The 144,179-nt window shown below is 46.0% G+C and overlaps 5 protein-coding genes and 2 long non-coding RNA genes across 12 annotated transcripts in view; 6 read left to right on the top strand and 1 right to left on the bottom strand.

Annotated features, from left to right (window-relative positions):
* The first annotated feature begins 10,142 nt into the window (after positions 1–10,142).
* Positions 10,143–33,957, top strand: fyb1b (FYN binding protein 1 b). 2 transcript variants are annotated; one of them, XM_061262697.1, is made up of 19 exons: positions 10,143–10,248; positions 12,644–13,709; positions 16,973–17,087; positions 18,167–18,240; positions 18,358–18,380; positions 19,398–19,444; positions 23,576–23,702; positions 25,389–25,548; positions 26,303–26,435; positions 27,258–27,274; positions 27,649–27,721; positions 27,872–27,973; positions 28,640–28,680; positions 29,845–29,920; positions 30,022–30,121; positions 31,131–31,293; positions 32,349–32,382; positions 32,616–32,647; positions 32,900–33,957. In XM_061262697.1, the coding sequence occupies exons 1-19, from the start codon at positions 10,246–10,248 to the stop codon at positions 32,920–32,922; spliced, it is 2,409 nt and encodes an 802-aa protein (XP_061118681.1). In that variant the 5' UTR covers positions 10,143–10,245; the 3' UTR covers positions 32,923–33,957. The 2 variants fall into 2 exon arrangements, with proteins under 2 accessions (XP_061118681.1, XP_061118682.1); XM_061262698.1 differs by lacking the exon at positions 27,872–27,973.
* A 2,165-nt stretch (positions 33,958–36,122) lies between these two features.
* Positions 36,123–49,438, top strand: LOC133141641 (leukemia inhibitory factor receptor-like). Its single transcript, XM_061262206.1, has 7 exons — positions 36,123–36,186; positions 41,323–41,438; positions 42,367–42,518; positions 45,960–46,107; positions 46,389–46,667; positions 47,748–47,871; positions 49,219–49,438. The coding sequence occupies exons 2-7, from the start codon at positions 41,324–41,326 to the stop codon at positions 49,436–49,438; spliced, it is 1,038 nt and encodes a 345-aa protein (XP_061118190.1). The 5' UTR covers positions 36,123–36,186; position 41,323.
* Positions 49,439–50,963: 1,525 nt separating this feature from the next.
* LOC133141720 (oncostatin-M-specific receptor subunit beta-like) lies at positions 50,964–68,869 on the top strand. 2 transcript variants are annotated; one of them, XM_061262379.1, is made up of 11 exons: positions 50,964–51,105; positions 54,661–54,805; positions 57,719–57,783; positions 58,893–59,085; positions 59,687–59,842; positions 61,590–61,691; positions 62,443–62,592; positions 62,972–63,115; positions 66,768–66,849; positions 66,971–67,037; positions 67,178–68,869. In XM_061262379.1, the coding sequence occupies exons 1-11, from the start codon at positions 50,965–50,967 to the stop codon at positions 67,997–67,999; spliced, it is 2,067 nt and encodes a 688-aa protein (XP_061118363.1). In that variant the 5' UTR covers position 50,964; the 3' UTR covers positions 68,000–68,869. The 2 variants fall into 2 exon arrangements, with proteins under 2 accessions (XP_061118363.1, XP_061118364.1); XM_061262380.1 differs by lacking the exon at positions 50,964–51,105 and having other exon boundaries at positions 54,701–54,805; positions 57,661–57,783.
* A 10,274-nt stretch (positions 68,870–79,143) lies between these two features.
* LOC133105582 (uncharacterized) lies at positions 79,144–82,524 on the bottom strand. Of its 2 annotated transcripts, none has more exons than XR_009703872.1 (5): positions 82,383–82,522; positions 81,412–81,544; positions 80,569–80,585; positions 80,101–80,173; positions 79,144–79,185 (listed from the first exon to the last, which is right to left on the bottom strand). It is a non-coding gene; the product is annotated as an uncharacterized LOC133105582 (long non-coding RNA). The 2 variants fall into 2 exon arrangements; XR_009703871.1 differs by lacking the exon at positions 79,144–79,185 and adding an exon at positions 79,867–79,950 and having other exon boundaries at positions 82,383–82,524.
* Positions 82,525–82,918: 394 nt separating this feature from the next.
* LOC133105490 (uncharacterized) lies at positions 82,919–84,607 on the top strand. The gene is made up of 3 exons (XR_009703859.1): positions 82,919–83,039; positions 83,264–83,295; positions 83,548–84,607. It is a non-coding gene; the product is annotated as an uncharacterized LOC133105490 (long non-coding RNA).
* Positions 84,608–90,828: 6,221 nt separating this feature from the next.
* On the top strand, positions 90,829–132,748 carry LOC133141718 (leukemia inhibitory factor receptor-like). Of its 3 annotated transcripts, none has more exons than XM_061262376.1 (19): positions 90,829–91,049; positions 92,014–92,132; positions 93,193–93,308; positions 94,243–94,394; positions 98,276–98,423; positions 98,745–99,023; positions 100,465–100,588; positions 101,821–101,957; positions 104,082–104,227; positions 112,613–112,757; positions 118,605–118,669; positions 119,768–119,960; positions 120,457–120,612; positions 122,775–122,876; positions 124,007–124,156; positions 124,538–124,684; positions 128,230–128,311; positions 128,433–128,499; positions 128,638–132,748. In XM_061262376.1, the coding sequence occupies exons 3-19, from the start codon at positions 93,194–93,196 to the stop codon at positions 129,274–129,276; spliced, it is 2,847 nt and encodes a 948-aa protein (XP_061118360.1). In that variant the 5' UTR covers positions 90,829–91,049; positions 92,014–92,132; position 93,193; the 3' UTR covers positions 129,277–132,748. The 3 variants fall into 3 exon arrangements, with proteins under 3 accessions (XP_061118360.1, XP_061118361.1, XP_061118362.1); XM_061262377.1 differs by having other exon boundaries at positions 92,017–92,132; XM_061262378.1 differs by lacking the exon at positions 92,014–92,132.
* Positions 132,749–141,970: 9,222 nt separating this feature from the next.
* myo5b (myosin VB) overlaps positions 141,971–144,179 on the top strand; it is a gene marked incomplete at its 3' end in the record, with an annotated part of 68,721 nt that continues 66,512 nt past the window's right edge. The window contains 1 exon segment of the mRNA XM_061262207.1: positions 141,971–142,562. Coding sequence (XP_061118191.1) covers positions 142,536–142,562 — 27 coding nt within the window.

Raw genomic sequence — 144,179 nt, forward strand, 5'->3', positions numbered from 1 at the left:
TAAGGTGGAGAGGGAGAGAACGCTCACCACACACCAGCTGAGGTGGAGAGGGAGAGAACGCTCACCACACACCAGCTGAGGTGGAGAGGGAGAGAACGCTCACCACACACCATTTAAGGTGGAGAGGGAGAGAACGCTCACCACACACCAGCTGAGGTGGAGAGGGAGAGAACGCTCACCACACACCAGCTGAGGTGGAGAGGGAGAGAACGCTCACCACACACCAGCTGAGGGGGAGAGGGAGAGAACGCTCACCACACACCAGCTGAGGGGGAGAGGGAGAGAACGCTCACCACACACCAGCTGAGGTGGAGAGGGAGAGAACGCTCACCACACACCAGCTGAGGTGGAGAGAGAGAGACACACCTCACCACACACCATTTAAGGTGGAGAGGGAGAGAACGCTCACCACACACCAGCTGAGGTGGAGAGGGAGAGAACGCTCACCACACACCAGCTGAGGTGGAGAGGGAGAGAACAGTGAATCAGGGGTGATGAAGAGCCAGGTATGGAATTTAGCCAGGACACCATGGAACTCCTTACTTTCTGTGAAGAGTGAGATGGGATCTTTAATGGCCGCCGTGAGTCACGACCTCGGTTCAGTGTTTCATCTCAAAGCCATGTCAGCGGGGTTTGCAGTGATTGGACCATACTGTTGGGCGGGGCCTGCCTCCCAGCCAATGCTGAGGGCCCAAATAACCAACCAGCCCTTTAATCACCAACCAGAAAAACTTCAACATTTCCCCTAAGAAGGTTCATCTGAGTCTTATGAATGCGACCGTGTGCACTGCAGCACTGATGAGGACCAGGGAGCTCACCCCGGAGTCCTGTCCCTGCCCTCCGTGTGTATATCCCTGTGTTTGCATGGACAGAGTCCCGCTGGAACAGGGAAGATGCCACCAACTCCTTTATTTTATATGAAGAGGTAAATATTTTTTAATGTGCTGCTGCAATTCTAACTGTCTGTGCTGAGGCTTGTAAATTATAGACTGTAAGCAGATTTCATATACACTATTGATGTACTATTTTACATTAAATATGAGGATGGTCCTGGAAATTAAGTTCTATTGATTCTATTGATAATGACGTTCTATGGAAATAACTGAACTTCATTCAGTCATCATTTGCAAGAGTTACACTTTTTCACGAACTCACTGTTGTGGAATTCTAGTTTTTAATTTAGTGAAAGTTGAAGGTGCAGCGTGCACATTTTAAGCATATTCACTGATTGTTAAATGACCACGAATCTGTTCGTAGAAATCCAGCACGTCAGATCATGTTTATATCCTATACATTCACATTTTTAATTGCCCAGTTCAGGCCAAATCATTGTTTGTAAACAAAATGGTGTCACAGCGATTGTTGAATTTAATGTGTATTTTGTTCTTGCAAAAGAGTTTCCGTATCAGCTTTTAGAGATGTTTTTCATCAGTAACCAATGGCAGAGGTATGCTTTTAGAGATGTTTATCATCAGTAACCAATGGCACAGGTATGCTTTTAGAGATGTTTATCATCAGTAACCAATGGCAGAGGTATGCTTTTAGAGATGTTTATCATCAGTAACCAATGGTAGAGGTTGCTTTTAGAGATGTTTATCATCAGTAACCAATGGCAGAGGTATGCTTTTAGAGATGTTTATCATCAGTAACCAATGGCAGAGGTATGCTTTTAGAGATGTTTATCATCAGTAACCAATGGTAGAGGTTGCTTTTAGAGATGTTTATCATCAGTAACCAATGGCAGAGGTATGCTTTTTTTGAGATGTTTATCATTAGGATGAGGATCACCTCAGGAGAGGGACAGGATTAGAGACACGCTGCGCAGATCTACGCATCTTTGCACAAATCTGATGAAATAGGCCTGCAGGTTTCATAACAGAATTTCTAAACACCCATATTGCCAATGCTCTCTGAAGAGGGAACTGAACTTATGAAATGTATAAACATCTAATACATTCAGCTTCATGGTCAATGGTTCAGTTTTAACCTTTGAAGACAGATCAGAGAGTGCACACAAGAGAAAGTGTAGAGTAACTGCGTCCTTCTTTTCTGATTACCCCTCAGCAAACATGCAGTATATACAGTACTGTGCAGAAGTCTTAGGCACCCTAGAATTTATTATATATATGTTTATTTTTTTGTGCGTGTTATTATAAAAGAACATATTTGAGATTTCCAAATATTCATTTTCCAAAAGATTAAATTTTACAGAGACATTTATGTATTTAATTAAAAAAGTAATTATATTACTAGTCTAGTAATATTAGTAGTATATTACTTTAAGCAATTTACTACTTTTTACATAAAAACTTGATCAAGGCTGTCTGAGATCAGAAGCAAGGAGCCAACCAAAGTCTGCAGAAGAACTGTGGCAACATGCTTGGAACAACCTCCCTGCTGATTGTCTTAGCCACCGCTGTCCTGCAGGTCTATATCTCAGAGAACTGATGCAGTTTTAACGCCGAAGAGTGGTCACAAAAAATATTGATTTGATTCAGTTTTTAACTATTCTGCCAAGTGACTAAAATGTATAGTATGTTTATTTGGCACCTTTCTTTGTATTATTTTTGAAAGAATCTTATCTGTGCAGAATGTCAATGGTCAATGGTTGGACTTTTCTATTGCACCTTTTATCCAAAGCGCTGTACAATTGATGCTTCTCATTCATCCATTCATACACATACTCACACACCAACGGCGATTGGCTGCCATGCAAGGTACCGACCAGCTCGTCAGGAGCATTTTAGGGGTTAGGTGTCTTGCTCAGAGACACTTACGACACAGCCTGGGCGGGGGATCGAACCGGCAACCCTCTGACTGCCAGACGACTGCTCTTACTGCCTGAGCCATGTCACCCCCTCATGTTATACAGGTGCCTAAGACTTCTGCAGTGCTGTATATAAACTGTGGTTCTGAGGAGGTGTGGTATTGTGGCTGTGGCTGTGGCTCTGAGGAGGTGTGGTATTGTGACTGTGACTGTGGCTCTGAGGAGGTGTGGTATTGTGGCTGTGGCTCTGAGGAGGTGTGGCTCTGTGGCTCTGAGGAGGTGTGGCTCTGTGGCTCTGAGGAGGTGTGGTATTGTGACTGTGACTCTGAGGAGGTGTGGTATTGTGTCTGTGGCTCTGAGGAGGTGTGGTATTGTGGCTGTGGCTCTGAGGAGGTGTGGTATTGTGGCTGTGACTCTGATGAGGTGTGGTATTGTGGCTCTGAGGAGGTGTGGTATTGTGGCTGTGGCTGTGGCTCTGAGGAGGTGTGGTATTGTGGCTGTGGCTCTGAGGAGGTGTGGTATTGTGACTGTGACTGTGGCTCTGAGGAGGTGTGGTATTGTGGCTGTGGCTCTGAGGAGGTGTGGCTCTGTGGCTCTGAGGAGGTGTGGCTCTGGCTCTGAGGAGGTGTGGTATTGTGACTGTGACTCTGAGGAGGTGTGGTATTGTGTCTGTGGCTCTGAGGAGGTGTGGTATTGTGGCTGTGGCTCTGAGGAGGTGTGGTATTGTGGCTGTGACTCTGAGGAGGTGTGGTATTGTGGCTCTGAGGAGGTGTGGTATTGTGCCTGTGCCTGTGACTCTGAGGAGGTGTGGTATTGTGGCTGTGGCTCTGAGGAGGTGTGGTATTGTGACTGTGACTGTGGCTCTGAGGAGGTGTGGTATTGTGGCTGTGGCTCTGAGGAGGTGTGGTATTGTGGCTCTGAGGAGGTGTGGTATTGTGACTGTGACTCTGAGGAGGTGTGGTATTGTGGCTGTGACTCTGAGGAGGTGTGGTATTCTGGCTGTGGCTCTGAGGAGGTGTGGTATTGTGGTTGTGGCTCTGAGGAGGTGTGGCATTGTGGCTGTGGCTCTGTGGCTCTGAGGAGGTGTGGTATTGTGACTGTGGCTGTGGCTCTGAGGAGGTGTGGTATTGTGACTGTGGCTGTGGCTCTGAGGAGGTGTGGTATTGTGGCTGTGGCTCTGAGGAGGTGTGGTATTGTGACTGTGGCTCTGAAGAGGTGTGGTATTGTGGCTGTGGCTCTGAGGAGGTGTGGCATTGTGGTTGTGGCTCTGAGGAGGTGTGGTATTGTGGCTGTGGCTCTGTGGCTCTGAGGAGGTGTGGTATTGTGGCTCTGAGGAGGTGTGGTATTGTGGCTCTGAGGAGGTGTGGTATTGTGACTGTGGCTGTGGCTCTGAGGAGGTGTGGTATTGTGGCTGTGACTCTGAGGAGGTGTGGTATTGTGGCTGTGGTTCTGAGGAGGTGTGGTATTGTGGCTGTGGCTCTGAGGAGGTGTGGTATTGTGGCTGTGGCTCTGAAGAGGTGTGGTATTGTGGCTGTGGCTCTGAGGAGGTGTGGTATTGTGCCTGTGCCTGTGACTCTGAGGAGGTGTGGTATTGTGGCTGTGGCTCTGAGGAGGTGTGGTATTGTGACTGTGACTGTGGCTCTGAGGAGGTGTGGTATTGTGGCTGTGGCTCTGAGGAGGTGTGGTATTGTGGCTCTGAGGAGGTGTGGCATTGTGGCTGTGACTCTGAGGAGGTGTGGTATTGTGGCTGTGGCTCTGATGAGGTGTGGTATTGTCCCTGTGGCTCTGAGGAGGTGTGGTATTGTGCCTGTGAGCACAGCCCAGGCTCCTGTAGACTCTGGGATCTCAGATGGTTTGTCACGGAGGTCAGGAGCTTCACTGCAAACAGCCTGAAGCTGAAACACTAAAATCTGTAGAACTGTAAGGTCAGAAACCCAACAGAGAAAATGTTAGGTTTGACCCATATTTTCATAAAAATTTTGCATTAAGCACTATATTTCAACAACATTGTGATTCTCATTGTTGTTACTGCTATTCTCCCAGGATTGTGAAGTAAAATCGAAAAAGCAAATACAATGTGTCCATACAAGCAGACAATATAAATTATTTGTACTGTCCTGAATAGTAACCCATATTTTTATCTGACATTCTCACACTAAAATGCAGTACATAAGCACATGTCTTCTCATTTCTATTATTCTACTGATTGTCTAGATAGTGGCCCCAGTAACACATGCTAAAGAAGGTAAATAAACCTGCTAGAGTAGAATGTGGTCCTTTAATCTGTTCCTTCAGCACTGAACTGCAGTTCATGTGCAGATTTGTATGCACTTGCCTGTGGCAGTTTGACCTGTGGTTCAGATGAGAACAGAAGATCAGAGGAATTCAGCCATCTGTGCTCTGGATCCATCCGTTTCATCCACGCCGGTCCTGAACACAGCTGTACATAGTTACAATCCACTTCAGAGAAAACATGTGGAGCAAAAGCACATGTTGAAAGGCTCTGCTGGTGCTCCTTACTCACAGAGAGCTCCTTACTCACAGAGAGAGCTCCTTACTCACAGAGAAACGTCCTTACTCACAGAGAGAGCTCCTTACTCACAGAGAAACGTCCTTACTCACAGAGAGAGCTCCTTACTCACAGAGAAACGTCCTTACTCACAGAGAGAGCTCCTTACTCACAGAGAGAGCATCAGATGAGTATTGGGTGATGTTGGGAATAGTTTCCCTCTGTGGAGTTGGAACTGGTGAAGCAACACACTGACAACCACTTTTCAAGTGTTTGTGTGTGCCTGCATGTGTGTGTGTCTGTGGCTGAATGTGTGTGTGGGTGTGTGTGTGTGCATGTGTGTGTGTGCCTGCATGTGTGTGTGTGTGTATATGTGTGTGTGTGGATGTGTGTACTCAGCAACCTCCACAGGCTGCCTGTTATGGCTCGCATCAAATTTAAAACTTTGGTGCTCGCGTACCAGGCAGTTAAGGGCTCAGCCCCTGTATATATTCAATCCCTTATCAAGACCTATACACCAGCAAGACCCCTCCGTTCTGCCACTTCGTGTCGTCTGGCATCTCCCCTTCTCGCTCACGACTGCTGTCTGTCCTGGTCCCATGGTGGTGGAATTACCTCCCGGTGGATGTCAGAACACTGAAGACTCATCTCTTCAGGCTACACCTTTCCCTCCCTAACTCACTACCATGATTTGCCTTATATATGCCATAGACTGTAATGGCACTTACATAGTTGTATGTATATTGTTGTTTTTTGTATTAGTTATTGTATTGTTGTACTCTGGGTATTCTAGCTGCCAACTGTGGTATGCTAGTTTGGAAGTTGATATATTCTTCAAGGGTTCCGATTATATCTGTATGGTTACACTAGGACTCGGAACTGTACTGTCCTCTCAGGTCCTCTTCGCACTTGTACTTGTGTTTGATCTGCACTTCGTTGTACGTCGCTCTGGATAAGAGCGTCTGCTAAATGCCATGTAATGTAATGTGTGTGTGTGTGTATGTGTGTGTGTGTGTATATGTGTGTTTGTCTGGATGTGTGTGTGTGTATGTATGTCTGTGTGGATGTGTATTCAAAATTCAAAAAGGGGCGGCCTGTAGTGTAGTGGTTAAGGTAAATGACTAGGACACGTAAGGTCGGCGGTTCTAATCCCGATAAGAGCATCTGCCAAATGCCAATAATGTAATGTAATGTAAAAAATGAAGGTAAGCCAAAAACAACTGAATCAGAGTAATACAGTCAGTGTGATAAATTTAAACATAAAAGCTCAAACCTTTCAGTAAGAATGTTTTTTAAACATAGTTTGAATTGGTTGTATTATACATGAGTGATTAGATGAGCATTAGCTTCTATGGTTTTGATTAAGCTAATGAAGCCACCTGTTCCGTTGGTTTATCTGTAATAAATGATTGCTGAAGGTTTTCTCAGGAAAAACCAGTTTAGGTGTCCATATCATCAGCCAGAGGTCTCTGCACAAGACACAAAGCATTTCTGTTTCGTTCATGATATATTTATATTGTTCCCACTTCTCACTGTAGTACAGGTCATGTCCTTGCAGGTGCACAAATGTGTGGCCTAACCTATGTGCTCCCACCTGCTGGCCAAAGGAGGGTAGGGCTGTATGGAAGTTCTCACCCTGATTTCCACTTCCTGTGTCTAGGTTCCCACCAGCTGCACATGTTATCGGTTCAGTGTGAGAAATCAGACAGGAGCTGGATCTTTTAGATAAACGAGTACATGGTACCTAAACTAGTACCTTAACTGGTACATAAACTATCATATAAACTAACGCATAAACTAGTCTCCAAACCTCTCCACAATTCACCTCTTAGTTTCTCAAATACTTCAGAACTCGCACAGGAGAACCAGATGCCCCAAAGTAACATCTAAAATGGCTGCCATGGTGTTTCTCTGAATACAGAATATTAGTGACTTTGGCTCTCTTTGGTTTCCGTTAGGGTTAGGGTTAGTGCTTTTCCCTGAAGTGTTCACTGTCGTGCCACTGATGTTTTAGCTTCTGTCACAAACTGTTGGATTAGCCTTCACTCTTTGATAGAAAGAAACGGCAGAGGAGAAGGGCCAGACTGGTCAAAGCTGGCAGGAAGGTGACAGTAACGCAAATAACCACACATTACAACAGTGATATGCAGAAGAGCATCTCTGAATACACAATACATCATAACTCTAAGTGGATAGGCTACAGCAATAGAAGTAAAAAAACTTCGTACAAAGTAACGTACAATAAAGTATGAATCAGCACCAGGGACATATAGATGTGCTAGAGTGATCACATAGATAAAACTTATAAAACAGCTAGAATACCCTGAATTCTGAAATAACTATACACAAGTGCAATTATAACCTATGGCTTAGACATAGCTCACAAGGCTAATTATAGCAGTGTCTCTGAGAATGCGTGGTGTGGTGGTGTTCTGTGTGACTGACTTTACCCATGGCCGCTGCTCCAGAACATGAGGTTTTCCCTTAGATGGGTCTTTAGATGTGTCTGTGTGTGTGTGTGTCTGTGTGTGTGTGTCTGTGTTGCTGTGTGTGATCAGCGTGACAGACCTGGGGGAATCAGCTGCACTGTATGAGGGGGTGGGGGTTAAGGTACATGACTGTAGTGTAGGGGTTAAGGTACATGACCCTGTAGTGTAGGGGTTAAGGTACATGACTGTAGTGTAGTGGTTAAGGTACATGACCCTGTAGTGTAGGGGTTAAGGTACATGACTGTAGTGTAGTGGTTAAGGTACATGACTGTAGTGTAGTGGTTAAGGTACATGACCCTGTAGTGTAGTGGTTAAGGTACATGACCCTGTAGTGTAGGGGTTAAGGTACATGACTGTAGTGTAGTGGTTAAGGTACATGACTGTAGTGTAGTGGTTAAGGTACATGACCCTGTAGTGTAGGGGTTAAGGTACATGACTGTAGTGTAGTGGTTAAGGTACATGACTGTAGTGTAGTGGTTAAGGTACATGACTGTAGTGTAGTGGTTAAGGTACATGACTGTAGTGTAGTAGTTAAGGTACATGACTGTAGTGTAGTGGTTAAGGTACATGACCCTGTAGCGTAGTGGTTAAGGTACATGACCCTGTAGCGTAGGGGTTAAGGTACATGACTGTAGTGTAGTGGTTAAGGTACATGACTGTAGTGTGGGGGTTAAGGTACATGACTGTAGTGTAGTGGTTAAGGTACATGGCTATAGTGTAGGGGTTAAGGTAAATTACTGTAGTGTAGAGGTTAAGGTACATGACTGTAGTGTAGGGGTTAAGGTACATGACTGGGACCCACAAAGTCAGTGGTTCGATCCCCGGTGTAGCCACAATAAGATCTGCACAGCTGTTGGGCCCTTGAGCAAGGCCCTTAACCCTGCATTGCTCCAGGGGAGGACTGTCTCCTGCTTAGTCTAATCAACTGTACGTCGCTCTGGATAAGAGCGTCTGCCAAATGCCAATAATGTAATGTAATGTAAGGTAAAGATAGATCCTGTGATCAGGGTGATGACAGAGCAGAAGAATCAGCTGGACTGTGTGAGAGCTGTTCCATTCAGTCTGGGAGGAAGTGGATCTCCTTTTGATTTCTAATCCTGAGACGTAAATAAAAACAGAAATGATAATGAGGGGAACTGCTCTGGGCTGATTAACTCGGTAGCGGTAACTGACTCTAGTTCCTACAGAAGCTATGCCTGTCTTGCACGGTAATTCTCGCATGCACGCGCACACACACACACACACACACACACACTGACCTCTCTTTCTCCCCCCCGCTACACTTTCCCATAAACACAGACTTCTGCCCAGTGGTTACCGATGGAGGTTAAGCTCCTTGGCTAACTTTGGCACAGTCACAGTAATGTGCATTGACCCTGTTAAACAAACAAATATATTACTACCTCATACCAGTGAGCATTAAACCAATATTGTGTGTCTGTGCACATTGTATGTGCGCTGGCCTTGGGCAGAGCTGCCTTTCTCACGTCATTTCAGCTGTGAGTGTGGGACGCTCGGGGGCCAGAAGGTGTATTTCTGCTTGTGGTCTGTGGGCTCATCTCCCAGCAGTCTGTGGGGTAGTGCCCCCCCCCCCCCCCCAGGCGCCTGCAGAGATTTGAAAAGCGCACGGCAGCGCAGCCTTGGCAGATCCTGCTGCACCTTTCTTATCTTTACAGCCGTTTAATTATTTCCCAGCCCGTTGTCTACTGATTGTCTGCTGACTGTTAGCCTTTGCATATCTGGGCTAATCAGAGTTGGTTTTATTGCTGTTCTACACAAGGTTTGACTTGACAGTGTGCGTTAGTGCAGTATGTGTACAGGGGTACAGAGTGCTGGGTGTTGTGAGTGGAGTTTGTGTACAGGGGTGCAGGAGGCTCTAGTGGTATTAGAGCTGTTAGCGGTGATAGCGGGAGACACAGAGGTCTGGCATTGGTAGTGTACAGGGATATAGGGAGGTTTAGCAGTGTTAGCAGCAGAGTTTGTGTACAGGGATATAGGGAGGTTTAGCAGTGTTAGCAGCAGAGGTTGTGTACAGGGATATAGGGAGGTTTAGCAGTGTTAGCAGCAGAGTTTGTGTACAGGGATATAGGGAGGTTTAGCAGTGTTAGCAGAGTTTGTGTACAGGGGTATAGGAGCTTTACTGGTGTTAGTGGAGTTTATAAATGCAGTTAGAAAGACGTGCCACACTGGTTGGACAGAGTAAGCAAATGCAGTCGATGGAGGGAGCGATAGCACTTCCTGTGACGACTGCACTGCAGCCTGGCCACAGAGAGGGGAAGTAGCACTAAGCAGACTGGGCATCAAGGCTAAAACACACACACGCAGTCAGCCTGCGAGGCACCCACACTCTCTCCTCCCTCAGACACGCACACACACACACTCTCTCCTCCCTCAGACACGCACACACACACACTCAGATATACTCTCTCCACAGCTCGCCCTGCATCCACAACCTGAGGGTTATCGGCACTTCCAACACCATGGTGAGTCTCAACGCTTCACATAACTTTACCTGCGGCTCAGGTATGTGTATTTTTAACTTTACCTGTGGCTCAGGTATGTGTGTGCTCTGAGCTCAACAGAGCGATCGACTGAAATCATGAATGTTTCCATTGTCCTCTGCACCTGCTGTCATATTCAAATCATCCGGTCTAGTTTACGCACGTAGGTTATACTGCATGCTCCTTCTCTGGAAGGACATAACGGACAATGACAGAACTGTGAGGCAGGGGCTGACGGCCACGGCCACGGCCAGGGGACAGGATGTAAAACCCAATCACGGTTTAACTTGGTGCCTCCGTGTAATTGACCTTCGCGTTTCCTTGGACTATGACAGTTGGCCAGTTTAAGTGTTTATTTTGTTGATGAATGTGACATGAGAGAGATAGCTTCCTTTTCATCGTTAATGCTTAACAGTGGCAGCATTGAGTGCTTTTGGGTTTTCCAGCTGAAGCTTGCTAAACTGGGCTAAGCTGAAATGCAGCAAGTCTGATTGTGTAAGACAGCATGTGTCAGAACGTTTTTCCCCTGACGAAAACACACAGTTCCTCTTTTTATTGTCCTGTTACAAGTGCTGTTCTTTTTTCTTCAAGTTCTCTTCGTGTGTTTATATGTCCGTGATGTGTTTGATAGTAAGAGAAAAGGTGTGAACACACCTGCCCCTTCTCTTCTGAGCTGATGAACCCGCATTACCTTGCTGACCGCCACACTAGCTTTCCTGAGACACAACTGCTCCGGTTCTGTGTGTCCGCATTACAGTTTGGAAAGTCTTTTATGCCTTTCATGGGTGTCAGTTCAGCGCTTATTGTTCCGCTGTTTTACAGATACTCATAATCAGCAGCACTCACAAACGTGTTATTCAGTCTTGCTATGTGATGGTAAATAAATGATATGGAAATGTGAGCATAGTAGATGCGGCATGCGGTAAAGCTGGCGGACATATTTACTGTCAGTCCGGATGCAGTCACATGTAGCCATAGCCAGCGCGAGAGGCAGTGTGTTTCTGCTTTGCATAATACTGTACAGAGGGTACTGAGACACTCTCATGGACAACAGAGTTTCCCTTTGTAGGGAGCTCAATCCTGTTGCTCTCCTGTTTGCTCAGGAGGCATGACAGTAAATAACTGTCACATGAAACAGGCTGTTTCCATCCTGGATGCTGATTGGCTGAGACCACGTTGTACAGTGATTGTAAGTCCGATACAGTCGCAGTTAATCAAACAGCCTATGTACACTCAGTGAGCACTTTATTAGGTACACTCAGTGAGCACACGCGTTGTGTTCTTCTGCATACCACTTTTGTAATGTATGACTACTGTCGGCTGTGATGAACAAGCCGTGCACTCCCCCGACGGAGACGTGCGCTCCCCTGACTGAGACGTGCGCTCCCCTGACTGAGACGTGCGCTCCCCTGACTGAGACGTGCGCTCCCCTGACCGAGCCGTGCGCTCCCCTGACTGAGACATGCGCTCCCCTGACGGAGCCCTGCGCTCCCCCGACTGAGACGTGCGCTCCCCCGACTGAGACGTGCGCTCCCCCGACTGAGACGTGCGCTCCCCCGACGGAGCCGTGCGCTCCCCCGACGGAGCCGTGCGCTTCCCTGACTGAGACGTGCACTCCCCTGACTGAGACGTGCATTTGCCTGCTGTCTTTGGTTACACACTGGTATCTCATATTATAATGTCATTCTTTTGTGGTCAGATGTGTGGATACTAGCTCCTCTGTTGAGCTCTTTTCTGCTGAATGTTATATTTGAGCAATTTTGCAATTTTGAAATTCCTGTAGAACTCCTTTTACTTTCAAGCGCAAATGGCCAGTGAGAAACAGCCACCTCTCCCGGGTTGCAGATTATTATAACTTTGCAATGTCTCCTTGCTGTTCAGCTTAGCTGATCAGAAACATGGATTTAATGCGGGATTTCAGTGTCATAAAATAATCTGTTTGTAATTTGTTTCGGGGATGTGATTTCATGTCAATGATGTTTTATCAACTCACCAGGGTTTATTATTGTCAGAAAACAGATGCATCTGTAATCAAGCAGTGTGTGGGACCTAGTTTCCATGTACGTGCACAAACACACACACACACAAACACACACACACACACACACACACACACACACACTGTGTACCTTACAATTCTTCTGCTTGTGTCTCTTTCATTCTCTTTCCTTTCCCAAAAACTGAAAGCCAGAATCTGGACATCTGGAGGTGTTGAAATTTAGATTCAGAAACTTTATGACATAAACAGACTCGGTCAACCACAGTATAGTTTACCTGGATGTAGCTTGGCTACAGTATTTCCTATTTACTATAAATTATTTTTATTTTTTTTCAACCAAATGTGGGCAGCATTTCACCAGGTGTTCCTCTTCTCCAGGGGAGTCCTGCCAATGTGAAGGCCATCATGGCCCGCTTCAACACGGGGCCCGACCCTGCAGAGGGGGTCCCAGCCGGGGCCTCGAGGGCAGGGTCCGTGGAGGAGGTCCCGGGGGGGCGCCCCAGAACGCCCCTGCACCCCACCTTCTCCTCAGGGGCCCCCGCACTGGGAAAGAAGCCGGGTCTGGAGGGCCGCCTCTCTGGGAGCTCCATCACGGGGGCCCCAAAACCCAGCTTCCTGAAGAGCACCGCACCGGAGGTCTGTGAGTTCCCCCGGCCCCTGGCCCCTGCTGTCGCTAAGCAACCGGCTTTCAAACCCAAACCGCCAGAGGTCCCCAGGGAATCAGAGCCCAAACCACTGTACCCCAAAGTGGCTGTACAGAGGCCTTCTCTCAGTGGCACTGCTGAGGGCAAGACCTGTCCTACACCACCCCCCGCCCTGACCAAGCCACCCCTCACCCAGGCTAAACCACCCCCCGCCCTGACCAAGCCACCCCTCACCCAGGCTAAACCACCCCCCGCCCTAACCAAGCCACCTCTCGGCCTAGCCAATCCCCCCACCTCCCCGTCCAAACCGTCCCCCTCCTTGTCAAAACCATCCTGGATCAAAGACGATCCCAAAGGTGAGGATGCAGGTGGTGGTGGTGGTGGTGGCCCTCTCAACACACCCAAAGCACCGCTGGGTCCCAAACCCAAGAGCGCGGTCAGTGCCCTGCGGAATCGGGTGCAGGAGGGGGGCAGCACGCCCCCCTTTCCCCAAAAGCCCTCCAGTTTCCGGGCAGCACAGAGTCGCTTCAACAAGGAGAGCAGTGACTCCCAGGGACCGGAGAAGAACAACCTCACGCCCCTGAACTCCCACGATCCTCCAGTGCCCAAACCGTCCGTGACCCAGAGAGGCAGCTTTGTCAGGATGCATCTGGAACAGAAGGAGAACAGCGACCCCTCTGCTCCTAAGAGGAAGCAGCTTCTGAATAAGCTGGCCCTGGGAAGCCCCCCAGCCAAGCCCAACAGACCCCCCAACGTCAACCTGGACAAGTTCAGGAAGCAAGCTGAGCCCCTGGCCAACGGTGAGTCTCCACTCCCCATTCATTTTTTATGGCTCTTTTTGCAATGCAGGACTGTCACAAAGCAGCTTTACAAATAACCCAGGCCTGAGACCCGCCCAGAACAAGCCTCGGGCAACTTTGATCTGGACTCTGTAGTCTGTAGGTAGTGATCTGGACTCTGTAGTCTGTAAGTAGTGATCTGGACTCTGTAGTCTGTAGGTAGTGATCTGGACTCTGTAGTCTGTAGGTAAATAGTGATCTGGACTCTGTAGTCTGTAGGTAGTGATCTGGACTCTGTAGTCTGTAGGTAAATAGTGATCTGGACTCTGTAGTCTGTAAGTAGTGATCTGGACTCTGTAGTCTGTAGGTAGTGATCTGGACTCTGTAGTCTGTAGGTAAATAGTGATCTGGACTCTGTAGTCTGTAAGTAGTGATCTGGACTCTGTAGTCTGTAGGTAGTGATCTGGACTCTGTAGTCTGTAGGTAGTGATCTGGACTCTGTAGTCTGTAGGTAAATAGTGATCTGGACTCTGTAGTCTGTAGGTAGTGATCTGGACTCTGTAGTCTGTAGGTAGTGATCTGGACTCTGTAGTCTGTAGGTAAATAGTGATCTGGACTCTGTAGTCTGTAGGTAGTGATCTGGACTCTGTAGTCTGTAAGTAGTGATCTGGACTCTGTAGTCTGTAGGTAGTGATCTGGACTCTGTAGTCTGTAGGTAAATAGTGATCTGGACTCTGTAGTCTGTAAGTAGTGATCTGGACTCTGTAGTCTGTAGGTAGTGATCTGGACTCTGTAGTCTGTAGGTAGTGATCTGGACTCTGTAGTCTGTAGGTAAATAGTGATCTGGACTCTGTAGTCTGTAGGTAGTGATCTGGACTCTGTAGTCTGTAGGTAGTGATCTGGACTCTGTAGTCTGTAGGTAAATAGTGATCTGGACTCTGTAGTCTGTAGGTAAATAGTGATCTGGACTCTGTAGTCTGTAGGTAAATAGTGATCTGGACTGCATAATGTAGGCATGAGCTTTCGGTGGGAGGCTTTGAACACTTGAAAGGCAGTGTTTTAAAATAATAATGATAAGCCTTATTTATATAAAGCACCTTTATGTGGCACATTTCACACATAAAATATAGCTCAATGTTCTTGCACTAAGATCACAGCTTTCTGATTTCTGCACCCATAATGACCTATCACAAAGATTCTGAAATCGTATGCTCCATTCTCATTTCTAAAGTATTGCATTTTTAAGGCTAGATTAATTAAGGGACATGAGCAGGTTATTTGTATAAGCATAACATAAACTCACCGTGTTCCAAACAACATTGGGAAGCAGCTGCTTACAAAATAGGCTGTTGAGCAGAGGGATCATTTAGGCCTGCTTAGAGAGAGCTAAAATATCATGGAGTTGAGTCTAGGCTCTACTGGTGTTGAGTCCACGTGTTGAGTCCACGCTCTACTGGTGTTGAGTCCAGTAGAGTTGAGTCCACTCTCTACTGGTGTTGAGTCCACACGTTGAGTCCACGCTCTACTGGTGTTGAGTACAGTAGAGTTGAGTCCACGCTCTACTGGTGTTGAGTCCAGTAGAGTTGAGTCCACGCTCTACTGGTGTTGAGTCCACACTCTACTGGTGTTGAGTCCAGTAGAGTTGAGTCCACGCTCTACTGGTGTTGAGTCCACGCTCTACTAGTGTTGAGTCCACGCTCTACTGGTGTTGAGTCCAGTAGAGTTGAGTCCACGCTCTACTGGTGTTGAGTCCAGTAGAGTTGAGTCCACGCTCTACTGGTGTTGAGTCCACGCTCTACTAGTGTTGAGTCCACGCTCTACTGGTGTTGAGTCCAGTAGAGTTGAGTCCACGCTCTACTGGTGCTGAGTCCACGCTCTACTGGTGTTGAGTCCACGCTCTACTGGTGTTGAGTCCACGCTCTACTGGTGTTGAGTCCACGCTCTACTGGTGTTGAGTCCACGCTCTACTGGTGTTGAGTCCAGTAGTGTTGAGTCCACGCTCTACTGGTGTTGAGTCCAGTAGTGTTGAGTCCACGCTCTACTGGTGGTCAATACACATCCCCTGTGCTGGCGCGAGCAGGGTGACTTCCATTAATTAATTAAACTAATAAACTCCAGAGGGTGACAAGGGCATTTTCTTCTACATAACTAGGTACAAAGTTGATTTTTTTTTTTTATTCAAGATTTTCTTATTGTGACGCGTAATGGATTTATAGCTATTGATAGACGAATATTTGAAGATTCCAAATCTATGCTTATCTCATTTTTGACCAAAATGGAATCTGATGAAGTTTTTTTAAGTATTCTGTAAGAACTGAGAACTGCGCAATGTAGCCCCATTGGTCACACAGATAATAACTGCGGGACCAAACTACAGCCACATTTATGGAGAAGTGGAACACTATTTTTATTAAATTTTATTAATGTGATTGCATTGAGAATGAGTATTTCTTTGAGTTATTGCATCTTTCTGAGTTATTGTATTGAGAATGTGTATCTGTAGCACACATACCCCCCCACCCTCCCCCGAGACAAGAGTGGTTTGTGTGGTTTACACTCGACTGAGCTCTGCCATTTCATCTACACTCTCCTTGTCTATGTGTCTGCCAGTCTGTCTTATCTCTTACAATCTCAACTGTTTTACCAGCATACAGACACATACACAGACATACACAGACACATACACAGATGAGCGCCAGCATACAGACACATTCACTGACGAGCGCCAGCATACAGACACATTCACTGACGAGCGCCAGCATACAGACACATTCACTGACGAGCACCAGCATACAGACACATTCACTGACACGTACACAGATGAGCGCCAGCATACAGACACATACACAGATGAGCGCCAGCATACAGACACATTCACTGACGAGCTCGGGTGTGGGTATAGAGTGCGGCCCCAGGGTTGGTCCTCAGGTTCCTCTTCTGCTTTCTCCTTTCTGCTGAGACCTTCACTGGAGAGAGAAGTTCCTCTTAAAGAGAGAAGACAATTCAACTGTAGTTTCACTCTTTAGTGAAAACTACTTACTGCTTACAAACTATTCTTAACTTGATCATCAATTCATTAAAAAATCACACACATAAACACACACATTCATGCGTATACACACTCACACACATGTGCACTCACACACATACACTCACTCACTCACTCACTCACACAGAAACTCACACACACACGCACGCACACTCCAGGCATATGTTAGCACAGGTGTGAGGGCCGAGTTCATGTGATATGAACACGCTTTGTTGTGCATTTTGTGAATGAAAAGGTCCTGGGATGAAGAAGGGGACTCCTCTTCCTCCTCACCATGGCAACCATGTGGACCCCCCCCTGCTGCCCCCCCCTGTGGCTCCCAGCCTGCCCCCCCGACCACTGACTGCTATGTGAGCCATATTAATAACTCATATTAATAATTTCTTGTTACTAATTCCATATTAATAACTCATATCAATAATGTCATGTTAATAATCTCATATTAATAATTTTATATTAATAACCCATATTAATGACTCATATTAATAACTCTTAATATTTCTATTCTAGTATTTTTATATTCTTTGTTACTTTTGTCTTTTTGTTACTTAGATTTTTCATTAGAATGTGTTGTGAGTATAGTGTAGGAGACTTTATAACTAAAGCCTGTGGCATAAATGATATAAAATTATTGGGGTTTAATTTTATTTGACAGATTTTATTTCTTCTTATGCATCTACATACAATTATAGTTATTATTGAATTTTAGTATAATTACAATTATATTTTTAATGTTGCTCATTTGTTTGATTATATCTGAATCAATGTAAATGATCTACTCCTTTGGAAATGCATTTTATTTGGTAACATTAGGCACTGTTTGTTGTGGAGGATATATGGATCATGAAAGAATCTATCTCATTTGTCAGCAGCCCTGTGTGTTCTGTCTTCTGTAACTCTGTCTGTAAGTCTGCCTGTCACTCTGTCCGTAACTGTCTGTAACTCTGTCTGTCACTCTATCTGTAACTCTGTCTGTAACTCTGTCTGTCACTCTATCTGTAACTCTGTCTGTCACTCTGTCTGTAACTCTGTCTGATGTTCTGTCTCTCGCTCTGTCTGTAACTATGTCTGTCACTCTGTCTGTAACTCTGTCTGTCCCTCTATCTGTAACTCTGTCTGTCACTCTGTCTGTAACTCTGTCTGATATTCTGTCTGTCGCTCTGTCTGTAACTCTGTCTGTCACTCTGTCTGTAACTCTGACTCTGTCTGTCGCTCTGTCTGTAACTCTGTCTGATGCTCTGTATGTCACTCTGTCTGTAACTCTGTATGTCACTCTGTCTGTAACTTGTCTGATGCTCTGTCTGTAACTCTGTCTGTAACTCTGTCTGTCGCTCTGTCTGTCGCTCTGTCTGCCACTCTGTCTGTAACTCTGTCTGTCACTCTGTCTGTTGCCCTGTCTGTAACTCTGTCTGTCACTCTGTAACTCCAGGAACCTTCCGGAACCAGATGAAAACTACGATGATGTTGGCAGGATTATGGACGCCCCACCGCCTCCCCCAGGAGGTGAGTATCTGCGGGTCTGTACTGCCCGCCACTTTCCCCCTCAGGGAGCTGAAATGCACACGTTTCCCAGAGCCCAGCTCTGTACACAGTGACTCATTACAGCTTTCTCCTTTACAGGTCATCCCAGCCAGACAGTGGAGGTGAGAATGAGAGGACTTTAACACACTCTCCCAGGAGGCCAGAGAGCAGACCCTTCTGATGAATGGGTTGTGCATCGTGTGGTGCAGTCATACAAAAGCTCATTCAAACGAGCAGATTCAATGTGAATTCAATCCTTCAAAGGTGGAGCTGATAGCTGATCATGCATAGAAGAGCAAATCACGGCCTCATGTTTTATGGTTTTAGATTTCAGACCGCAATGCACCTGACGCATGGAGTGTGGAATATGAGCCTCAGAAGTAATTGCGCTGGGGTTGCATAAAGTGAGCTTAAATATACGTAGAAAGCGGAAGAGTTCCCTTTATGTGCAGAATTAGCAATTTCCTCATGCCGTCTAGTTTCTGTTACACAAAAAAACTGTGAAAAAAACTGTGGTTTACTTCACTGTCTTTGTAGCTCATACACACTCAGTGAGCACTTTATTAGGTATTTATTTTTAGACTTCTACTGCTGTAGCCTATCCACTTAGAGTTATGATGCATTGTGTGTTCAGAGATGCTCTTCTGCATTTCACTGTTGCATACTTCTGTCTGCAAAACTGCTGCTCACTAGATTTTTGGGGGTTTCTCCAGCATTCTTTGCAAACTCTAGAGACTAGTCTGCATGAAAATCCCAGGAGATCAGCAGTTTCTGAGATACTCAACCCACACTGTCTGCCACTAACAATCATTCCACGGTCAAAGTCAATTAGATCACATTTTTTCCCATTACACATTAATTGAAGCTCCTGACCCGTACCTACATGATTGTATGCATTGTACTGCTGCCACACTTATTGGCTGATTAGATAATTGCATGAATAAGTAGGTGCAATAAAGTAAAAATATTCCTAATAAAGTGTATTAGTATAAGATTATAAGTCCTTTATAGTATTTGTCAGATTTAGGAAGTTTACTGTATTGAGTTTCAGATCAGTGCAGCTGTTACTGCTGTTTTTCTCAGTAGCAGGAATATCCCAGGGTTTCATTAAAATTAGATTTTGTCTTTTGCTGTTCCAGGACAGCGGGAGTGATGAGGAGATGTACGAGGATCTCGACGAGAGATGGTGAGAGACTTCTGTTTATTGCTTCAGTCTGGAAACCGGAAGCAAAGCAAACATCAATCATGGCTCAGGTTTTTAGCTCAGTGCTGCCATCTAGTGGTAGTTTGCTGTACCACAAATCACAAAAAAGATAAAATGTGCATCAGTCTTGAGTATTAGTGTTTCTTGAAAATTGACCCTGCTGAAAAAAACAGCGGTATCTAGGTTTTGACATTTACAGTTTAGCTGGTTGACCAGTTCAGACCAGCTCCCAGCTCAACATGGTTTGATCAGTTAAAGTTACGTTTTGAAACAGCTGGTAGCCGCCTAGACCAGCCTGATAACCAGCTTGTCCAGCTGAATTTTGAAGATGGTCATGCTGGCATAGCAGGGGATATGCATGTTAAAATAGTTATTTTGTTTTACATTTTAATCACAACATCCCCCCACCCCTTTCTTTCAAACCACTTCCACAAACCTCCTTCTGGGAATTTGCCCCGTGTCTTAGCTGCCAGTCCACTGCTGCAGTGTTAGCTCTTCCCAGATAGGTACACCTGTAATCTGACCCCTGGGTTCTTTTCTGAACACTGAGTCATTGTGGCCTGCAGCAGAGGGATGCTTTCATTGATGCTTAGCTTCCTCTGCAGTTTGTATGAAAGGATTGTATACACTTTTATACACATGTTATACTCTCTGACTCTTTTACTCTCTGACTCTTTTACTCTCTGACTCTTTTACTCTCTGACTCTTTTACTCTCTGACTCTTTTACTCTCTGATTCTGAGTGTCATGGTTCTGGTAGGGATTCGGCTAGGTTTTCCAGACATTACCTTTTTGCGCAGCTAGATCGCGCCATTGTCGCATTCTGGACTATCTTGGTAATTAATTCCACTTTGGCAATGAATGGCGATTAGATAATCTATGCCCTCTTGCTGATGAATGATAATTGCCTGCCGCGTGGGATCGGATTTCTGATCAAGGCTAGCTACGTGCCTGTCTATTTAAGCCCTGTTTCTCTTTGACTCGGGGCTTGTTTGTTGCATTCACCATAGGGCGTTATTTTATGTTCGTTTGCGCATTATGTGAGGTGTGAATGACTATTCTTTATTACCTATTATGACTGAGTCTATGGGAGCTAAACACGTAGCAATTCTCCGTCAGTTTAGGGTAACGATGATGGTTTCATATCGTCACGCTCACGTTTTATTTTGGTGCACAAATGTTAGACACAGGGCCGGTGGAAGACTGTATTCCTCAGGGAGTTTGATACCCCGTTCGCAGATTCCTACGGTCTACACCAAGGGTTAGATTGTTGAGGTTATTGCGCCCTTGTTCAACATGCTTTCTCATTGGCTATTTGTCCACATGGATTACTTCCGCTTTGTTCAAAAGCTACCTTTGGGAAGTAAGGCGCTTTAGGCTAAGTTAATAAGGGGTGGTTAATATTTCCTCTATCCGTTGGTGGATATTGGTCTTGGTGCCATTATGTGTCTTTCCAGTAGATTGCGGTCTCCCAGTTTGGCAGCCGTCTAACTTTTGCTTTGGTATAGCGAGGCATTTCGTTTTGTCACTTTTGAAATGCATTATTTTCGTGGTTGTATCGTCTTTGTTCGGTCATTGGATATACAGCACTAAGTCGCTATTCGCAGCTGGAGGCGGATGGTGTAGGTAGGTCACGTTCGCATGAACGTCATACCCGGGGGGCTTATGCTTTTTGTTTCCTTAGTGCTGATCTGTTGTGTTACTCTCAGGTTAATGACACGGGTTTTGGAGTGTTCGCCCCTCTCGGCTGAGAGCTTTGCGAGCCTCCGTTAGCCCAGGGCTCTACGCGGGAGACCCTTGGTGCTGCTCATGGTTTTCGCTCATTTTCTCGTAAGTCTCCTGCACGGTCTGTTGAGCCTAGTCGAGTTCACCGTCTGGTGAATCTCTGTGGTTGCTGACTTTCCTAAAGTGAAGTGGTGTACATGGTCATTGGAGTATCGCCTCTCTGAGGAGAGCTTTGCGAACTCGACGATAAGCTTGGGGTTCCGTGACAGATCCCCATCACTGTTTTGTGTACACTTCCTACGTCTGTGTCCGTATTTCTGCATCGTCAGTTGAATTAGAGGGTTGGTGTGTCATGTATTCACGTCTGCTTTTTAAAAGTAACCATGCGTTGTCAGGAGAATTAAATTGTAAATTGTCGTTTATTATAATGCATGTTGGTAGACTGAAGCATATACATTTTAATTTGACTGAGGAAGCAGTTTATTCGGGTATTAAATGGTAATACCAACGGCGATTGGCTGCCATGCAACGTGCCGACCAGCTCGTCAGGAGCATTTGGGGGTTAGGTGTCTTAGGTGCTCTTACTGCCTGAGCCATGTCGCCCCACATATTAGGGATTGTGCTCCCGCTTTGTCAGTGGAATGGGAGATGAGATGCCTTGTTTGTCTCTTGTTCTCTTTGCCGTTCCTGGTTTTAGTTAGCCTATGCTATATCGCAGTTGGGAGCCTGCATAGTTTTCCTCCCTGGCGCAGTTTGCGTAGGCTACCTAGGTCATAGTTTTTCCTCGCAATTCTCAGATTAGAATTGTCAACCGGTTATTATGGTCGTTTTCTTCAGTGGCTAATTGCCAGGGAGGTAAGTCCCTTTATTGTTTTTCCCTTCCTCCTCTGGGGTCTGGTCCCTGGGGGCCTCATTTATAAACGTTGCGTATGCGCAAAAGAATGCGTACGCCACTTTCTAAGCAAACTTTGGCATTTAAAAAACGAACTTGACCGGAAAATGTGCGGTCCTCCACGGAAACTCTGACCCATGCGTACGCACATTAACTGGAGAAATGAGAAACTGCGACTCTGATGGAAATGGGATGAAACACCAGAAATGGTGTGAAATTGATACCACTGTGTAAAATAAATCGAAATCTTACCTCTCACGTATCATATATGAAGAGTTAATTTGCAAAAACGGATAAAAGCCTCTCTTACAACGAATAAACAAACAGCTGTTTGATGGATGCTCCCTGGAGTGCCCAAAAAATATGATTTAGGATGATAAATATAAACGGAGATGTTGTAAAATAATCCCTCAAATATGTAGGCAAATTGTTAAACAATACTTCATTGTATTAAATGTATTCTCATAAATAATATGGTGAACAGTCGGACAAATTACGCTGCACTGATGCCGTTTACAATGCGTCAGTCGGGCAGATACGAGTGCATAGTTTCATATTGTTTTCATATTCATGTATTGTTTTATAATGTGTTTATTTTTATGGATTTTTGTTCGTTTTATCTCTTAATGTTGTAACTGTTTTCAATGGTGCTAGACAAATAACGTGTATTATCATTCTTATTATTATTATTATTATTATTATCATCGTCATCGCATTCGTTGTGCAGAACTTCATAATTTACAATCAATCAGGATAATTCCCACACCTGTAGCTTTTCAGAGGCAATCAAATGGCTGAAATCCCTTTTCTTGGCCTTCTTTTCAGCGTTTGCCATTGTAGTCTTCATGAAATGTATATTCATTAGGGGTGTTTCACTGCCTATTTATAGGCAACTGTGGGCGGGACATGAAGCTGGCAAAGGTGCGCCACATTTAGACTTGATTGTGATTTATAAAGGAAAACTGGCATGGGACGTGTGTGTGCACTGTTTTATAAATCAGAATATTTTTGTGCGTATGCACGTCCTGGGTTTCATGCGTACACTACCTTTTGACGTGAATCCTACGCACAGTTTTATAAATGTGGCCCCTGGTCTCTAGTGATGCCCCCAGAAAAAAGTACATCTTGTGAGTAACTTGTAGAACCCAACTCGGTTGCGTTTGGACCTCCGATCACGCTCCCTTACACTAAGTCTTACACTCTGAGCCTTTTACACACTCTGAGCCTTTTACACACTCTGACCCTTTTACACACCGAGTCTTTTACACACTCTGAGTCTTTTACACACTCTGAGCCTTTTACACACTCTGAGCCTTTTACACACTCTGAGCCTTTTACACACTCTGAGCCTTTTACACACTCTGAGCCTTTTACACACTCTGAGCCTTTTACACACTCTGAGCCTTTTACACACTCTGAGCCTTTTACACACTCTGAGCCTTTTACACACTCTGAGCCTTTTACACACTGAGCCTTTTACACACTGAGTCTTTTCAGGCCAACACAAGAGTCAAAAGAGCAGGAAAAAAAGCGGGAAAAAGAGGAGAAGAAACGGATTGAACAGGAGAAAAAAGAACAAAGAGAGAGAGAGAAGAAAGAACAGGATGCCAGGAAGAAATTTAAGGTGAGCTGAACAAGGCTGTTGCACGCACACACACACACACACGCACACACACACACACACATATGTGTACATACACACATGCACACACACAGACGTGTACACACATGCACACACACACAAATGCACACGTATGCAAACATACACATGTACGCACACACATTACACACACATACCCTTACACACACAAACACGCGCACATAGACACACACATGCATGCACACACACACACACACACACCAACACACTGCAGTTGTTTTTCTTAATAGGTTTTCCACAATTACAACGTCTGCTTCATCAAGGCCATACAAGAAGGGCTTTTTGTGCTGACTGTGTGTTTTTCTGTGTGTTGACCGTCTGGAATGGGCTGTTACACTTTATAAACTGACAGGTAGTTTCCTGCGATCTGCGGGAAACTATACCGAGCATTAGCCAGCACTGTGCTGCAGCTCACTGGCTGAGTGGGCTAGGATCACCACCATCTATTGGAGCCCATCCTACACAACACCTCATGTGTGAGCAGTGACTGGGAGTTTTATTATATAGTACTGTAAGGATAACCTGGTCAGGCTTATAGTTCTGTACGATTAACCTGGTCAGGCTCATAGTGCTGTAAGGTTAACCAGGTCAGGCTCATAGTACTGTAAGGTTAACCTGGTCAGGCTCATAGTGCTGTAAGGTTATGAGCAGCCTGGTCAGGCTCATAGTGCTGTAAGGTTATGAGCAGCCTGGTCAGGCTTATAGTGCTGTAAGGTTATGAGCAGCCTGGTCAGGCTCATAGCGCTGTAAGGTTATGAGCAGCCTGGTCAGGCTCATAGCGCTGTAAGGTTATGAGCAGCCTGGTCAGGCTCATAGCGCTGTAAGGTTATGAGCAGCCTGGTCAGGCTCATAGCGCTGTAAGGTTATGAGCAGCCTGGTCAGGCTCATAGCGCTGTAAGGTTATGAGCAGCCTGGTCACGCTCATAGTGCTGTAAGGTTATGAGCAGCCTGGTCAGGCTCATAGTGCTGTAAGGTTATGAGCAGCTTGGTCAGGCTCATAGTGCTGTAAGGTTATGAGCAGCTTGGTCAGGCTCATAGTGCTGTAAGGTTATGAGCAGCCTGGTCAGGCTTATAGTGCTGTAAGGTTATGAGCAGCCTGGTCAGGCTCATAGTGCTGTAAGGTTATCAGCAGCCTGGTCAGGCTCATAGTGCTGTAAGGTTATGAGCAGCCTGGTCACGCTCATAGTGCTGTAAGGTTATGAGCAGCCTGGTCAGGCTCATAGTGCTGTAAGGTTATGAGCAGCTTGGTCAGGCTCATAGTGCTGTAAGGTTATGAGCAGCTTGGTCAGGCTCATAGTGCTGTAAGGTTATGAGCAGCCTGGTCAGGCTTATAGTGCTGTAAGGTTATGAGCAGCCTGGTCAGGCTCATAGAGCTGTAAGGTTATGAGCAGCCTGGTCAGGCTCATAGAGCTGTAAGGTTAACCTGGTCAGGCTCATAGTACTGTAAGGTTATGAGCAGCCTGGTCAGGCTCATAGTGCTGTAAGGTTAACCTGGTAAGGCTCATAATACCATAATGTTGCAGGTAGCCCAGAGCCAGTTGCAGGTAGCCCAAAGCCAGTTCTGCCTCTCATAGTACATATAATAATAATAATTTGATAACAATATTAAATGACATTTGCATTAAAGATATTCCTGTTTCTGCTGTGCAGCTCTCTGGGCCTATCCAGGTCATCCACAAACTCAAGGCCAAGGTGGACTGCAAGGGGAACAAGACGGACCTCTCTCTGAAACAGGGGGACTTCATCGAGATCGTCCGCATTTCTGACAACCCTGAAGGCCGCTGGCTCGGCAGGTCGAGGGAAGGCTCCTGTGAGTATCACCTGTCAGTCAAACTCTCCCCAATGCTCATCAGACCTTACACTGTGCCCTTCTGGGCCCCAGACCAAAAGGACCAGGTGGAGAGTCCAGGGGTCAGAAAGTCTACATGTTTCTTCCACCCACAAACATAGCCAGATTCACGCAGCCTGATCTCCTCATTATGTATTTTAATGTTCTTCTGTTCTATATGAGCGAAATGAAGCTCATTATGTATTCAGTTGTTCTCATTGGGCTGAATGTTCAATTCAATTTCATTTGTATAGCGCCAAGGGCAACAGTGGCAAGGAAAATCTCCCTGGCTAACAGGAAGAAACCTTGAGCAGAACTTGACTCAGTAGGGGAACCCATCTGTCACTGGTTGACACCGGTTTGTAGAAAGAATGGTTTTAAACAAAAAACCAGATTAATAAAAGTACATAAATGTCCAATTATAAAGTTGAAGCAAAGATGAGGTAGAAGGATGGCAGGAACACCAATGGGTGGCACTGTCAGCAAGGGCACAGGCTTGGTGCTCCAAGAGGGACATGCACAGCTGGTCTTGGGCTGGAGCTCCAGGCCAGGAGGGGGTGCACAGGAACCTTGGGCTGGAGCTCCAGGCAGGTGCCCAGAGCAGAGGAAAGTAACATTGTTAGGGGGTTGAGAGGGTAATTGGTCAATCGTGTTCCACATCATGTATTCTTTTGTTCATATGCGCTATATATGTACTGAACGGCCTGTCATTTTCCTGTGTGTGGTATGCTTGCAGTTGGCTATGTAAAGACCGAGTCAGTGGAGATAGACTTTGATGCTCTGAAGCGTCAGGGCGAGATCCTTCCTGCTTCAGTGCAGGGGGATCCAGAGGTGTATGACGACATAGGTGTCCAAGATGATGTCATCAGGTAAGTAGGGGTACCAGATGATATTGAATATAGTGGCATAGTCCCTCTAGATCATATAGCATCATAACACCCAGTTAGCACAGAGTGGATCATGATTCAACATTCTCTGAAATTGCAAGGGGAATAGAGTAAAACTGTGCTATCATGCAATAAGAATGAAAATTAAATCCCATGAAATGTGGGGTGGCTTTATTGTTAGGTTAATGAAAAATATTATTTTTCAGTCGGTCTTCCAGTTACTGTGTGAAAAACAGAGTAAAATATTTTCACTCATCAGTCAACTTTATAAGGCCTATAAGATGCATTTTCTTCTTTCCATTTGGGAAAAGAAAAACATGATTCATGTGTACCTTTTCCACATGGATGAACATGTTTAAATACCCATTATTAACAAAACATGTGCTTGACAAATTCCATGACATTGAAATTACATTGCTTTGGTTTACTGATACAGCATCTAAATTGTAGCACCAATTACCATTCTAAAGGAGTGATGCTGGGTGCATTATAGAAGCTTTTACTCAGATAATAAACATCCTGTCATAACAGTTGACTCCAGAACACACACAAGATGCTCCTTCCTGGGCCACTTCATGGGGGCTAGCCCGAGATAAGGAACACTGGAGCAAACGCATTATGGCAGGGTTTTACTGTAAAAAATATCTATTTTAAACAACTTTGTGTTCCGTTTCATATAACCGTGGACACTTAAGCTAGGAATTCAGATATGCACTTGCACAGGGTGTATTAATATGTGCATTATGAGGTATTTAAGTGACACTGATATCAATATTAAACAATATTTTCTCCTTTTTATTTTAGGGTTACAGGTCCAGGAGGTAAGCTTGCAAGCTTCATTTTTTTTAATTTAATTTAATTTTTTTTGGCATGCTCAAGCTCTTCTATTATGTGTTGCAAGGTTTAAGTATAAAGGTTATATTTAGTGTTATATTTTACCTCCCTTCACATCTCAGGGCCTCAAGGTTAAATAAAAAGATCTCCCTCAGTGTGCCGCAGCACTTCCTGTATCTAATAGCTGCACTTCCAGTGTGTAACAGCAGCGCTTCCTGTGTGTAACAGCAGCGCTTCCTGTGTGTAACAGCAGCGCTTCCTGTGTGTAACAGCAGCGCTTCCTGTGTGTATCAGCAGCGCTTCCTGTGTGTAACAGCAGTGCTTCCTGTGTGTAACAGCAGCGCTTCCTGTCTGTTTTCAGTGATCCTCCCGCCCCCTCCAGATGAGGATGGAGAAATCTATGACGAGCTGGACGACTTAGACCTGAGTGTGCGGTGAGAAATGACCGTCCGTGCAGGTCGTACACATAACACATATCTCAGCCTGCTGATGTGTGTGCCCTACAGGCCTGCGGGCTCACCCTCCCAAGGCCTTGCTCTGTCTGGGTCTTAACCCCTAATCCCCAATCCTGTACCTCTCTCAAGCCCCGCCACAACGGAACAGTGGTCGCCCCCCAAACCACGTGGCCTTCTTAAGATGTTAAAGACCTGGGACGACCGGAGAAAAAACTCAACCAGCAGCAATGAGTAATCCATACAGATCCTCCAGGATAATACTCACTAATTCATAACCTCCTATCCCTGTGCTGATTTGTCCTAATTTAACCTCCTTCTAAAGGACTTCCATTTTATCCACTTAAACTCACTAATCCTGTCCACAATGGAGACCACAGCATGGATTCAGCATTACAGACAATAGTCATTATCTTTTAATGGTAGTGCTGGGTTTGTTTTAATGCATTTTGAGTGTTGGCTGAATCCAGACCTGTGGTTTAAAATGTCAAAGTGAAAATATTAATCACCTTTCATCTTTCTTACTTAAATTTTCAATTCAACATTCATTTAATGCAACACTTATTTCACTTGTTCCTGCATTTTTCCTGGCGTTATTATGTAATCAGAAGTGAGTAGTACTGGCATTATTCAAATAAATGCATGATATTAACTCATTAACAACATTGTACTGAATCTATGCCATAATCATTGTATAGTGGGGAAACTGAAGAGTAAGGATTTTGTGGAGAAATTATTTTATTTGCACATTCCATGGAATCAGACACATCAACCTTGGCTGCATGCGTCCATTCCCACTAACCCAATATGATACGAGGAAATTAAAATCGCCACCTGACTACTGAAATTACGTTAAACACGAAGCTGTGCAGGTCTTTTATACATTTCTGCATTTTTCAGAGTCCCGCCCCCTCCTCAGTTCACCCCTGAGGGACACACAGGTAAGGCCCCAAACCTGTTACTGCTCTCCATTTCAGCCTTGTGCATCTCCCATCTGTTACTGCTCTCCATTTCAGCCTGTGTGCATCTCCCATCTGTTACTGCTCTCCATTTCAGCCTGTGTGCATCTCCCATCTGTTACTGCTCTCCATTTCAGCCTGTGTGCATCTCCCATCTGTTACTGCTCTCCATTTCAGCCTGTGTGCATCTCCCATCTGTTACTGCTCTCCATTTCAGCCTGTGTGCATCTCCCATCTGTTACTGCTCTCCATTTCAGCCTGTGTGCATCTCCCATCTGTTACTGCTCTCCATTTCAGCCTGTGTGCATCTCCCATCTGTTACTGCTCTCCATTTCAGCCTTGTGCATCTCCCATCTGTTACTGCTCTCCATTTCAGCCTGTGTGCATCTCCCATCTGTTACTGCTCTCCATTTCAGCCTGTGTGCATCCCCCATCTGTTACTGCTCTCCATTTCAGCCTGTGTGCATCTCCCATCTGTTACTGCTCTCCATTTCAGCCTGTGTGCATCTCCCATCTGTTACTGCTCTCCATTTCAGCCTTGTGCATCTCCCATCTGTTACTGCTCTCCATTTCAGCCTGTGTGCATCTCCCATCTGTTACTGCTCTCCATTTCAGCCTGTGTGCATCTCCCATCTGTTACTGCTCTCCATTTCAGCCTTGTGCATCTCCCATCTGTTACTGCTCTCCATTTCAGCCTGTGTGCATCTCCCATCTGTTACTGCTCTCCATTTCAGCCTGTGTGCATCTCCCATCTGTTACTGCTCTCCATTTCAGCCTGTGTGCATCTCCCATCTGTTACTGCTCTCCATTTCAGCCTGTGTGCATCTCCCATCTGTTACTGCTCTCCATTTCAGCCTTGTGCATCTCCCATCTGTTACTGCTCTCCATTTCAGCCTTGTGCATCTCCCATCTGTTACTGATCTCCATTTCAGCCTTGTGCATCTTCCATCTGTTACTGCGGTATATGAAACACAGTTTTTTGATGGTTTATAGTTCATACCCCCACACTCTATGTGTTTGCATACTGTAGTTTAAAGATACCTTCCTCATGATTTAGTGCACTTTCATAAATTAACATTAGCCAAGTAGCCAGGTACAGACATGCTGGGCACATGATATTTTTAATGGGAATCTAAATGCAAACAGAGGAAGAACTGATCGATGAGGAGATATACGATGATGTGGATGCCCAGCCTGGCCCACCCACTTCCTCACTCAGCAGGTCAGTGTGAATGACGTGAACGACACATTCGTTTTTATAAATCGCTATTTTTATTTACTCTCTTTGACATGTCTCTGCTGTATCTGTCATCTTCTCTCCAGTCTTCTGCAGATGCAGTCCAAGGCTAAACCTGAGGAGAAGGATCCAAAGAAGCAGAAGAAGTTTGAGAAGGAGGAGAAAGACTTCAGGAAGAAGTTTAAAGTGAGCTCCGCCAACCTCACTAGCCCTTCAGCGCTTCATGATCCAGTCACACACGTAACATCCAGTCACACACGTAACATCCAGTCACACACGTAACATCCAGTCACACACGTAACAATAGCTCATCCAGTCACACGTAACATCCAGTCACACACGTAACATCCAGTCACACACGTAACATCCAGTCACACACGTAACATCCAGTCACACACGTAACATCCAGTCACACATGTAACAATAGCTCATCCAGTCACACACATAACATCCAGTCACACGTAACATCCAGTCACACATGTAACATCCAGTCACACACGTAACATCCAGTCACACACGTAACATCCAGTCACACACGTAACATCCAGTCACACACGTAACAACAGCTCATCCAGTCACACATGTAACTACAGCTCATCCAGTCACAGACGTAACATCCAGTCACACACGTAACATTCAGTCACACACGTAACTACAGCTCATTCAGTCACACACGTAACTACAGCTCATTCAGTCACACACGTAACGACAGCTCATTCAGTCACACACGTAACGACAGCTCATTCAGTCACACACGTAACATTCAGTCACACACGTAACTACAGCATATTCAGTCACACACGTAACATTCAGTCACACACGTAACGACAGCTCATTCAGTCACATGCGTAACGACAGCTCATTCAGTCACATGCGTAACTACAGCTCATTCAGTCACACACGTAACATTCAGTCACACACGTAACGACAGCTCATTCAGTCACATGCGTAACTACAGCTCATTCAGTCACAGATGTAACATTTAGTCACACACGTAACATTCAGTCACACACATAACGACAGGTAATTCAGTCACATGCGTAACGACAGCTCATTCAGTCACAGATGTAACATTTAGTCACACACGTAACATTCAGTCACACACGTAACGACAGCTCATTCAGTCACATGCGTAACGACAGCTCATTCAGACCTCCTCAGCAGTGATTGGCTAACAAGGATTTTCTGTTCCCAGTTTGAAGGTGAGATCCAGGTGCTCTATCAGGTGACCATCATTTCCACGCTTGCCAGTAAGAAGTGGGGAAATAAAGACCTGGCCCTCAGGCCAGGAGAGACTGTCGATGTCATCGTGAAGCCCAAAGATAACAAGCTGATTGGCCGAAACGAGGAGGGGAAATGTGAGTCTATGACGTGACAAATAAGGGAACACATGTCGGGAACTTGTTCACATCACTGCAGGATGTGGATGTTACACTGTAGAACATTCTATGGAGCCAGAGCAGGTTAATCTTACAGCACTATGAGCCTGACCAGGTTAACCTTACAGCACTATGAGCCTGACCAGGTTAACCTTACAGCCCTATGAGCCTGACCAGGTTAACCTTACAGCCCTATGAGCCTGACCAGGTTAACCTTACTGTATTATGAGCCTGACCAGGTTAACCTTACTGTAGTATGAGCCTGACCAGGTTAACCTTACAGCACTATGAGCCTGACCAGGTTAACCTTACTGTAGTATGAGCCTGACCAGGTTAACCTTACAGCACTATGAGCCTGACCAGGTTAACCTTACAGTACTATGAGCCTGACCAGGCTGCTCATAACCTTACAGCACTATGAGCCTGACCAGGCTGCTCATAACCTTACAGCACTATGAGCCTGACCAGGCTGCTCATAACCTTACTGTACTAAGAGCCTGACCAGGCTGCTCATAACCTTACAGCACTATGAGCCTGACCAGGCTGCTCATAACCTTACAGCACTATGAGCCTGACCAGGCTGCTCATAACCTTACTGTACTAAGAGCCTGACCAGGCTGCTCATAACCTTACAGCACTATGAGCCTGACCAGGCTGCTCATAACCTTACAGCACTATGAGCCTGACCAGGCTGCTCATAACCTTACAGCACTATGAGCCTGACCAGGCTGCTCATAACCTTACAGCACTATGAGCCTGACCAGGCTGCCCATAACCTTACTGTACTAAGAGCCTGACCAGGCTGCTCATAACCTTACAGCACTATGAGCCTGACCAGGTTAACCTTACAGCTCTATGAGCCTGACCAGGTTAACCTTACAGTTAAGATATAAGCCCTATGAATGTGTATTAGAATATGTACATGTGCTGATTTTACAGGATGCAGTATTTCACATTTTTATTTTTCAAATGTTCATAACTGAACTGGGTTCTGTTACAAATATTCTGTAATATTGCCTGTGTTTTTGTTGCAGTTGGCTACGTTTCAACGAGCCACATTGTAGCAGAGTAAGTACAGATGTTAAAATGTTTTCCATGGATGTCTGCTTGCATGTGTACATTCTCTTGCACATACATGCACACACGCTTATGGGTAAGAATGTAACATTATGCAGAATGTTCCTACCATTCTATTTTTTTAATTGTCAGGATATTTTAAAAGTTGGTTAAAAGTAGCTTTTTTTAAGATAATGAAAAAATAACCAAAAGAACATTCAAATTGTATGCTTTTCTTCACTTAGGGATCCTGATATTTATGATGACATTGGTGAAGGTATGTTACAGAAACAAATATTTGTATTACTTGGAAATTATTTAATACTAAATGTCAAGTGAAATGTTTAATGTCACAATATTGGTATTGTAAAACTAAGTCCTCTGCAACAGAATAAAAGACTATGGATACGAATATTGCCTTTGAGCCACAATTTTATTATATACTATTCTGAAAGGATAAAACTGGAAAAACTTAAATCAATAAAAATGATTCAATGAAATCAAGCTTGCTTGTTCTTTTGTTTTGCAGATTGCATCTATGACAACGACTAAAACACCAGCCCAATACCATTCTCCCCCCCACCACCCTCGGACATACCCTGCTGTGGATGTCATGTGCCCTGCTGTGGATGTGGATGTGGATAGGGTTAGGGTTAGGGCTGTGATGTAAAATGTATTTATTGCTTATAAATGATTCAGGGAGGATGACTAAGGCATTGTATTCCAGAGATTCAGAGATTGATATGGCAATGCTGTATCCCATAGAGATCAGGCTAATCCAGCATGCCCTGTAGGCCATTAGTGTGGAGGTATTGCACTGTCGATAATACAAGTCTGAAAGCATTGCTGCAGACTAAGACTAGAACGATTACATTTGCAATGAATACTTGTTTTTTTATATGATATATATATTTTTGTAAAAAATAAACCAAACACATAATTCTTGGTTTTTAAAAAAACGTAATTGTTGTATTTGGACAGACAGGGTGCAGCATCTAGTATCTGAAACTCCTTGTGCTCTGTTCCAAGGGTCAACACCCACAGCTCTTAAATCTACCATAGGCCTGCGTGTGTGTTGGAACGAAAGGCTGTACAGAATAAAACCTCTACTTTATTTGCTCTATTCACTGTAATACTACTGCAGGACTATATGGTGTCAGGTGTTACAATTCTTAAATGTGTGTTACTATCACTGTTTTTCAACAATAGTCAAAGCTGGTTTTTGAATTAGTCTTATTTTTTGATTTTCTGCCAGTATCATCAAACCTCTTTGGCTAGCCTCTAAGCAAACCTCTCCATATTGTTTAAAATCTGTGCCGGGAAACTCACAACATGTGAGTGAAAATGATACCACATCGCATCAGCAGTGAACCAGTCTTCGTCTGAGTGGCGTATGCAGGCAGAGGGAGGGCGAGATGGCCGTGCAGATGTGGCCCATTTACGGTTTTAAATGAACGCCTTTTTAATACAAATGGATACGACTTACATCTGACAATGCCAGCTAGCTGATTTGTTGCTTTCCTGTGATTTTATATTTAAAGGTAAGGACAGATATTACATTGATTAAAGTGTATTATAACAGTCAAATGATTGTCCACTTTTGCTTTCTGTGTGTTCCCCGGCGACCTTTTCACACTGCTTGCCTGACGTGTGTCGTCCATTTTGTTAAACCCGGTACCCCAGTGTTGCATATATGGCACAGAATGGCAGCTGTCAGGGCCTTTAACATGTAGTGGCATTTAACACAGCAGTCCAACTTTTTATTTATTTATTATTTTCTTTCTTTTTTTATAGCGCTTTTTACAAAGGGCCTTTGTCGTAAAGCAGCTTCACAGAATTAGAAACCGGGACCCAAGAGTACGCCTCGGGCAACAGTGGCAAGGAAAAACTCCCTGGAAACAGGAAGAAACCTTGAGCAGAACCTGACTCAGTAGGGGAACCCATCTGTCGCTGGTTGACACCGGTTTGTAGAAACAATGGTTTGAAACAGAAAACCGGATTAAATAAAAGTACAAAAACACCAATGGGTGGCACTGTCAGGCAATGGGACAGGCTTGGTGCTCCAGCTGAATCAGCAGTGGCAGGAGGGAGTTGTGCGGCTGGTCTTGGGCTGGAGCTCCAGGACAGGAGGGGGTGCACAGTAAAGTTGGGCTAGCGCTCCGTGCAGGTGCCCAGAGGGGGGAGAACTTTGCCCTGTCATGTATATATTGGGTGAAACATTGTATTTTAACCTTGCTTCTAATTCATGGATTGGTTTCTAAATGGATTTGTAGTCTATTGTCTTTTCAAAATAAAAAATTAAAGGTATGTATTGAGAAAAAAAAAAAGTAAATGACATTATTTATCACAGATGCGGGTACATCAGCTATGAGACCATGGTAACATGTTTTTGGATAGAACAAGCAGAAGCACCTTACATACCCTGCTCTACACTATTCTATACTTTACTACTATCGGGTCCTCAGAACAAGCGACCCAGATGCGAGACCAAGGTGTAGGATTTATTATAAAAGTCTTTATTATAAAAGTTGCAGGTCAGGCAGGCGAGGGTCAATAGCCAGCGAACAGATTCAGCAGGGATAAAGCAGTTGGTAGTCCAGAGGTCACCAACCCTGGCCCTGGAGAGCTACTGGGTCAGCTGGTTTTCTCTGTTACTCTGCACTTAATTAATCAATTAGAGCAGATGATTACACAGCTAACTCACCTCACCTGGTTACCTGGGTCTCAACAGGGCGCTGATTTTAAGTTGAAAACAAAAACCAGCAGACCCTCTGTAGTGTACAGTCGAGGCAATGGGTAAAAACTCCAGCAAACCGATATATCAGGGATAATCGTCACAGGCGAAGGGTCGACAACGAGCGAGCTAAACAGACAAAAACAGAATCCAGAAACAAAACACGATATACAAAAACGGGTTGAAACACTGCGGGTCAAAATCAAACCGACGGGAGATTCTACATGCGGAAGTCGGGGACGAAATGGGTAGAAACAGAAATCAATCAGGTAACGCTGGAAAGAATGGAGTTGACATAACAATCTGGCGGGGATCTGAACAAACAAAAGGGTTTAATTAACACGGGTAACAAGATGGAATGGCAATCGGGTGTGGGAAACAATCAGGAAGTGATACAAACATAAAACGATTTTTTTTTTTTTTTTACAACGATGAAACGAATGAATTGAGTGAACGAATTGATAGCGTGGCTATGGTGTGCACAGAGGTAACAAACACACGGAAACGCTAACGACAGAGAATACAATAAATAGAAAAACATGAAACCTAAGAACTATACTGTTAAAATCACACTGTTATACTACAAATCCATACTATACTGTTATGCTAGTGTTGTACTACACTGCAGTACTAAACTGGTATACTGTCATACTGCAATAAAAATGTACTACAGTAACACACTGCACAGTTATACTACACTAATGCACACAGATGAGCCAATACATTATGACCACCTGCCTAATATGCTGTTGGTTCTCTGCATGCTCTGACCTGCTGAGGCATGGACCTCTGGAGCTGCCCTGTGGTGTCAGGCACCAGACTTTAGCAGCAGATCCTTTAAGTCTTGTAAGATGCGAGGTGGAGCTACCATGGATCAGACTTGTTGTTCCAGCACATCCCACAGATGCTCGATCGGATTGAGATCTGGGGAATTTGGAGGCCAGAGCATGAATTGTTCAATAAAAACAACAAAAAGGTTGTGAAAACATTTTCATTTTCTGAAGTCAAGCGGGGAGCAGCGAAGTTGTTCCGTGGTGCGTGGGCAGGTGGACAATGGGCTGATCAAGCTCATTATATTAGCGGTAAGTGTGGCACACCCTGACTCTTTAATATCATTGGTGCAGTCCATGAACTCAGCGATTATCTTTTGAGTGGAAAACGGTTAAAGGTTTGACACGTGTGTGTTCAGAGATGCTCTTCTGCATACCACTGTTGTAATGTGTGGTTATTTGCGTTACTGTCACCTTCCTGTCAGCTTTGGCCAGTCTGGCCATTCTCCTCTGACCTCTCTCATTAACAATGTGTTTCTGCTCACTGGATTTTTTGGGGATTTTTTTGCACTATTCTCTGCAAACTCTAGAGACTGTTGTGTGTGAAAATCCCAGGAGATCAGCAGTTGCTGAGATACTCAAACCGTACTCAAAGCTCCTGACCTGTATTTACATGATTGTATTCATTGCACTGCTGCCACACAATTGGCTGATTAGATAATCGCATGAATAAGTAGGTGTTAAGTAAAGTAAAAATGTTCCTAATAAAGACTGTAAAATTATATTATTTTTGTGTTTGTATGTGTTTACTTATGTGGAACCATTTACATAATATGCTGTTTCCCCAGCCCCCACCCAGCCACAAATGATCCTGTCGCTGCTGTTCAGTGGCTTGTGGTTATTGTTGGAGATTAGCTCCATATTAATGTTTGCGGGGTGGTCTGTAGTGGTTAAGGTACATGACCACGCAAGGTCGGTGGTTCAATCCCCGGTATAGCCACAATAACATCCGCACAGCCGTTGGGCCCTTGAGAAAGGCCCTTAACCCTGCATTGCTCCAGGAGAGGATTGTCTCCTGCTTAGTCTAATCAACTGTATGTCGCTCTGGATAAGAGCGTCTGCCAAATGCCATTAATGTAATGTAATGTAATGTAATGTTTGAGTCCTGAGAAGATGATGTTTGAGTCCTGAGAAGATTTACATTACATTAATGGCATTTGGCAGATGCTCTTATCCAGAGCGACGTACAACAAAGTGCATACCCATAACCAGGGATAAGTGCGCTGAAAGACCCTAAAGGGAAGTACAATTTCAACTGCTACCTGCACAACAAAGATAATGACCAGGGCCTATTTGATCATCTGATTGTTTTTTTAATGTTTTTTAAACCGCAACACGCAAATGTATGAACAAACCCCTTAACCAGCCAAACACTGCTTACCTAGCCAAACTAAAACATCCTGATACACAGAAAGTAAATCACAGAAAGACAACAATTAAGGTTCACAGGGAGGTGGTGAGGGACAGGGAGAGGTGCTGCTTGAAGATGGGAAGAGATTCTACAGTTCTGACCTCAACAGGGAGTTCGTTCCACCACCGTGGAGCCAGAACAGACAGTAGTCGTCTGGCAGGGGTGTAGGGTCTGATGATTTTCTGGAGGTAAGCTGGGGAAGACCCCTTAACTGCTTGGAAGGCTAGCACCAATGTCTTGAATTTGATGCGAGCCATGACAGGCAGCCAGTGGAGGGAAGTAAGCAGGGGGGTGACGTGAGTATTTGAGAAGGTTGAAGACCAGACGAGCTGCTGCTCTGGATGGCTGATCTGGCAGGCACTACCCTGCAGGTCTGTTTCTGGGAAGTAGAGTAACAGCCCAAAGGAAATGATTGAGCAGTCTGCACTACAACATGAATGTGCTAAAAACAAGCACACCAGAGACGAGCACATCAGTGATTCCTGTAGCACTGCTGCTGCAACGGCCTGTCACCAGCCTCACACAGCTTCTTTTACTTTTCTTTTTTTATTCTCTTTTAGTTGGCAGATGATCAGTTACATTCTGTTTCTGTTTGAGCGGGTCATTTAGGTCAGAGTCGGAAAGTTTATTTGCGGAAAACACACTCCTTACATTAAAGGCATTTGGCAGAAGCTCTCATCCAGAGCGACGTACAACAAAGTGTAAAGTGCATAGCCATAGCACACACACATACATATATAAATATAAATATATATATAAAGCTATGTTGTAAAATAAATGGTTTGATTTATTTGAACTACTACCTGGTACACCTAATATCATAGCCTACGCTTAAGTGTTTTGTTATTTGTAATATACAAATTAAACATAACGCCATCCATTAGTAACTTCCGTGACCCAAATCACAGTTGGTTCAGATGTAACTGTGGTGTGTGCTCCAAGTTTATTTAACCGCAGCATCTAATAGCATACTCCGTAAGTGCCATCACATAGGCACGACTTTGTGACAAAAAATGCATTTTTTTTCTACACACAAACATGTGTGCGTTCTCAGTCAGTGCATTGATGGGAATTTGTAAACTACCAATTACACAAAGGTCTTTTGTGAGATCAAGTAGTGCGGGATTTCACTGGACTACTTGGGCTCGGATAACTGAAGCAAGTTTTTGCACGTTGGCGATTTACGGGCGCATGTGAATGGAATGTGCTTACTCCATTGCTCGAAAACTGTAAGAAAACGTTTGTCAACCCTTACAAAAAATATATATGCCAAAAGTACAAAAGTTTTCTGAACGAAGTCCCAGAGAGTAGAGGCTATTTAAAATACACTTACTTTGTACTTTCCAGTAGTAAATGGTTTAAAATGTAGCCTACCACTTTAGGATGCAGATCTTAGAATTAATTGTATTCTTTCTGGAGCTTGTCTATACAGCCCATCTGCCTTATAAGAGGAAATCGCATACTTGAATGGGAGAAATTGGTTTTGCGAGAGGTATATGCTGTCGTCGCGTGCTTATTTGCCTAGCAAATCGCTTTCCTGAAACAAGCCCCTGATCTCTGTTTTTTCCCTTGTTCCAGTATGTGTCTCTGTCCTTCCGCATATTTTAATCCCTTGTTGCTTTCCGTAGTCCTGCCATTCTTCATTCGTTTCAGCTGTTTGTCATTTTCGTTAATTCACCTGAGTGTTTATACCCCTATATTTCCTTTGTCTTGTTAGATTGTTTTGTGTTTACCTCTGACTCGCCAGTGTTTATTGATTGCTTTACCTGTGCTTTCACCATTTTTGTGTACCCCGACATTTGTTTTCTGATTGATGATTTTGCCCTGTTTGGATTTACTGTTTTTGACTTTAAACTGTATTTTTTGATTACGATTTCTGGATTCCCTTTTGTACCATAGCCTGGTCGGGCTGCCTGCTAGTAAACAAACCTTTGCTTGTGACATCGACACTGTCTTGGATTACCCCTACTATATCTGTCTGATGGCTAGGGGCCTGTTTATTTTTTAAAACCCTCCGACTGCTCTGACCCCCAGAGCTGGCCTGTAACTACCATTAAGATCACTGAGGTCATGACCTCAATATTTTAATAATATATTTTTAATCTAAGCAACCATTTTCACTTCACAGTATGCCAGATTGATTAATTGTTAGAATTGACTACATTTTCTTGCGGGGAGCATGGCCCTGACCCCCCCCCCTACTGGTCTCACCGCTGACCTCAGTGTGTATGGCCCTGCTCCTGAGCCAATGACCACCAACGCGCGCAGAGAGGCTGTGGATATTCTTCAGAAGAACTGACTGTAAAGACCCCCCACTTCAAATGTGCTTTTTCTTAGGAACTATTTTACTAATTTAACCTCTTCATTTTTACTTTTCTTGTAATGATTCACTGTAATGTTATTTTACATATTTTCTCGTCATTCTTTTTCTCCATTTCATTTATTATTATTATTATTATTATTATTATTATTATTATTATTATTATTATTATTGGTATTAGTATTAGTATTAGTATTGTTATTATTATTATTTGGACGGGGCATGTAGCAGCATGTGGAAGAATATGGCACATTCAGAATTGAAGAAATCACAAGTTTTTTTTTAAGTTTTTTTTTTTATGCCGGCACAAGAGTCTGTAGGTCTGTGTGCATGCGTGTTCAGAAAAATAGACGATTTGGCAAAACCGCGGTATAAACAACGAGGCGTACGATTCGCGTAAAGACTGAATTTCACAACGTTTAACGTCCGTTCCACTGAATCAGACGGTAATGGGCGCCTTAGTTTCTGGGAAATGATTTTTTATGGAGCTGTGCGGAAACTTCCTGTGAATACATTCGCTGACGTTTTCCCCTAGAAAGCTGGATTGTTCTTTCACATTTACTTTTACCCCTCGTATGGGCTATCACGCTCATAGTTTTTCCTCGCCGAGGACGGAGTATATAGCGCTTTTTTATTTAGTCCTCGTGAAATACTCCTGGGAATCTGCTGGGCTACAGCATCGAATGATTCAACCTGGCATCGTGCACGTGAACTACTGCCGTCCTACCTGTAAGTAGCGACAGTTGTTGTTTATTTTTATTTTTATAAAGTCTGACATTATTATTATTATTATTATTATTATTATTATTATTATTATTATTATTTATCATTTCCTTTAGAATGAAATCTCAAGGGCCTTTATGACAAAAAGACGTCATTTTGTAGGATTGTGTAATAGGAAGATAACTTTTCGAAGTTGTTCTTCCAGAAAATGTTGGGTTTGTGGCAGAAACACGAGCATCCCCAAGACCCAGGCAATATGTGCAATATTGAGTGATAATAAGTTTAATAATAATAATAATAATAATAGTAATAATATTCTAGTGCTGCTCTTAAATGTATCGTCTGTTAAGTTCTGTTAAGTTCCGTTAAGTGGCTAAAAACATCTGCTAAAGGCTTAAACTGTACATTGGGAGGTTGTGGAGGAGGTTTTTTATCTGAGTACACAGTTTCAGATTTTTCGTAACACTTCTAATGTGAACAGTCTATTACAACCACACTCCCGTCCTTTTGTGTGAATGTTTAGTTTATGTCTTTCCTTGCTTTGTTGTGCCAGTAGGGATCTTACAGAGATAACACAGGGGTTTGTGGAAACATAATACAGGGGCTTGTCTTGGAGAGACAACACATGAGGATTATGTTGGAGAGATAACAGATCTCAGAGTGTAGGGGCCTGGTGCTGCCTGTGTGAGATGGCAGGGGAATGAAACTCATAGCTACAAACATGCTTACATATACTGTCCATACATACATTATGTACAGTATATAGTGCTTATTAACACCAGTATTAGAGGGCTATCTATATTCACTCAAAAAGTGGTCAGCCATGCTATTATGTGATGATACTATATGATATACGCTATTCCATTGCCATTTTTCTCTAGAAGTTTCTAAATAACTTGTGGCGTGATATCGATGTCCTGTTTCTGAATTTCAGCATGAAGTGTTTCTGTGGCCCCCCTCCACGTGCCCGTGGGATCATGGGAAGCCGGGCGCTCTGGGCTCTGCTCTTTGTCCTCAAGCTCCAGGAGAACCACGGCAACGAGGTGCATGGTGCGTGTGCCAATCCGGCGAAATCACACGCCAGTGCCCTGAGCTGCAGGCTAACCTGTCTCCAAACACAGCATGCCCTGGTCCTATTTTATACTGCAAAACTCACTCGCTGAGCACTTTATTAGGAGCACCAGTACGTCTACTTATTCATGCCAATCAAGTGTAGCAGTGCAATGCGTAAAATCATGCAGATACGGGTCAGGAGCTTTAGGTAATGTTCACATCAACCATCGGAATGGGGAAAAAATTTGATCTCACTGATTTTGAGTATTATCTGTAGCTGCTGATCTCCTGGGATTTTCACATCCAACAGTCTCTAGAGCTTGCTCAGAATGGTGCAAAAAACCTCCAGTGAGCTGCAGTTCTGCTGGGAGAAACTTGCTGAGAGACGTCAGAGGAGGAGGGCCAGACAGATCAGCTCTGACAGGAAGGTGACAGTAACGCAAATAACCACACATTACAACAGTGGTATGCAGAAGTTCTATGAACATATAACACGTCAAACCTGTAATTGGATAGGCTACAGCAGCAGAAGACTAAATAAGTCAAATAAATACTGAATAAAGTGCTCTCTGGGTGTATATTGCAATATCTCAAAACAGCCATCATTTTGATTTAGCCAATATTTAGTTTTTTTGCCTATATATCTTTTCTCATCTTGATATTCTATTTAAATTTATTATAGAATGTTCTGTTTCTGTAGGTTTAAATTTGGTGTTTGAAGTACATTATTAATGCATGTACAGTCTCAAAATATTTCTGCTGATCAAGGAAACATGTCACGAACCAGAGTATCGAAACAGCATCAAGATACCAAAATGCAAAAGCGCACGGCGTTTAAATAGTGCGGGCTGTGACCCGGGACGGCCCTCACAGGGAGGGGGCGCAGAGCATTCTGGGATGGGTAGCTTTTGCATTTGGTCTTCAGAGCTCCCCGGGCCACAGGCAGTGAAGCTGGAGACAGACTGGGAACTACAACGCATATCTGTCAGCTGGGAGCAGAGGCCCTTGACCCACAACCTTACAGACCAACTGCTCTTCGACATCGAGGTTCTCCGAAACAAAAAGACTGTGCACAGCGTAAGCACCTGTTTATTCAACTTACTGTTTATTTAATGGCAAATATTCATAAAATAGACAGTTCAATTCGATTTATTTTTATAGCGCTTTTCACTGGAGACTGTCACAAAGATGCTTTACAGAGTAACACAGAAGATAATTAAACATATCAGCTTTGTCCCTTTCAGAGGAGGAAAGTCCAGGGGTCAGACAGCAAAATGTGTTTCTTCTGGCAGTGAACTCCAGCCAGTTGATTTACTGATTAGTTTGACAGTGGCTCTGGGCTGCAGGATTGTGATGTGCAGGTCTGGGTGACAGTGGCTCTGGGCTGCAGGATTGTGATGTGCAGGTCTGGGTGACAGTGGCTCTGGGCTGCAGGATTGTGATGTGCAGGTCTGGGTGACAGTGGCTCTTGGCTGCAGGATTGTGATGTGCAGGTCTGGGTGACAGTGGCTCTTGGCTGCAGGATTGTGATGTGCAGGTCTGGGTGACAGTGGCTCTGGGCTGCAGGATTGTGATGTGCAGGTCTGGGTGACAGTGGCTCTTGGCTGCAGGATTGTGATGTGCAGGTCTGGGTGACAGTGGCTCTGGGCTGCAGGATTGTGATGTGCAGGTCTGGGTGACAGTGGCTCTTGGCTGCAGGATTGTGATGTGCAGGTCTGGGTGACAGTGGCTCTTGGCTGCAGGATTGTGATGTGCAGGTCTGGGTGACAGTGGCTCCTGGCTGCAGGATTGTGATGTGCAGGTCTGGGTGACAGTGGCTCTTGGCTGCAGGATTGTGATGTGCAGGTCTGGGTGACAGTGGCTCCTGGCTGCAGGATTGTGATGTGCAGGTCTGGGTGACAGTGGCTCTTGGCTGCAGGATTGTGATGTGCAGGTCTGGGTGACAGTGGCTCCTGGCTGCAGGATTGTGATGTGCAGGTCTGGGTGACAGTGGCTCCTGGCTGCAGGATTGTGATGTGCAGGTCTGGGTGACAGTGGCTCTTGGCTGCAGGATTGTGATGTGCAGGTCTGGGTGACAGTGGCTCCTGGCTGCAGGATTGTGATGTGCAGGTCTGGGTGACAGTGGCTCTTGGCTGCAGGATTGTGATGTGCAGGTCTGGGTGACAGTGGCTCCTGGCTGCAGGATTGTGATGTGCAGGTCTGGGTGACAGTGGCTCTTGGCTGCAGGATTGTGATGTGCAGGTCTGGGTGACAGTGGCTCTGGGCTGCAGGATTGTGATGTGCAGGTCTGGGTGACAGTGGCTCTTGGCTGCAGGATTGTGATGTGCAGGTCTGGGTGACAGTGGCTCTTGGCTGCAGGATTGTGATGTGCAGGTCTGGGTGACAGTGGCTCTGGGCTGCAGGATTGTGATGTGCAGGTCTGGGTGACAGTGGCTCTGGGCTGCAGGATTGTGATGTGCAGGTCTGGGTGACAGTGGCTCTGGGCTGCAGGATTGTGATGTGCAGGTCTGGGTGACAGTGGCTCCTGGCTGCAGGATTGTGATGTGCAGGTCTGGGTGACAGTGGCTCTTGGATGCAGGATTGTGATGTGCAGGTCTGGGTGACAGTGGCTCTGGGCTGCAGGATTGTGATGTGCAGGTCTGGGTCACAGTGGCTCTGGGCTGCAGGATTGTGATGTGCAGGTCTGGGTGACAGTGGCTCTTGGCTGCAGGATTGTGATGTGCAGGTCTGGGTGACAGTGGCTCTTGGCTGCAGGATTGTGATGTGCAGGTCTGGGTGACAGTGGCTCTTGGCTGCAGGATTGTGATGTGCAGGTCTGGGTGACAGTGGCTCTGGGCTGCAGGATTGTGATGTGCAGGTCTGGGTGACAGTGGCTCTTGGCTGCAGGATTGTGATGTGCAGGTCTGGGTGACAGTGGCTCTTGGATGCAGGATTGTGATGTGCAGGTCTGGGTCACAGTGGCTCTTGGCTGCAGGATTGTGATGTGCAGGTCTGGGTGACAGTGGCTCTTGGATGCAGGATTGTGATGTGCAGGTCTGGGTGACAGTGGCTCTGGGCTGCAGGATTGTGATGTGCAGGTCTGGGTCACAGTGGCTCTTGGCTGCAGGATTGTGATGTGCAGGTCTGGGTGACAGTGGCTCCTGGCTGCAGGATTGTGATGTGCAGGTCTGGGTGACAGTGGCTCTTGGCTGCAGGATTGTGATGTGCAGGTCTGGGTGTCAGTGGCTCCTGGCTGCAGGATTGTGATGTGCAGGTCTGGGTCACAGTGGCTCTGGGCTGCAGGATTGTGATGTGCAGGTCTGGGTGACAGTGGCTCTTGGCTGCAGGATTGTGATGTGCAGGTCTGGGTGACAGTGGCTCTTGGCTGCAGGATTGTGATGTGCAGGTCTGGGTGACAGTGGCTCTTGGCTGCAGGATTGTGATGTGCAGGTCTGGGTGACAGTGGCTCTGGGCTGCAGGATTGTGATGTGCAGGTCTGGGTGACAGTGGCTCTTGGCTGCAGGATTGTGATGTGCAGGTCTGGGTGACAGTGGCTCTTGGATGCAGGATTGTGATGTGCAGGTCTGGGTCACAGTGGCTCTTGGCTGCAGGATTGTGATGTGCAGGTCTGGGTGACAGTGGCTCTTGGATGCAGGATTGTGATGTGCAGGTCTGGGTGACAGTGGCTCTGGGCTGCAGGATTGTGATGTGCAGGTCTGGGTCACAGTGGCTCTTGGCTGCAGGATTGTGATGTGCAGGTCTGGGTGACAGTGGCTCCTGGCTGCAGGATTGTGATGTGCAGGTCTGGGTGACAGTGGCTCTTGGCTGCAGGATTGTGATGTGCAGGTCTGGGTCACAGTGGCTCTTGGCTGCAGGATTGTGATGTGCAGGTCTGGGTGACAGTGGCTCCTGGCTGCAGGATTGTGATGTGCAGGTCTGGGTGTCAGTGGCTCTGGGCTGCAGGATTGTGATGTGCAGGTCTGGGTGACAGTGGCTCTTGGCTGCAGGATTGTGATGTGCAGGTCTGGGTGACAGTGGCTCTTGGCTGCAGGATTGTGATGTGCAGGTCTGGGTGACAGTGGCTCCTGGCTGCAGGATTGTGATGTGCAGGTCTGGGTGACAGTGGCTCTTGGCTGCAGGATTGTGATGTGCAGGTCTGGGTGACAGTGGCTCCTGGCTGCAGGATTGTGATGTGCAGGTCTGGGTGACAGTGGCTCTTGGCTGCAGGATTGTGATGTGCAGGTCTGGGTGACAGTGGCTCCTGGATGCAGGATTGTGATGTGCAGGTCTGGGTGACAGTGGCTCCTGGATGCAGGATTGTGATGTGCAGGTCTGGGTGACAGTGGCTCCTGGCTGCAGGATTGTGATGTGCAGGTCTGGGTGACAGTGGCTCTTGGCTGCAGGATTGTGATGTGCAGGTCTGGGTGAGAGTGGCTCCTGGCTGCAGGATTGTGATGTGCCGGTCTGGGTGACGTAATGCTGTGTTAAATGTGCAGGATTGTGATGTGCCGGTCTGGGTGTGTTGTGTTAAATGTGCAGGAGACCATCGAGCCAAATCCAGTCCTGAAAAGGCAGCAGTGGAACTGGACTTCAGACATCCCCCTGAACTGCACCTCGCACTGCGCCAGGGTCCGAACCCGTCTGCTCAACCGCACCAGCCACTGGAGCTTCACACAGACTGCTGATGGTCTGTATCATCATCATCATCATCATCATCATCACATACACATGCACACACACATACACCCAAGTACACACAGACACACATGTGCACACACACATACACCCAAGTACACACAGACACACACATACACACATCCACAAGCACTCACAGGCACCCACATGCCTACACACACACGTACACATGCACACAGATGTACACACACACTTACACGCACAGCTGCTATTGAGTCACATTGAAATTGTGACGACTCATTCTTTGTGGATTCACTCCTCTCTCCTCTCCAGGGATGGATGTTTCTTCCCACAAGTCCTTGCAGGTGTTTCCCTCCACTGATAGAGTGGTGGAGGTGGGCAGTAGTGTAGATTACTGCTGCATTATGAGTGAGGGGCACACAAACAGGACATCACATCACATCACATACAACCTCATAGCCCCAGCTGTGACCCGCATCAGTGACCGGAGCTTCGCCGTGCACCTGCGCAACCTGGCGCCGACCAAGACCTCCGGCAACCATCTGCAGTGCGACGCCTCGAGGGGCGCCGATGCCACTCTTTTTGTTGGCTGTGAGTATTTTTTACACCATTTCTTGCTCCTGCACACTTGGCAAAGCAGTTTCTATTAAGGCTATTGATTCATTCATGTTAACAACTCCAGTACATTAGTTAATGTTCATTCATGCATTCTTTATGTGGAGCGTGGCCTTTATATGAGACCTGTAGTAATGTAATGTAATGTAATATGAGACCTGTAGTAATGTTATGTAATGTAATGTAATATGAGACCTGATCTAACATAATCAGTCATAAGTCGCGACTGCCAATTTCACATAAATCCATATGTATGTAAAAAAAGTTTTAGGCTGTTTGGCTATTTTCATCTTCATTTTGTAGAACAGTAACTTGCCTTTCATAATCAGCTTAAGGCTAGATTCAGAGTAAAAATATAGTAAAAATAAGGGGTGTAAGTGAAGCACTGGATTTGTGCGTTTGGAGGCTAGCCAGCTTGTCACCATTCAGCAGTCAGAAACAACGGCATCAGCTGCACTGGTGGCTGCATGTTAATGTACAGCACTGCGTTAATCATGTTAATGTACAGTACTGCGTTAATCATGTTAATGTACAGTACTGCGTTAATCATGTTAATGTACAGTACTGCGTTAATCATGTTAATGTACAGTACTGCGTTAATCATGTTAATGTACAGTACTGTGTTAATCATGTTAATGTACAGTACTGCGTTAATCATGTTAATGTACAGCACTGTATTCACTTTCATGTCCTGTATGTCTTAATGTCAAGAGTAAGTGTTCAGAGTAAAAATACAGTTATAAATAAAGTTTGAGTTCCGTTAGCCCAGTGTCGGTAGTCTCTCAGCATCACGTGTGACTTTGAAGCCGTTTTTCTCAAAAACATGGTTTGGTGGCACAGAAATTCCGGTGGGATACAACTGTTAGAGCAAGTCACATATTTGTCCATATATATTGGTAAGATAGTCATGTTTAAGTCGCACACTTCAGATGGTGGCAGGAGCAAGAACCACTGGCAGTAACTGTTCAGTGATTGGATCAGCCTGAACCATGTGACTGTTCAGTGATTGGATCAGCCTGAACCATGTGATCTTTGGGCCTCTCCCCCGCCCCTCAGACCCCCCTAGTGTCCGGAACTTGGTGTGTGAGACAGACCTGGTGAATCTTACCTGCCACTGGGACCTGGAGCGTGACACAGAACTGTATGGAGAACGGAAAACTCTGTACTCCTTGAATGGAAGGTGCGTCTCCGCTAACGCATACATTCACAGTATCTGTCCACAACTGTATCATTAAATCATGTTAGTTTGTCTACACAGACACAGTTTGACTCAGCAATTGGTAAAATGAACTTGTGAAACTGTATTTGTGAAAATATTCAATATTAATAAATGAGAGTGTGTAACTGTCCTTTAGTGGTGAAGACCAGAGTGAGAGGAAAGATAAGCTGCGGGGAACCTTTCGTTGCTCAGTTGCTCATGTTGCTTGTGTTGCCTAGTTGCTCATGTTGGCTAGTTGCTCATGTTGCTTGTGTTGCCTAGTTGCTCATGTTGCCTAGTTGCTCATGTTGCTCATGTTGCCTAGTTGTTCATGTTGCTCATGTTTTTCAGTTGCTGATGTTGCTTGTGTTGCTCCAGTTGCTTGTGTTGCTCGTGTTGCTCCAGTTGCTCATGTTGCTCGTGTAGCCTAGTTGCTCATGTTGCTCGTGTTGCCAGTTGCTCATGTTGCCTAGTTGCTCATGTTGCTCATGTTTTCCAGTTGCTCATGTTGCTCATGTTGCTCGTGTTGCCAGTTGCTCATGTTACCTAGTTGCTCATGTTGCTCAGTTGCTCGTGTTGCTCATGTTGCTCCAGTTGCTTGTGTTGCTCCAGTTGCTCATGTTGCCCAGTTGCTCCTGTTGCCCAGTTGCTCATGTTGCCCAGTTGCTCATGTTGCTCATGTTACCTAGTGACTCATGTTGCTCATGTTGCTCAGTTGCTTGTGTTGCTCATGTTGCCTAGTTGCTCATGTTGCTCATGTTTTCCAGTTGCTCATGTTGCTCATGTTGCTCGTGTTGCCAGTTGCTCATGTTGCCTAGTTGCTCATGTTGCTCATGTTTCCCAGTTGCTTGTGTTGCTCGTGTTGCTCCAGTTGCTCGTGTTGCTCCAGTTGCTCATGTTGCCCAGTTGCTCCTGTTGCCCAGTTGCTCATGTTGCCCAGTTGCTCATGTTGCTCATGTTACCTAGTGACTCATGTTGCTCATGTTGCTCAGTTGCTTGTGTTGCTCATGTTGCCCAGTTGCTCATGTTGCCTAGTTTCTCATGTTGCTCATGTTGCCCAGTTGCTCATGTTGCCCAGTTGCTCATGTTGCTCATGTTGCCCAGTTGCTCGTGTTGCTCATGTTGCCCAGTTGCTCATGTTGCTCATGTTGCCCAGTTGCTGATGTTGCTGGCCATCGCTCAGCTTCATGAATGAATGGACTTTCAGCAACTGGTCACTGTGTGAACACAGCTGGTCGACCAAATTGCTGAGGACACTGGGTAAGTAGTACTGTTACTAATACTCTTGCAGTATAATGGTAGATTTAATTATGTCTCGCAACTTCTCAGGAACTGCAAAGATGAAAATATACTAAAGCAATGCATGATCAGTGTGGCCCTGGGTCCGGGCGAGAAGAACTGGACCCTGACTGCCAGAAACAGGCTTGGCAGTATGGAGCTCACGGACAGAGCGGACCTGAGGCACAGAGGCAGGTTGCGCCAGACATCGCCGTTCAATGACATCACCAAGTCCCCATTTCTCTCTTATTCAGAATTTTATCTTGGGTAGGAACAGCATCTACAATACGAGTGTCCTACGAGTCATGAAAACAACCGCAATCCAGTCATTTCCTCCAGAGAGGCTTGCAGTGCAGGTCAGGGCAGCATGTCTGGCTCACGGAGCTGCGATCAAACTGACTGCATTGCTTATTTCTCCCCTCAAAGGTTTTCAGAAATGTGGACAGTTTAGGAAAAATAAGAGAAAGCTTATCAATGGTGCCAAAAAGCAATGTACTGCAGTCTGCCCAATCAGGCACCGGCTCACCCCTATATACTGTATTATAATGGACCCCACCTACAGTACCCTATATACTGTATTATAACAGACCCCACCTACAGTACCCTATATACTGTATTATAACAGACCCCACCTACAGTACCCTATATACTGTATTATAATGGACCCCACCTACAGTACCCTATATACTGTATTATAACAGACCCCACCTACAGTACCCTATATACTGTATTATAACAGACCCCACCTACAGTACCCTATATACTGTATTATAACAGACCCACATACAGTACCCTATATACTATATTATAATGGACCCCACCTACAGTACCCTATATACTGTATTTTAACAGACCCCACCTACAGTACCCTATATACTATATTATAATGGACCCCACCTACATTACCTTATATGTTGCAATATAATCTTCATTTAGGACAGTTTTTTGAAGTTAGGAGCTTCATATGAAAAAAGTTGGAGAAATCCATGATGAGAATACTAAATGTATCGCAAAAGCAAATTAAAGTGTTATTAAAGACTATGTATGAGAACGGGAGGGCGGCACGGATGGTGCAGTGGGTAGCACTGCCGCCTCACAGCAAGGAGGTCCTGGGTTTGAATCCCCGTCGGCCGGGGCCTGTCTGTGTGGAGTTTGCATGTTCTCCCCGTGTCTGCGTGGGTTTCCTCCGGGTACTCCAGTTTCCTCCCACAGTCCAAAGACATGCAGGTCAGGCTGATTGGAGCATAAATTGCCTGTGGGTATGAGGTTAGGATAATGGATGAATGAACCCTGTTCAGGATAAGAGGGGATCTACCATCCTGCACTCCAACCCTAACAAGCACACCACATTAAACAGCTAGAGATCTTGTTGAGCTGCTAATAGGGGGCGGCCTGTAGCGTAGTGGTTAAGGTAAATGACTGGGACACGCAAGGTCGGTGGTTCTAATCCCGGTGAAGCCACAATAAGATCTGCACAGCCGTTGGGCCCTTGAGCAAGGCCCTTAACCCTGCATTGCTCCAGGGGAGGATTGTCTCCTGCTTAGTCTAATGAACTGTACGTCACTCTGGATAAGAGCGTCTGCCAAATGCCAATCATGTTATATAATAGAATCAGGTGTGCCAAATTAAAGTTGAAATGTAAAGCTACAGGAAAGTAGATCTCCAGGAACCGGGTCAGAACCGGGTCAGGCAGCTTCAATTAGGCTTCTGAACAAGGCCAGGACCGCCCTGCACTGCATATCTTACACGAAGGTGGGGAGCGTCCACTCAAAAAGGTTTGGTCTGTCCACAGTGCGCATGCAGGCCCCTTTGCGAGTGACATCACCTGAGGTGCATGCTGGGAACAGCAGTATTGAGTGGAGCTGGGCTGTGGAAGCCTACAAGACACTCCCCCTCCTGTGCCAAGTGCAGCTGAATCACAACAACCACACCAACACGGTGAGTGCAGCTGACACACAGAGACCACACCAACACGGTGAGTGCAGCTGACACACAGAGACCACACCAACACGGTGAGTGCAGCTGACACACAGAGACCACACCAACACGGTGAGTGCAGCTGACACACAGAGACCACACCAACACGGTGAGTGCAGCTGACACACAGAGACCACACCAACACGGTGAGTGCAGCTGACACACAGAGACCACACCAACACGGTGAGTGCAGCTGACACACAGAGACCACACCAACACGGTGAGTGCAGCTGACACACAGAGACCACACCAACACGGTGAGTGCAGCTGACACACAGAGACCACACCAACACGGTGAGTGCAGCTGACACACAGAGACCACACCAGCACAGTGAGTGCAGCTGAGTCACAGAGACCACACCAGCACGGTGAGTGCAGCTGACACACAGAGACCACACCAACACGGTGAGTGCAGCTGACACACAGAGACCACACCAACACGGTGAGTGCAGCTGACACACAGAGACCACACCAACACGGTGAGTGCAGCTGACACACAGAGACCACACCAACACGGTGAGTGCAGGATGGACGGGGCGGAGCTTTGTCAGAACAGTCTTTTTCTGTGGAATGAGTGGGAATGGGCAAGCAAAGGCACGTCTGCATATCTGCTACTAAAAATAGCAGAAGTAAAAGATATATATATACTTTTCAGAATTCATCTTTTTAACCCTTTACGGCGGGCTGCCCAACCCTGTTCCTGGAGATCTATTGTTCTGTTGGTTTTCACTCCAACCCTAATAAAGCACACCTCATTCAACAGTTAGAGATCTCTTTTAGCTGCTAGGCTTAGTAGAATCAGATGTGCTAAATTAGGGTAGAAATACACCATGGTAGATCTCCAGGAACAGCCCTATCCACTTAGAGTTATGATGTCTTGTGTGTTCAGAGATGCTCTTCTGCATACTACTGTTGCAGTGTGTGGTTTGCATTACTGTCACCTTCCTGTCAGCTTTGACCAGTCTGGCAATTCTCCTCTGACGTCTCTCATTAACAAGGCGTTTCTGTCTGCAGAACTGCTGCTCACTGGATTTGTGTTTTTTGTACCATTCTTTGCAGTCTCTAGAGACTAGTGTGCGTGAAAATCCCAGGAGATCAGCAGTTTCTGAGATACCCAAACCACTCTGTCTGCCACCAACAGTCATTTCACAGTCAAAGTCACTTACACCCCCCATTGTGATGGTTGAACATTTAACATTAACTGAAGCTCCTGAGTCGTACCTACATGATTGTATGCATTGCACTGCTGCCACACAATTGGCTGATAAAGTAAGAATGTTCCTAATAAAGTGCTTGGTGAGTGTATGTGCATCTTTGTTGCATGCACGACTATCTTTGCCTATGGTTTTCCCCAGATCAGCCATTTTGCTTGTGGCTCTTTCCTTTGAAAGGCACCGTTTGTACTGATCTTTGTAGACTAGCTCTGCAAATCTTTACGTGTGTGACATATGGATTATTGATCACTTTGTAAACTTCTGTAGTCGCCCTTTTTTATTTGTTTCCTGATTGGATTTGGTGTATGACTTTATCTTTCTTCACTGAATCTTGCCTCGCCCTTTTGATTTGTTTGGCCCAGTGCTCCACCCTGTTCTCCCTCATTGCATTACATTACATTACATTACATTACAGGCGTTTAGCAGATGCTCTTATCCAGTGCGAAGTACAACAAAGTGACCCCAACCTTGGCTCTGCTCACCCCTCTGCTCTCCCCTCTGCTCTCCCCTCTGCTCACCCCTCTGCTCACCCCTCTGCTCTCCCCTCTGCTCTCCCCTCTGCTCACCCCTCTGCTCACCCCTCTGTTCTCCCCTCTGCTCTCCCCTCTGCTCACCCCTCTGTTCTCCCCTCTGCTCTCCCCTCTGTCCCTCTGCTCTCCCCTCTGCTCTCCCCTCTGCTCTCCCCTCTGCTCACCCCTCTGCTCTCCCCTCTGCTCTCCCCTCTGCTTGCCGTATACTGACTCTGCTTATTGAGGGTGGTCCAGCTGGATTGCATCCTTCCATAGGGACAATATTAGTCAGTATTAGTCAGCTTTATTTAGATTTGGTTACACAGACAGTATTAGTCAGCTTTATTTAGATTTGGTTACACAGACAGGACTGGAGTATTAGTCAGCTTTATTTAGATTTGGTTACACAGACAGGACTGGAGTATTAGTCAGCTTTATTTAGATTTGGTTACACAGACAGGACTGGAGTATTAGTCAGCTTTATTTAGATTTGGTTACACAGACAGGACTGGAGTATTAGTAAGCTTTATTTAGATTTGGTTACACAGACAGGACTGGAGTATTAGTCAGCTTTATTTAGATTTGGTTACACAGACAGGACTGGAGTATTAGTCAGCTTTATTTAGATTTGGTTACACAGACAGGACTGGAGTATTAGTCAGCTTCATTTAGATTTGGTTACACAGACAGGACTGGAGTATTAGTCAGTTTTATTTAGATTTGGTTACACAGACAGGACTGGAGTATTAGTCAGCGTCATTTAGATTTGGTTACACAGACAGGACTGGAGTATTAGTCAGCTTTATTTAGATTTGGTTACACAGACAGGACTGGAGTATCAGTCAGCTTTATTTAGATTTGGTTACACAGACAGGACTGGAGTATTAGTCAGCTTTATTTAGATTTGGTTACACAGACAGGACTGGAGTATTAGTCAGCTTCATTTAGATTTGGTTACACAGACAGGACTGGAGTATTAGTCAGTTTTATTTAGATTTGGTTACACAGACAGGACTGGAGTATTAGTCAGCTTTATTGAGATTTGGTTACACAGACAGGATTGGAGTATTAGTCAGCTTTATTTTGATTTGGTTACACAGACAGGACTGGAGTATTCGTCAGCTTTATTTAGATTTGGTTACACAGACAGGACTGGAGTATTCGTCAGCTTTATTGAGATTTGGTTACACAGACAGGATTGGAGTATTAGTCAGCTTTATTTTGATTTGGTTACACAGACAGGACTGGAGTATTCGTCAGCTTTATTTAGATTTGGTTACACAGACAGGATTGGAGTATTAGTCAGCTTTATTTAGATTTGGTTAGGCAGAGAGGACTGGAGTTACTCGCCAGTTTGCAGTGTTCCTTCCCCTGTTACGGCCTGACCTTCGCCCGGCATGACAATGCTGACTTACCCTGCTGTGAAATCCAGCTATGGCAGCTTGACCAATTTGAAAACTGAGCTGGTCAAGCCGGTCATAAGCTGGTCTAGCTGGGTATGAGCTGGTCAACCAGTCAGTGTCGGCAGCTTATCTGTGCTGGTAGCTGGCCAACTTAAACATCGCTTGAGCTGGTCAAACCATGTTGGTCTTAACTGGTCGCCAACTACCAGCTATTTCAAAACATAGCTTGAGCTGCGTTTTTCACCAGGGTAACCTTTTGAGAAAACATTCCAGAAAACCAACTCTTCAATAAGGTGACTGCTCCAGGACATACTCTCTTCTGTTATGATTTAGGAGTTGGAAGAGTACATTTTAGTGCGGTTATAATTTGGTTTAACCCTTTGTGTGCAGAGTCACGATACAGGACGGGGGCTGCACAGGCTGGTTCTGACCCACCTGAAGCCCAACATGGACTACACCCTGCTGGTGCGATGCGGGATGCAGCAGAACTTTTGGAAATGGGGCAACTGGAGTTCAAAACACAGCTTCAGGACCAGTGAGTACCTGGGAGGGACGGAGGGAGGGAGGGAGGGAGGGAGGGACGGACACACTCACACACTCACACACTCACACACTCACAGGAACAACAGTCTGATGTTGCTAATGAGTTGTTACGTCACACCCGCTGTCCCCTATGACCAGAGACAGATCCAGTGGAGTGGAAACACTAAAACCTTGCACATAACAATTAGCCTATAATAAAATAGCAGGTAAATACTGCTAGCTACATTCACTGCCAGATTATTACTCAATTTATAAATCCCATTCCAACTGAATCAATGTGATCCCACTGCACTGGCCAAGGAAGCAGGAAACCATCGCCGGGACTTTCTGAGAATGCAGGAAATCTGCAGTGGGGTTTGTTATTATAGATACATTTGATTGGTGACAAGCCAAGTTAAATTTGGCTTCCCTTGGCATCCATGAGAACACACAACTGATTTCTCACGATCTAGTTTCATTCTCCATATCACATGATCCATTTCCATTAGACTTCATTCTGTCTCCAGGGGCACGTTCAATTGGACAGCGTTTTGCTACGGTTTCTGTGTTGAACGATATGTTTCCTCTCAATGGTGTGAAATGTTTTTGCAACAGGCTTTGAGGTGTGTTTGCTACCGTTTGGTGGGTGTGTCGGGGGTGTAGCCTGAATCAATAATAATGTGGGCCTTTGCTTTAAAGCCCAAATGGCCTTCTCAGGTGCCAAACTGTACCTACGTCAGTCAGTCTGCCCGTAGGTTGTCGGGGCTGGACACGGCCCAGGCCTAGAGTAAGGCCATGCCACATGAGCCACTTCCTTTAGACTGCGTTCTGTCTGCCCAGGCCTAGAGTAAAGCCATGCCACATGAGCCACTTCCTTTAGACTGCGTTCTGTCTGCCCAGGCCTAGAGTAAGGCCATGCCACATGAGCCACTTCCTTTAGACTGCGTTCTGTCTGCCCAGGCCTAGAGTAAAGCCATGCCACATGAGCCACTTCCTTTAGACTGCGTTCTGTCTGCCCAGGCCTAGAGTAAAGCCATGCCACATGAGCCACTTCCTTTAGACTGCGTTCTGTCTGCCCAGGCCTAGAGTAAAGCCATGCCACATGAGCCACTTCCTTTAGACTGCGTTCTGTCTGCCCAGGCCTAGAGTAAGGCCATGCCACATGAGCCACTTCCTTTAGACTGCGTTCTGTCTGCCCAGGCCTAGAGTAAAGCCATGCCACATGAGCCACTTCCTTTAGACTGCGTTCTGTCTGCCCAGGCCTAGAGTAAAGCCATGCCACATGAGCCACTTCCTTTAGACTGCGTTCTGTCTGCCCAGGCCTAGAGTAAAGCCATGCCACATGAGCCTCTTCCTTTAGACTGCGTTCTGTCTGCAGGCCTAGAGTAAAGCCATGCCACATGAGCCTCTTCCTTTAGACTGCGTTCTGTCTGCCCAGGCCTAGAGTAAAGCCATGCCACATGAGCCACTTCCTTTAGACTGCGTTCTGTCTGCCCAGGCCTAGAGTAAAGCCATGCCACATGAGCCACTTCCTTTAGACTGCGTTCTGTCTGCCCAGGCCTAGAGTAAGGCCATGCCACATGAGCCACTTCCTTTAGACTGCGTTCTGTCTGCCCAGGCCTAGAGTAAAGCCATGCCACATGAGCCACTTCCTTTAGACTGCGTTCTGTCTGCCCAGGCCAAGAGTAAGGCCATGCCACATGAGCCACTTCCTTTAGACTGCGTTCTGTCTGCCCAGGCCTAGAGTAAAGCCATGCCACATGAGCCACTTCCTTTAGACTGCGTTCTGTCTGCAGGCCTAGAGTAAAGCCATGCCACATGAGCCACTTCCTTTAGACTGCGTTCTGTCTGCCCAGGCCTAGAGTAAAGCCATGCCACATGAGCCACTTCCTATAGACTGCGTTCTGTCTGCCCAGGCCTAGAGTAAGGCCATGCCACATGAGCCACTTCCTATAGACTGCGTTCTGTCTGCCCAGGCCTAGAGTAAGGCCATGCCACATGAGCCACTTCCTATAGACTGCGTTCTGTCTGCCCAGGCCTAGAGTAAGGCCAGGCCACATGAGCCACTTCCTTTAGACTGCGTTCTGTCTGCAGGCCTAGAGTAAAGCCATGCCACATGAGCCACTTCCTTTAGACTGCGTTCTGTCTGCCCAGGCCTAGAGTAAAGCCATGCCACATGAGCCACTTCCTTTAGACTGCGTTCTGTCTGCCCAGGCCTAGAGTAAGGCCATGCCACGTGAGCCACTTCCTTTAGACTGCGTTCTGTCTGCCCAGGCCTAGAGTAAGGCCATGCCACATGAGCCACTTCCTTTAGACTGCGTTCTGTCTGCCCAGGCCTAGAGTAAAGCCATGCCACATGAGCCACTTCCTTTAGACTGCGTTCTGTCTGCCCAGGCCTAGAGTAAAGCCATGCCACATGAGCCACTTCCTTTAGACTGCGTTCTGTCTGCAGGCCTAGAGTAAGGCCATGCCACATGAGCCACATCCTTTAGACTGCGCTCTGTCTGCCCAGGCCTAGAGTAAAGCCATGCCACCTGAGCCACTTCCTTTAGACTGCGTTCTGTCTGCAGGCCTAGAGTAAGGCCATGCCACATGAGCCACTTCCTTTAGACTGCGTTCTGTCTGCCCAGGCCTAGAGTAAAGCCATGCCACATGAGCCACTTCCTTTAGACTGCGTTCTGTCTGCCCAGGCCTAGAGTAAAGCCATGCCACATGAGCCACTTCCTTTAGACTGCGTTCTGTCTGCAGGCCTAGAGTAAAGCCATGCCACATGAGCCACTTCCTTTAGACTGCGTTCTGTCTGCCCAGGCCTAGAATAAAGCCATGCCACATGAGCCACTTCCTTTAGACTGCGTTCTGTCTGCCCAGGCCTAGAGTAAAGCCATGCCACATGAGCCACTTCCTTGAGACTGCGTTCTGTCTGCAGGCCCGGAGGCTCCGGACGTGTGGTTGCACATGAACGGCAGTCACACAGCTCTCATCATGAGGAAAGTAAGTTTCTTTATTAACCCTTTATGAGACCCCTGCTTGACATTGTGACAATGCAGAACAATGACAGTGTCTGATCACATGCTGAACTAGAGCACTAGGCCATCAGCTTTAGGGAGCCACACACAGGCATGTGTTCACACCAGGTTCAGAAGTCCTTGCATGCTATTTCTGTGACCAGGTACTGAGCAGGTTCTGAGGTAAGAGGTACTGCAGGTTCTGAGGTAAGAGGTACTGCAGGTTCTGAGGTAAGAGGTACTGCAGGTTCTCAGGTAAGAGGTACTGAGCAGGTTCTCAGGTAAGAGGTACTGAGCAGGTTCTCAGGTAAGAGGTACTGCAGGTTCTCAGGTAAGAGGTTGTTACCGGCTCAAGGTAACAAAGAAAACGGCAGGAGAGACTTCGCAACTGTTTCACATTTAGGGTTTAATTACGTAAAAACATATGTATTTCAAACTGATCTCAAACGCAAAAGACAAAGCAAAGCTCCCGCCGCTTCTCTGGAAGGCCAGGCCCACTTTATGTACTGCAGGTTCTCAGGTAAGAGGTACTGCAGGTTCTCAGGTAGGAGGTACTGAGCAGGTTCTCAGGTAAGAGGTACTGCAGGTTCTCAGGTAGGAGGTACTGAGCAGGTTCTCAGGTAAGAGGTACTGCAGGTTCTCAGGTAAGAGGTACTGAGCAGGTTCTCAGGTAAGAGGTACTGCAGGTTCTCAGGTAGGAGGTACTGAGCAGGTTCTCAGGTAAGAGGTACTGCAGGTTCTCAGGTAAGAGGTACTGCAGGTTCTCAGGTAAGAGGTACTGCAGGTTCTCAGGTAAGAAGTACTGCAGGTTCTCAGATAAGAGGTACTGCAGGTTCTCAGGTAAGAGGTACTGAGCAGGTTCTCAGGTAAGAGGTACTGCAGGTTCTCAGGTAAGAGGTACTGCAGGTTCTCAGGTAGGAGGTACTGAGCAGGTTCTCAGGTAAGAGGTACTGCAGGTTCTCAGGTAGGAGGTACTGAGCAGGTTCTCAGGTAAGAGGTACTGCAGGTTCTCAGGTAAGAGGTACTGCAGGTTCTCAGGTAAGAGGTACTGACTGACTCTGGCCATCCTTCCTTTGCACGCTGCCTGTCCCGCAGGGCCACAGCCTGCGCTATGCGGTGGCGTGGAACAGCTCCAGGGGGGAGCAGTTTTCCTCAGTGCCTCCCGGAGAGCACAGCTTCCTCCTTTCGGACCTGGGGGACGGGGTCGCCAGGGTTACCGCCTTCAACTCCGCTGGCTCCTCCCCTCCCTCCAGCGTCTGGGTCCCAGAGGCCTCACCTGTTGCCACAGGTACGCCCACCTGATCAGCTGATCAGGCCTCTAATTTCTGAGTTTGGGACAGAATCTGGGAAAGGGAGAAAATGACTACAGGATATTACAGTAGATACACTCACAGAGCACTTTATTATGAACGTTTTATTTTATTGCACATACTTATTCATGCGATTATCGAATCAGCCAATTGTGTGGCAGCAGTGCAATGCATACAATCATATAGATATTGGTCAGGAGCTTCAGTTAATGTTCACATGAACCTTCAGAATTAGGAAAAAATGTGATCTAAGTGCCTTTGACCGTGGAATGATTGTTGGTCACAGACAGTGCAGTGTTTGTGTGTGTGTGTGTGTGTGTGTGTGTGTGTGTGATCTGGGCTGTGTTGTGTTTGCAGATTGTGCAGTGTGTGTGTGTGTGTGTGTGTGTGTGATGTGGGCTGTGTTGTGTTTGCACTGTGCAGTGTGTGTGTGTGTGTGTGTGATCTGGGCTGTGTTGTGTTTGCAGATTGTGCAGTGTGTGTGTGTGTGTGTGTGTGTGATCTGGGCTGTGTTGTGTTTGCAGATTGTGCAGTGTGTGTGTGTGTGTGTGTGTGATCTGGGCTGTGTTGTGTTTGCAGACAGAGTCTCTGGCTCTGGCGGGGGTTTCAACCTGTCCTGGCCTGCTAGTGCTGGTGCCATCTGTGGGTACATCGTGGAGTGGGGCCCCGCCCACCAGCAGGACTGGAGGGTTGAGTGGATGAAGGTGCCACACCCCTCGGCATCGATTCCACCAAGTGAGGCCAGATCCGCGCTTTTAGTTAGTCACCATGGGAACTAGACCCATGAAAAATAACATTATTGATATATTATAGCACCTACTTATTCATGCGACTTTCTCATTATTATTATTATCAGCCAATTGTGTGGCAGCAGTGCAATGCATACAGTCATGTAGGTACAGGTCAGGAGCTTCAGATAATGTTCACATCAACCATCAGAATGGGGAAAAAATGTGATCTTATTGACTGTTGAATGATTGTTGGTGGCAGACAGCGTGGTTTGAGTATCTCAGAATCTGTTTATCTCCTGGTATTTTCATGCACACTAGTCTCTAGAGTTTGCAAAGAATGATGCAAGAAAAAAAATCCAGTGAGCAGCAGTTCTGCAGACAGAAACGCTTTGTTAATGAGACGTCAGAGGGAAAGGGCCAGACTGATCAGAACACACAGGAAGGTGACAGTAATGCAAATAACCACACACCACAACAGTGGTATGCAGAAGAGCATCTCTGAAAACACAACACATCGTAACTCTAAGTGAATAAGCTACTTCTTACCAGCTGAAAGTAGGTTTCACCAGATAAACAGTGAACATGTATCCAGACATCCACATGATGTAAAGGAAAACAGGAATCATTGGACCAGACAACCTTCTTCCATTGCTCCAAGGTCCAGTTCCGACACTCACCTGCCCATTGTAGGCGCTTTCAATGGTGGACAGGGGTTAGCATGGGCAGTCTGACCCATATGCTGGTGGGGGCAATGCACTGTGTTGTGATGGTCCTCCTGTAACATTCTGTTACATTGTGTTGTGATGGTCCTCCTGTAACATTGTGGTACACTGTGTTGTGATGGTCCTCCTGTAACATTGTGTTACATTGTGTTGTGATGGTCCTCCTGTAACATTCTGTTACATTGTGTTGTGATGGTCCTCCTGTAACATTGTGTTACACTGTGTTGTGATGGTCCTCCTGTAACATTGTGTTACATTGTGTTGTGATGGTCCTCCTGTAACATTGTGTTGTGATGGTCCTCCTGTAACATTGTGTTACATTGTGTTGTGATGGTCCTCCTGTAACATTGTGTTACATTGTGTTGTGATGGTCCTCCTGTAACATAGGTAAGAGGTACTGAGCAGGTTCGCAGGTAAGAGGTACTGCAGGTGCTGACCCAATAGCCTTGGGTCAGCACCCTGTCACCAGGCCGGGGTTTGTCCCTTTGGATCACTGTCAGTACATACTCCCCACTGCTGGATCACTGTCAGTAGGTACTCACCACTGCTGGATCACTTTCAGTAGGTACTCACCACTGCTGGATCACTGTCAGTAGGTACTCACCACTGCTGGATCACTGTCAGTAGGTACTCACCACTGCTGGATCACTGTCAGTAGGTACTCACCACTGCTGGATCACTGTCAGTAGGTACTCACCACTGCTGGATCACTGTCAGTAGGTACTCACCACTGCTGGATCACTGTCAGTAGGTACTCACCACTGCTGGATGGGAGCACCCTACAGGCCTTGCCATTTCTGAGATGCTCTGACCCAGGCATTTGGCCATAATGATTTGGCCCTTGTCAAAGTCGTTCAGGTATTTACACCTGCTGTCTAATATATCCCAGACCTTGCCATGCACTGTTGTTATGAGATTGTCAACATTATTTGCTTCATCTATGAGTGGTCATGATGCCTTGGCTCATTTGCGTGTGCTCGGACCCAGAGGATGAATTTCCTCACTCTCTCTGCTGTTTTCCCTCCTCAGAGCACTTTCAAGCCGGCGTGAGGTACCTGCTGTCCATCTACGCTTGCAGTCAGGGCCGGCCACACCTGCTCGCCAGGAAGGAGGGATACGCTGAGGAGATGGGTGAGCAGGCCAGGCTGAGCTTCTGTGACTGACCAACACGAGAATCCACCATGAGGAGAACCGGCATTCAGCCCATCGAGAACATAAGAGAACATGAAAATACCCCCCTTTTCGTTAACTGTAGTGAAGTATACATGGATTCCGGATAATATTTCAGGTGTATTTTTGTCCAGAGATAAATAAAGTACTAGTTAGCAAGCTACGCTTTATAATGGCTCTTTTCTCTTACTTCTTTCTAAAGTCAAGCAGCCACACTAAATTAGTGGATTATATTGTTCATTTAAAGTTAGCGCAGTTTTTCTTTGTGCAGTACAGTAAGTTAGCTAGCTAAGCTTATAGTTAAGTGGTGTTTTTATCTCTCCGGTTTTCTGCTGCTAACTGTTCAAAGCCACCTGTTCAAAGCGATTTCCTTGGAGTACTGTGTGCCGTTCTGGGGACCACTCTAAGAAAGATATAGAGGCACAGGAAAAGGTTCAGAGAAGGGCAGGCAGATTGATTCCATGTATAAAAGATAAGAGTTATGAGGATAGATTTAGGATGCTTAATCTCTTTAAGTTTCGTAAAAGGCTTAGGGTGGATTTGAAAGAGGTTTTTAAGTTCATTAAATGGATTAACAAAGTTATTAGGAATGGCCTGTTCTCACCATTACCTTCTGTTATGTTATGTTTGTACATCCATTCAGCCAGTCCCGCCATTACCTTCTGTTATGTTAGAGCATCCACTGAGCCAGTCCCCCCTTCTCTGTGAGCAGCTCCCAACAAGACGGTGCAGAAATTGGAAGGCAATCCAAGTGGGTCTGGAGTTCAGTTTCACTGGGATATGGTTCCTCCGGAGGGCCAGCATGGGTTCATCTGTGGATACCACATCTATCTGAATTCTTCCTCAGGCTATAAGTACGAAGGTATTCACAGCCACTTATTGCCCTGAAACAATCAAAACTGTAAAACAGATCCTGAAAAATGGGGGACAGGTCAGAGATTTAAATGAATGTATTTTAGAGTTAGAGAGCAGACACATACCTACCAGTAACGTTACTGTGGTGAAGGCTTACCCATGAAGGTCAAGGTTCAACAGAATGTAGCCATTGTCTATTGATCAGACCGCACATTCACTAGGGCCTTATCCTGCCCCTGGATCAGACTGTAGGCTGATCTGAGAATACATAATGGCTGATCTTGTCTCGCCAGCAATAACCAGGGGCAAAGCCAGGATGGCACCGCCCAATGTCTGCATCAACTTTCATTCCTCCCGGATATAGTCTTTTGTTATTTCCTTGCCAGAAAACATCAAAAACCCTGATGCCAGAGATTACACGATGAGGAACGTCCCCCCCGGGTGGTGCACATTCAAAGTGACAGCCTACAATTCAGCTGGGGAAGGGCCAGAAGCCACGCTCCAGTACCTGGTTCCAGTCACAGAATCAGGTGACATGAGACATTGGTGGATTAACACGTTTAGATCCTGAAGCACAACAAGAAAAAACCTCTTGGTGGCCGACTTACAAGCATGATTTTATTGATGGTTTCTTCTGCTGTGGTTCAAAATTTTTTTGATTTGTTTGCTATAAAAATCATGTATTGTACATTTTGCAGAAATGTACTGCCAGAAAATACCTGTAAATACTTTTTTTTTTCAAGTACAAAAACAGTAGCTCATTTGCTCATTTGAAGCAGGGCTGAGGAGAAGTAGGGTTGTGTGTCACACAGGACAACAGCTGTGACATGAGCTGACACGCCACTTCCAGCAATGGGGGGGGGGGGGGGTTGTTGTAACAGGAGACATCCTGTTGGGGTTGTTGTCACATCCTGTTGGGGTTGTTGTAACATCCTGTTGTTGTGGCTGGCATCTACTGTTATACAGTTTTTTTACAATCACTTTGGCATGCATTGTGCATTCATATCTTTGAAGAAATATTGCACTTCCACACTCATTGGTTCGAGTAACTGATTTATCATGTACACTACAGGAACATTGGTTTAGATCACCCACACACAAGATACCTATAGCTTCACTGTTTAGTTGTTTTTACAATACTTTAACACTGCAGTTAGAAATACTTGATCCATGTTTAAACATGTATCAAGTTCGTAATAAAGGGAATAGTGGAAATAGTCGAAGAAAGTGGAATAATTGAAGAAAATACTGTAAAAAAATATAATTACAACATACTGTGAGGAACGTCACACAAGAGCACTGTATGTGGACCAAACTGAATAATTTGTTTCATTGCTTTTCACAAAAAATCAGGCTGAACCACCAAAATCTATACATTCCTACAGTCCCAATTTGCAAATCACAGACTGAAAATAGTGCTTCTACTCTAATGCCACTGGATGTTAGTGTTTTTTAGATCATTGTTGTCATGCAACGCGGAGCAGAGGAAGCAGAAGCACACAGGGGTGTGGAAAAATGGCAGGTTTAATGTAAATGCAGGGGCAGACAGAGCAGAGTCAAAAAACAGGCCAAGATCAAAAACCAGGGGTCAGACCACACAGGCAAAGGTACCAAAGCTGATCCAAAAGAAGAGGCAGGGGTCATAAACAAGAAAAAATAGAAAACAGAAACCAACCGGACAGAATGCCACAAGAGCAAAGGCTTGGGAACAAGGGCTCGGGAACAAGGGCGCTAGAACTGGGGGGAGGAATTTAAGGGCTTGGGACTCAAACAGGACAAGACAAGCTAGTAAGGTGCAACTGAGAAGGACAGGTATAAATACACAGGGGAATGAGACAAACCAGGCGGGGCATGGGAGTGAGGGCGGTCTAACAAATAAACATCAGGTGAAACGCATGAAATGGTAATAGGACAATAATGAGGGGGAAATGAAAACGCGAACTGGATTCACAAAGACACACATGTAATACAAACGGCTCCGGCCTCGGGAATAGACAATTGCACAGAATCAGGAGATGCAGAGATACAGAGAGACAGGTGCAAATACTTCGCTGAAACTAAGCAAGTATTCAGTAATAGAATAGGGAGGCAGAGTTACAGAACAGAATTGAAACTGGAGATGCGTTAGTAAGTTAGTTACGTGATTTAAATGACCTCCATCCATCCATCATCACCCGCTTATCCGGAGTCGGGTCGCAGTGGCAGTAGGCAAAGCCGGGTATTCCAGGCGTCCCTCTCCCCAGCAACGCAGTCCAGCTCCTCCTGGGAGATTCCGAGGCGTTCCCAGGCCAGGAGAGATATATAATCTGTCCAGCAGGTTCTGGGTCTATCTCGGGGTCTCCGCCCAGTTGGATGTGCCCACCAAAGGGAGGCGCCCGGGAGGCATCCTGATCAGATGCCTGAACCACCTCAATTGGCTCCTTTCAACGCGAAGGAGCAGCGGCTCTACTCCGAGCTCCCTCCGGATGTCCGAGCTCCTCACCCTATCTCTATCTCTTCAGCCGCTTGTATATGCAATGTTGTTCTTTCGGTCACTACCCAAAGCTTGTGACCATAGGTGAGGGTTGGGACGTAGATTGACCGGTAAATCAAGAGCTTCGCCTTCCGGCTCAGCTCCCTCTTCATCACGACGGATTTAAATTACAAATACCCAAAACTAGTGAATGTTAGTTTGTTAGTTTGATGAACATATATAATTATTACTGTACAAATTCTGTTAGTTGGGATTAGTATATTAGTGCTATGTACAAACATGAATTGGAGAGAAAGCAGGAAGTAGGGAATGCAAGATTGGAAGGAAGGTTGAACCCCGGAACTACCGTAAACACCTGAATAGTGAAGCACGCAGACAGGGGAGTGACTGGGCTCGTAAACATTCAGACTCAGACATCACAGGGGAAGACGAGTGCAAAGACTAATGAATATAAACAGAGCACCAGACATGAATATGAAAAAATAATAAATTACAAGAATAACAATAATAAACAATGATAAACTAACAGACAGAACTCGGGAACATAACAATTGTTCTATGATTGACCCAAAAAATCTAGTGCTGGTGCTTTTCCTTTGAGACATGTTTGCAGTGGTTTGGTAGTTTTGATGCATTTTGTGAATGCAATGAACTGTTGCATCTCCCCCCCACCTCTAAGACGAGAAACATGGCCACCTCTTGGCAGTCTACAATTCCATTGACCACCTTGATCTGTATTCTAACATGGATCATCTGGCATGTCAAAAAAGGTTGAAAATCCCTGAGACAAAGAAAGATGAAATCTTACATTCAGTCATAATGTGGTAAAATTGATCCTGTTCCAAAGTAATTGGTGTCAATAAATGTATTTACATTATTGGCATTTGGCAGACGCTCTTATCCAGAGCGACATACAGTTGATTAGACTAAGCAGGAGACAATCCTCTCCTGGAGCAATACAGGGTTAAGGGCCTTGCTCAAGGGCCCAACGGCTGTGAGGATCTTATTGTGGCTACACCGGGATTAGAACCACCGACCGGCTACAGGCCGCCCTGTTTATCCTAAAACATTCATGATCTAAACATGAAATGTTGTTACAACTAATCTGTTTCCATAAAACTATGCTGTAGGAGTAATGTTCCAGTTACTTATTATTTTCAGTAGTTGGATACATTAGTAGTTAGATATATTGTAATGAATGAAAAGACTATCAAATGCAATGTGTATTTCATTTTGAAATGTTATACTTTGAAAGTTAAGTTGTGCCATTGAGAACAAGTGATTTGGTTCAGCAAACAAATTATATTTGGTTTATGTATATTGTATCCAAGTAATTGAAAAAAGTGTTTAGAGTTCTGAAAAATGACCGCAAGGTTCTGAAATTAGTGTCAAAGTGATAGTAATGATGGAGGCTCGTAGTGATTGTTAAAATAGCAGCACTGTTAGTAATGATGGAGGCTCGTAGTGATTGTTAAAATAGCAGCACTGTTAGTAATGATGGAGGCTCGTAGTGATTGTTAAAATAGCAGCACTGTTAGTAATGATGGAGGCTCGTAGTGATAGTTAAAATAGCAGCACTGTTAGTAATGATGGAGGCTCGTAGTGATTGTTAAAATAGCAGCACTGTTCGTAATGATGGAGTATCGTTGTTATCGAGTGCTATTGGTAATGTGACATACGGACACACTGTCTGCTCCCTTTTTCTGCAGCTTGTCGGTTGATCTTCAGCACCCTGAGCGCAATGGCCTTCTACCTCATCTTCACTATTATCTGCTACCAGAAGAGGAATTGGTAGGAGCAGATGGTGTTTTGTTTTTGTACAAATCATGGGACAGATGATTTTTTTAAGAAAATTGTGACAGTGAAGTGCATATCCGGGCCTCACAATGTCCTGGTTCTCTCTGTGTGACAGGATAAAGGAGACTCTGTTTCCTATTATTTCCAAGCCAAGGGTCCCGCAGGACTTGTCAACTCCAACAGTGAGTCTTCAGTACCACACTGCACCTGTTATACATGTGTCGGATAATGCCCCTGTTCTACAGGTGTCCCATACTTGCTCTATACCTGTAAATGGTTGCTAATGGAGGTGAGTGGTCTGATTTGTTCTTCTTGCTCTCAGATGTTTTCCTCCCAGACGCTGGACCTTGAGAAGTGCCCCTATGACAGGGTGGAAGTGTTCCTTTCGAATGAGGATTCGGGGGAGGTTCCTGGGGAGGAGAACGGGTGGAGTATGTGTTCTCCTGACTCCAGCAGCACCCCGCTCATGAGGTGCTACCAGCAGGCCCCGAGCAGGACGTCCCACTGGTGTGTTCCCCAGGCTCACCCTGCCTCTCCCTCGGGGATCACCTCCACATTGCTGCAGCCCCCCCGGGCCCCCCCACAGCCTGCCCTGTCCTCAGGGCAGTACCAGCCCCAGGGCTCAGCGGAGAATGGGCCCCAGGGCTCAACGGAGAATGGGCCCCAGGGCTCAGGGCAGTACCAGCCACAGGGCTCAGTGGAGAATGGCCCCCAGGGCTCAGTGGAGAATGGCCCCCAGGGCTCAGTGGAGAATGGGCCCCAGGGCTCAGCCCTGCTGGTGGATGATGGGTACCAGCCCCAGGGCTCAGTGGAGAATGGGCCCCAGGGCTCAGCGGAGAATGGGCCCCAGGGCTCAGTGGAGAATGGGCCCCAGGGCTCAGTGGAGAATGGGCCCCAGGGCTCAGCCACAGCACAGCTCCCCCTGCAGGTGGATGATGGGTACCAGCCCTTCCCGTCCCTCAGCACTGCCTCGCCTGGGCCAGGAGGCCTGGACACGCCCACTTCTGCCAACTCCTTCACCTTCCTGCTGGGCGGGGCATCTGTCAGCCCTGCCTCAGCCAATCCTGTGCGAGTAAACAGACCCCTCCCACACAAAAACTACACAAACCCCACCTACCAGCCCATAGACTACACCCACATGTAGAATTTTCCTATAGCTCTAGCCCCTCCTACAGTTCTGTGCAGGTTTAGCAGGCAGACAATGTTCATCTGATTGACTAGCAGATAAGAAGTAAGACACAATCATTCCAGGCAACTAGTCGCCCGCCCTGAGCCACACTATGCCCAGTTCACACTGCCTTGCAGAGGCAGAATGACAGTGGTGTCTTCCACCAAAGAGAACACTTGCATTCTTAAAACACAACACAGCACCCTGCTACACCACACAACACTGCTACACCACTCTGCTACACCACAGCATACTGCTACACCACAACACACTACTACACCACCCTGCTACACCACTCTGCTACACCACAGCACACTGCTACACCACCCTACAACACCACCCTGCTACACCACCCTGCTACACCACAGCACACTGCTACACCACACTGCTACACCACTCTCCTGAAACCAGAGACAACGTTAGAAGCGTCTTACCTGGGCTAAGGAGAGAAAGAACTGGACCGTTGCTCAGTGGTCCAAAGTCCTCTTTCAGATGCATTTTTGCATTTCATTAGGAAATCAGTCTGGAGGAAGAGTGGAGAGGCAGAGTTGCTTGAAGTCCAGTGTGAAGTTTCCATAGTCAGTGATGATTTGGGGTGCCATGTCATCTGCTGATGACATGGCATGGTTCACTCAAAGCAACCTGGGCTTCCATAACACCCCAGCAGTGCCACAGGCTGACCTGGGCTTCATAACACCTCAGCAGTGCCACAGGCTGACCTGGGCTTCATAACACCTCAGCAGTGCCACAGGCTGACCTGGGCTTCATAACACCTCAGCAGTGCCACAGGCTGACCTGGGCTTCATAACACCTCAGCAGTGCCACAGGCTGACCTGGGCTTCATAACACCTCAGCAGTGCCACAGGCTGACTGCCTCCATGCCACGCCGCATTGATGCAGTAATTCGTGCAAAAGGAGCTCCGACCAAGTATTGAGTGCATAAATTAACATACTTTTCAAGGTTGACATTTCTGTATTTTAAATCCTTTTAAGGTCTTATGTAATATTCTAATATTTTGAGATACTGGATTTTTGATTTTCAGGTCATAATTTGTAAGCCATAATCATCAAGATTAAAACAAGAAAATGAACTTTTCCACGATATTCTAATTTTTTGAGATGCACCTAGTTTTAATCTTGATGATTATGGTTTACAGATTATGGCCCAAAAATCCAGTATCTCAAAATATTAGAATATTACATATTCTATATATAGCATTTATTCAAGTTATACTTATACTCGACTTTAATTAGACCTTGATTAATTAAATCAGGTGTGGTAGTGCTGAGCTAAAACAGAACCCTGCACCCACACCGGCCCTTTCAGATACGATTGGACCCCCCTGCTTGAGTTCTGCATGTTTCTGTGGTACAAGTCAAACATGTATGAACATTTTACTGTGGTACAAGTCAAACATGTATGAACATTTTACTGTGGTATTAGCAAAACGTGTATGAAGATATTCCCACAGCCAAAGGGAACCTGAGGAATACTCAACCAGATATGTGAAGAACATGATAGCTGCACTATTACAGCCTAGTCACTAGGTGCCAGCAAACACATTTGTTGTTTGTTTTTTTGCACAAGGATGCATCTATTATAATACGATTCACAAAAAGACAAGATTGGTTTACAATTTCTGTGATAGCCACACATTAAAAACATGCAAATCCAGGTTCTTTCCAAGAGTCACTGGAAACCGATATTTTGAATTTTGATATTGTTATTCCCCAATCCTAGATGTTTAAATGGAAGCAAACATGGCAATATTTTTAGACGAAGTTTAAGTACCTCTGTATGATGTAACAAAATATGAATACTTCTCAAAAGTATTTCTGAATGAGACTGAGAAATCGTTGTAAGGCTAAAAAAAAATGGTTTAATGGTTAATATTTGTTTTATAGTTTGTGGAGGCGTTTGAGAGGCGCACAAGTGAGGTGACGTCAGTTACGCGACTTGAATTAGTGGTTATAGCTGACAAATGAGAAATAACATGTTTTCCACGCTAATAAAGTTGTTATTTAAAAACGAACAACTTGTCTTTTTCCGCGAAGCCCCACAAGTTAATATTTGTTTCAATTCCACAGAATCAGGGCAATAATCATTCTATTTGAAGGCTTGCTACTACTGATTGTAACATTCATTCATTCATTCATTATCCTAACCCGCTTATCCTGAACAGGGTCGCAGGGGGGCTGGAGCCTATCCCAGCATACATTGGGCGAAAGGCAGGAATACACCCTGGACAGGTCGCCAGTCCATCGCAGGGCACACACACCATTCACTCACACACTCATACCTATGGGCAATTTAGACTCTTCAATCAGCCTAACCTGCATGTCTTTGGACTGTGGGAGGAAACCAGAGTACCCAGAGGAAACCCACACGAACACGGGGAGAACATGCAAACTCCGCACAGAGAGGCCCTAGCCGATGGGGATTTTAACCCAGGACCTCCTTGCTGTGAGGTGGCAGTGCTACCCACTGCACCATCCATGCTGTCACCTGATTGTAACATTATAATGAATAAATACAGATCACATTTTAACATTAGTTTTTTCAAACTGCGAACTGTTCTGACTGCCTGAGCCAACACCACGCCAACGCCATGCCAACGCCTCGCCATGTTCACACAGGTCACCCCGCCTACCCCTTCACTGGGACAAGCCTTCCAGTGAGGTCATCCAAAATGTGATGAGGTGCATCCTGTACAATCACTGGTGTGGGTAACAGCAGTCCCTCTGAGGACATCACTGCACACATTGGTACAGTACTCTGGCCCTCTGAGGATATCACTGCACACATTGGTACAGTACTCTGGCCCTCTGAGGATATCACTGCACACATTGGTACAGTACTCTGGCCCTCTGAGGACATCACTGCACACATTGGTACAGTACGCTGGCCCTCTGAGGATATCACTGCACACATAGGTACAGTACTCTGGCCCTCTGAGGATATCACTGCACACATTGGTACAGTACTCTGGCCCTCTGAGGATATCACTGCACACATTGGTACAGTACTCTGGCCCTCTGAGGACATCACTGCACACATTGGTACAGTACGCTGGCCCTCTGAGGATATCACTGCACACATTGGTACAGTACGCTGGCCCTCTGAGGATATCACTGCACACATTGGTACAGTACTCTGGCCCTCTGAGGATATCACTGCACACATTGGTACAGTACTCTGGCCCTCTGAGGATATCACTGCACACATTGGTACAGTACGCTGGCCCTCTGAGGATATCACTGCACACATAGGTACAGTACTCTGGCCCTCTGAGGATATCACTGCACACATTGGTACAGTACTCTGGCCCTCTGAGGATATCACTGCACACATTGGTACAGTACTCTGGCCCTCTGAGGACATCACTGCACACATTGGTACAGTACTCTGGCCCTCTGAGGATATCACTGCACACATTGGTACAGTACGCTGGCCCTCTGAGGATATCACTGCACACATTGGTACAGTACTCTGGCCCTCTGAGGATATCACTGCACACATTGGTACAGTACGCTGGCCCTCTGAGGATATCACTGCACACATTGGTACAGTACTCTGGCCCTCTGAGGATATCACTGCACACATTGGTACAGTACTCTGGCCCTCTGAGGATATCACTGCACACATTGGTACAGTACGCTGGCCCTCTGAGGACATCACTGCACACATTGGTACAGTACTCTGGCCCTCTGAGGATATCACTGCACACATTGGTACAGTACTCTGGCCCTCTGAGGATATCACTGCACACATTGGTACAGTACTCTGGCCCTCTGAGGATATCACTGCACACATTGGTACAGTACTCTGGCCCTCTGAGGATATCACTGCACACATTGGTACAGTACTCTGGCCCTCTGAGGATATCACTGCACACATTGGTACAGTACGCTGGCCCTCTGAGGATATCACTGCACACATTGGTACAGTACGCTGGCCCTCTGACCAGGACCATCCACTGGAGCTCTTTGTCCAATGATAAGGTAAGACATAGAGACATCTTACCTGGACATATTGGTCCCTCAGGTCCTTCACACTCTGAGTTCCTCTCAAAGGGGACAGTATGCAGCTGCTTCATTGTGACTAGATGTTCTGCTTCATTGTGACTGGATGTTCTGCTTCATTGTGACTGGATGTTCTGCTTCATTGCGACTGGATGTTCTGCTTCATTGTGACTGGATGTTCTGCTTCACTGTGACTGGATGTTCTGCTTCATTGTGACTGGATGTTCTGCTTCATTGCGACTGGATGTTCTGCTTCATTGTGACTGGATGTTCTGCTTCATTGTGACTGGATGTTCTGCTTCATTGTGACTGGATGTTCTGCTTCATTGTGACTGGATGTTCTGCTTCATTGTGACTGGATGTTTTCTCAGGAGTGGCTGTCAAACTTACATTGTGGACATTTTCAAATGTCGTGTAAGTAATGTCTCTGTAGTGGTCAAATTTAATTGTATTTTTTTTACAATATTTTATTGATTTTCTATATATTTCAATATGGTATTATGATGGAAATGCCAAATTGCTGTCTAACTCAATGTTATGTTTTGAACTCACATTTAACAGTTTTGAAAACAGTATGTTTGTGCTGTAGACAGTTTTCCAAGTGGTTGTGTTTGAGTGAGAAAAGCAATCATGCATTTTGAAAGATGATGTCATTGAATGCATTTTGTGTGAAAGCAATGAAAACGGTCTCCAGTTTAGTCCACAGAGAAAATCAACTAGTTTACCTGGATGAAGAAGAAGGAGAATCATCAGCATGATCATGATGACTTATTCGGTGTGCAGCCGCTGGTAAAGACCTGATAAGATTCTTCTTAATCATTCATGCTCATGGCACATAAAGATGCGTAACCCATTTCTATCCAGCGGTGCCAGCCATCATTTTGCCAGCACTTTGCAAATCAGCACAAGACAGTAGTTTAGTATAGGAGGTGTGCAGTAGTTTAGTATAGGTGGGGTACAGTAGGTTAGTATAGGTGGGGTACAATAGTTTAGTATAGGTGGGGTACAGTAGTTTAGTACTCTGGATAAGAGCGTCTGCCAAATGCCATTAATGTAATGTAATGTAATGTAATGTAGTATAGGAGAGGTACAGTAGTTAGTATAGGAGGGGTACAGCAGAAGCTGTTAACCAGACAAACTACATTTGCATGCTGATGCATGATCTAGTGTTGGCCCCAGTGTTGGCATTTCAGGCTGCTCAGGGGACTGCCCCACCTTACATACAATCCTTAATCACTCCCTACTCCCCAGCTAGACCACTCCGGTCTGCCAGCTCTGGTCGCCTTATGGTTCCCTCACTGCGAGCACCTGGCGGTCGAGCTGCATGTTCTCGCCTGTTTTCCGTTCCGGTTCCTCAGTGGTGGAATGACTTGCCTACCACTGTCAGCAATATCCTTCCCCCTATTTCGACGCAGACTAAAAACACACCTTTTAAAACTGTGCCTTAGTCCTCCCTCCTGATCCCCCCCCCCTTCCGATATCCCTCTTGCCTAACCCCCCCCCCCCCAAAAAATATATATGTATATTTACTGTAACTGTGTTTACTGTAACTCTGTGTATCTACTGTAGCCCTGTGGTGATTACAGCAAAATTGAGAAATGTGTAGCGTGAAACAGATGCCCATTAACTGTGAAATACATGGTGGTTATGAGTCATTTTTTACCTTTGTGACCAAATCATTTTACATTCTGAAGGTCAGCCGCACATGAGGTGCTATTTATCTCATCTAACAGCTGACTAACACCTGGAAAAACTGGTCAATCTAGTTCAACACACAATGACTTTCTGAGAATGCAGGAAATCTGCAGTGGGGTTTGTTATTATAGATACATTTGATTGGTGACAAGCCTAGTTAAATTTGGCTTCCCTTGGCATCCATGAGAACACATGGATTTCTCACGATCTTAATTCCCCATATCCCATATCACATGATCCATTTCCATTAGACTTCATTCTGTCTCCAGGGGCACGTTCAATTTGACAGCGTTTTGCTACGGTTTCTGTGTTGAACGATATGTTTCCTCCCAACAGTGTGAAATGCTTTTGCAACAGGCTTTGAGGTGTGTTTGCTCCCGTTTGGTGGGTGTGTCGGGGGTGTAGCCTGAATCAATAATAATGTGGGCCTTTGCTTTAAAGCCCAAATGGCCTTCTCAGGTGACAAACTGTACCTACGTCAGTCAGTCTGCCCGTAGGTTGTCGGGGCTGGACACAGCCCAGGCCTAGAGTAAAGCCATGCAGGTTCTCAGGTAAGAGGTACTGCAGGTTCTCAGGTAAGAGGTACTGCAGGTTCTCAGGTAAGAGGTACTGAGCAGGTTCTCAGGTAAGAGGTACTGCAGGTTCTCAGGTAAGAGGTACTGAGCAGGTTCTCAGGTAAGAGGTACTGCAGGTTCTCAGGTAAGAGGTACTGCAGGTTCTCAGGTAAGAGGTACTGCAGGTTCTCAGGTAAGAGGTACTGCAGGTTCTCAGGTAAGAGGTACTGCAGGTTCTCAGGTAAGAGGTACTGCAGGTTCTCAGGTAAGAGGTACTGAGCAGGTTCTCAGGTAAGAGGTACTGCAGGTTCTCAGGTAAGAGGTACTGCAGGTTCTCAGGTAAGAGGTACTGCAGGTTCTCAGGTAAGAGGTACTGCAGGTTCTCACATAAGAGGTACTGAGCAGGTTCTCAGGTAAGAGTACTGAGCAGGTTCTCAGGTAAGAGGTACTGCAGGTTCTCAGGTAAGAGGTACTGCAGGTTCTCAGGTAAGAGGTACTGCAGGTTCTCAGGTAAGAGGTACTGCAGGTTCTCAGGTAAGAGGTACTGCAGGTTCTCAGGTAAGAGGTACTGAGCAGGTTCTCAGGTAAGAGGTACTGCAGGTTCTCAGGTAAGAGGTACTGCAGGTTCTCAGGTAAGAGGTACTGCAGGTTCTCAGGTAAGAGGTACTGCAGGTTCTCAGGTAAGAGGTACTGCAGGTTCTCAGGTAAGAGGTACTGCAGGTTCTCAGGTAAGAGGTACTGAGCAGGTTCTCAGGTAAGAGGTACTGCAGGTTCTCAGGTAAGAGGTACTGCAGGTTCTCAGGTAAGAGGTACTGCAGGTTCTCAGGTAAGAGGTACTGCAGGTTCTCACATAAGAGGTACTGAGCAGGTTCTCAGGTAAGAGTACTGAGCAGGTTCTCAGGTAAGAGGTACTGCAGGTTCTCAGGTAAGAGGTACTGCAGGTTCTCAGGTAAGAGTACTGAGCAGGTTCTCAGGTAAGAGGTACTGCAGGTTCTCAGGTAAGAGGTACTGACTGACTCTGGCCATCCTTCCCCTGCACGCAGCCTGTCCCGCAGGGCCACAGCCTGCGCTATGAGGTGGCGTGGAACAGCTCCAGTCCAGGGGGGAGCAGTCTTCCTCAGTGCCTCCAGGAGAGCACAGCTTCCTCCTGCAATATGGAGGAATTACATACGTAATCGTAAACCAGTTACAATTGTTGTATTGTTGTAATTTCGCCTCATAGTGCTGTAAGGTTAACCTGGTCAGGCTCATACTACAGTAAGGTTAACCTGGTCAGGCTCATAGGGCTGTAAGGTTAACCTGGTCAGGCTCATACTACAGTAAGGTTAACCTGGTCAGGCTCATAGTGCTGTAAGATTAACCTGCTCTGGCTCCATAGAATGTTCTACAGTGTAACATCCACATCCTGTAGTGATGTGCACAAGTTCCCGACATGTGTTCCCTTATTTGTCACGTCATAGACTCACATTTCCCCTCCTCGTTTCGGCCAATCAGCTTGTTATCTTTGGGCTTCACGATGACATCGACAGTCTCTCCTGGCCTGAGGGCCAGGTCTTTATTTCCCCACTTCTTACTGGCAAGCGTGGAAATGATGGTCACCTGATAGAGCACCTGGATCTCACCATCAAACTGGGAACAGAAAGTCCTTGTTAGCCAATCACCGCTGAGGAGGTCTGAATGAGCTGTCGTTACGCATGTGACTGAATGAGCTGTCGTTACGTGTGTGACTGAATGAGCTGGCGTTACATGTGTGACTGAATGACCTGTCGTTATGTGTGTGACTGAATGTTACGTGTGTGACTAAATGTTACATCTGTGACTGAATGAGCTGTAGTTACGTGTGTGACTTGATGTTACGTGTGACTGGATGTTACGTGTGGACTGCATCTGCAGAAGACTGGAGAGAAGATGACAGATACAGCAGAGACATGTCAAAGAGAGTAAATAAAAATAGTGATTTATAAAAACGAATGTGTCGTTCACGTCATTCACACTGACCTGCTGAGTGAGGAAGTGGGTGGGCCAGGCTGGGCATCCACATCATCGTATATCTCCTCATCGATCAGTTCTTCCTGTTTGCATTTAGATTCCCATGAAAAATATCATGCGCCCAGCATGTCTGTACCTGACTACTTGGCTAATGTTAATTTATGAAAGTGCACTAAATCATCTGAAGCCCCCATCAGTCTGGCTTCAGATCGGGCCACTCGACAGAGACCGCGCTCCTCTCCGTCAGTGAGTCGCTCCATGCCGCACGAGCAGCCTCCCTCTCCTCTGTCCTCATTCTTCTAGATCTCTCTGCTGCCTCGACACTGTGGATCACTCCATCCTCCTGTCAGCAACGGGCATCTGTGGCACAGCCCTGGACTGGATTGAGTCCTACCTCTCTGGTCGCTCCTTCCAGGTTGCCTGGGCTGGTTCGGTATCGACACCTCGGCCCCTCGCCACAGGAGTTCCCCAGGGCTCAGTCCTAGGCCGGCTTCTTTTTTTTCTTTACACTCGCTCCCTTGGCCCTGTGATCACTACACATGGGCTATCCTACCACTGCTACGCGGACGATACCCAACTCTTCGTCTCGTTCCCGCCGTCTGATACGCAGGTTTCAGCCCATATCTCTGCCTGCCTGAGGGACATCCAGAGCTGGATGGACAACCACCATCTAAAGCTCAACCCAGGCAAGACTGAAATGATATTCATCCCTGCTAAAACCTCTCCCCATCTGGATCTCTCCATTTCCCTTGGGGATACCATACTCACGCCGTCACCCAGTGCAAGGAACCTCGGCGTGGTGATGGACAGCAGACTGTCCCTCTCCGAGAACATTGTGGCGGTGACCCGGTCATGCAGGTTCTTCCTATACAACATACGGAGAATCTGCCCCTTTCTCACCCCCTACTCGACCCAGCTCCTGGTCCAAGCGATGGTTCTGTCCCACCTGGACTACTGCAATTCCCTCTTGGCTGGCCTCCCAGCGTCAGCCATCAGACCCCTCCAACTCATCCAGAATGCAGCAGCTCGTCTGGTCTTCAACCTTCCCAAATACTCACCCCCCTGCTTACTTCCCTCCACTGGCTGCCTGTCATGGCTCACATCAAATTCAAAACATTGGTGCTAGCCTTCCAAGCAGTTAAAGGGTCTTCCCCAGCTTATCTACAAAAAATCATCAGACCCTACACCCCTGCCAGACTTCTTCGTTCAGCCTCCACAGGCCGCTTGGCACCTCCCCCTCTCCGAACCTCCACATCACACTCATGACTACTGTCTGTTCTGGCTCCACGGTGGTGGAACGAACTCCCCGTTGAGGTCAGAACTGTAGAATCTCTCCCCACCTTCAAGCGCAAGCTGAAGACACACCTCTTCAAGCAGCACCTCTCCCCATCCCTCCCTACCTCCCTGTGAACCTTAATTGTTGTCTCTGTGACTTGCTTTGTGTATCGGTATTTTTAGTTGGCTAGGTAAGCAGTGTTTGGATAGTTAACTTTGGTCACTTTTGCTCTGTTTGTTTGTTTCTTTGTACTCAAAAAAAAAAAATTTTTTTTAAAAAAAAGGCCCTCATCCTTATCTTTGTCGTACAGGTAGCAGTTGAAATTGTACTTCCCTCTAGGGTCTTTCAGCGAACTTATCCCTGGTTATGGGTATGCACTTTGTTGTACGTCGCTCTGGATAAGAGCGTCAGCCAAATGCCAATAATGTAATGTAAAAATCATGAGGAAGGTAAGGTGTCTTTAAACTACAGTATGCAAACACATAGAGTGTGGGGGTATGAACTATAAACCATCAAAAAACTGTGCTTTAGGTGTTTCATACAGATGGGAGATGCACACAGGGTGAAATGGAGAGCAGTAACAGATGGGAGATGCACACAGGGTGAAATGGAGAGCAGTAACAGATGGGAGATGCACAAGGCTGAAATGGAGAGCAGTAACAGATGGGAGATGCAGACTCTGGCTGAAATGGAGAGCAGTAACAGATGGGAGATGCACAAGGCTGAAATGGAGAGCAGTAACAGATGGGAGATGCACAAGGCTGAAATGGAGAGCAGTAACAGATGGGAGATGCACACAGGGTGAAATGGAGAGCAGTAACAGATGGGAGATGCACAAGGCTGAAATGGAGAGCAGTAACAGATGGGAGATGCACAAGGCTGAAATGGAGAGCAGTAACAGATGGGAGATGCACAAGGCTCTAATGGAGAGCAGTAACAGATGGGAGATGCACACAGGCTGAAATGGAGAGCAGTAACAGATGGGAGATGCACAAGGCTGAAATGGAGAGCAGTAACAGATGGGAGATGCACACAGGGTGAAATGGAGAGCAGTAACAGATGGGAGATGCACAAGGCTGAAATGGAGAGCAGTAACAGATGGGAGATGCACAAGGCTGAAATGGAGAGCAGTAACAGATGGGAGATGCACAAGGCTGAAATGGAGAGCAGTAACAGATGGGAGATGCACACAGGCTGAAATGGAGAGCAGTAACAGATGGGAGATGCACAAGGCTGAAATGGAGAGCAGTAACAGATGGGAGATGCACAAGGCTGAAATGGAGAGCAGTAACAGATGGGAGATGCACAAGGCTGAAATGGAGAGCAGTAACAGATGGGAGATGCACAAGGCTGAAATGGAGAGCAGTAACAGATGGGAGATGCACAAGGCTGAAATGGAGAGCAGTAACAGATGGGAGATGCACACAGGCTGAAATGGAGAGCAGTAACAGATGGGAGATGCACACAGGCTGAAATGGAGAGCAGTAACAGATGGGAGATGCACACAGGCTGAAATGGAGAGCAGTAACAGATGGGAGATGCACAAGGCTGAAATGGAGAGCAGTAACAGGTTTGGGGCCTTACCTGTGTGTCCCTCAGGGGTGAACTGAGGAGGGGGCGGGACTCTGAAAAATGCAGAAATGTATAAAAGACCTGCACAGCTTCGTGTTTAACGTAATTTCAGTAGTCAGGTGGCGATTTTAATTTCCTCGTATCATATTGGGTTAGTGGGAATGGACGCATGCAGCCAAGGTTGATGTGTCTGATTCCATGGAATGTGCAAATAAAATAATTTCTCCACAAAATCCTTACTCTTCAGTTTCCCCACTATACAATGATTATGGCATAGATTCAGTACAATGTTGTTAATGAGTTAATATCATGCATTTATTTGAATAATGCCAGTACTACTCACTTCTGATTACATGATAACGCCAATGCAGGAACAAGTGAAATAAGTGTTGCATTAAATGAATGTTGAATTGCAAATTTGCCACGTAAGAAAGATGAAAGGTGATTAATATTTTCACTTTGACATTTTAAACCACAGGTCTGGATTCAGCCAACACTCAAAATGCATTAAAACAAACCCAGCACTACCATTAAAAGATAATGACTATTGTCTGTAATGCTGAATCCATGCTGTGGTCTCCATTGTGGACAGGATTAGTGAGTTTAAGTGGATAAAATGGAAGTCCTTTAGAAAGAGGTTAAATTCGGACAAATCAGCACAGGGATAGGAGGTTATGAATTAGTGAGTATTATCCTGGAGGATCTGAATGGATTACTCATTGCTGCTGGTTCAATTTTTTCTCCGGTCGTCCCAGGTCTTTAACATCTTAAGAAGGCCACGTGGTTTGGGGGGCGACCACTGTTCCGTTGTGGCGGGGCTTGAGAGAGGTACAGGATTGGGGATTAGGGGTTAAGACCCAGACAGAGCAAGGCCTTGGGAGGGTGAGCCCGCAGGCCTGTAGGGCACACACATCAGCAGGCTGAGATATGTGTTATGTGTACGACCTGCACGGACGGTCATTTCTCACCGCACACTCAGGTCTAAGTCGTCCAGCTCGTCATAGATTTCTCCATCCTCATCTGGAGGGGGCGGGAGGATCACTGAAAACAGACAGGAAGCGCTGCTGTTACACACAGGAAGCGCTGCTGTTACACACAGGAAGTGCTGCTGTTACACACAGGAAGCGCTGCTGTTACACACAGGAAGCGCTGCTGTTACACACAGGAAGTGCTGCTGTTACACACAGGAAGCGCTGCTGTTACACACAGGAAGCGCTGCTGTTACACACTGGAAGCGCTGCTGTTACACACTGGAAGTGCAGCTATTAGATACAGGAAGTGCTGCGGCACACTGAGGGAGCTCTTTTTATTTAACCTTGATGCCCTGAAGGGAGGTAAAATATAACACTAAATATAACCTTTATACTTAAACCTTGCAACACATAATAGAAGAGCTTGAGTATGCAAAAAAAAGAAAAAAAAATGAAAGAGCTTACCTCCTGGACCTGTAACCCTAAAATAAAAAGGAGAAAATATTGTTTAACATTGATATCAGTGACACTTAAATACCTCATAATGCACATATTAATACACCCTGTGCAAGTGCATATCTGAATTCCTAGCTTAAGTGTCCACGGTTATATGAAACGGAACACAAAGTTGTTTAAAATAGATATTTTTTACAGTAAAACCCTGCCATAATGCGTTTGCTCCAGTGTTCCTTATCTCGGGCTAGCCCCCATGAAGTGGCCCAGGAAGGAGTACCTTGTGTGTGTTCTGGAGTCAACTGTTATGACAGGATGTTTATTATTTGAGTAAAAGCTTCTATAATGCACCCAGCATCACTCCTTTAGAATGGTAATTGGTGCTACAATTTAGATTCTGTATTAGTAAACCAAAGCAATGTAATTTCAATGTCATGGAATTTGTCAAGCACATGTTTTGTTAATAATGGGTATTTAAACATGTTCATCCATGTGCAGAAAGGTACACATGAATCATGTTTTTCTTTTCCAAATGGAAAGAAGGAAGAAAATGCATCTTATAGGCCTTATAAAGTGGACTGATGAGTGAAAATATTTTACTCTGTTTTTCACACAGTGACTGGAAGACCGACTGAAAAATAATATTTTTCATTAACCTAACAATAAAGCCACCTCACATTTCATGGGATTTAATTTTCATTCTTATTGCCTGATAGCACAGTTTTACTCTATTCCCCTTGCAATTTCAGAGAATGTTGAATCATGATCCACTCTGTGCTAACTGGGTGTTATGATGCTATATGATCTAGAGGGACTATGCCACTATATTCAATATCATCTGGTACCCCTACTTACCTGATGACATCATCTTGGACACCTATGTCGTCATACACCTCTGGATCCCCCTGCACTGAAGCAGGAAGGATCTCGCCCTGACGCTTCAGAGCATCAAAGTCTATCTCCACTGACTCGGTCTTTACATAGCCAACTGCAAGCATACCACACACAGGAAAATGACAGGCCGTTCAGTACATATATAGTGCATATGAACAAAAGAATACATGATGTGGAACAGGATTGACCAATTACCCTCTCAACCCCCTAACAATGTTACTTTCCTCTGCTCTGGGCACCTGCCTGGAGCTCCAGCCCAAGGTTCCTGTGCACCCCCTCCTGCCACTGCTGATTCAGCTGGAGCACCAAGCCTGTCCCCTTGCCTGACAGTGCCACCCACTGCTGATTCAGCTGGAGCACCAAGCCTGTCCCCTTGCCTGACCGTGCCACCCACTGCTGATTCAGCTGGAGCACCAAGCCTGTCCCCTTGCCTGACCGTGCCACCCATTGGTGTTCCTGCCATCCTTCTACCTCATCTTTGCTTCAACTTTATAATTGGACATTTTTGTACTTTTATTAATCTGGTTTTTTGTTTAGAACCATTCTTTCTACAAACCGGTGTCAACCAGTGACAGATGGGTTCCCCTACTGAGTCAAGTTCTGCTCAAGGTTTCTTCCTGTTAGCCAGGGAGATTTTCCTTGCCACTGTTGCCCTTGGCGCTATACAAATGAAATTGAATTGAACATTCAGCCCAATGAGAACAACTGAATACATAATGAGCCTCATTTTGCTCATATAGAACAGAAGAACATTAGAATACATAATGAGGAGATCAGGCTGCGTGAATCTGGCTATGTTTGTGGGTGGAAGAAACATGTAGAGTTTCTGACCCCTGGACTCTCCACCTGGTCCTTTTGGTCTGGGGCCCAGAAGGGCACAGTGTAAGGTCTGATGAGCATTGGGGAGAGTTTGACTGACAGGTGATTATCACAGGAGCCTTCCCTCGACCTGCCGAGCCAGCGGCCTTCAGGGTTGTCAGAAATGCGGACGATCTCGATGAAGTCCCCCTGTTTCAGAGAGAGGTCCGTCTTGCTCCCCTTGCAGTCCACCTTGGCCTTGAGTTTGTGGATGACCTGGATAGGCCCAGAGAGCTGCACAGCAGAAACAGGAATATCTTTAATGCAAATGTCATTTAATATTGTTATCAAATTATTATTATTATTATATGTACTATGAGAGGCAGAACTGGCTTTGGGCTACCTGCAACTGGCTCTGGGCTACCTGCAACATGATGGTATTATGAGCCTTACCAGGTTAACCTTACAGCACTATGAGCCTGACCAGGCTGCTCATAACCTTACAGTACTATGAGCCTGACCAGGTTAACCTTACAGCTCTATGAGCCTGACCAGGCTGCTCATAACCTTACAGCTCTATGAGCCTGACCAGGTTAACATTACAGTTCAGATATAAGCCATATGAATGTGTATTAGAATATGTATATGTGCTGATTTTACAGGATGCAGTATTTCACATTTTTATTTTTCAAATGTTCATAACTGAACTGGGTTCTGTTACAAATATTCTGTAATATTGCCTGTGTTTTTGTTGCAGTTGGCTACGTTTCAACGAGCCACATTGTAGCAGAGTAAGTACAGATGTTAAAATGTTTTCCATGGATGTCTGCTTGCATGTGTACATTCTCTTGCACATACATGCACACACGCTTATGGGTAAGAATGTAACATTATGCAGAATGTTCCTACCATTTTATTTTTTTTAATTGCCAGGATATTTTAAAAGTTAGCTTTTTTTAAGATAATGAAAAAATAACCAAAAGAACATTCAAATTGTATGCTTTTCTTCACTTAGGGATCCTGATATTTATGATGACATTGGTGAAGGTATGTTACAGAAACAAATATTTGTATTACTTGGAAATTATTTAATACTAAATGTCAAGTGAAATGTTTAATGTCACAATATTGGTATTGTAAAACTAAGTCCTCTGCAACAGAATAAAAGACTATGGATACGAATATTGCCTTTGAGCCACAATTTTATTATATACTATTCTGAAAGGATATAACTGGAAAAACTTAAATCAATAAAAATGATTCAATGAAATCAAGCTTGCTTGTTCTTTTGTTTTGCAGATTGCATCTATGACAACGACTAAAACACCAGCCCAATACCATTCTCCCCCCCACCACCCTCGGACATACCCTGCTGTGGATGTCATGTGCCCTGCTGTGGATGTGGATGTGGATAGGGTTAGGGTTAGGGCTGTGATGTAAAATGTATTTATTGCTTATAAATGATTCAGGGAGGATGACTAAGGCATTGTATTCCAGAGATTCAGAGATTGATATGGCAATGCTGTATCCCATAGAGATCAGGCTAATCCAGCATGCCCTGTAGGCCATTAGTGTGGAGGTATTGCACTGTCGATAATACAAGTCTGAAAGCATTGCTGCAGACTAAGACTAGAACGATTACATTTGCAATGAATACTTGTTTTTTTATATGATATATATTTTTTTGTAAAAAATAAACCAAACACATAATTCTTGGTTTTTAAAAAAACATAATTGTTGTATTTGGACAGACAGGGTGCAGCATCTAGTATCTGAAACTCCTTGTGCTCTGTTCCAAGGGTCAACACCCACAGCTCTTAAATCTACCATAGGCCTGTGTGTGTGTGTTGGAACGAAAGGCTGTACAGAATAAAACCTCTACTTTATTTGCTCTATTCACTGTAATACTACTGCAGGACTATATGGTGTCAGGTGTTACAATTCTTAAATGTGTGTTACTATCACTGTTTTTCAACAATAGTCAAAGCTGGATTTTGAATTAGTCTTATTTTTTGATTTTCTGCCAGTATCATCAAACCTCTTTGGCTAGCCTCTAAGCAAACCTCTCCATATTGTTTAAAATCTGTGCCGGGAAACTCACAACATGTGAGTGAAAATGATACCACATCGCATCAGCAGTGAACCAGTCTTCGTCTGAGTGGCGTATGCAGGCAGAGGGAGGGCGAGATGGCCGTGCAGATGTGGCCCATTTACGGTTTTAAATGAACGCCTTTTTAATACAAATGGATACGACTTACATCTGACAATGCCAGCTAGCTGATTTGTTGCTTTCCTGTGATTTTATATTTAAAGGTAAGGACAGATATTACATTGATTAAAGTGTATTATAACAGTCAAATGATTGTCCACTTTTGCTTTCTGTGTGTTCCCCGGCGACCTTTTCACACTGCTTGCCTGACGCGCGTCGTCCATTTTGTTAAACCCGGTACCCCAGTGTTGCATATATGGCACAGAATGGCAGCTGTCGGGGCCTTTAACATGTAGTGGCATTTAACACAGCAGTCCAACTTTTTATTTATTTATTATTATTATTTTTTTTAATAGCGCTTTTTACAAAGGGCCTTTGTCGTAAAGCAGCTTCACAGAATTAGAAACCGGGACCCAAGAGTACGCCTCGGGCAACAGTGGCAAGGAAAAACTCCCTGGAAACAGGAAGAAACCTTGAGCAGAACCTGACTCAGTAGGGGAACCCATCTGTCGCTGGTTGACACCGGTTTGTAGAAACAATGGTTTGAAACAGAAAACCAGATTAAATAAAAGTACAAAAACACCAATGGGTGGCACTGTCAGGCAAGGGGACAGGCTTGGTGCTACAGCTGAATCAGCAGTGGCAGGAGGGAGTTGTACGGCTGGTCTTGGGCTGGAGCTCCGGGCCAGGAGGGGGTGCACAGGAAAGTTGGGCTAGCGCTCCGTGCAGGTGCCCAGAGGGGGGAGAACTTTGCCCTGTCATGTATTTATTGGGTGAAACATTGTATTTTAACCTTGCTTCTAATTCATGGATTGGTTTCTAAATGGATTTGTAGTCTATTGTCTTTTCAAATTAAAAAATTAAAGGTATGTATTGAGAAAAAAAAAAAGTAAATGACATTATTTATCACAGATGCGGGTACATCAGCTATGAGACCATGGTAACATGTTTTTGGATAGAACAAGCAGAAGCACCTTACATACCCTGCTCTACACTATTCTATACTGTACTACTATCGAGTCCTCAGAACAAGCGACCCAGATGCGAGACCAAGGTGTAGGATTTATTATAAAAGTCTTTATTATAAAAGTTGCAGGTCAGGCAGGCGAGGGTCAATAGCCAGCGAACAGATTCAGCAGGGATAAAGCAGTTTGTAGTCCAGAGGTCACCAACCCTGGCCCTGGAGAGCTACTGGGTCAGCTGGTTTTCGCTGTTACTCTGCACTTAATTAATCAATTAGAGCAGATGATTACACAGCTAACTCACCTCACCTGGTTACCTGGGTCTCAACAGGGCGCTGATTTTAAGTTGAAAACAAAAACCAGCAGACCCTCTGTAGTATACAGTCCAGGCAATGGGTAAAAACTCCAGCAAACCGATATATCAGGGATAATCGTCACAGGCGAAGGGTCGACAACGAGCGAGCTAAACAGACAAAAACAGAATCCAGAAACAAAAAACGATATACAAAAACGGGTTGAAACACTGCGGGTCAAAATCAAACCGACGGGAGATTCTACATGCGGAAGTCGGGGACGAAATGGGTAGAAACAGAAATCAATCAGGTAACGCTGGAAAGAATGGAGTTGACATAACAATCTGGCGGGGATCTGAACAAACAAAAGGGTTTAATTAACACAGGTAACAAGATGGAAAGGCAATCGGGTGTGGGAAACAATCAGGAAGTGATACAAACATAAAACGATTTTTTTTTTTTTTTTACAACGATGAAACGAATGAATTGAGTGAACGAATTGATAGCGTGGCTATGGTGTGCACAGAGGTAACAAACACACGGAAACGCTAACGACAGAGAATACAATAAATAGAAAAACATGAAACCTAAGAACTATACTGTTAAAATCACACTGTTATACTACAAATCCATACTATACTGTTATGCTAGTGTTGTACTACACTGCAGTACTAAACTGGTATACTGTCATACTGCAATAAAAATGTACTACAGTAACACACTGCACAGTTATACTACACTAATGCACACAGATGAGCCAATACATTATGACCACCTGCCTAATATGCTGTTGGTTCTCTGCATGCTCTGACCTGCTGAGGCATGGACCTCTGGAGCTGCCCTGTGGTGTCAGGCACCAGACTTTAGCAGCAGATCCTGTAAGTCCTGTAAGATGCGAGGTGGAGCTACCATGGATCAGACTTGTTGTTCCAGCACATCCCACAGATGCTCGATCGGATTGAGATCTGGGGAATTTGGAGGCCAGAGCATGAATTGTTCAATAAAAACAACAAAAAGGTTGTGAAAACATTTTCATTTTCTGAAGTCAAGCGGGGAGCAGCGAAGTTGTTCCGTGGTGCGTGGGCAGGTGGACAATGGGCTGATCAAGCTCATTATATTAGCGGTAAGTGTGGCACACCCTGACTCTTTAATATCATTGGTGCAGTCCATGAACTCAGCGATTATCTTTTGAGTGGAAAACGGTTAAAGGTTTGACGCGTGTGTGTTCAGAGATGCTCTTCTGCATACCACTGTTGTAATGTGTGGTTATTTGCGTTACTGTCACCTTCCTGTCAGCTTTGGCCAGTCTGGCCATTCTCCTCTGACCTCTCTCATTAACAATGTGTTTCTGCTCACTGGATTTTTTGGGGATTTTTTTGTACTATTCTCTGCAAACTCTAGAGACTGTTGTGTGTGAAAATCCCAGGAGATCAGCAGTTGCTGAGATACTCAAACCGTACTCAAAGCTCCTGACCTGTATTTACATGATTGTATGCATTGCACTGCTGCCACACAATTGGCTGATTAGATAATCGCATGAATAAGTAGGTGTTAAGTAAAGTAAAAATGTTCCTAATAAAGACTGTAAAATTATATTATTTTTGTGTTTGTATGTGTTTACTTATGTGGAACCATTTACATAATATGCTGTTTCCCCAGCCCCCACCCAGCCACAAATGATCCTGTCGCTGCTGTTCAGTGGCTTGTGGTTATTGTTGGAGATTAGCTCCATATTAATGTTTGCGGGGTGGTCTGTAGTGGTTAAGGTACATGACCACGCAAGGTCGGTGGTTCAATCCCCGGTATAGCCACAATAACATCCGCACAGCCGTTGGGCCCTTGAGAAAGGCCCTTAACCCTGCCATGCTCCAGGAGAGGATTGTCTCCTGCTTAGTCTAATCAACTGTATGTCGCTCTGGATAAGAGCGTCTGCCAAATGCCATTAATGTAATGTAATGTAATGTAATGTTTGAGTCCTGAGAAGATGATGTTTGAGTCCTGAGAAGATTTACATTACATTAATGGCATTTGGCAGATGCTCTTATCCAGAGCGACGTACAACAAAGTGCATACCCATAACCAGGGATAAGTGCGCTGAAAGACCCTAAAGGGAAGTACAATTTCAACTGCTACCTGCACAACAAAGATAATGACCAGGGCCTATTTGATCATCTGATTGTTTTTTTAATGTTTTTTAAACCGCAACACGCCAAACACTGCTTACCTAGCCAAACTAAAACATCCTGATACACAGAAAGTAAATCACAGAAAGACAACAATTAAGGTTCACAGGGAGGTGGTGAGGGACAGGGAGAGGTGCTGCTTGAAGATGGGAAGAGATTCTACAGTTCTGACCTCAACAGGGAGTTCGTTCCACCACCGTGGAGCCAGAACAGACAGTAGTCGTCTGGCAGGGGTGTAGGGTCTGATGATTTTCTGGAGGTAAGCTGGGGAAGACCCCTTAACTGCTTGGAAGGCTAGCACCAATGTCTTGAATTTGATGCGAGCCATGACAGGCAGCCAGTGGAGGGAAGTAAGCAGGGGGGTGACGTGAGTATTTGAGAAGGTTGAAGACCAGACGAGCTGCTGCTCTGGATGGCTGATCTGGCAGGCACTACCCTGCAGGTCTGTTTCTGGGAAGTAGAGTAACAGCCCAAAGGAAATGATTCAGCAGTCTGCACTACAACATGAATGTGCTAAAAACAAGCACACCAGAGACGAGCACATCAGTGATTCCTGTAGCACTGCTGCTGCAACGGCCTGTCACCAGCCTCACACAGCTTCTTTTACTTTTCTTTTTTTATTCTCTTTTAGTTGGCAGATGATCAGTTACATTCTGTTTCTGTTTGAGCAGGTCATTTAGGTCAGAGTCGGAAAGTTTATTTGCGGAAAACACACTCATTACATTAAAGGCATTTGGCAGAAGCTCTCATCCAGAGCGACGTACAACAAAGTGTAAAGTGCATACCCATAGCACACACACATACATATATATATATCTATATATATATATGATGAAAAAAAAAAATATATATATATGTATATATATATATATATAAGCTGTTGTAAAATAAATGGTTTGATTTATTTGAACTACTACCTGGTACACCTAATATCATAGCCTACGCTTAAGTGTTTTGTTATTTGTAATATACAAATTAAACATAACGCCATCCATTAGTAACTTCCGTGACCCAAATCACAGTTGGTTCAGATGTAACTGTGGTGTGTGCTCCAAGTTTATTTAACCGCAGCATCTAATAGCATACTCCGTAAGTGCCATCACATAGGCACGACTTTGTGACAAAAAATGCATTTTTTTTCTACACACAAACATGTGTGCGTTCTCAGTCAGTGCATTGATGGGAATTTGTAAACTACCAATTACACAAAGGTCTTTTGTGAGATCAAGTAGTGCGGGATTTCACTGGACTACTTGGGCTCGGATAACTGAAGCAAGTTTTTGCACGTTGGCGATTTACGGGCGCATGTGAATGGAATGTGCTTACTCCATTGCTCGAAAACTGTAAGAAAACGTTTGTCAACCCTTACAAAAAATATATATGCCAAAAGTACAAAAGTTTTCTGAACGAAGTCCCAGAGAGTAGAGGCTATTTAAAATACACTTACTTTGTACTTTCCAGTAGTAAATGGTTTAAAATGTAGCCTACCACTTTAGGATGCAGATCTTAGAATTAATTGTATTCTTTCTGGAGCTTGTCTATACAGCCCATCTGCCTTATAAGAGGAAATCGCATATTTGAATGGGAGAAATTGGTTTTGCGAGAGGTATATGCTGTCGTCGCGTGCTTATTTGCCTAGCAAATCGCTTTCCTGAAACGAGCCCCTGATCTCTGTTTTTTCCCTTGTTCCAGGATGTGTCTCTGTCCTTCCGCATATTTTAATCCCTTGTTGCTTTCCGTAGTCCTGCCATTCTTCATTCGTTTCAGCTGTTTGTCATTTTCGTTAATTCACCTGAGTGTTTATACCCCTATATTTCCTTTGTCTTGTTAGATTGTTTTGTGTTTACCTCTGACTCGCCAGTGTTTATTGATTGCTTTACCTGTGCTTTCACCATTTTTGTGTACCCCGACATTTGTTTTCTGATTGATGATTTTGCCCTGTTTGGATTTACTGTTTTTGACTTTAAACTGTATTTTTTTATTACGATTTCTGGATTCCCTTTTGTACCATAGCCTGGTCGGGCTGCCTGCTAGTAAACAAACCTTTGCTTGTGACATCGACACTGTCTTGGATTACCCCTACTATATCTGTCTGATGGCGAGTGGCCTGTTTATTTTTTAAAACCCTCCCACTGCTCTGACCCCCAGAGCTGGCCTGTAACTACCATTAAGATCACTGAGGTCATGACCTCAATATTTTAATAAAATATTTTTAATCTAAGCAAATCTTTCCATTTTCACTTCACAGTATGCCAGATTGATGTATTTCATTGTTAGAATTGACTACATTTTCTTGCGGGGAGCATGGCCCTGACCCCCCCCCCCCCCCCCCCTACTGGTTTTACCGCTGACCTCAGTGTGTATGGCCCTGCTCCTGAGCCAATGACCACCAACGCGCGCAGAGAGGCTGTGTATATTCTTCAGAAAAACTTACTGTAAAGACCTCCCACTTCAAATGTGCTTTTTCTTAGGAACTATTTTACTAATTTAACCTCTTCATTTTTACTTTTCTTGTAATGATTCATTGTAATGTTATTTTACATATATTCTCGTCATTCTTTTTCTCTTTTGATTATTATTATTGTTATTGTTATTGTTATTGTTATTAGTATTAGTCTTGTTATTATTATTATTTGGACGGGGCATGTAGCAGCATGTGGAAGAATATGGTACATTCAGAATTGAAGAAATCACAAGGGGTTTTTTTTTGTTAGTTTTTTTATGCCCGCACACGAGTCTGTAGGCCTGTGTGCATGCGTGTTTAGAAAAATACATGATTTGGCAAAACCGCGGTATAAACAACGAAGCGTACGATTCACGTAAAGACTGAATTTCACGTCCGTTGAAAGTGGATCGTGGAGCCCACTGAATCAGACGGTAATGAGCGCCTCCCTTTCTGGGAAATGATTTTTTTCTGGAGCTGTGCGGAAACTTCCTGTGAATACGTTCGCTGACGTTTTCCCCTAGAAAGCTGGATTGTTCTTTCACATTTACTTTTACCCCTCGTATGGGCTATCACGCCCATATTTTTTCCTCGCCGAGGACGGAGTATATTTTTATTTAGTCCTCGTAAAATACTACTGGGAATATGCTGGGCTACAGCATCGAATGATTCAACCTGGCATCGTGCACGTGAACTACTGCCGTCATACCTGTAAGTAGCGACAGTTGTTTTTTTGTTTTTTATATAAAGTCTGACATTATTATTATTATTATTATTATTATTATTATGACAAAAAGATGTCATTTTGTAGGATTGTGTGATAGGAAGATAACTTTTCAAAGTTGTTCTTCCAGAAAATGTTGGGTTTGTGGCAGAAACACGAGCATCCCCAAGACCCAGGCAATATGTGCAATATTGAGTGATAATAAGATTAATAATAATAATAATAATAATAATAATAATAATAATAATAATATATTTTTTGTTGTGCAGAGATGAGCAAATATACAGGACGATATAATAATAAGCTGGTGGCTAACGCAGGGCTGGTGGGTAACGCAGAGCTGATTGTTTGTGTCCGAGTTCGAGTTCTCAGCGGCGATATTCTAGTGCTGCTCTTAAATGTATCTTCTGTTAAGTTCTGTTAAGTTCCGTGGCCTAAAGCATCTGCTAAAGGCTTAAACTGTACATTGGGAGGTCGTGGAGGAGGTTTCTTATCTGAGTACACAGTTTCGGATTTTTCGTAATGCTTCTAATGTGAACAGTCTATTACAACCACACTCCCGTCCTTTGGGAGCTGCGTTTCCCATCCTCCTCCCTGCATTAAAGGGCCTGCCAAATGCCACTGAAGTGAAAGCAGTTATACATTTCTATGCAGCTATTAGATTTATATGCTTATTTTAATAATTGGAAACATGACATCACCTCTCACTGTAAAACAAATCTTGCCTCTACAAAAAAAGTTAGTAGCCGTGCTGCACTAAAATAGTAAGTTAAGTAAACTTGAGAAGATAAGTGTTTGAGCAAATTAGCTCACAAGTTCATTTAATTGAAAATTCCATTTTAATGCGGCACAGACTTTTTTAATTGAAGAAAGATTTTTTTATTGCAGTGTAGTGGGAGCAGGACCTACCTATGATTATGTTTTGGAAGAAATGTGTAATTATTGGCTTAGCAGGAGAGCTGATTCCTGTGACGTGGGTGGTCTCAGACTGAAGGGCTGAGCTGTGGGTCGTCCTGTGCTGATCTGTTCACACCAAGTGGCCTGGATAGGTTGGGCAACTGACAGTTAAGGTGATTGCTCTTATTGGTTGGGTGTACCGGGTTGTGACAGCAAGCAGCTGTGTTAATATACTGTGACGTTCTGATATAACCTGAGCAAACCCTACAGTACAATACAGGAGGGAGTTATTACACTGAACCAGTCCTGTTCGTCACATGAGAGCTGCTTCCTATAGGAGTAATTATCTGCCAGAGACCCATTCCTCACATTAGTGCATGTTATCACAGGGCATGTGTCGATGTGAGCATCATGCTGTGTGGAATCGAACTCATACCAAACAGTTTCGCAATACGGAAATGCAAAATCATGCTCAGACCACTGCAATCGCTTCCTGCTCATTCTGTCTCCTTTCATAAACCTGTGGCTTCTGAACATGCAAACTGGCACTGGTGTAGGAGGAGCTATTTTGTGTGAATGTTTAGTTCATGTCTTTACTTGCTTTGTTGTGCCAGTAGGGATCTTACAGAGATAACACAGGGATTTGTGGAAAGATAATACAGGGGCTTGTCTTGGAGAGACAACACATGAGGATTATGTTGGAGAGATAACACATGTTTATGGAGAGATAACTTGTGGGTTTATGTTGGAGAGATAACACACAAATGGTTTCAATAGGAGTCCTATGATTCCATTGAAGAACCATATCTAAGTGTATTTTGTCAGGCAGAATGTTTTGTTGCCTGGCAGCTTTTGTACTTCACACATATGGTATAGGGCTGCATAGAGAACTGAAAAGGGATAATCTATTGAATCAAGCCAAATAACTCTTTCAGAACCATTTCTCAGAGTGCAGGGGCCTGGTGCTGCCTGTGTGAGATGGCAGGGGAATGAAACTCATAGCTACAAACATGGTTACATATACTCTCCATACATACATTATGTACAGTATATAGTGCTTATTAACACCAGTATTAAAGGGCTATCTATATTCACTCAAAAAGTGGTCAGCCATGCTATTATGTGATGATACTGTATGATATACGCTATTCCATTGCCATAAAGGTTTTTTTTTCTCTAGAAGTTTCTAAATAACTTGTGGCGTGATATCGATGTCCTGTTTCTGAATTTCAGCATGAAGTGTTTCTGTGGCCCCCCTCCACGTGCCCGTGGGATCATGGGAAGCCGGGCGCTCTGGGCTCTGCTCTTTGTCCTCAAGCTCCAGGAGAACCACGGCAACGAGGTGCATGGTGCGTGTGCCAATCCGGCGAAATCACACGCCAGTGCCCTGAGCTGCAGGCTAACCTGTCTCCAAACACAGCATGCCCTGGTCCTATTTTATACTGCAAAACTCACTCGCTGAGCACTTTATTAGGAACACCAGTACGTCTACTTATTCATGCCAATCAAGTGTAGCAGTGCAATGCGTAAAATCATGCAGATACGGGTCAGGAGCTTTAGGTAATGTTCACATCAACCATCGGAATGGGGAAAAAATTTGATCTCACTGATTTTGAGTATTTCTGTAGCTGCTGATCTCCTGGGATTTTCACATCCAACAGTCTCTAGAGCTTGCTCAGAATGGTGCAAAAAACAAAAAACATCCAGTGAGCTGCAGTTCTGCTGGGAGAAACTTGCTGAGAGACGTCAGAGGAGGAGGGCCAGACAGATCAGCTCTGACAGGAAGGTGACAGTAACGCAAATAACCACACATTACAACAGTGGTATGCAGAAGTTCTATGAACATATAACACGTCAAACCTGTAATTGGATAGGCTACAGCAGCAGAAGACTAAATAAGTCAAATAAATACTGAATAAAGTGCTCTCTGGGTGTATATTGCAATATCTCAAAACAGCCATCATTTTGATTTAGCCAATATTTAGTTTTTTTGCCTATATATCTTTTCTCATCTTGATATTCTATTTAAATTTATTATAGAATGTTCTGTTTCTGTAGGTTTAAATTTGGTGTTTGAAGTACATTATTAATGCATGTACAATCTCAAAATATTCCTGCTGATCAAGGAAACATGTCACGAACCAGAGTATCGAAACAGCATCAAGATACCAAAATGCAAAAGCGCACGGCGTTTAAATAGTGCGGGCTGTGACCCGGGACGGCCCTCACAGGGAGGGGGCGCAGAGCATTCTGGGATGGGTAGCTTTTGCATTTGGTCTTCAGAGCTCCCCGGGCCACAGGCAGTGAAGCTGGAGACAGACTGGGAACTACAACGCATATCTGTCAGCTGGGAGCAGAGGCCCTTGACCCACAACCTTACAGACCAACTGCTCTTCGACATCGAGGTTCTCCGAAACAAAAAGACTGTGCACAGCGTAAGCACCTGTTTATTCAACTTACTGTTTATTTAATGGCAAATATTCATAAAATAGACAGTTCAATTCGATTTATTTTTATAGCGCTTTTCACTGGAGACTGTCACAAAGATGCTTTACAGTGTAACACAGAAGATAATTAAACATATCAGCTTTGTCCCTTTCAGAGGAGGAAAGTCCAGGGGTCAGACAGCAAAATGTGTTTCTTCTGGCAGTGAACTCCAGCCAGTTGATTTACTGATTAGTTTGACAGTGGCTCTTGGCTGCAGGATTGTGATGTGCAGGTCTGGGTGACAGTGGCTCTGGGCTGCAGGATTGTGATGTGCAGGTCTGGGTGACAGTGGCTCTGGGCTGCAGGATTGTGATGTGCAGGTCTGGGTGACAGTGGCTCTGGGCTGCAGGATTGTGATGTGCAGGTCTGGGTGACAGTGGCTCTTGGCTGCAGGATTGTGATGTGCAGGTCTGGGTGACAGTGGCTCTTGGCTGCAGGATTGTGATGTGCAGGTCTGGGTGACAGTGGCTCTTGGCTGCAGGATTGTGATGTGCAGGTCTGGGTGACAGTGGCTCTGGGCTGCAGGATTGTGATGTGCAGGTCTGGGTCACAGTGGCTCCTGGCTGCAGGATTGTGATGTGCAGGTCTGGGTGACAGTGGCTCCTGGCTGCAGGATTGTGATGTGCAGGTCTGGGTGTCAGTGGCTCTTGGCTGCAGGATTGTGATGTGCAGGTCTGGGTGACAGTGGCTCTGGGCTGCAGGATTGTGATGTGCAGGTCTGGGTGACAGTGGCTCTTGGCTGCAGGATTGTGATGTGCAGGTCTGGGTGACAGTGGCTCTTGGCTGCAGGATTGTGATGTGCAGGTCTGGGTGACAGTGGCTCTGGGCTGCAGGATTGTGATGTGCAGGTCTGGGTGACAGTGGCTCCTGGCTGCAGGATTGTGATGTGCAGGTCTGGGTGACAGTGGCTCTTGGCTGCAGGATTGTGATGTGCAGGTCTAGGTGACAGTGGCTCTTGGCTGCAGGATTGTGATGTGCAGGTCTGGGTGACAGTGGCTCTTGGCTGCAGGATTGTGATGTGCAGGTCTGGGTGACAGTGGCTCTTGGCTGCAGGATTGTGATGTGCAGGTCTGGGTGACAGTGGCTCTTGGCTGCAGGATTGTGATGTGCAGGTCTGGGTGACAGTGGCTCTTGGCTGCAGGATTGTGATGTGCAGGTCTGGGTGACAGTGGCTCTTGGCTGCAGGATTGTGATGTGCAGGTCTGGGTGACAGTGGCTCCTGGCTGCAGGATTGTGATGTGCAGGTCTGGGTGACAGTGGCTCCTGGCTGCAGGATTGTGATGTGCAGGTCTGGGTGACAGTGGCTCTTGGCTGCAGGATTGTGATGTGCAGGTCTGGGTGACAGTGGCTCCTGGCTGCAGGATTGTGATGTGCAGGTCTGGGTGACAGTGGCTCTGGGCTGCAGGATTGTGATGTGCAGGTCTGGGTGACAGTGGCTCTTGGCTGCAGGATTGTGATGTGCAGGTCTGGGTGACAGTGGCTCTTGGCTGCAGGATTGTGATGTGCAGGTCTGGGTGACAGTGGCTCCTGGCTGCAGGATTGTGAAGTGCAGGTCTGGGTGACAGTGGCTCCTGGCTGCAGGATTGTGATGTGCAGGTCTGGGTGACAGTGGCTCCTGGATGCAGGATTGTGATGTGCAGGTCTGGGTGACAGTGGCTCCTGGCTGCAGGATTGTGATGTGCAGGTCTAGGTGACAGTGGCTCTTGGCTGCAGGATTGTGATGTGCAGGTCTAGGTGACAGTGGCTCTTGGCTGCAGGATTGTGATGTGCAGGTCTGGGTGACAGTGGCTCTTGGCTGCAGGATTGTGATGTGCAGGTCTGGGTGACAGTGGCTCTTGGCTGCAGGATTGTGATGTGCAGGTCTGGGTGACAGTGGCTCTTGGCTGCAGGATTGTGAAGTGCAGGTCTGGGTGACAGTGGCTCTTGGCTGCAGGATTGTGATGTGCCGGTCTGGGTGACAGTGGCTCTTGGCTGCAGGATTGTGATGTGCAGGTCTGGGTGACAGTGGCTCCTGGCTGCAGGATTGTGATGTGCAGGTCTGGGTGACAGTGGCTCTTGGCTGCAGGATTGTGATGTGCAGGTCTGGGTGACAGTGGCTCTGGGCTGCAGGATTGTGATGTGCAGGTCTGGGTGACAGTGGCTCTTGGCTGCAGGATTGTGATGTGCAGGTCTGGGTGACAGTGGCTCTTGGCTGCAGGATTGTGATGTGCAGGTCTGGGTGACAGTGGCTCTTGGCTGCAGGATTGTGATGTGCAGGTCTGGGTGACAGTGGCTCTTGGCTGCAGGATTGTGATGTGCAGGTCTGGGTGACAGTGGCTCTTGGCTGCAGGATTGTGATGTGCAGGTCTGGGTGACAGTGGCTCTTGGCTGCAGGATTGTGATGTGCAGGTCTGGGTGACAGTGGCTCTTGGCTGCAGGATTGTGATGTGCAGGTCTGGGTGACAGTGGCTCCTGGCTGCAGGATTGTGATGTGCAGGTCTAGGTGACAGTGGCTCTGGGCTGCAGGATTGTGATGTGCAGGTCTGGGTGACAGTGGCTCTTGGCTGCAGGATTGTGATGTGCAGGTCTGGGTGACAGTGGCTCTTGGCTGCAGGATTGTGATGTGCCGGTCTGGGTGACAGTGGCTCCTGGCTGCAGGATTGTGATGTGCAGGTCTGGGTGACAGTGGCTCCTGGCTGCAGGATTGTGATGTGCAGGTCTGGGTGACAGTGGCTCTTGGCTGCAGGATTGTGATGTGCAGGTCTGGGTGAGAGTGGCTCCTGGATGCAGGATTGTGATGTGCAGGTCTGGGTGACAGTGGCTCCTGGCTGCAGGATTGTGATGTGCAGGTCTGGGTGACAGTGGCTCTTGGCTGCAGGATTGTGATGTGCAGGTCTGGGTGACAGTGGCTCCTAGCTGCAGGATTGTGATGTGCAGGTCTGGGTGACAGTGGCTCCTGGCTGCAGGATTGTGATGTGCAGGTCTGGGTGTCAGTGGCTCTTGGCTGCAGGATTGTGATGTGCAGGTCTGGGTGACAGTGGCTCCTGGCTGCAGGATTGTGATGTGCAGGTCTGGGTGAGAGTGGCTCCTGGATGCAGGATTGTGATGTGCAGGTCTGGGTGACAGTGGCTCTTGGCTGCAGGATTGTGATGTGCAGGTCTGGGTGACAGTGGCTCCTGGCTGCAGGATTGTGATGTGCAGGTCTGGGTGACAGTGGCTCTTGGCTGCAGGATTGTGATGTGCAGGTCTGGGTGACAGTGGCTCTTGGCTGCAGGATTGTGATGTGCAGGTCTGGGTGACAGTGGCTCCTGGATGCAGGATTGTGATGTGCAGGTCTGGGTGACAGTGGCTCCTGGCTGCAGGATTGTGATGTGCAGGTCTGGGTGACAGTGGCTCCTGGCTGCAGGATTGTGATGTGCAGGTCTGGGTGACAGTGGCTCTTGGCTGCAGGATTGTGATGTGCAGGTCTGGGTGACAGTGGCTCCTGGCTGCAGGATTGTGATGTGCAGGTCTGGGTGACAGTGGCTCCTGGCTGCAGGATTGTGATGTGCAGGTCTGGGTGTCAGTGGCTCTTGGCTGCAGGATTGTGATGTGCAGGTCTGGGTGACAGTGGCTCCTGGATGCAGGATTGTGATGTGCAGGTCTGGGTGACAGTGGCTCTTGGCTGCAGGATTGTGATGTGCAGGTCTGGGTGACAGTGGCTCTTGGCTGCAGGATTGTGATGTGCAGGTCTGGGTGAGAGTGGCTCCTGGCTGCAGGATTGTGATGTGCAGGTCTGGATGACGTAATGCTGTGTTAAATGTGCAGGATTGTGATGTGCCGGTCTGGGTGTGTTGTGTTAAATGTGCAGGAGACCATCGAGCCAAATCCAGTCCTGAAAAGGCAGCAGTGGAACTGGACTTCAGATATCCCCCTGAACTGCACCTCGCACTGCGCCAGGGTCCGAACCCGTCTGCTCAACCGCACCAGCCACTGGAGCTTCACACAGACTGCTGATGGTCTGTATCATCATCATCATCATCATCATCATCACATACACATGCACACACACATACACCCAAGTACACACAGACACACATGTGCACACACACATACACCCAAGTACACACAGACACACATGTGCACACACACATACACCCAAGTACACACAGACACACACATACACACATCCACAAGCACTCACAGGCACCCACATGCCTACACACACACGTACACATGCACACAGATGTACACACACACTTACACGCACAGCTGCTATTGAGTCACATTGAAATTGTGACGACTCATTCTTTGTGGATTCACTCCTCTCTCCTCTCCAGGGATGGATGTTTCTTCCCACAAGTCCTTGCAGGTGTTTCCCTCCACTGATAGAGTGGTGGAGGTGGGCAGTAGTGTAGATTACTGCTGCATTATGAGTGAGGGGCACACAAACAGGACATCACATCACATCACATACAACCTCATAGCCCCAGCTGTGACCCGCATCAGTGACCGGAGCTTCGCCGTGCACCTGCGCAACCTGGCGCCGACCAAGACCTCCGGCTACGATCTGCAGTGCGACGCCTCGGGGGGCGCCGGTGCCACTCTTTTTGTTGGCTGTGAGTATTTTTTACACCATTTCTTGCTCCTGCACACTTGGCAAAGCAGTTTCTATTAAGGCTATTCATGTTAACAACTCCAGTACATTAGTTAATGTTCATTCATGCATTCTTTATGTGGAGCGTGGCCTTTATATGAGACCTGTAGTAATGTAATGTAATGTAATATGAGACCTGTAGTAATGTTATGTAATGTAATGTAATATGAGACCTGATCTAACATAATCAGTCATAAGTCGCGACTGCCAATTTCACATAAATCCATATGTATGTAAAAAAAGTTTTAGGCTGTTTGGCTATTTTCATCTTCATTTTGTAGAACAGTAACTTGCCTTTCATAATCAGCTTAAGGCTAGATTCAGAGTAAAAATATAGTAAAAATAAGGGGTGTAAGTGAAGCACTGGATTTGTGCGTTTGGAGGCTAGCCAGCTTGTCACCATTCAGCAGTCAGAAACAACGGCATCAGCTGCACTGGTGGCTGCATGTTAATGTACAGCACTGCGTTAATCATGTTAATGTACAGTACTGCGTTAATCATGTTAATGTACAGCACTGCGTTAATCATGTTAATGTACAGTACTGCGTTAATCATGTTAATGTACAGTACTGCGTTAATCATGTTAATGTACAGCACTGCGTTAATCATGTTAATGTACAGTACTGCGTTAATCATGTTAATGTACAGTACTGTGTTAATTTACAGTACTGTGTTAATCATGTTAATGTACAGCACTGTGTTAATGTACAGTACTGTGTTAATCATGTTAATGTACAGTACTGCGTTAATCATGTTAATGTACAGTAATGTGTTAATCATGTTAATGTACAGCACTGTGTTAATGTACAGTACTGCGTTAATCATGTTAATGTACAGTACTGCGTTAATCATGTTAATGTACAGTAATGTGTTAATCATGTTAATGTACAGCACTGTGTTAATGTACAGTACTGTGTTAATCATGTTAATGTACAGTACTGTGTTAATCATGTTAATGTACAGTACTGCGTTAATCATGTTAATGTACAGTACTGCGTTAATCATGTTAATGTACAGCACTGTATTCACTTTCATGTCCTGTATGTCTTAATGTCAAGAGTAAGTGTTCAGAGTAAAAATACAGTTATAAATAAAGTTTGAGTTCCGTTAGCCCAGTGTCAGTAGTCTCTCAGCATCACGTGTGACTTTGAAGCCGTTTTTCTCAAAAACATGGTTTGGTGGCACAGAAATTCCGGTGGGATACAACTGTTAGAGCAAGTCACATATTTGTCCATATATATTGGTAAGATAGTCATGTTTAAGTCGCACACTTCAGATGGTGGCAGGAGCAAGAACCACTGGCAGTAACTGTTCAGTGATTGGATCAGCCTGAACCATGTGACTGTTCAGTGATTTGATCTGCCTGAACCATGTGATCTTTGGGCCTCTCCCCCGCCCCTCAGACCCCCCTAGTGTCCGGAACTTGGTGTGTGAAACAGACCTGGTGAATCTTACCTGCCACTGGGACCTGAAGCGTGACACAGAACTGTATGGAGAACGGAAAACTCTGTACTCCTTGAATGGAAGGTGCGTCTCCGCTAACACATACATTCACAGTATCTGTCCACAACTGTATCATTAAATCATGTTAGTTTGTCTACACAGACACAGTTTGACTCAGCAATTGGTAAAATGAACTTGTGAAACTGTATTTGTGAAAATAATCAATATTAATAAATGAGAGTGTGTAACTGTCCTTTAGTGGTGAAGACCAGAGTGAGAGGAAAGTTAAGCTGCGGGGAACCTTTCGTTGCTCAGTTGCTCATGTTGCTTGTGTTGCCTAGTTGCTCATGTTGGCTAGTTGCTCATGTTGCTCGTGTTGCCAGTTGCTCATGTTGCCTAGTTGTTCATGTTGCTCATGTTTTCCAGTTGCTCATGTTGCTTGTGTTGCTCCAGTTGCTTGTGTTGCTCGTGTTGCTCCAGTTGCTCATGTTGCCCAGTTGCTCATGTTGCTCGTGTTGCCTAGTTGCTCATGTTGCTTGTGTTGCCAGTTGCTCATGTTGCCTAGTTGCTCATGTTGCTCATGTTTTCCAGTTGCTCATGTTGCTCATGTTGCTCGTGTTGCCAGTTGCTCATGTTGCCTAGTTGCTCATGTTGCTCGTGTTACCAGTTGCTCATGTTGCCTAGTTGTTCATGTTGCTCATGTTTTCCAGTTGCTCATGTTGCTCCAGTTGCATGTGTTGCTTGTGTTGCTCCAGTTGCTCATGTTGCCCAGTTGCTCATGTTGCTCGTGTTGCCTAGTTGCTCATGTTGCTCGTGTTGCCAGTTGCTCATGTTGCCTAGTTGCTCATGTTGCTCATGTTTTCCAGTTGCTCATGTTGCTCGTGTTGCCAGTTGCTCATGTTGCTCATGTTGCTCATGTTTCCCAGTTGCTCGTGTTGCTCCAGTTGCTTGTGTTGCTCCAGTTGCTCATGTTGCCCAGTTGCTCCTGTTGCCCAGTTGCTCATGTTGCTCATGTTACCTAGTGACTCATGTTGCTCATGTTGCTCAGTTGCTTGTGTTGCTCATGTTGCTTAGTTGCTCATGTTGCCCAGTTGCTCATGTTGCTCATGTCGCCCAGTTGCTCATGTTGCTCATGTTGCCCAGTTGCTCATGTTGCTGGCCATCGCTCAGCTTCATGAATGAATGGACTTTCAGCAACTGGTCACTGTGTGAACACAGCTGGTCGACCAAATTGCTGAGGACACTGGGTAAGTAGTACTGTTACTATTGCTCTTGCAGTATAATGGTAGATTTAATTATGTCTCGCAACTTCTCAGGAACTGCAAAGAAAATATACCAAATCAATGCATGATCAGTGTGGCCCTGGGTCCGGGCGAGAAGAACTGGACCCTGACTGCCAGAAACAGGCTTGGCAGTATGGAGCTCACGGACAGAGCGGACCTGAGGCACAGAGGCAGGTTGCGCCAGACATCGCCGTTCAATGACATCACCAAGTCCCCATTTCTCTCTTATTCAGAATTTTATCTTGGGTAGGAACAGCATCTACAATACGAGTGTCCTACGAGTCATGAAAACAACCGCAATCCAGTCATTTCCTCCAGAGAGGCTTGCAGTGCAGGTCAGGGCAGCATGTCTGGCTCACGGAGCTGCGATCAAACTGACTCACGATTCAGCCACTGCATTGCTTATTTCTCCCCTCAAAGGTTTTCAGAAATGTGGACAGTTTAGGAAAAATAAGAGAAAGCTTATCAATGGTGCCAAAAAGCAATGTACTGCAGTCTGCCCAATCAGGCACCGGCTCACCCCTATATACTGTATTATAATGGACCCCACCTACAGTACCCTATATACTGTATTATAACAGACCCCGCCTATAGTACCCTATATACTGTATTATAACAGACCCCACCTACAGTACCCTATATACTGTATTATAACAGACCCCACCTACAGTACCCTATATACTGTATTATAATGGACCTCACCTATAGTACCCTATATACTGTATTATAACAGACCCCACCTACAGTACCCTACATACTGTATTATAACAGACCCCACCTACAGTACCCTATATACTGTATTATAACAGACCCCACCTACAGTACCCTATATACTGTATTATAACAGACCCCACCTACAGTACCCTATATACTGTATTATAATGGACCTCACCTATAGTACCCTATATACTGTATTATAACAGACCCCACCTACAGTACCCTACATACTGTATTATAACAGACCCCACCTACAGTACCCTATATACTGTATTATAACAGACCCCACCTACAGTACCCTATATACTGTATTATAATGGACCTCACCTATAGTACCCTATATACTGTATTATAACAGACCCCACCTACAGTACCCTACATACTGTATTATAACAGACCCCACCTACAGTACCCTCTATACTGTATTATAATGGACCTCACCTATAGTACCCTATATACTGTATTATAACAGGCCCCACCTACAGTACCCTATATACTGTATTATAACAGACCCCACCTACAGTACCCTATATACTGTATTATAACAGACCCCACCTACAGTACCCTATATACTGTATGATAATGGACCCCACCTACAGTACCCTATATACTATATTATAATGGACCCCACCTACAGTACCCTATATACTGTATTATAACAGACCCCACCTACAGTACCCTATATACTATATTATAATGGACCCCACCTACATTACCTTATATGTTGCAATATAATCTTCATTTAGGACAGTTTTGAAGTTAGGAGCTTCATATGAAAAAAGTTGGAGAAATCCATGATGAGAATACTAAATGTATCGCAAAAGCATATTAAAGTGTTATTAAAGACTATGTATGAGAACGGGAGGGCGGCACGGATGGTGCAGTGGGTAGCACTGCCGCCTCACAGCAAGGAGGTCCTGGGTTTGAATCCCGGTCGGCCGGGGCCTGTCTGTCCCTGTGTCTGTGTGGGTTTCCTCCGGGTACTCAAGTTTCCTCCCAGCCCAAAGACTTGCAGGTTAGGCTGATTGGAGCATAAATTGCCTGTGGGTATGAGGTTAGGATAATGGATGAATGAACCCTGTTCAGGATAAGGGGGGGTCTACCATCCTGCACTCCAACCCTAACAAGCACACCACATTAAACAGCTAGAGATCTTGTTGAGCTGCTAATAGGGGGCCTGTAGCGTAGTGGTTAAGGTAAATGACTGGGACACGCAAGGTCGGTGGTTCTAATCCCGTTGTAGCCACAATAAGATCTGCACAGCCGTTGGGCCCTTGAGCAAGGCCCTTAACCCTGCATTGCTCCAGGGGAGGATTGTCTCCTGCTTAGTCTAATGAACTGTACGTCGCTCTGGATAAGAGCGTCTGCCAAATGCCAATCATGTTATATAATAGAATCAGGTGTGCCAAATTAAAGTTGAAATGTAAAGCTACAGGAAAGTAGATCTCCAGGAACCGGGTCAGAACCGGGTCAGGCAGCTTCAATTAGGCTTGTGAACAAGGCCAGGACCGCCCTGCACTGCATATCTTACATGAAGGTGGGGAGCGTCCACTCAAAAAGGTTTGGTCTGTCCACAGTGCGCATGCAGCCCCCTTTGCGAGTGACATCACCTGAGGTGCATGCTGGAAACCGCAGTATTGAGTGGAGCTGGGCTGTGGAAGCCTACAAGACACTCCCCCTCCTGTGCCAAGTGCAGCTGAATCACACCAACCACACCAACACGGTGAGTGCAGCTGACACACAGAGACCACACCAACACGGTGAGTGCAGCTGACACACAGAGACCACACCAACACGGTGAGTGCAGCTGACACACAGAGACCACACCAACACGGTGAGTGCAGCTGACACACAGAGACCACACCAACACGGTGAGTGCAGCTGACACACAGAGACCACACCAACACGGTGAGTGCAGCTGACACACAGAGACCACACCAACACGGTGAGTGCAGCTGACACACAGAGACCACACCAACACGGTGAGTGCAGCTGACACACAGAGACCACACCAACACGGTGAGTGCAGCTGACACACAGAGACCACACCAACACGGTGAGTGCAGCTGACACACAGAGACCACACCAACACGGTGAGTGCAGCTGACACACAGAGACCACACCAACACGGTGAGTGCAGCTGAATCACAGAGACCACACCAACACGGTGAGTGCAGCTGAATCACAGAGACCACACCAACACGGTGAGTGCAGCTGACACACAGAGACCACACCAACACGGTGAGTACAGCTGACACACAGAGACCACACCAACACGGTGAGTGCAGCTGAATCACAGAGACCACACCAGCACGGTGAGTGCAGCTGAATCACAGAGACCACACCAACACGGTGAGTGCAGCTGAATCACAGAGACCACACCAACACGGTGAGTGCAGCTGACACACAGAGACCACACCAGCACGGTGAGTGCAGCTGACACACAGAGACCACACCAACACGGTGAGTGCAGCTGACACACAGAGACCACACCAGCACGGTGAGTGCAGCTGACACACAGAGACCACACCAACACGGTGAGTGCAGCTGAATCACAACAACCACACCAACACGGTGAGTGCAGCTGACATACAGAGACCACACCAACACGGTGAGTACAGCTGACACACAGAGACCACACCAACACGGTGAGTGCAGCTGACACACAGAGACCACACCAACACGGTGAGTGCAGCTGACACACAGAGACCACACCAGCACAGTGAGTGCAGCTGACACACAGAGACCACACCAACACGGTGAGTGCAGCTGACACACAGAGACCACACCAACACGGTGAGTGCAGCTGACACACAGAGACCACACCAACACGGTGAGTGCAGCTGACACACAGAGACCACACCAACACGGTGAGTGCAGCTGACACACAGAGACCACACCAGCACGGTGAGTGCAGCTGACACACAGAGACCACACCAACACGGTGAGTGCAGCTGAATCACAGAGACCACACCAACACGGTGAGTGCAGCTGACACACAGAGACCACACCAACACGGTGAGTGCAGCTGACACACAGAGACCACACCAACACGGTGAGTGCAGCTGACACACAGAGACCACACCAACACGGTGAGTGCAGCTGACACACAGAGACCACACCAACACGGTGAGTGCAGCTGACACACAGAGACCACACCAGCACGGTGAGTGCAGCTGACACACAGAGACCACACCAACACGGTGAGTGCAGCTGAATCACAGAGACCACACCAACACGGTGAGTGCAGCTGAATCACAGAGACCACACCAACACGGTGAGTGCAGCTGACACACAGAGACCACACCAGCACGGTGAGTGCAGCTGACACACAGAGACCACACCAACACGGTGAGTGCAGCTGACACACAGAGACCACACCAGCACGGTGAGTGCAGCTGACACACAGAGACCACACCAACACGGTGAGTGCAGCTGACACACAGAGACCACACCAGCACGGTGAGTGCAGCTGACACACAGAGACCACACCAACACGGTGAGTGCAGCTGAATCACAGAGACCACACCAACACGGTGAGTGCAGCTGACACACAGAGACCACACCAACACGGTGAGTGCAGCTGAATCACAGAGACCACACCAACACGGTGAGTGCAGCTGACACACAGAGACCACACCAACACGGTGAGTGCAGCTGACACACAGAGACCACACCAACACGGTGAGTGCAGCTGACACACAGAGACCACACCAACACGGTGAGTGCAGCTTAATCACAGAGACCACACCAACACGGTGAGTGCAGCTGACACACAGAGACCACACCAACACGGTGAGTGCAGCTGACACACAGAGACCACACCAACACGGTGAGTGCAGCTGACACACAGAGACCACACCAACACGGTGAGTGCAGCTGAATCACAGAGACCACACCAACACGGTGAGTGCAGCTGACACACAGAGACCACACCAACACGGTGAGTGCAGCTGACACACAGAGACCACACCAGCACAGTGAGTGCAGCTGAATCACAGAGACCACACCAACACGGTGAGTGCAGCTGACACACAGAGACCACACCAACACGGTGAGTGCAGCTGACACACAGAGACCACACCAACACGGTGAGTGCAGCTGACACACAGAGACCACACCAACACGGTGAGTGCAGCTGACACACAGAGACCACACCAACACGGTGAGTGCAGCTGACACACAGAGACCACACCAACACGGTGAGTGCAGCTGACACACAGAGACCACACCAACACGGTGAGTGCAGCTGACACACAGAGACCACACCAACACGGTGAGTGCAGCTGAATCACAGAGACCACACCAACACGGTGAGTGCAGCTGAATCACAGAGACCACACCAACACGGTGAGTGCAGCTGACACACAGAGACCACACCAACACGGTGAGTACAGCTGACACACAGAGACCACACCAACACGGTGAGTGCAGCTGAATCACAGAGACCACACCAGCACGGTGAGTGCAGCTGAATCACAGAGACCACACCAACACGGTGAGTGCAGCTGAATCACAGAGACCACACCAACACGGTGAGTGCAGCTGACACACAGAGACCACACCAGCACGGTGAGTGCAGCTGACACACAGAGACCACACCAACACGGTGAGTGCAGCTGACACACAGAGACCACACCAGCACGGTGAGTGCAGCTTACACACAGAGACCACACCAACACGGTGAGTGCAGCTGAATCACAGAGACCACACCAACACGGTGAGTGCAGCTGACACACAGAGACCACACCAACACGGTGAGTGCAGCTGAATCACAGAGACCACACCAACACGGTGAGTGCAGCTGACACACAGAGACCACACCAACACGGTGAGTGCAGCTTAATCACAGAGACCACACCAACACGGTGAGTGCAGCTGACACACAGAGACCACACCAACACGGTGAGTGCAGCTGACACACAGAGACCACACCAACACGGTGAGTGCAGCTGACACACAGAGACCACACCAGCACGGTGAGTGCAGCTGACACACAGAGACCACACCAACACGGTGAGTGCAGCTGACACACAGAGACCACACCAACACGGTGAGTGCAGCTGACACACAGAGACCACACCAACACGGTGAGTGCAGCTGACACACAGAGACCACACCAACACGGTGAGTGCAGCTGACACACAGAGACCACACCAACACGGTGAGTGCAGCTGACACACAGAGACCACACCAACACGGTGAGTGCAGCTGACACACAGAGACCACACCAACACGGTGAGTGCAGCTGAATCACAGAGACCACACCAACACGGTGAGTGCAGCTGAATCACAGAGACCACACCAACACGGTGAGTGCAGCTGACACACAGAGACCACACCAACACGGTGAGTACAGCTGACACACAGAGACCACACCAACACGGTGAGTGCAGCTGAATCACAGAGACCACACCAACACGGTGAGTGCAGCTGAATCACAGAGACCACACCAACACGGTGAGTGCAGCTGACACACAGAGACCACACCAACACGGTGAGTGCAGCTGACACACAGAGACCACACCAACACGGTGAGTGCAGCTGAATCACAGAGACCACACCAACACGGTGAGTGCAGCTGACACACAGAGACCACACCAACACGGTGAGTACAGCTGACACACAGAGACCACACCAACACGGTGAGTGCAGCTGAATCACAGAGACCACACCAACACGGTGAGTGCAGCTGACACACAGAGACCACACCAACACGGTGAGTGCAGCTGACACACAGAGACCACACCAACACGGTGAGTGCAGCTGACACACAGAGACCACACCAACACGGTGAGTGCAGCTGACACACAGAGACCACACCAACACGGTGAGTGCAGCTGACACACAGAGACCACACCAACACGGTGAGTACAGCTGACACACAGAGACCACACCAACACGGTGAGTGCAGCTGACACACAGAGACCACACCAACACGGTGAGTGCAGCTGACACACAGAGACCACACCAACACGGTGAGTGCAGCTGACACACAGAGACCACACCAACACGGTGAGTGCAGGATGGACGGGGCGGAGCTTAGTCAGAACAGTCTTTTTCTGTGGAATGAGTGGGAATGGGCAAGCAAAGGCACGTCTGCATATCTGCTACTAAAAATAGCAGAAGTAAAAAATATATATATACTTTTCAGAATTCATCTTTTTAACCCTTTACGGCGGGCTGCCCAACCCTGTTCCTGGAGATCTATTGTTCTGTTGGTTTTCACTCCAACCCTAATAAAGCACACCTCATTCAACAGTTAGAGATCTCTTTTAGCTGCTAGGCTTAGTAGAATCAGATGTGCTAAATTAGGGTAGAAATACACCATGGTAGATCTCCAGGAACAGCCCTATCCACTTAGAGTTATGATGTCTTGTGTGTTCAGAGATGCTCTTCTGCATACTACTGTTGTAGTGTGTGGTTTGCATTACTGTCACCTTCCTGTCAGCTTTGACCAGTCTGGCAATTCTCCTCTGACATCTCTCATTGATGAGGCTTTCTGTCTGCAGAACTGCTGCTCACTGGATTTGTGTTTTTTGTACCATTCTTTGCAGTCTCTAGAGACTAGTGTGCGTGAAAATCCCAGGAGATCAGCAGTTTCTGATATACCCAAACCACTCTGTCTGCCACCAACAGTCATTTCACAGTCAAAGTCACTTACATCACCCTTTTTCCCCCCATTGTGATGGTTGAACATTGAACATTAACTGAAGCTCCTGAGTCGTACCTACATGATTGTATGCATTGCACTGCTGCCACACAATTGGCTGATAAAGTAAGAATGTTCCTAATAAAGTGCTTGGTGAGTGTATGTGCATCTTTGTTGCATGCACGACTATCTTTGCCTATGGTTTTCCCCAGATCAGCCATTTTGCTTGTGGCTCTTTCCTTTGAAAGGCACCGTTTGTACTGATCTTTGTAGACTAGCTCTGCAAATCTTTACGTGTGTGACGTATGGATTATTGATCACTTTGTAAACTTCTGTAGTCGCCCTTTTTATTTGTTTCCTGATTGGATTTGGTGTATGACTTTATCTTACTTCACTGAATCTTGCCTCGCCCTTTTGGTTTGTTTGGCCCAGTGCTCCACCCTGTTCTCCCTCATTGCATTACATTACATTACATTACATTACAGGCGTTTAGCAGATGCTCTTATCCAGTGCGAAGTACAACAAAGTGACCCCAACCTTGGCTCTGCTCTCCCCTCTGTCCCTCTGCTCTCCCCTCTGTTCTCCCCTCTGCTCTCCCCTCTGCTCTCCCCTCTGCTCTCCTCTCTGCTCTCCCCTCTGCTCTCCCCTCTGCTCTCCCCTCTGCTCTCCCCTCTGCTCTCCTCTCTGCTTGCCGTATACTGACTCTGCTTATTGAGGGTGGTCCAGCTGGATTGCATCCTTCCATAGGGACAATATTAGTCAGTATTAGTCAGCGTCATTTAGATTTGGTTACACAGACAGTATTAGTCAGCTTCATTTAGATTTGGTTACACAGACAGGACTGGAGTATTAGTCAGCTTTATTTAGATTTGGTTACACAGACAGGACTGGAGTATTAGTAAGCTTTATTTAGATTTGGTTACACAGACAGGACTGGAGTATTAGTCAGCTTTATTTAGATTTGGTTACACAGACAGGACTGGAGTATTAGTCAGCTTTATTTAGATTTGGTTACACAGGCTGGACTGGAGTATTAGTCAGCTTTATTTAGATTTGGTTACACAGACAGGACTGGAGTATTAGTCAGCTTTATTTAGATTTGGTTACACAGACAGGACTGGAGTATTAGTCAGCTTCATTTAGATTTGGTTACACAGACAGGACTGGAGTATTAGCTTTATTTAGATGTGGTTACACAGACAGGACTGGAGTATTAGTCAGCTTTATTTAGATTGGGTTACACAGACAGGACTGGAGTATTAGTCAGCTTCATTTAGATTTGGTTACACAGACAGGACTGGAGTATTAGTCAGCTTTATTTAGATTTGGTTACACAAACAGGACTGGAGTATTAGTAAGCTTTATTTAGATTTGGTTACACAGACAGGACTGGAGTATTAGTCAGCTTTATTTAGATTTGGTTACACAGACAGGACTGGAGTATTAGTCAGCTTCATTTAGATTTGGTTACACAGACAGGACTGGAGTATTAGTCAGCTTTATTTAGATTTGGTTACACAGACAGGACTGGAGTATTAGTCAGCTTCATTTAGATTTGGTTACACAGACAGGACTGGAGTATTCGTCAGCTTCATTTAGATTTGGTTACACAGACAGGACTGGAGTATTAGTCAGCGTCATTTAGATTTGGTTACACAGACAGGACTGGAGTATTAGTCAGCTTTATTTAGATTTGGTTACACAGACAGGACTGGAGTATTAGTCAGCTTTATTTAGATTTGGTTACACAGACAGGACTGGAGTATTAGTCAGCTTCATTTAGATTTGGTTACACAGACAGGACTGGAGTATTAGTCAGCTTCATTTAGATTTGGTTACACAGACAGGACTGGAGTATTAGTCAGTTTTATTTAGATTTGGTTACACAGACAGGACTGGAGTATTAGTCAGCTTTATTGAGATTTGGTTACACAGACAGGACTGGAGTATTAGTCAGCTTTATTTAGATTTGGTTACACAGACAGGACTGGAGTATTCGTCAGCTTTATTTAGATTTGGTTACACAGACAGGACTGGAGTATTCGTCAGCTTTATTTAGATTTGGTTACACAGACAGGATTGGAGTATTAGTCAGCTTTATTTAGATTTGGTTACACAGACAGGACTGGAGTATTCGTCAGCTTTATTTAGATTTGGTTACACAGACAGGACTGGAGTATTAGTCAGCTTTATTTAGATTTGGTTACACAGACAGGACTGGAGTATTAGTCAGCTTCATTTAGATTTGGTTACACAGACAGGACTGGAGTATTAGTCAGCTTTATTTAGATTTGGTTACACAGACAGGACTGGAGTATTAGTCAGCTTCATTTAGATTTGGTTACACAGACAGGACTGGAGTATTCGTCAGCTTCATTTAGATTTGGTTACACAGACAGGACTGGAGTATTAGTCAGCGTCATTTAGATTTGGTTACACAGACAGGACTGGAGTATTAGTCAGCTTTATTTAGATTTGGTTACACAGACAGGACTGGAGTATTAGTCAGCTTTATTTAGATTTGGTTACACAGACAGGACTGGAGTATTAGTCAGCTTCATTTAGATTTGGTTACACAGACAGGACTGGAGTATTAGTCAGCTTCATTTAGATTTGGTTACACAGACAGGACTGGAGTATTAGTCAGTTTTATTTAGATTTGGTTACACAGACAGGACTGGAGTATTAGTCAGCTTTATTGAGATTTGGTTACACAGACAGGACTGGAGTATTAGTCAGCTTTATTTAGATTTGGTTACACAGACAGGACTGGAGTATTCGTCAGCTTTATTTAGATTTGGTTACACAGACAGGACTGGAGTATTCGTCAGCTTTATTTAGATTTGGTTACACAGACAGGATTGGAGTATTAGTCAGCTTTATTTAGATTTGGTTACACAGACAGGACTGGAGTATTCGTCAGCTTTATTTAGATTTGGTTACACAGACAGGATTGGAGTATTAGTCAGCTTTATTTAGATTTGGTTAGGCAGAGAGGACTGGAGTTACTCGCCAGTTTGCAGTGTTCCTTCCCCTGTTACGGCCTGACCTTCGCCCGGCATGACAATGCTGACTTACCCTGCTGTGAAATCCAGCTATGGCAGCTTGACCAATTTGAAAACTGAGCTGGTCAAGCCGGTCATAAGCTGGTCTAGCTGGGTATGAGCTGGTCAACCAGTCAGTGTCGGCAGCTTATCTGTGCTGGTAGCTGGCCAACTTAAACATCGCTTGAGCTGGTCAAACCATGTTGGTCTTAACTGGTCGCCAACTACCAGCTATTTCAAAACATAGCTTGAGCTGCGTTTTTCACCAGGGTAACCTTTTGAGAAAACATTCCAGAAAACCAACTCTTCAATAAGGTGACTGCTCCAGGACATACTCTCTTCTGTTATGATTTAGGAGTTGGAAGAGTACATTTTAGTGCGGTTATAATTTGGTTTAACCCTTTGTGTGCAGAGTCACGATACAGGACGGGGGCTGCACAGGCTGGTTCTGACCCACCTGAAGCCCAACATGGACTACACCCTGCTGGTGCGATGCGGGATGCAGCAGAACTTTTGGAAATGGGGCAACTGGAGTTCAAAACACAGCTTCAGGACCAGTGAGTACCTGGGAGGGACGGAGGGAGGGAGGGAGGGACGGAGGGACGGAGGGACGGACTCACTCACACACTCACACACTCACAGGAACAACAGTCTGATGTTGCTAATGAGTTGTTACGTCACACCCGCTGTCCCCTATGACCAGAGACAGATCCAGTGGAGTGGAAACACTAAAACCTTGCACATAACAATTAGCCTATAATAAAATAGCAGGTAAATACTGCTAGCTACATTCACTGCCAGATTATTACTCAATTTATAAATCCCATTCCAACTGAATCAATGTGATCCCACTGCACTGGCCAAGGAAGCAGGAAACCATCGCCGGGACTTTCTGAGAATGCAGGAAATCTGCAGTGGGGTTTGTTATTATAGATACATTTGATTGGTGACAAGCCAAGTTAAATTTGGCTTCCCTTGGCATCCATGAGAACACACAACTGATTTCTCACGATCTAGTTTCATTCCCCATATCACATGATATTCTGTCTCCAGGGGCACGTTCAATTGGACAGCGTTTTGCTACGGTTTCTGTGTTGAACGATATGTTTCCTCTCAATGGTGTGAAATGTTTTTGCAACAGGCTTTGAGGTGTGTTTGCTCCCGTTTGGTGGGTGTGTCGGGGGTGTAGCCTGAATCAATAATAATGTGGGCCTTTGCTTTAAAGCCCAAATGGCCTTCTCAGGTGCCAAACTGTACCTACGTCAGTCAGTCTGCCCATAGGTTGTCGGGGCTGGACACAGCCCAGGCCTAGAGTAAAGCCATGCCACATGAGCCACTTCCTTTAGACTGCGTTCTGTCTGCCCAGGCCTAGAGTAAAGCCATGCCACATGAGCCACTTCCTTTAGACTGCGTTCTGTCTGCCCAGGCCTAGAGTAAGGCCATGCCACATGAGCCACTTCCTTTAGACTGCGTTCTGTCTGCGCAGGCCTAGAGTAAAGCCATGCCACATGAGCCACTTCCTTTAGACTGCGTTCTGTCTGCCCAGGCCTAGAGTAAAGCCATGCCACGTGAGCCACTTCCTTTAGACTGTGTTCTGTCTGCCCAGGCCTAGAGTAAGGCCATGCCACATGAGCCACTTCCTTTAGACTGTGTTGTGTCTGCAGGCCTAGAGTAAAGCCATGCCACATGAGCCACTTCCTTTAGACTGCGTTCTGTCTGCCCAGGCCTAGAGTAAAGCCATGCCACATGAGCCACTTCCTTTAGACTGCGTTCTGTCTGCCCAGGCCTAGAGTAAAGCCATGCCACATGAGCCACTTCCTTTAGACTGCGTTCTGTCTGCAGGCCTAGAGTAAAGCAATGCCACATGAGCCACTTCCTTTAGACTGCGTTCTGTCTGCAGGCCTAGAGTAAAGCCATGCCATATGAGCCACTTCCTTTAGACTGCGTTCTGTCTGCAGGCCTAGAGTAAAGCCATGCCACATGAGCCACTTCCTTTAGACTGCGTTCTGTCTGCAGGCCTAGAGTAAAGCCATGCCACATGAGCCACTTCCTTTAGACTGTGTTCTGTCTGCAGGCCTAGAGTAAAGCAATGCCACATGAGCCACTTCCTTTAGACTGCGTTCTGTCTGCCCAGGCCTAGAGTAAAGCCATGCCACATGAGCCACTTCCTTTAGTCTGCGTTCTGTCTGCCCAGGCCTAGAGTAAGGCCATGCCACATAAGCCACTTCCTTTAGACTGCGTTCTGTCTGCCCAGGCCTAGAGTAAAGCCATGCCACGTGAGCCACTTCCTTTAGACTGCGTTCTGTCTGCCCAGGCCTAGAGTAAAGCCATGCCACATGAGCCACTTCCTTTAGACTGCGTTCTGTCTGCCCAGGCCTAGAGTAAGGCCATGCCACATGAGCCACTTCCTTTAGACTGCGTTCTGTCTGCAGGCCTAGAGTAAAGCCATGCCACATGAGCCACTTCCTTTAGACTGCGTTCTGTCTGCCCAGGCCTAGGGTAAGGCCATGCCACATGAGCCACTTCCTTTAGACTGCGTTCTGTCTGCCCAGGCCTAGAGTAAAGCCATGCCACATGAGCCACTTCCTTTAGACTGCGTTCTGTCTGCCCAGGCCTAGAGTAAGGCCATGCCACATGAGCCACTTCCTTTAGACTGCGTTCTGTCTGCAGGCCTAGAGTAAGGCCATGCCACATGAGCCACTTCCTTTAGACTGCGTTCTGTCTGCCCAGGCCTAGAGTAAAGCCATGCCACGTGAGCCACTTCCTTTAGACTGCGTTCTGTCTGCCCAGGCCTAGAGTAAGGCCATGCCACATGAGCCACTTCCTTTAGACTGCGTTCTGTCTGCAGGCCTAGAGTAAGGCCATGCCACATGAGCCACTTCCTTTAGACTGCGTTCTGTCTGCCCAGGCCTAGAGTAAAGCCATGCCACGTGAGCCACTTCCTTTAGACTGCGTTCTGTCTGCAGGCCTAGAGTAAGGCCATGCCACATGAGCCACTTCCTTTAGACTGCGTTCTGTCTGCCCAGGCCTAGAGTAAGGCCATGCCACATGAGCCACTTCCTTTAGACTGCGTTCTGTCTGCCCAGGCCTAGAGTAAGGCCATGCCACATGAGCCACTTCCTTTAGACTGCGTTCTGTCTGCAGGCCTAGAGTAAAGCCATGCCACATGAGCCACTTCCTTTAGACTGCGTTCTGTCTGCCCAGGCCTAGAGTAAGGCCATGCCACATGAGCCACTTCCTTTAGACTGCGTTCTGTCTGCCCAGGCCTAGAGTAAAGCCATGCCACATGAGCCACTTCCTTTAGACTGCGTTCTGTCTGCCCAGGCCTAGAGTACGGCCATGCCACATGAGCCACTTCCTTTAGACTGCGTTCTGTCTGCAGGCCTAGAGTAAAGCCATGCCTCATGAGCCACTTCCTTTAGACTGCGTTCTGTCTGCCCAGGCCTAGAGTAAAGCCATGCCACGTGAGCCACTTCCTTTAGACTGCGTTCTGTCTGCCCAGGCCTAGAGTAAAGCAATGCCACATGAGCCACTTCCTTTAGACTGCGTTCTGTCTGCCCAGGCCTAGAGTAAAGCCATGCCACATGAGCCACTTCCTTTAGACTGCGTTCTGTCTGCCCAGGCCTAGAGTAAAGCCATGCCATATGAGCCACTTCCTTTAGACTGCGTTCTGTCTGCCCAGGCCTAGAGTAAGGCCATGCCACATGAGCCACTTCCTTTAGACTGCGTTCTGTCTGCAGGCCTAGAGTAAGGCCATGCCACATGAGCCACTTCCTTTAGACTGCGTTCTGTCTGCCCATGCCTAGAGTAAAGCCATGCCACATGAGCCACTTCCTTTAGACTGTGTTCTGTCTGCAGGCCTAGAGTAAGGCCATGCCACATGAGCCACTTCCTTTAGACTGCGTTCTGTCTGCCCAGGCCTAGAGTAAAGCCATGCCACATGAGCCACTTCCTTTAGACTGCGTTCTGTCTGCCCAGGCCTAGAGTAAAGCCATGCCACATGAGCCACTTCCTTTATACTGCGTTCTGTCTGCAGGCCTAGAGTACGGCCATGCCACATGAGCCACTTCCTTTAGACTGCGTTCTGTCTGCAGGCCTAGAGTAAAGCAATGCCACATGAGCCACTTCCTTTAGACTACGTTCTGTCTGCCCAGGCCTAGAGTAAAGCCATGCCACGTGAGCCACTTCCTTTAGACTGCGTTCTGTCTGCAGGCCTAGAGTAAGGCCATGCCACATGAGCCACTTCCTTTAGACTGCGTTCTGTCTGCCCAGGCCTAGAGTAAGGCCATGCCACATGAGCCACTTCCTTTAGACTGCGTTCTGTCTGCCCAGGCCTAGAGTAAAGCCATGCCACATGAGCCACTTCCTTTAGACTGCGTTCTGTCTGCCCAGGCCTAGAGTAAGGCCATGCCACATGAGCCACTTCCTTTAGACTGCGTTCTGTCTGCAGGCCTAGAGTAAAGCCATGCCACATGAGCCACTTCCTTTAGACTGCGTTCTGTCTGCCCAGGCCTAGAGTAAAGCCATGCCACATGAGCCACTTCCTTTAGACTGCGTTCTGTCTGCGCAGGCCTAGAGTAAGGCCATGCCACATGAGCCACTTCCTTTAGACTGCGTTCTGTCTGCCCAGGCCTAGAGTAAGGCCATGCCACATGAGCCACTTCCTTTAGACTGCGTTCTTTCTGCAGGCCTAGAGTAAAGCCATGCCACATGAGCCACTTCCTTTAGACTGCGTTCTGTCTGCCCAGGCCTAGAGTAAGGCCATGCCACATGAGCCACTTCCTTTAGACTGCGTTCTGTCTGCCCAGGCCTAGAGTAAAGCCATGCCACATGAGCCACTTCCTTTAGACTGCGTTCTGTCTGCAGGCCTAGAGTAAGGCCATGCCACATGAGCCACTTCCTTTAGACTGCGTTCTGTCTGCCCAGGCCTAGAGTAAAGCAATGCCACATGAGCCACTTCCTTTAGACTGCGTTCTGTCTGCCCAGGCCTAGAGTAAAGCCATGCCACATGAGCCACTTCCTTTAGACTGCGTTCTGTCTGCAGGCCTAGAGTAAGGCCATGCCACATGAGCCACTTCCTTTAGACTGCGTTCTGTCTGCCCAGGCCTAGAGTAAAGCAATGCCACATGAGCCACTTCCTTTAGACTGCGTTCTGTCTGCCCAGGCCTAGAGTAAAGCCATGCCACATGAGCCACTTCCTTTAGACTGCGTTCTGTCTGCAGGCCTAGAGTAAGGCCATGCCACATGAGCCACTTCCTTTAGACTGCGTTCTGTCTGCCCAGGCCTAGAGTAAAGCCATGCCACATGAGCCACTTCCTTTAGACTGCGTTCTGTCTGTCCAGGCCTAGAGTAAGGCCATGCCACATGAGCCACTTCCTTTAGACTGCGTTCTGTCTGCAGGCCTAGAGTAAGGCCATGCCACATGAGCCACTTCCTTTAGACTGCGTTCTGTCTGCAGGCCTAGAGTAAAGCCATGCCACATGACCCACTTCCTTTAGACTGCGTTCTGTCTGCAGGCCTAGAGTAAGGCCATGCCACATGAGCCACATCCTTTAGACTGCGTTCTGTCTGCCCAGGCCTAGAGTAAAGCCATGCCACATGAGCCACTTCCTTTAGACTGCGTTCTGTCTGCCCAGGCCTAGAGTAAGGCCATGCCACATGAGCCACTTCCTTTAGACTGCGTTCTGTCTGCCCAGGCCTAGAGTAAGGCCATGCCACATGAGCCACTTCCTTTAGACTGCGTTCTGTCTGCCCATGCCTAGAGTAAGGCCATGCCACATGAGCCACTTCCTTTAGACTGCGTTCTGTCTGCCCAGGCCTAGAGTAAAGCCATGCCACATGAGCCACTTCCTTTAGACTGCGTTCTGTCTGCCCAGGCCTAGAGTAAAGCCATGCCACATGAGCCACTTCCTTGAGACTGCGTTCTGTCTGCAGGCCTAGAGTAAGGCCATGCCACCTGAGCCACTTCCTTTAGACTGCGTTCTGTCTGCAGGCCTAGAGTAAGGCCATGCCACATGAGCCACTTCCTTTAGATTGCGTTCTGTCTGCAGGCCTAGAGTAAGGCCATGCCACATGAGCCACTTCCTTTAGACTGCGTTCTGTCTGCAGGCCTAGAGTAAGGCCATGCCACATGAGCCACTTCCTTTAGACTGCGTTCTGTCTGCCCAGGCCTAGAGTAAAGCCATGCCACATGAGCCACTTCCTTTAGACTGCGTTCTGTCTGCAGGCCTAGAGTAAGGCCATGCCACATGAGCCACTTCCTTTAGACTGCGTTCTGTCTGCCCAGGCCTAGAGTAAAGCCATGCCACATGAGCCACTTCCTTTAGACTGCGTTCTGTCTGCCCAGGCCTAGAGTAAAGCCATGCCACATGAGCCACTTCCTTTAGACTGCGTTCTGTCTGCAGGCCCGGAGGCTCCGGACGTGTGGTTGCACATGAACGGCAGTCACACAGCTCTCATCATGAGGAAAGTAAGTTTCTTTATTAACCCTTTACGAGTCCCCTGCTTGACATTGTGACAATGCAGAACAATGACAGTGTCTGATCACATGCTTCACTAGAGCACTAGGCCATCAGCTTTAGGGAGCCACACACAGGCATGTGTTCACACCAGGTTCAGAAGTCCTTGCATGCTATTTCTGTGACCAGGTACTGAGCAGGTTCTGAGGTAAGAGGTACTGCAGGTTCTGAGGTAAGAGGTACTGCACGTTCTGAGGTAAGAGGTACTGCAGGTTCTCAGGTAAGAGGTACTGAGCAGGTTCTCAGGTAAGAGGTACTGAGCTGGTTCTCAGGTAAGAGGTACTGCAGGTTCTCAGGTAAGAGGTTGTTACCGGCTCAAGGTAACAAAGAAAACGGCAGGAGAGACTTCGCAACTGTTTCACATTTAGGGTTTAATTACGTGAAAACATATGTATTTCAAACTGATCTCAAACGCAAAAGACAAAGCAAAGCTCCCGCCGCTTCTCTGGAAGGCCAGGCCCACTTTATGTCCTCGGCTGGGACACGCCCCGCGCGCTGGCACATCCCTTCCGGGAACACACGGGACCAGGCCTACAAGACACCAGAACAGAAATAAGCAACATAATGCAGAATACGGCTGAGAGGCCCAAGTGGCCGTAACAGAGGTACTGCAGGTTCTCAGGTAAGAGGTACTGAGCAGGTTCTCAGGTAAGAGGTACTGCAGGTTCTCAGGTAGGAGGTACTGAGCAGGTTCTCAGGTAAGAGGTACTGCAGGTTCTCAGGTCAGAGGTACTGCAGGTTCTCAGGTAAGAGGTACTGCAGGTTCTCAGATAAGAGGTACTGCAGGTTCTCAGGTAAGAGGTACTGAGCAGGTTCTCAGGTAAGAGGTACTGCAGGTTCTCAGGTAAGAGGTACTGCAGGTTCTCAGGTAGGAGGTACTGAGCAGGTTCTCAGGTAAGAGGTACTGCAGGTTCTCAGGTAGGAGGTACTGAGCAGGTTCTCAGGTAAGAGGTACTGCAGGTTCTCAGGTAAGAGGTACTGCAGGTTCTCAGGTAAGAGGTACTGACTGACTCTGGCCATCCTTCCTTTGCACGCTGCCTGTCCCGCAGGGCCACAGCCTGCGCTATGCGGTGGCGTGGAACAGCTCCAGGGGGGAGCAGTTTTCCTCAGTGCCTCCCGGAGAGCACAGCTTCCTCCTTTCGGACCTGGGGGACGGGGTCGCCAGGGTTACCGCCTTCAACTCCGCTGGCTCCTCCCCTCCCTCCAGCGTCTGGGTCCCAGAGGCCTCACCTGGTGCCACAGGTACGCCCACCTGATCAGCTGATCAGGCCTCTAATTTCTGAGTTTGGGACAGAATCTGGGAAAGGGAGAAAATGACTACAGGATATTACAGTAGATACACTCACAGAGCACTTTATTATGAACGTTTATTTTATTGCACATACTTATTCATGCGATTATCAAATCAGCCAATTGTGTGGCAGCAGTGCAATGCATACAATCATGTAGATATTGGTCAGGAGCTTCAGTTAATGTTCACATGAACCTTCAGAATTAGGAAAAAATGTGATCTAAGTGCCTTTGACCGTGGAATGATTGTTGGTCACAGACAGTGCAGTGTTTGTGTGTGTGTGTGTGTGTGTGTGATCTGGGCTGTGTTGTGTTTGCAGATTGTGCAGTGTGTGTGTGTGTGTGTGTGTGTGTGTGTGATGTGGGCTGTGTTGTGTTTGCACTGTGCAGTGTGTGTGTGTGTGTGTGTGTGTGTGTGTGTGTGATCTGGGCTGTGTTGTGTTTGCAGACAGAGTCTCTGGCTCTGGCGGGGGTTTCAACCTGTCCTGGCCTGCTAGTGCTGGTGCCACCTGTGGGTACATCGTGGAGTGGGGCCCCGCCCACCAGCAGGACTGGAGGGTTGAGTGGATGAAGGTGCCACACCCCTCGGCATCGATTCCACCAAGTGAGGCCAGATCCGCGCTTTTAGTTAGTCACCATGGGAACTAGACCCATGAAAAATAACATTATTGATATATTATAGCACCTACTTATTCATGCGACTTTCTCATTATTATTATTATCAGCCAATTGTGTGGCAGCAGTGCAATGCATACAGTCATGTAGGTACAGGTCAGGAGCTTCAGATAATGTTCACATCAACCATCAGAATGGGGAAATGTGATCTTATTGACTGTTGAATGATTGTTGGTGGCAGACAGCGTGGTTTGAGTATCTCAGAATCTGTTTATCTCCTGGTATTTTCATGCACACTAGTCTCTAGAGTTTGCAAAGAATGATGCAAGAAACAAAAAAAATCCAGTGAGCAGCAGTTCTGCAGACAGAAACGCTTTGTTAATGAGACGTCAGAGGGGAAGGGCCAGACTGATCAGAACACACAGGAAGGTGACAGTAATGCAAATAACCACACACCACAACAGTGGTATGCAGAAGAGCATCTCTGAAAACACAACACATCGTAACTCTAAGTGAATAAGCTACTTCTTACCAGCTGAAAGTAGGTTTCACCAGATAAACAGTGAACATGTATCCAGACATCCACATGATGTAAAGGAAAACAGGAATCATTGGACCAGACAACCTTCTTCCATTGCTCCAAGGTCCAGTTCCGACACTCACCTGCCCATTGTAGGCGCTTTCAGTGGTGGACAGGGGTTAGCATGGGCAGTCTGACCCATATGCTGGTGGGGGCAATGCACTGTGTTGTGATGGTCCTCCTGTAACATCGTGTTACATTGTGTTGTGAGGGTCCTCCTGTAACATCGTGTTACATTGTGTTGTGATGGTCCTCCTGTAACATTGTGTTACACTGTGTTGTGATGGTCCTCCTGTAACATTGTGTTGTGATGGTCCTCCTGTAACATTGTGTTGTGATGGTCCTCCTGTAACATTGTGTTACACTGTGTTGTGATGGTCCTCCTGTAACATTGTGTTACATTGTGTTGTGATGGTCCTCCTGTAACATTGTGTTGTGGTGGTCCTCCTGTAACATTGTGTTACACTGTGTTGTGATGGTCCTCCTGTAACATTGTGTTACATTGTGTTGTGATGGTCCTCCTGTAACATTGTGTTACACTGCGTTGTGATGGTCCTCCTGTAACATTGTGTTACATTGTGTTGTGATGGTCCTCCTGTAACATCGTGTTACATTGTGTTGTGATGGTCCTCCTGTAACATTGTGTTACACTGTGTTGTGATGGTCCTCCTGTAACATTGTGTTACATTGTGTTGTGATGGTCCTCCTGTAACATTGTGTTACATTGTGTTGTGATGGTCCTCCTGTAACATCGTGTTACATTGTGTTGTGATGGTCCTCCTGTAACATTGTGTTACACTGTGTTGTGATGGTCCTCCTGTAACATTGTGTTACACTGTGTTGTGATGGTCCTCCTGTAACATGGTGTTACATTGTGTTGTGATGGTCCTCCTGTAACATTGTGTTACATTGTGTTGTGATGGTCCTCCTGTAACATAGGTAAGAGGTGCTGACCCAATAGCCTTGGGTCAGCACCCTGTCACCAGGCCGGGGTTTGTCCCTTTGGATCACTTTCAGTACATACTCACCACTGCTGGATCACTGTCAGTACATACTCACCACTGCTGGATCACTGTCAGTACATACTCACCACTGCTGGATCACTTTCAGTAGGTACTCACCACGGCTGGATCACTGTCAGTAGGTACTCACCACTGCTGGATCACTGTCAGTAGGTACTCACCACTGCTGGATCACTGTCAGTAGGTACTCACCACTGCTGGATCACTGTCAGTAGGTACTCACCACTGCTGGATCACTGTCAGTAGGTACTCACCACTGCTGGATCACTGTCAGTAGGTACTCACCACTGCTGGATGGGAGCACCCTACAGGCCTTGCCATTTCTGAGATGCTCTGACCCAGGCATTTGGCCATAATGATTTGGCCCTTGTCGTTCAGGTATTTACACCTGCTGTCTAATATATCCCAGACCTTGCCATGCACTGTTGTTATGAGATTGTCAACATTATTTGCTTCATCTATGAGTGGTCATGATGCCTTGGCTCATTTGCGTGTGCTCGGACCCAGAGGATGAATTTCCTCACTCTCTCTGCTGTTTTCCCTCCTCAGAGCACTTTCAAGCCGGCGTGAGGTACCTGCTGTCCATCTACGCTTGCAGTCAGGGCCGGCCACACCTGCTCGCCAGGAAGGAGGGATACGCTGAGGAGAAGGGTGAGCAGGCCAGGCTGAGCTTCTGTGACTGACCAACACGAGAATCCACCATGAGGAGAACCGGCATTCAGCCCATCGAGAACATAAGAGAACATGAAAATACCCCCCTTTTCGTTAACTGTAGTGAAGTATACATGGATTCCGGATAATATTTCAGGTGTATTTTTGTCCAGAGATAAATAAAGTACTAGTTAGCAAGCTACGCTTTATAATGGCTCTTTTCTCTTACTTCTTTCTAAAGTCAAGCAGCCACACTAAATTAGTGGATTATATTGTTCATTTAAAGTTAGCGCAGTTTTTCTTTGTGCAGTACAGTAAGTTAGCTAGCTAAGCTTATAGTTAAGTGGTGTTTTTATCTCTCCGGTTTTCTGCTGCTAACTGTTCAAAGCCACCTGTTCAAAGCGATTTCCTTGGAGTACTGTGTGCCGTTCTGGGGACCACTCTAAGAAAGATATAGAGGCACAGGAAAAGGTTCAGAGAAGGGCAGGCAGATTGATTCCATGTATAAAAGATAAGAGTTATGAGGATAGATTTAGGATGCTTAATCTCTTTAAGTTAGGGCGGCACGGATGGTGCAGTGGGTAGCACTGCCGCCTCACAGCAAGGAGGTCCTGGGTTCGAATCCCCGTCGGCCGGGGCCTCTCTGTGCGGAGTTTGCATGTTCTCCCTGTGTCTGCGTGGGTTTCCTCCGGGTACTCCGGTTTCCTCCCACAGTCCAAAGACATGCAGGTTAGGCTGATTGGAGAGTCTAAATTGCCCGTAGGTATGAGTGTGCGAGTGAATGGTGTGAGTGCCCTGCGATGGACTGGCGACCTGTCCAGGGTGTATTCCTGCCTTTCGCCCAATGTATGCTGGGATAGGCTCCAGCCCCCCTGCGACCCTGTTCAGGATAAGCGGGTTCAGATAATGGATGGATGGATGGAATCTCTTTAAGTTTCGTAAAAGGCTTAGGGTGGATTTGAAAGAGGTTTTTAAGTTCATTAAATGGATTAACAAAGTTATTAGGAATGGCCTGTTCTCACCATTACCTTCTGTTATGTTATGTTTGTACATCCATTCAGCCAGTCCCGCCATTACCTTCTGTTATGTTAGAGCATCCACTGAGCCAGTCCCCCCTTCTCTGTGAGCAGCTCCCAACAAGACGGTGCAGAAATTGGAAGGCAATCCAAGTGGGTCTGGAGTTCAGTTTCACTGGGATATGGTTCCTCCGGAGGGCCAGCATGGGTTCATCTGTGGATACCACATCTATCTGAATTCTTCCTCAGGCTATAAGTACGAAGGTATTCACAGCCACGTATTGCCCTGAAACAATCAAAACTGTAAAACAGATTCTGAACAATGGGGGACAGGTCAGAGGTTTAAATGAATGTATTTTAGAGTTAGAGAGCAGACACATACCTACCAGTAACGTTACTGTGGTGACTGTGGTTACCCATGAAGGTCAAGGTTCAACAGAATGTAGCCATTGTCTATTGATCAGACCGCACATTCACTAGGGCCTTATCCTGCCCCTGGATCAGACTGTAGGCTGATCTGAGAATACATAATGGCTGATCTTGTCTCGCCAGCAATAACCAGGGGCAAAGCCAGGATGGCACCGCCCAATGTCTGCATCAACTTTCATTCCTCCCGGATATAGTCTTTTGTTATTTCCTTGCCAGAAAACATCAAAAACCCTGATGCCAGAGATTACACGATGAGGAACGTCCCCCCCGGGTGGTACACATTCAGAGTGAAAGCCTACAATTCAGCTGGGGAAGGGAAGGAAGAAGCCACGCTCCAGTACCTGGTTCCAGTCACAGAATCAGGTGACATGAGACATTGGTGGATTAACACGTTTAGATCCTGAAGCACAACAAGAAAAAACCTCTTGGTGGCCGACTTACAAGCATGATTTTATTGATGGTTTCTTCTGCTGTGGTTCAAAATTGTTTTGATTTGTTTGCTATAAAAATCATGTATTGTACATTTTGCAGAAATGTACTGCCAGCAAATACCTGTAAATACTTTTTTTTTTCAAGTACAAAAACAGTAGCTCATTTGCTCATTTGAAGCAGGGCTGAGGAGAAGTAGGGTTGTGTGTCACACAGGACAACAGCTGTGACATGAGCTGACACGCCACTTCCAGCAATGGGGGGGGGGGGGGGTGTTGTTGTAACAGGAGACATCCTTTTGGGGTTGTTGTCACATCCTGTTGGGGTTGTTGTAACATCCTGTTGTTGTGGCTGGCATCTACTGTTATACAGTTTTTTTACAATCACTTTGGCATGCATTGTGCATTCATATCTTTGAAGAAATATTGCACTTCCACACTCATTGGTTCGAGTAACTGATTTATCATGTATACTATAGGAACATTGGTTTAGATCACCCACACACAAGATACCTATAGCTTCACTGTTTAGTTGTTTTTACAATACTTTAACACTGCAGTTAGAAATACTTGATCCATGTTTAAACATGTATCAAGTTCGTAATAAAGGGAATAGTGGAAATAGTCGAAGAAAGTGGAATAATTGAAGAAAATACTGTAAAAAAATATAATTACAACATACTGTGAGGAACGAGCACTGTATGTGGACCAAACTGAATAATTTGTTTCATTGCTTTTCACAAAAAATCAGGCTGAACCACCAAAATCTATACATTCCTACAGTCCCAATTTGCAAATCACAGACTGAAAATAGTGCTTCTACTCTAATGCCACTGGATGTTAGTGTTTTTTAGATCATTGTTGTCATGCAACGCGGAGCAGAGGAAGCAGAAGCACACAGGGGTGTGGAAAAATGGCAGGTTTAATGTAAATGCAGGGGCAGACAGAGCAGAGTCAAAAAACAGGCCAAGATCAAAAACCAGGGGTCAGACCACACAGGCAAAGGTACCAAAGCTGATCCAAAAGAAGAGGCAGGGGTCATAAACAAGAAAAAATAGAAAACAGAAACCAACCGGACAGAATGCCACAAGGGCAAAGGCTTGGGAACAAGGGCTCGGGAACAAGGGCGCTAGAACTGGGGGGAGGAATTTAAGGGCTTGGGACTCAAACAGGACAAGACAAGCTAGTAAGGTGCAACTGAGAAGGACAGGTATAAATACACAGGGGAATGAGACAAACCAGGCGGGGCATGGGAGTGAGGGCGGTCTAACAAATAAACATCAGGTGAAACGCATGAAATGGTAATAGGACAATAATGAGGGGGAAATGAAAACGCGAACTGGATTCACAAAGACACACATGTAATACAAACGGCTCCGGCCTCGGGAATAGACAATTGCACAGAATCAGGAGATGCAGAGATACAGAGAGACAGGTGCAAATACTTCGCTGAAACTAAGCAAGTATTCAGTAATAGAATAGGGAGGCAGAGTTACAGAACAGAATTGAAACTGGAGATGCGTTAGTAAGTTAGTTACGTGATTTAAATGACCTCCATCCATCCATCATCACCCGCTTATCCGGAGTCGGGTCGCAGTGGCAGTAGACAAAGCCGGGTATTCCAGGCGTCCCTCTCCCCAGCAACGCAGTCCAGCTCCTCCTGGGAGATCCCGAGGCGTTCCCAGGCCAGGAGAGATATATAATCTGTCCAGCAGGTTCTGGGTCTATCTCGGGGTCTCCGCCCAGTTGGATGTGCCCACCAAAGGGAGGCGCCCGGGAGGCATCCTGATCAGATGCCTGAACCACCTCAATTGGCTCCTTTCAACGCGAAGGAGCAGCGGCTCTACTCCGAGCTCCCTCCGGATGTCCGAGCTCCTCACCCTATCTCTATCTCTTCAGCCGCTTGTATATGCAATGTTGTTCTTTCGGTCACTACCCAAAGCTTGTGACCATAGGTGAGGGTTGGGACGTAGATTGACCGGTAAATCAAGAGCTTCGCCTTCCGGCTCAGCTCCCTCTTCATCACGACGGATTTAAATTACAAATACCCAAAACTAGTGAATGTTAGTTTGTTAGTTTGATGAACATATATAATTATTACTGTACAAATTCTGTTAGTTGGGATTAGTATATTAGTGCTATGTACAAACATGAATTGGAGAGAAAGCAGGAAGTAGGGAATGCAAGATTGGAAGGAAGGTTGAACCCCGGAACTACCGTAAACACCTGAATAGTGAAGCACGCAGACAGGGGAGTGACTGGGCTCGTAAACATTCAGACTCAGACATCACAGGGGAAGACGAGTGCAAAGACTAATGAATATAAACAGAGCACCAGACATGAATATGAAAAAATAATAAATTACAAGAATAACAATAATAAACAATGATAAACTAACAGACAGAACTCGGGAACATAACAATTGTTCTATGATTGACCCAAAAAATCTAGTGCTGGTGCTTTTCCTTTGAGACATGTTTGCAGTGGTTTGGTAGTTTTGATGCATTTTGTGAATGCAATGAACTGTTGCATCTCCCCCCCACCTCTAAGACGAGAAACATGGCCACCTCTTGGCAGTCTACAATTCCATTGACCACCTTGATCTGTATTCTAACATGGATCATCTGGCACGTCAAAAAAGGTTGAAAATCCCTGAGACAAAGAAAGATGAAATCTTACATTCAGTCATAATGTGGTAAAATTACTTTCCTGTTCCAAAGTAATTGGTGTCAATAAATGTATTTACATTATTGGCATTTGGCAGACGCTCTCATCCAGAGCGACATACAGTTGATTAGACTAAGCAGGAGACAATCCTCTCCTGGAGCAATACAGGGTTAAGGGCCTTGCTCAAGGGCCCAACGGCTGTGAGGATCTTATTGTGGCTACACCGGGATTAGAACCACCGACCGGCTACAGGCCGCCCTGTTTATCCTAAAACATTCATGATCTAAACATGAAATGTTGTTACAACTAATCTGTTTCCATAAAACTATGCTGTAGGAGTAATGTTCCAGTTACTTATCATTTCCAGTAGTTGGATACATTAGTAGTTAGATATATTGTAATGAATGAAAAGACTATCAAATGCAATGTGTATTTCATTTTGAAATGTTATACTTTGAAAGTTAAGTTGTGCCATTGAGAACAAGTGATTTGGTTCAGCAAACAAATTATATTTGGTTTATGTATATTGTATCCAAGTAATTGAAAAAAGTGTTTAGAGTTCTGAAAAATGACAGTTAAAATAGCAACACTGTTAGTAATGATGGAGGCTCGTAGTGATAGTTAAAATAGCAGCACTGTTAGTAATGATGGAGGCTCGTAGTGATAGTTAAAATAGCAGCACTGTTAGTAATGATGGAGGCTCGTAGTGATAGTTAAAATAGCAGCACTGTTCGTAATGATGGAGTATCGTTGTTATCGAGTGCTATTGGTAATGTGACATACGGACACACTGTTTGCTCCCTTTTTCTGCAGCTGGTTGGTTGATCTTCATCACCCTGAGCGCAATGGCCTTCTTCCTCATCTTCACTATTATCTGCTACCAGAAGAGGAATTGGTAGGAGCAGATGGTGTTTTGTTTTTGTACAAATCATGGGACAGATGATTTTTTTAAGGAAATTGTGACAGTGAAGTGCATATCCGGGCCTCACGATGTCCTGGTTCTCTCTGTGTGACAGGATAAAGGAGAGTCTGTTTCCTATTATTCCCAAGCCAAGGGTCCCGCAGGACTTGTCAACTCCAACAGTGAGTCTTCAGTACCACACTGCACCTGTTATACAAGTGTCGGATAATGCCCCTGTTCTACAGGTGTCCCATACTTGCTATACCTGTAAATGGTTGCTAATGGAGGTGAGTGGTCTGATTTGTTCTTCTTGCTCTCAGATGTTTTCCTCCCAGACGCTGGACCTTGAGAAGTGCCCCTATGACAGGGTGGAAGTGTTCCTTTCGAATGAGGATTCGGGGGAGGTTCCTGGGGAGGAGAACGGGTGGAGTATGTGTTCTCCTGACTCCAGCAGCACCCTGCTCATGAGGTGCTACCAGCAGGCCCCGAGCAGGACGTCCCACACGTGTGTTCCCCAGGCTCACCCTGCCTCTCCCTCGGGGATCACCTACACATTGCTGCAGCCCCCCCGGGCCCCCCCACAGCCTGCCCTGTCCTCAGGGCAGTACCAGCCCCAGGGCTCAGCGGAGAATGGGCCCCAGGGCTCAGTGGAGAATGGGCCCCAGGGCTCAGTGGAGAATGGGCCCCAGGGCTCAGTGGAGAATGGGCCCCAGGGCTCAGCCACAGCACAGCTCCCCCTGCAGGTGGATGATGGGTACCAGCCCTTCCCGTCCCTCAGCACTGCCTCGCCTGGGCCAGGAGACCTGGACACGCCCACTTCTGCCAACTCCTTCACCTTCCTGCTGGGCGGGGCATCTGTCAGCCCTGCCTCAGCCAATCCTGTGCGAATAAACAGACCCCTCCCACACAAAAACTACACAAACCCCACCTACCAGCCCATAGACTACACCCACATGTAGAATTTTCCTATAGCTCTAGCCCCTCCTACAGTTCTGTGCAGGTTTAGCAGGCAGACAATGTTCATCTGATTGACTAGCAGATAAGAAGTAAGACACAATCATTCCAGCCAACTAGTCGCTCCCCCTGAGCCACACTATGCCCAGTTGCCTTGCAGAGGCAGAATGACAGTGATGTCTTCCACCTAAGAGAACACCTGCATTCTTAAAGCACAACACAGGACCCTGCTACACCACACAACACTGCTACACCACTCTGCTACACCACAACACAATGCTACACCACCCTGCTACACCACACTGCTACACCACAACACACTGCTACACCACAACACACTGCTACACCACCCTGCTACACCACAACACACTGCTACACCACTCTGCTACACCACAACACACTGCTACACCACTCTGCTACACCACCCTGCTACACCACCCTGCTACACTACACTGCTACACCACAGCACACTGCTACACCACCCTACAACACCACCCTGCTACACCACTCTGCTACACCACACTACTACACCACACTGCTATACCGCTTCTCATTGGCCTCCACTGGCTTCCTATTGCCGCACGCATCCGTTTCAAGGCCCTAGTGTTGGCATTTCAGGCTGCTAAGGGGACTGCCCCACCTTACATACAATCCCTGATCACTCCCTACTCCCCAGCAAGACCACTCCGGTCTGCCAGCTCTGGTCGCCTTACGGTTCCCTCTCTACGTGCACCTGGCGGTCGAGCTGCACGTTCACGCCTGTTTTCCGTTCTGGTTCCTCAGTGGTGGAATGACTTGCCTACCACTGTCAGAACAGCAGAATCCCTCCCCCTATTTCGACGCAGACTCAAAACCCACCTTTTCAAACTCTACCTTAGTCCTCCCTCCTGATTTCCCCCACCCCTCCTTTCTGATATCCCTATCCTTGTCTAACCCCCCCCCCAAAAAAAAAAAAAAAAAAAAAAGCACTTTTGATGACAACTATGTTTAGAACAGCAGTTCATGTGTATTTTGCTAGTTTCTGGATGTGATGCTTTGACTTATGGTAGAACCTATGCACTTGTAAGTCGCTTTGGATTAAAACCACCCTGCTACATCACTCTCCTGAAACCAGAAGCGTCTTACCTGGGCTAAGGAGAAAAAGAACTGGACCGTTGCTCAGTGGTCCAAAGTCCTCTTTCAGATGAAAGTACATTTTGCATTTCATTAGGAAATCAAGGTCCCAGAGTCTGGAGGAAGAGTGGAGAGGCAGAGAATCGAAGTTGCTTGAAGTCCAGTGTGAAGTTTCCATAGTCAGTGATGATTTGGGGTGCCATGTCATCTGCTGATGTTGGTTCACTGTGTTTTATCAAGTCCAGAGTCAACGCAGCCGTCTACCAGGAGATTTTAGAGCACTTCATGCTTCCGTCTGCTGACAAGCTTTAAGGAGATGCTGATTTCCATTTCCTTGCTATTACTGTGCTTGATTGGCCAGCCAACTCGTCTGACCTGAACCCCATACAGAATCTATCTGGTATTGTCAAGGGGAAGATGAGAGGCACCAGAAACAACAGTACAGACGAGCTGAAGGCCACAATCAAAGCAACCTGGGCTTCCATAACACCCCAGCAGTGCCACAGGCTGACCTGGGCTTCATAACACCTCAGCAGTGCCACAGGCTGACCTGGGCTTCATAACACCTCAGCAGTGCCACAGGCTGACTGCCTCCATGCCACGCCGCATTGATGCAGTAATTGGTGCAAAAGGTGCTCCGACCAAGTGCATAAATTAACATACTTTTCAAGGTCGACATTTTTGTATTTTAAATCCTTTTAAGGCCTTATGTAATATTCTAATATTTTGAGATACTGGATTTTTGATTTTCAAGTCATAATCTGTAAGCCATAATCATCAAGATTAAAACAAGAAAATGAACTTTTCCACGATATTCTAATTTTTTGAGATGCACCTAGTTTTAATCTTGATGATTATGGTTTACAGATTATGGCTTGAAAATCTAAAATCCAATATCTCAAAATATTAGAATATTACATATTCTATATATAGCATTTATTCAAGTTATACTTATACTTAAGACTTAAAGGCCCGGACACACCAAACCGACAGTCGGCCGCGGCCGAGTTGCACGTACGTCGATACGCGTCGTTAATGTCGGCTGTGCCGAACACACCGCAACAACGGTCCGCCGACGGCCGAGTTGCACGTACGTTCTGCGCCTGCGTGAGGTAATAACTCTCCACACCAGCAGGTGGCAGTAGTCTGTATTTGTCTTTCAAAAAATGGAAACCGGAAGACCGGGGAATGCGTTTGCATTGCGTTGGACCTAGAAGCAGCCATTGTCTCGCTCACAACAAACAGTTTGCAGCAATTTCCTTGTTCTCTCGCTATTTAGTAATACTAATCGAATTATGTCTGGTAGTGACTTTGGAATGGCTTGCTTTCGTCGCTTCCGTTTCTCTTCTCGTGCACTGATTCGCTAGCTGGACAGCCAATCAGAGAGCTCTCTCTCTCATCGACGGCTCCGGGGGCTCCGGGGCTCCGGGGGCTCCGACGCCGGTTCAACATGTTGAAGCTCCGGAGCCCTCCAACACACCGGGACACACCGGAAAGACTTGGCCGACAGGGCGCCACCAACATCCGACGGCCGACCGTCGGTTTGGTGTGTCCGGGCCTTTAATTAGACCTTGATTAATTAAATCAGGTGTGGTAGTGCTGGGCTAAAACAGAACCCTGCACCCACACCGGCCCTTTCAGATACGATTGGACCCCCCTGCTTGAGTTCTGCATGTTTCTGTGGTACAAGTCAAACATGTATGAACATTTTATTGTGGTACAAGTCAAACATGTATGAACATTTTACTGTGGTATTAGCAAAACGTGTATGAAGATATTCCCACAGCCAAAGGGGACCAGAAAAAAACTCTGAGGTGTCAGTCTTCTGAGGTGTGCTCAACCAGATATGTGAAGAACATGATAGCTGCACTATTACAGCCTAGTCACTAGGTGCCAGCAAACACGTTTGTTTTTTGTTTTTTTGCACAAGGATGCATCTATTATAATACTATTCACAAAAAGACAAGATTGGTTTACAATTTCTGTGATAGCCACAGAAATCCAGGTTCTTTCCAAGAGTCACTGGAAACCGATATTTTGAATTTTTATATTGTTATTCCCCAATCCTAGATGTTTAAGTGGAAGCAAACATGGCAATATTTTTTGACTAACTTTAAGTATCTCTGTTTGATGTAACAAATTATAAATACTTCTGAAAAGTATTTCTGAATGAGACTGAGAAATCGTTGTAAGGCTAAAAAAAATGGTTTAATGGTTAATATTTGTTTTATAGTTTGTGGAGGCGTTTGAGAGGCGCACAAGTGAGGTGACGTCAGTTACGCGACTTGAATTAGTGGTTATAGCTGACAAATGAGAAATAACATGTTTTCCAAGCTAATAAAGTTGTTATTTGAAAACAAACAACTTGTCTTTTTCCCCAAAACCCCACAAGTTAATATTTGTTTCAATTCCACAGAATCAGTGCAATAATCATTCTATTTGAAGGCTTGCTACTACTGATTGTGACATTCATTCATTCATTCATTATCCTAACCTGCTTATCCTGAACAGGGTCACAGGGGGGCTGGAGCCTATCCCAGCATACATTGGGCGAAAGGCAGGAATACACCCTGGACAGGTCGCCAGTCCATCGCAGGGCACACACACCATTCACTCACACACTCATACCTATGGGCAATTTAGACTCTCCAATCAGCCTAACCTGCATGTCTTTGGACTGTGGGAGGAAACCAGAGTACCCAGAGGAAACCCACACGAACACGGGGAGAACATGCAAACTCCGCACAGAGAGGCCCCAGCCGACGGGGATTCAAACCCAGGACCTCCTTGCTGTGAGGTGGCAGTGCTGCCCAATGCACCATCCGTGCTGTCACCTGATTGTGACATTATAATTAATAAAGAAATTTTTTTTTTAATAAATAGGGAGAACAAGGTTCTCCAAAGTTGACAATCCAGTCTTCCTTTTAAGCACATGAATGCTCAGATCACATTTTAACATTAGTTTTTTCAAACTGCGAACTGTTCTGACTGCCTGAGCCAACACCACGCCAACGCCATGCCAACGCCACGCCATGTTCACACAGGTCACCCCGCCTACCCCTTCACTGGGACAAGCCTTCCAGTGAGGTCATCCAAAATGTGATGAGGTGCATCCTGTACAATCACTGGTGTGGGTAACAGCAGTCCCTCTGAGGACATCACTGCACACATTGGTACAGTACTCTGGCCCTCTGAGGATATCACTGCACACATTGGTACAGTACGCTGGCCCTCTGAGGATATCACTGCACACATTGGTACAGTACTCTGGCCCTCTGAGGATATCACTGCACACATTGGTACAGTACTCTGGCCCTCTGAGGATATCACTGCACACATTGGTACAGTACTCTGGCCCTCTGAGGACATCACTGCACACATTGGTACAGTACGCTGGCCCTCTGAGGATATCACTGCACACATTGGTACAGTATGCTGGCCCTCTGAGGATATCACTGCACACATTGGTACAGTACTCTGGCCCTCTGAGGATATCACTGCACACATTGGTACAGTACGCTGGCCCTCTGAGGATATCACTGCACACATTGGTACAGTACTCTGGCCCTCTGAGGACATCACTGCACACATTGGTACAGTACGCTGGCCCTCTGAGGATATCACTGCACACATTGGTACAGTACTCTGGCCCTCTGAGGATATCACTGCACACATTGGTACAGTACGCTGGCCCTCTGAGGATATCACTGCACACATTGGTACAGTACGCTGGCCCTCTGAGGATATCACTGCACACATTGGTACAGTACGCTGGCCCTCTGAGGATATCACTGCACACATTGGTACAGTACTCTGGCCCTCTGAGGATATCACTGCACACATTGGTACAGTACGCTGGCCCTCTGAGGATATCACTGCACACATTGGTACAGTACGCTGGCCCTCTGACCAGGACCATCCACTGGAGCTCTTTGTCCAATGATAAGGTCAGACATAGAGACATCTTACCTGGACATATTGGTCCCTCAGGTCCGTCACACTCTGAGTTCCTCTCAAAGGGGACGGTATGCAGCTGCTTCATTGTGACTGGATGTTCTGCTTCATTGTGACTGGATGTTCTGCTTCATTGTGACTAGATGTTCTGCTTCATTGTGACTGGATGTTCTGCTTCATTGTGACTGGATGTTCTGCTTCATTGTGACTGGATGTTCTGCTTCACTGTGACTGGATGTTCTGCTTCATTGTGACTGGATGTTCTGCTTCATTGTGACTGGATGTTCTGCTTCATTGTGACTGGATGTTTTCTCAGGAGTGGCTGTCAATCTTACATTGTGGACATTTGCAAATGTCGTGTAAGTAATGACTCTGTGATGGTCAAATTTTTTTTAATTTTTTTTTACAATATTTTATTGGTTTTCTATATATTTCAATATGGTATTATGATGGAAATGCCAAATTGCTGTCTAACTCAATGTTATGTTTTGAACTCACATTTAACAGTTTTGAAAACAGTATGTTTGTGCTGTAGACAGTTTTCCAAGTGGTTGTGTTTGAGTGAGAAAAGCAATCATGCATTTTGAAAGATGATGTCATTGAATGCATTTTGTGTGAAAGCAATGAAAATGGTCTCCAGTTTAGTCCACAGAGAAAATCAACTAGTTTACCTGGATGAAGAAGAAGGAGAATCATCAGCACGATCATGATGACTTATTCGGTGTGCAGCCACTGGTAAAGACCTGATAAGATTCTTCTTAATCATTCATGCTCATGGCACATAAAGATGCGTAACCCATTTCTATCCAGCGGTGCCAGCCATCATTTTGCCAGCACTTTGCAAATTAGCACAAGACAGTAGTTTAGTATAGGAGGTGTACAGTAGTTTAGTATAGGTGGGGTACAGTAGGTTAGTATAGGTGGGGTACAATAGTTTAGTATAGGTGGGGTACAGTAGTTTAGTATAGGTGGGGTACAGTAGTTTAGTATAGGTGGGGTACAGTAGTTTAGTATAGGTGGGGTACAGTAGTTTAGTATAGGTGGGGTACAGTAGTTTAGTATAGGAGGTGTACAGTAGTTTAGTATAGGTGGGGTACAATAGTTTAGTATAGGTGGGGTACAGTAGTTTAGTATAGGTGGGGAACAATAGTTTAGTATAGGTGGGGTACAGTAGTTTAGTATAGGTGGGGTACAGTAGTTTAGTACTCTGGATAAGAGCGTCTGCCAAATGCCATTAATGTAATGTAATGTAATGTAATGTAGTATAGGAGAGGTACAGTAGTTAGTATAGGAGGGGTACAGCAGAAGCTGTTAACCAGACAAACTACATTTGCATGCTGATGCATGACCTAGTGTTGGCCCCAGTGTTGGCATTTCAGGCTGCTCAGGGGACTGCCCCACCTTACATACAATCCTTAATCACTCCCTACTCCCCAGCTAGACCACTCCGGTCTGCCAGCTCTGGTCGCCTTATGGTTCCCTCACTGCGAGCACCTGGCGGTCGAGCTGCATGTTCCCGCCTGTTTTCCGTTCCGGTTCCTCAGTGGTGGAATGACTTGCCTACCACTGTCAGCAATATCCTTCCCCCTATTTCGACGCAGACTAAAAACACACCTTTTAAAACTGTACCTTAGTCCTCCCTCCTGATACCCCCCCCCTTCCGATATCCCTCTTGCCTAACCCCCCCCAAAAAAATGAAAAAACTTGCACTCACGATAACTGTATTTTTAGAACAGCACTTCATGTGTGTTTGACTAGTTATGGATGTGATGCTTTAACTTGTGGAAGAACCTATGCACTTTGGATTAAAAGCGTCTGCCAAATGACTAAAATGTAAATGTAAATGATCTAACATCAGTCACTTTTGTTTTGATTAATATCTGCTGAGTCAGAAATAGAATTATCATCATTATGCTGGGGTAAGAGATGGTCTGACCTGCAGCAGTGTGTCTGTGATCAGAGCCCTGAGAAACGTGTTACCTGGGTTACCTGGGTTAACTGGGCTACCTAGGTTAACTGGATTGGCTGGATGGAGGTAACGCCTAGCTGCTTTAACACAAAAGCACACTCAGTTACAGGAAGTTGCCTTGCCTAGACCAGCGGTTTCCACACTAATGGTCTGGAAGCGAAGCTTGCCCAGTTTCTAGGGATATCTGCTCCTGAGAATAACTGCATACAATATGTATCAACAATATGAACAGGTGAGAAGTAATAACTCCAGGACTGTAATGCCATTGGGACAAAAGGAAGGCAGTGACTAATGGTCAAGAACAGCATTTCAGTTATGCTCATCTGCCACTCATTTTATTCTCAAAGCTCACCAGTCAGTGGTGCTTTTGTACCATTAAATAATCACAATGTTTGGACCATCTCTGAAAAAATATAGATCTTCTGCATCATGGAGAAAGCGGTAGTGTGTATTTAGGCCTAGCATTTATTGATAAGCTACTTTGGCTTTTAAAATGCTACTGAGAGAAATGTGTTATTATTAAACATAAATATTTGTAAATAATATACACTCACTGTGTATATTTACTGTAACTGTGTTTACTGTAACTCTGTGTATCTACTGTAGCCCTGTGGTGATTACAGCAAAATTGAGAAATGTGTAGTGTGAAACAGATGCCCATTAACTGTGAAATACATGGTGGTTATGAGTCATTTTTTACCTTTGTGACCAAATCATTTTACATTCTGAAGGTCAGCCGCACATGAGGTGCTATTTAATACACTCCTCACGGATCTCATTTCATCAGCCTCAACGGAGAATAGAACTCATAACAAGAGCCATAATAATTATTTTACAAATTACTTACACCAGTGATCCTCACTCCTGATCCTGGAGAGCTGCAGGGTGTGCTGGTTTTTGTTTTCACATTAGTATCAGCAACAAATTCAGACCAAAGAAACCAGGTCAGTTAACAGTAAGTTAACTGTGTAATTAACAGCTTCAGTTGATCAATTGCTGAGTAAAAACACTTCTGTTGGATCTTCTTGGATTCCCATGGCAAATTCTAACTCTTTGTGAAGTCCAGATCTGCAAATATATCCACAACCTCCTAATGAAGATCATTTATGTAACTAAGAAAGAAAACAGGTTCCAGGGAGACTAATAATATATGTTTGATAAACGTAGTTCCTGTTTCACAGCGGCGTGCTGTGGAACAATGTTTAGTTCTGATAAGTGGGTTAACTGTTAGATTTATCTCATCTAACAGCTGACTAACACCTGGAAAAACTGGTCAATCTAGTTCCCATTCAATCAAATGGCTCTAGATAACAAAAGATCTGCAGTGGAAGAAGGGATTTCTCCAGGCTGTGCCCCGGGTTTAACAGCTGCAGCATGGTTCTGCTGCAGAGACATTTAGCAGATGCTCTTTTCCAGATCAACATGCAACAAAGTGCAGATTGAACACAGGGACAAGTGTGATGAGGACCGTAGAGGACAGTACAGTTCCGAGTCTTAGCGTGACCGTATCGCTGATGCTGATGCTGAGCAGGGGGGTGACATGTGAATGTCTGGGAGCACTGAATACCAGTCTGGATGAGTTGTAGGGGTCTGATGGCAGATGCTGGAAGGCCAGCCAGCAGAGAATTGCAGTTGTCCAGGCAGGACAGGACCATTGCTTGTACGAGGAGTGGAGTAGGTGGTGAGGAAGGGTAATGCTCCATCTCTCCCGCAGGGCTGAAATGTTGCAGCTGAACTTATGCTTAATGCTCACGTGATGCCCACCAGCTTACTGTAGCTGGAGTTTGTGGTACGATTTAAAATCTGTCCGCTCAAAAACTAGGATTCAAATCTACATAGTAAGAATGGAACAGAATTTCTCTACCATCTAGTCTACTATTCACAAATTTTCAGTTATTTAATTCTGTTTTATGTGAGGTATTGTCTTCTGATACATGTAAAAATAGAACATTCCTGTACATGTTTAATCTGATGAAAGCTGAAATGCTGATATTATCACCTTCACCTAGAATAATACTTTTATACTAGCTCAGCCTAAATTCTGAGACTATATAACATACATTGAGTAGGCGGCACGGATGGTGCAGTGGGTAGCAGTGCCGCCTGACAGCAAAGAGGTCCTGGGCTCGAATCCCCGTCGGCCGGGGCCTCTCTGTGTGGAGTTTGCATGTTCTCCCCGTGTCTGTGTGGAGTTTGCATGTTCTCCCAGTGTCTGTGTGGAGTTAGCGTGTTTTCCTCGTGTCTGCGTGGAGTTTGCGTGTTTTCCCCGTGTCTGTGTGGAGTTTGCATGTTCTCCCCGTGTGTGTGTGGAGTTAGCGTGTTCTCCCCGTGTCTGTGTGGAGTTAGCGTGTTCTCCCCGTGTCTGTGTGGAGTTTGCGTGTTTGCGTGTCTCTGTGGAGTTTCCTCTGGGTACTCTCTCACTGCTGCAATCACACTCCGAATTACAGTGTGTTAAACATTAATAAATACCTAATACTGAAATGCACATCTCCAATTAAATTCAGCCGCAGAATACAGATTCCAGTCTTTGACATAAAGTCGGTTAGGAATATGTCTCTCTTGCAATATAAAAAAAATCCTGTGCAAATTACACTGCTATAATATTGAGTATTCAAGCTTTATTTAATAACATTTCACTAAAACGTATATGTCCAAATGTCACTGTAATGATTTTGATTGGCGCTGCACTTTGTGTGCACTTGTTTTTTTATTCCACATTAGCTTCAGTGTTAAAGAAGTCAGTCGCCCCCATACCTGCAGTGTGTTAAAGAAGTCAGTCATACCTGCAGTGTGTTAAAGAAGTCAGTCACCCCCATACCTGCAGCATGTTAAAGTCAGTTGTCCCCTATACCTGCAGTGTGTTAAAGAAGTCAGTCATACCTGCAGTGTGTTAAAGAAGTCAGTCACCCCCATACCTGCAGCATGTTAAAGTCAGTTGTCCCCTATACCTGCAGTGTGTTAAAGAAGTCAGTCATACCTGCAGTGTGATAAAGAAGTCAGTCGCCCCCTATACCTGCAGTGTGTTAAAGTCAGTTGTCCCCTATACCTGCAGTGTGTTAAAGAAGTCAGTCATACCTGCAGTGTGATAAAGAAGTCAGTCGCCCCCTATACCTGCAGTGTGTTAAAGAAGTCAGTCACCCCCATACCTGCAGTGTGATAAAGTCAGTTGTCCCCCATACCTGCAGTGTGTTAAAGAAGTCAGTCATACCTGCAGTGTGTTAAAGAAGTCAGTCGCCCCCATACCTGCAGCATGTTAAAGTCAGTTGTCCCCCATACCTGCAGTGTGTTAAAGAAGTCAGTCATACCTGCAGTGTGTTAAAGAAGTCAGTCACCGCCCCATACCTGCAGAAGGAGTGGTGTGGGTGTGGAGACTTTACCTGCTGGCTGAAAACCACTTTATTCCCTGCTGTTCTGTCGAGGCAGGTTCCAGACATTGCTCAAACCTGGTTTCTCACACAGTCTTACACAAGGCATATGGAACTACTCTGCAGAATGGGATCTTCAGAACTATCTCAGTAACAAAGATTTCATATCTGCTGAACATACCTGAGTATACAGACATATTCACCACCTGAACAGATTTGATTGGACTGGCAGGATGACTGAATATGAACTCTACTGCAAGGTAATATATATATTTATATATATATACATATATACACTCACTTTATTACACCTACTTATTCATGAGATTATCTAATCAGCCAATTGTGTGGCAGCAGTGCAATGCATACAATCATGTAGATACGGGTCAGGAGCTTCAGTTAATGTTCACATTAACCATCAGAATGGGGAAAAACTTTGATCTCAGTGACTTTGACCGAGGAATGATTGTTGGTGGCAGTCAAGGTGGTTTGGGTATCTCAGAGACTGCTGATCTCCTGGGGTTTGCATGCACACTAGTCTCTAGAGCAGTGGTCTCCAACCCTGGTCCTGGAGAGCTACTGGGTCAGCTGGTTTTCGCTGTTACTCTGCACTTAACTAATCAATTAGAGCAGATGATTACACAGCTAACTCACCTCACCTGGTTACCTGGGTCTCAACAGGGTTCTGAATTTAAGGTGAAAACAAAAAAACAAAAACCAGCAGACCCAATAGCTCTCCAGGGCCAGGGTTGGGGACCTCTGCTCTAGAGTTTGCAAAGAATGGTGCAAAATCCAGTGAGCAGCAGTTCTGCAGACAGAAACGCCTTGTTAATGAGAGACCTCAGAGGAGAATGGCCAGACTGGTCAAAGCTGACAGGAAGGTGACAGTAATGCAAATAACCACACATTACAACAGTGGTATGCAGAACACATCATAACGCTAAGCGGATAGGCTACAGCAGTAGAAGTCTAAATAAGCCTAATAAATACCTAATAAATTGCTCACTGAGTGTATATATACAAAGCTAATGAATTGAATTCTGTGTTGTCTGGTAACTGTGCTATGATAAATCTTGTTGATATGCTGGTTATAACTTACTATTGGTGTTACACACTTATTAGATTTCTTATTAGATATTAGATTTTATATATTAGATTTTATATATATATTAGCAATTTTATCATTTAGTCATGACTTAACAAAATTAATCTGTTCAAAATGTGTATCTACATTCTGATTGATCTGTTCAAAATCTGTTCTACCATCCTGTATGTTTTAATTCTTGCACGAACAAACCACACCTCATTCAACAGCGAGGGATCTCGTAGAGCTGAATCAGGCGTGCCAAATTAGAGTTGAAACATACAGAAAGGCAGATCTCCAGGAACAGGTCTGGGAACTCACTGATTATGGCAAAATGGCAAAATGGACTTAATGGACTTAAAATGGACTTAACTTCATATGTTGCATACATGCAGTATGTTTGTAGCCATAATCTTACAGATTGTAGGGGAGACAGGGGATGGTTGTCACTCTTTTTATCTACTTGTGACATCATATAAGAGTCATTTCAACACTAGTGGAACCCTTTAATTATTGGGTAATAGTATGTATACTGTTTATATATCCTCCTGCATTAATATAAGAAAAAGAAATTCACAGACAACCTGTCACACGATATAGGGCTGGTTGTCACAAAAAGAGTTTTCAGTAATAAATTATCTTTTAAAACATTAATAAATAAATAAATAAGTATGTATAACCAAAGTATAAGTATAACCAAATATGTTATATATCATAACTATTATATCAAAAATGTTTACTTAAGATTAAGATTTAAGATTAATTAATAGAAAATCGATCAATGAGTTTAAATTTAACTTTTTGACATGAAAAACAGTTTGATACCAAAATCTTTAAACAGCACCTTATTGGGAGTAGATATAAGCAGTGGGACAACCAACCTATGTGACAACCATCCCCGGTCTCCCCAACTTGTCATCTACCTATGAACGAGATACACTACAGACAATTTAGACAATAGCCTAATAGCTGCCTTGTGAAATTCCTGGATGACAGAATGACACTTGTCTGTAATACATTTTAATGACATAGGCGGGATACAGCGACTATGTAAATAAGAGTGGAATGTTAGATTTCCTTCGGGAATTAACCGGTGGTAAAAGTAAATAATTTAATTTCCAACGTCCAGCTGGTCGAGTTTTGGTGAATCAGCAAGCACTCGCAAGGCGCGTATCGGGTTCAATAACCTTATTGACCCAGGCAGGCTGCGCCGGGCCGTGCAGTTCACGCCGGAACCTGAGGGTGGCTCGGTGCTGCTCAGTGTGCGGGCAAACTGCGCTCCGCTTCAGCCTCAGTCCTGCCAGTCAACACGGGAGACCGAGTCCATGGATACGGAAAGGAAGTAAATTGGAGTCGTTGCTTTGATACTTTTTTTATGTTTAGCTCTCATCTTCTTGGCTAATGTTGGTGTACCCGATCTGTGTTTTGAGGCGTTATCTAATCCTGTGGAACAGGTGCACACGGATGGGAAAAGCACAGATTCCAAACAGGATTGAGAAAATAAAAATATGCACCTGGTAAAAGAGGAAAAGGTCGGAAGTAGCTAACTAGCTTGCTAGCTAAGCAAATAAAACGACGCGGCCAAATAGCTTGGTATTTTCAACTCGGAAACTCTTACCTGCATCTGAAAAATGGCGTCTGGACAACCATCTTATTAGAGGGGGAATACTTAATGTTAATATCGACATTGTTATTATTGGCTTTTTTCCAAAAGGAAAAGTTTTTTACTTGATGTTCGAGTATTCTTAAGACAGGCGCGAGCTCGTCTAGTGGGACAAGATGTCAGTGAACGAGCTCTTCACGCAGGTGAGTGAACTAACTCGGGTTCCCTTCGGCAAGGTTTGTTTGGATGTTGTGGCAGATATTGCTGCCGTTCGTTTAACGGGTTACATGTTTTGCACTACACCTTGCTATTTTGCACACATACAGATACACACCCAGGCGCGCAAAAAATATTTGTTTATCATGTGTTAATTCTGACCGTCTGTTTATTGGCATAAGCCTGTAGCAACATTTCGCTGAAGTGTAATTATTTATCAAACTCGCACTAAACATAAACCTAGAATGACAAACCAGTCCATGTCCACCATAACACAAACGCATTTTCTTATATAGAATTCCTGCTGACACGTTTTACAGAATGCAGCCTGGCATTCTGATTATTCTCATTTGTGTTTTAACCCCCGATATAACAGGCACAAGGAACATTGGTTCAGCCATCTCTATATGGGGCTATCAAACAAGACGGGCTACACATGTAAAAGCATTTTACTTTTTACTCCGCATAAGTTTTAATGCGGCGCGTTTGTTCAGTTCGAAGTGTATACTTGCTGCAGTTGGACGAACAGGTGCACAGTTTCGGTCTAGTTTCGGTCTTCCGAGGGACCATGTGCAAAGTGCCCTCATAAAGAGGGAAATATTTCGCGGACAGCCGCTGAAAGTATTCGCCAAAATGAGCCGGAGGTGTAAATGTTGAACATCACCTACATTCATCATTGTGCACACACATTCTATAACAGCGGTTTAACACACGTCCCTTGCCGTTGATGTTTCAACTTCTTGCCAAGAAACACCGAGACGGAGTTGCTTACTGTGAAACTGCTCACCAGAATTGCCTTTGCAACTTTTGTACAAACCAAGTTTGAGTACCCTCTACCGTTCCACTAATAGCCTATTGTACAAGTGCGTTCACATTGGCTCATAGAAAAGCAAAGCGTTCACTACTTTCACGTCCAGTATTTCAGCATCTTGGCCAAATAGATATTTTTCGGTGTTAAACGTAGTAGACTACTTGTCGGCGGTCCCTAAACTGTTACAGGTTATGCGGGCTGTCCATCAAGTTGAACTTTGAAGTTTCTCTGCAGCATTGTAGTTACAAATGTAATGCACCAGGTTTATACTACATTGCCCTGTTTGTTAAATTGAGATTTCCTCTTTCTTAATGAGCATGCGGCACCCAAATCTAACTGGCTGAAGAGAGAATACTTGTCCACATTATGCAAAGTGAGAAAGGACCAGAGGTTCCTGAGCAGATTTGTTTTCTTCGGAGCTTGGCAACCTGGAGATATCTTGGAAAACCAGTCTCCCATATTTCCTTTCAGCTAACCAACGACAGCCAATCAACAGTACTCCATGAATAATGTCTTTGTCCAACAAATATTGTATTAGTACACATATATTGGAAGAGGACACCTTTTAAAGTTGGCTCTACATTGAACTATCTTTGCTAGGCTATTGTAAAACATTATTAACTAATAATACCCTACTCTGCTGATTTGCTTTGAAGGAGATTGCATGGTCATGAGCCCTAGTTCTGGAGATTTGCATACCGCATGCAGTTGCACATTACATAATGCACAGTCCAGTAGGCGCACAACAATAACCAGGGCTGACAGAAATGCACACATGCATTGTCTTCATCTT

The sequence above is a fragment of the Conger conger genome, chromosome 12 (assembly GCF_963514075.1).
Source record: "Conger conger chromosome 12, fConCon1.1, whole genome shotgun sequence".
In the NCBI taxonomy this organism is placed as follows: Eukaryota; Metazoa; Chordata; class Actinopteri; order Anguilliformes; family Congridae; genus Conger; species Conger conger.

What these genes read in the sequence shown, in the direction of transcription:
- fyb1b (XM_061262697.1), top strand. An exon ending in GAGGATCTCGACGAGAGATG is followed by an intron (nt 19,445 to 23,575) that starts GTGAGAGACTTC and finishes GAGTCTTTTCAG; the next exon opens with GCCAACACAAGAGTCAAAAG. An exon ending in ACGAGCCACATTGTAGCAGA is followed by an intron (nt 32,383 to 32,615) that starts GTAAGTACAGAT and finishes TTCTTCACTTAG; the next exon opens with GGATCCTGATATTTATGATG.
- LOC133141641 (XM_061262206.1), top strand. Translation starts at nt 41,324, where the DNA reads ATGAAGTGTTTCTGTGGCCCCCCTCCACGTGCCCGTGGGATCATGGGA. An exon ending in TGCCACTCTTTTTGTTGGCT is followed by an intron (nt 46,668 to 47,747) that starts GTGAGTATTTTT and finishes CCCGCCCCTCAG; the next exon opens with ACCCCCCTAGTGTCCGGAAC. An exon ending in CTGTACTCCTTGAATGGAAG is followed by an intron (nt 47,872 to 49,218) that starts GTGCGTCTCCGC and finishes GCAACTTCTCAG; the next exon opens with GAACTGCAAAGATGAAAATA.
- LOC133141720 (XM_061262379.1), top strand. Translation starts at nt 50,965, where the DNA reads ATGCAGGCCCCTTTGCGAGTGACATCACCTGAGGTGCATGCTGGGAAC. An exon ending in GGCCTCACCTGTTGCCACAG is followed by an intron (nt 59,086 to 59,686) that starts GTACGCCCACCT and finishes TTGTGTTTGCAG; the next exon opens with ACAGAGTCTCTGGCTCTGGC. An exon ending in TGCTACCAGAAGAGGAATTG is followed by an intron (nt 66,850 to 66,970) that starts GTAGGAGCAGAT and finishes TCTGTGTGACAG; the next exon opens with GATAAAGGAGACTCTGTTTC.
- LOC133141718 (XM_061262376.1), top strand. Translation starts at nt 93,194, where the DNA reads ATGAAGTGTTTCTGTGGCCCCCCTCCACGTGCCCGTGGGATCATGGGA. An exon ending in CTGTACTCCTTGAATGGAAG is followed by an intron (nt 100,589 to 101,820) that starts GTGCGTCTCCGC and finishes GCAACTTCTCAG; the next exon opens with GAACTGCAAAGAAAATATAC. An exon ending in AAAACACAGCTTCAGGACCA is followed by an intron (nt 112,758 to 118,604) that starts GTGAGTACCTGG and finishes TTCTGTCTGCAG; the next exon opens with GCCCGGAGGCTCCGGACGTG.